At 45.0% G+C, this 144,179-nt stretch overlaps 4 protein-coding genes and 1 non-coding gene across 9 annotated transcripts; 3 read left to right on the top strand and 2 right to left on the bottom strand.

Annotated features, from left to right (window-relative positions):
- The first annotated feature begins 185 nt into the window (after window positions 1–185).
- On the top strand, window positions 186–13,037 carry mvp (major vault protein). Of its 3 annotated transcripts, none has more exons than XM_086290313.1 (18): window positions 186–341; window positions 3,252–3,430; window positions 3,543–3,738; window positions 4,046–4,169; window positions 4,295–4,426; window positions 5,105–5,199; window positions 5,793–6,029; window positions 6,123–6,248; window positions 7,737–7,949; window positions 8,210–8,445; window positions 8,515–8,712; window positions 8,891–9,035; window positions 9,555–9,766; window positions 9,876–9,992; window positions 10,286–10,412; window positions 10,999–11,187; window positions 12,129–12,280; window positions 12,720–13,037. In XM_086290313.1, the coding sequence occupies exons 2-17, from the start codon at window positions 3,267–3,269 to the stop codon at window positions 12,252–12,254; spliced, it is 2,637 nt and encodes an 878-aa protein (XP_086146439.1). In that variant the 5' UTR covers window positions 186–341; window positions 3,252–3,266; the 3' UTR covers window positions 12,255–12,280; window positions 12,720–13,037. The 3 variants fall into 3 exon arrangements, with proteins under 3 accessions (XP_086146439.1, XP_086146437.1, XP_086146438.1); XM_086290311.1 differs by having other exon boundaries at window positions 7,734–7,949; XM_086290312.1 differs by having other exon boundaries at window positions 217–341; window positions 3,223–3,430; window positions 7,734–7,949.
- A 13,487-nt stretch (window positions 13,038–26,524) lies between these two features.
- LOC147333248 (uncharacterized) lies at window positions 26,525–60,734 on the bottom strand. Of its 3 annotated transcripts, none has more exons than XM_086290309.1 (5): window positions 60,322–60,734; window positions 48,116–48,401; window positions 34,666–34,955; window positions 34,047–34,179; window positions 26,525–33,908 (listed from the first exon to the last, which is right to left on the bottom strand). In XM_086290309.1, exons 2-5 carry the CDS (start codon window positions 48,351–48,353, stop codon window positions 33,892–33,894), a joined length of 678 nt encoding a protein of 225 aa, XP_086146435.1. In that variant the 5' UTR covers window positions 48,354–48,401; window positions 60,322–60,734; the 3' UTR covers window positions 26,525–33,891. The 3 variants fall into 3 exon arrangements, with proteins under 3 accessions (XP_086146435.1, XP_086146436.1, XP_086146434.1); XM_086290310.1 differs by lacking the exon at window positions 60,322–60,734 and adding an exon at window positions 59,938–60,156; XM_086290308.1 differs by lacking the exon at window positions 60,322–60,734 and adding an exon at window positions 58,617–58,949.
- On the top strand, window positions 59,987–67,709 carry LOC147333247 (uncharacterized). The gene is made up of 2 exons (XM_086290307.1): window positions 59,987–60,484; window positions 61,509–67,709. The coding sequence occupies exons 1-2, from the start codon at window positions 60,292–60,294 to the stop codon at window positions 62,555–62,557; spliced, it is 1,242 nt and encodes a 413-aa protein (XP_086146433.1). The 5' UTR covers window positions 59,987–60,291; the 3' UTR covers window positions 62,558–67,709.
- Window positions 67,710–67,958: 249 nt separating this feature from the next.
- On the bottom strand, window positions 67,959–132,345 carry doc2a (double C2-like domains, alpha). The gene is made up of 11 exons (XM_086290306.1): window positions 132,167–132,345; window positions 119,699–120,031; window positions 112,822–112,901; window positions 107,031–107,105; window positions 103,101–103,210; window positions 91,159–91,285; window positions 90,193–90,252; window positions 75,827–76,032; window positions 73,361–73,442; window positions 71,772–71,868; window positions 67,959–71,401 (listed from the first exon to the last, which is right to left on the bottom strand). Exons 2-11 carry the CDS (start codon window positions 120,024–120,026, stop codon window positions 71,265–71,267), a joined length of 1,302 nt encoding a protein of 433 aa, XP_086146432.1. The 5' UTR covers window positions 120,027–120,031; window positions 132,167–132,345; the 3' UTR covers window positions 67,959–71,264.
- trnai-uau (transfer RNA isoleucine (anticodon UAU)) lies at window positions 78,492–78,585 on the top strand. The gene is made up of 2 exons: window positions 78,492–78,529; window positions 78,550–78,585. It is a non-coding gene; the product is annotated as a tRNA-Ile (tRNA).
- Window positions 132,346–144,179: the final 11,834 nt, after the last annotated feature.

Here is a 144,179-nt window from a genome sequence, read left to right as displayed (position 1 = left end):
TAATCTATGAGAAATGTGGAAATCGGAATTTCGACTTTTGTCCTGTGACTCACAAATTCACCGGATTGTTAATAATAGTTATGGTTCAAAAATATTTTAAATACTGTGTGTGTGTGTGTGTGTGTGTGTGTGTGTGTGTGTGTGTGTGTGTGAGTGAGTGAGAGCGCGCGCGCGTGTGTGTTTCCCGGACCAGATGACTCGCCTCTGCTGATCATTTCCGGGTTTGCAGATCTCTCTCGTCTTTCCCGCAGTGACTGCACTTCGGTCGGTTTTCTCCTCCGTGTGTGAGTCGGGACCCTGAGAGCAAACACAGAGCTGCCTGCTGCCTGCTTCGGGAAGAGGTAAGACCCCGAGGCTGTCTGACCGCTGCAGAACTTTGCTCTGAAATCTCAAACTTTAAAATTCAAATTTTATTTGTCACGTACACAGTCATACACAGTACGATATGTAGTGAAATGCTTGGACAACTGCTCGTGACCTAAAGAGAACAAAAAAGGAAAAGGCTATGAATAAGATAGGAAATAAATATGAAAAATTAAAAAGGGTAAATTTAACTAGGAAGGAATAAAATATAAATTAAGGTTAAAAATGAAATAACTGTACAACACAAATTAGAATGAAGGGTAAACTTCCGTAAGTCTCGGAGCAGATTTCTGAACAGCTGAAACAACTGAAGGTGGGGCGTGAACAAACATTACCCCACTTTTAAATCGGCTCATAGTACACCCGAAAAATAGCTTTTAATTGATTAGAATCTGAACTTGAACACGTGTTTGAGTTTCATTTTCAGTCTTCTGTCCTTTTGTTGTTCGCCTTGTAATCGGAAGGTTTCCGGTTCGAGCCCCGGCTTGGACAGTCTCGGTCGTTGCGTCCTTGGGCTACTGATGGTGGTCAGAGGGCCCGGTGGTGCCAGTGTCCGGCAGCCTCGCCCCAGGGTGGCTACAGTGTAGCTGCCATCACCAGTGTGTGGATGACTGGATGTGTAAAGCGTACAAATACAGGCCATTTGTTATCACGTCTCTGCTTATTCTCCTTTTAATCACTAAAAAAAATCTCAGGGAACATCGAACTAGGTGAGTGCTGCCTCAGTCAAACACAGGGGCTTTCATTCAGAGTGTTTTAACGGAGTTTTGTGGGTTGCCAGGTTTGTAAACCATTCCATTTGTTAAGCGTACATGAGCAGCTGTTTGTGATCCTGCAGAGCCGCCTCCTCTGTCAGAGCTGATCATGTTACAGAGGAGAGGGAGCCACCCTCACATTTCCCATGTTATTGGACAGCCCGTGATGATGAGGTGAATGCTGCTATAAAAGCGCTGCAGGAAGCTGCTGACACCTCTGATACACGTAAAAGATGCTACAGGCTGAAACTGTCTGCGTCTTTACTCTTCAGCTCCACCTCCTCCACCCAGGGCTGGATTGGTGGTTTGGCACCCCTCCCCTATCTTCGCCGTGCGCACAGGCAGCCTGTAGAAAAAGTTCAGTGTGGAGAAGATGGAGCTGAAAATCTGAGAGAAAACAAGAAGAAAGTAAAAATAACAGCAGAATTAACGACAACCGTAGTAACAGGTAGTAAGCAGACCTCACAGCAGGCCGCGGCTGCACCAGCTGTGGAGACGTGAGGAAGAGACGAGGAAGATGAGACTAACGTGGTGAGAAAACAGGTGGAGGGAAGCAGAGATTGAAGGATTCGGCTAAATGAATGGCAGCTCTGACCATGAGCTAAGACTCGACTAAGAACTGACCCTGATCAAACCCCGCTTTGATATTTATAATCGAACAAAATCAAATGAAGCGGGCCGCCGGCGGCTTCATCATCCTCCGAGCGTCGCTGTGATCTGTGTGATTGATGGGTGCGAATCCAAAACAAAAGACAACGATTTCAATTTGAACTTGATCACATTAAAAAGTTGACAGTAGAATTTCTCATTTAAAAAGCTTCGTGCTGCGTTATTAAAGCTGCCCGCGCAGCTCCTTGTTCAGACGGCTTCACCCGCGTGTGCGAGGTGGAGGAGAAATACCCTGGATTACACCAACAAAGGTGGATGCAAATACTGTAACATGAGGTCACGTGGTCGGGGTTGGTTTAAGCTGATTGGATGAAGCTGCGGGTGAAGGAGCAGCTTTCACCACAGTCACACCTGCAGCGCTTCCTGTTACCTGCTCGCCGGTTTCATGCTTCCTCTTTTATTGGCTGTGCCTGACCAGGACGCAGCCTCGTGCAGAGCGTTTAGAAATCTGCAGACTACAGAGTTCAACGCAGTTTGGACACATCTACCTGTGTTGGTCAAGGAAGTAGTTTCGTGAGGTCACTTCCTGTGACAGTCATGGGAACCGGAATGTGAGGTTTTGTGGTTTAACTCAGAGACACAGGACGCGAGGCCCTGAGCTGCTGTTTGCAGAAACACGCCCTGTGCTCGGCGGCTCCAGATCCACGCCTCCTCTGTGTGTCATCAGTGTTTGCACATTGACTTTATTGTTTTCTTTGTGATTATTGATGATCGGCTGTTTCAGGTCGAGCTTGTTTTTCAGGTCATATGACACTCTGACTTTGAGCAAAGTGCATGCAAATGTTATTGGGCGCACGATCCTGCGGGATTTGTGGAGCCTGCTGTGTCTGATTCAGTCACAAGTTCCTCTCAGACTCCGTTTCAGCTCTTATCTCAGCAGCGTGTGAATGTTTGAGCTGATATCCTGACGCCAGTGTGCTCAGACTCACTCACTGTGTGATGTGTTTGCTCTTCAGGGTTGTGGATTCAGCAGAGGACGAGGTTTCGTGTTTCTGGTCGTGGCTCATAAACATGTCGCCAGAGTCTTTACAGACCTGGAATTTATGGAAATATGGAGATAAAATGACTAAAAGGCAGGCAGCAGACTAACCCGGCAGGTGAACCTAAACCCCGGCAGGCCTCTTATTGGTGAAACCTTTGCACCACCCACAGACTCGTGCTCTGCTGTGGAGGTGTCAGCCAGTCGTTTACAGAGACTTTGTTAGGGTCTGTGTTCAATAATCAATAACTGCCATCAGGCGGCTTGTATTGATTAGCTGTAGAAACAGGAGATGCTGACAGATGTCAGTAAAAAGCTGAACCAGCGTGAAGAAGTCTTCCCTCAGAGTCGGTTCTTTTTTTCTTCATTTGAAATCAAACGTGATAAAAATTGTTTTTTAAGGTTATTCTCAGCTTTTCTCTTTTCCTGATACACTTCCTTCTTTCCTCTAATAAGCCCCGCCCTCTCTATGCCATCATCTGCAGTAATTCGCTGACATCATGTCTAAGAAGGCCGGAAACCGCGGGCCAGAGATGGAGGGGTTGTTGGAGGCATCGATCATCCGGATCCCTCCGCATCACTACATCCACGTCCTGGACCAGAACACCAACATCGCCCGAGTGGAGATCGGACCGCTCACCTACATCCGCCAGGACAACGAGAGGTCAGAGGAAGCCGCCCTCCGGCTTCAGCAGGAAGACCTCTGACATTCAGGCTTCCTCGGGAGGAGCTCAAAACTTCATAACATCAAAGTCTTCTCCTTTTTTTTCCCCCAGAGTGCTTTTCACTCCGGTGCGCATGGTCATGGTGCCTCCTCGTCACTATTGTGTGATCGCCAACCCCGTGGCCCGCGATGACGACAACCAGGTCCTGTTTGACCAATCTGGACAGGCCAAGCTGCGTCACGCCGACCTGGAGATCCGCCTGACCCAGGACCCGTTCCCCCTGTACCCCGGGGAGGAGATGCAACAGGTTTGTTCATTTATTTCACGGGAATTCAAACTTTATCAGGGAGACGTAATGAAGATGAAAACATAAAGAAGTTATTAAAAAAGGATGAAAAGTCAGGCTGCAGGCTTCCAGAAACTGACCAATCAGAAGGAAGTGGGCGGTGCGGAGAATAAATCAGGCTTTTGAACTGAATCATGAACAGCTGAAAAAGTTCAATTTAACATTAAAGAAGAAGAAACTCTTTCACTGCGTGTTCTGTCATGGAAGGAGGAGTCACTGAAGAGTTGCTTTGTTCTCGCTGATTCGAATGACGATTTTTGGCCTCCAGGACGTGACGCCGCTGCAGATCGTGTACCCCGACACGGCTCTGCGTCTGCAGGCTCTGCTGGACTTTGAGGTGGAGGGAGGAGAGAAGAGAGTAGCTGGAGACGAGTGGCTGTTCGAAGGACCCGGTGTGTACTGGTTTGACTGGTTGTCAGAACAAATACTTCATTGATTTGCATTTTCCTTCTAATCTGCGTCTCTGAAAGCACGGCACGAGCTGCAATTACGATATATATCTCTCGTCTGGTTTCAGGGACCTACATCCCCAGGAAGGAGGTGGCCGTGCTGGAGACCATCAAGGCCACGGTGATCAGGGAGAACCAGGCCATCAGGCTGAGAGCTCGCAAGGAGGGCAAGGACAGAACCGGAGTCAACAGAGTGACAGGTAACACTCACCTGTGAGCACCCCTGAACTGTTTGAAGCTCCGCCCCCAAATGTACCCAAGAAGTCAGTTCACAGAGAGAAAGATCAAACTAAACAACTTTTTTTTGCATCTTGCACATGTGGAACTTATTTGTTTCCCTTTTTTCTTCTCTTGGTGGTTTTGGATGCTCAGATTTTCCTGCATTTTGTAATGAATCAACTTCACTTTGGCGTCACATAAAACCTTCAATCAAAGCTGATTATGATTAAACAGTAAAAATGAAATGAATACAAGAAATGAGGTTGGCTCCGCCTATTTCAGCTCCATACTTTTATTAATTCACTCTATTAGAATAGAATAGAATAGAATAGAATAGCCTCTTTATTATTATTCAGAACAAAACTTTGGGGCATTTACTCGCCATCAGACGATACATACAGGTATGAAAGAAATCTCTCTGATGTACAAAAGGATATCAGGGAAAACAGGGTGGCTTTGCATGATTGTAGTTCAAAATGATACTTAGTTCATCCTGTGTGTGAAATAAGCTGTTTAAGCTCCTCCTCCGTGAAACGTTGGGTTATGGTTCCCCTTTAAGCCCGAGGCTCACGGGGACTTCCTGTTTCCTCTGCAGATTCAGAAAAGATTCGTTTTATGTTCAAGTGTCACGAACTGTCTCACCTGTGTCTGTGGCTCAGGTGAGGAGTGGCTGGTCAGTAAGGTGGGCGCGTACCTTCCAGGCGCGCACGAAGAGGTGATTGACATCGTCAACGCTTTCATCCTCACTGACAAGGTAACCCCGCCCCTCATAGACGCCCTGAAACGACGACCTGCTCTTCACCTACACCTTCTCCCACACTGCAGCACTAAAGCCTGCACGGCCAGCACACACACACACACACACACACACACACAGACACACACACACAGACACACACACACAGACACAGACACACAGACACACACACACAGACACAGACACACAGACACAGACACACACACACAGACACACACACAGACACAGACACACACAGACACACACAGACACACACACACAGACAGACACACAGACACACAGACACACAGACACACACACACAGACACACACACACAGACACACAGACACAGACACACAGACACACAGACACACACACACACACACAGACACACACAGACACACACACAGACACAGACACACACACACACACAGACACACACACACACACAGACACACACAGACACACACACACACAGACACACACACACACACACACACACAGAGACACACACACACACCTTCTTTAGTGTTTGTGGTTCACGAGCCATCAGAGAAACCACACGGATGCAGACGGTTTCTCTGACTGCTCGCTGTTGTCGTGTCTTCAGAAAGCGCTGCACGTGCGCGCCCTGCGGCCCTTCAAAGATGCCGGCGGGCGAGAACGTCGCACCGGGGAGGAATGGCTGGTCACCATGGCTGATAGAGAGGCCCACATCCCCTCTGTGGCAGAGGAGGTGGTGGGTGTGGTGGATGTAACCACCCTGAGCAGCAGGCAGTACTGCGTGATCCTGGACCCGGTCGGACCCGACGGGAAACCTCAGCTGGGTCAGAAGAGGGTGGTGAAGGTGAGGCGAAGCTTCAGTCTTGCCGTTTCTAGTTTTGCTGCGTTCGTGTCATTTCCTCAGGCCTGATCGTTTCCCCTCGTCTTCCTCTGTCAGGGCGAGCGCTCGTTTTTCCTGCAGCCTGGGGAGCACCTGGAAAACGGCATCCAGGACGTGTACGTGCTGTCGGAGGAGGAGGGGCTAGTGCTGCGAGCTGTGGAGGCCTTTAACGACACCCAGGAGGTAAGAAGAGAGCAAAACACAGAATCGCTTCATGTTTTGGTTTATTTTCCTAAAATATTCAGAAATTTGCATGACCGCCTAAATCACGGCTGCTTCATGCAAACCTTCGTCGTGTGCTTTCACTGTTAAACCCTTCGGTGAGCTGGATTTGAGCTCTTTCTGCATTTCTCAGGCACTTTCTCCTGAACTCTGCTGTATCTGCTCGCTTCTCTCTGGAGCGTCAGCTGAGCAGAAAGGAGAGACGGGACGAGGCGTTGTCAGATGAAGCTTGGGCCTGCACAGATGTGCTGCGGTTTAAAACCATCTTGTGCAACCGGTCGATCGGAGAGATTAAACAAGCAAACATGATAAGCTCAGTAAAGAGGCCATTTGTAACGTGCTGCAGCTCTGTAAAGGCTGGTATGCAGGTGAAAGGCGTGTCTCTGGTCGAAAGGTGAGAACGCCTCGCAGTGCTGAGGGGTGTGGTTGAAAGGTTGGCTTTATCGCAGGTATTTCTAGGAACAGAGTGAACTCTGGTGCAGAGCAGTCATAGAAAATAGTAGGTCAGGGTGAGGCCGACTGAGCGACCAGTCCTGTGGAAATATTTATTGTGTGCATATCTTTGGCAGTCGTTGAGGCTTTTTAGTCAGCGTCCTTCTAGGAGCAGCGCTCGCCACTCTGCAGCGCTCACAGTGTGAATGAACAGAGAGCCAAAACTATCATCTCCTTCAAGTAGAAGCGAAATGGGACGCAGTCTTCTGGGGGCCAAAGAGCTAAAAGCCAACTGATCCTGGAAAGAAGAGAAATGAAACCAAGAAACGAGGCCTGAGCTCGCAGCCACAACACAGGAAAAAAGGTTTGCATCAGCCAAAGTGCCACAAACCTCCTACCACGTCCCAGCGCACGGTAACCAAAGCTTTCTCCTGCTGTGCTTCCAGTCAGCCGTCCAACAGCCTGTTTCTAACTGTGCTGTCCCGACCTTTGACCTTTAACATGGAAGTTAAATGTAAAACAGAAGTTTGTTCTTTCAAAGCAGAGATGAGACAATCCGCCTTTAGGCCTGAACCCTCACATACATCGAGCCATGTCTCTATTTATCTCATCATAGTGCATCAGAGGTAGTTTAACACGTGAGTCCGTGCATTAGAACATCTCTGATCCCAACTGGGTGGAAATGGGAGCCTCCAGCTGGAACTGGTTTAAATCCGGATCACTGGTGATCCTGTCCTTCACTTTCCTTTCCTAACCCGGACTAACCCACTCTCCTCTTCTTCTTCTTCTCTTCCTTCCTTTGACTCAACACCCCCACCCCCAAACCCTCTCCTGACTCCACCCACCATCACGCCTTCCACCTTTTCCTTTTATCTTCCCTTCACTTTTTTTACTCAGTATTTTCCTCCAATCCCGTCTCCTCCTCTCCCTCCCTCTCCCCCACCGCTCCAGTGCATCACCACGTTAACCCTTCTCTCCGTCCTCCTCCTCTCTGTCTCCCGTTCTGTCTGCCAGCAGGAGGAAGACGAGGAGGAGGAGGAGGAAGAGCAGCAGGAGAGGGCCAAGCGCTCTCGCAGAAGCGGCACCCCCCGTCGCCCTGGAGACCGCTGGATGCTGCGGGGCCCCATCGAGTACGTCCCCCCTGCCAGCGTGGAGGTGTTGCTGCGGCGCCAAGCCATCCCGCTGGATGAGAACGAGGGCATCTACGTCAGGGACATCAAAACGGGAAAGGTAGGAGTGGCCTCAGCGTTCCCAGCCCCGCCTCTTTACATTGTCTTATATTTAGCAGAACGCTAAATATAACGCTAAGAGTCCTTAAACCTTCCTCGTGACCAGCAGGGGGCGACTCCTGCTTGTAAAGATTGCCTCAGCTCATCATCATCACAGGACCCTCAGTGCAGAGCGTTTAGGGTTTTCCTTTTATGTGTCACGTGTCTGTAAATGATTGATGATCGTGGTCAATGCCATAGCAACGTATTGCTGGTCTGCAGGTGCGCGCGGTGATTGGTCACACCTACATGCTGACTCACGACGAGGAGCTGTGGGAGAAGGACCTTCCTCCAAACGTCGAGGCCCTGCTGGGCGCTCGTCTCGACCCGCTTGCCGACCGCTCAGACCGCGGCCAGCAGGCACCGGCTGCCCCGAGGGAGAAGACCAGGGTGGTGTCCTTCAGGGTGCCCCACAACGCCGCCGTGCAGGTCTACGACTACAGGGAGAAGAAAGCCAGGTGGGCGCTGCTGTGCGTTGGAGTTGAATGAAGCTGAACTGCTGGTGCTGATGGTGGTTTTGTCTGCAGGGTGGTGTTTGGACCGGAGATGGTGATGCTGGGACCCGACGAGCAGTTCACCGTGCTGTCGCTGTCTGGGGACAAGCCAAAGAGGGCCAACGTCATCAAGGCCATCTGCCTCCTGCTGGGGCCCGACTTCTTCACCGACATCATCACCATCGAGACGGCCGACCATGCCCGGCTGCAGCTGCAGCTCTCCTACAACTGGTAAGCACACGCTTGTGTGAGTCCGTGGAGAGGCCGGTTCACAGCACAGCAGCATGATCTCTGACTGCTCCGGGTTTTTAAAAAAAAAAGTGCATTTCCGGGTTAAAGCGCCGACAAACGCAGACGCCTCTCAGTTCTAAGTGTTTCTTACCTTGGCTCCTCCCCCTCTCCCTCACAGGCACTTCGAGGTGAAGTCTCGGGTGGACGCAGCCAACGCCGCGGCCGTGTTTTCGGTCCCCGACTTTGTGGGCGACGCCTGTAAAGCCATCGCATCGCGGATCCGTGGAGCTGTCGCCTCGGTGCAGTTTGATGATTTCCACAAGGTTTGTATCGGAACATCCAGCCTGTGATATCCTGATGCTTTTACATTCAGAATGAAATGAAATCACCAACTGATGAAGAACAAGCCGGTCTGCAGGTCAGGCCGACCGACATCCATCTCTGTGTTTGTGTTCTGGGACTTCGCTCGAGCAGCTTTGCATGATTCAGTTCGAAATAATCCTTCTTTGTCTCACACTGAACCTGAGAGCAGCCTGTGAAACGAGTTGTTTTACCCCCAGACCAGCGCAGGTTCGAGTAGTTTTCTCCTCATAATTAATGTCAGCTGAGTGTACTCAGGCTTGATAAGAACAAATGACTAAAGTAAAATATTAGTCGAAAATGTGCCTCCATCCGTTGTGGTGGGAGACGCACAGGTCACAAGATTCAAATAGAAATATCAGATCTTCCCTTCAGCACCGTCTCTGTGGATCATAACTGCTCAGTTCATGTCCGAGTACAACGAATTGTTTAAAAATCCCAGATTCTGACGTGATCGTTGAGCCAACGTGTTTCTTCTGCAGAACTCGAACCGGATCATCTGCTCGGCCGTGTTCGGCTTCGATGAGAAGATGCAGGTTCGCTCGAGTCTTCGCTTCAGCCAGAACAACCTGGTGATCAGCAGCGTGGACATCCAGTCCGTGGAGCCCGTCGACCAGCGCACACGAGATGCCCTGCAGAAGAGCGTCCAGCTGGCCATCGAGATCACCACCAACTCCCAGGAAGCGGCTGCACGGTCCGACGCGCACACACACACACACACACACACACACACACACACACACACACACACACACACAGCATCAATGAGACGTCGCAGCTTCATGAGGTTTGCTTGTGTGCAGACACGAGGCCGAGCGTCTGGAGCAGGAGGCCCGGGGGAAGCTGGAGAGGCAGCGCATCACCGACCAGGCCGAGGCGGAGCGAGCCAGGAAGGAGCTGCTGGAGCTGGAGGCGCTCAGGTGAAGCCAGACGCCACCAGCAGGAGAAAATCAGAGCGTTAGATGGCTCTTAAATATCTTCTCAAGGTCACAGGATGCAAACAAACCACGACGCCTAACGTTATCAATTATGAGACTTCGACATGTTTTATGTCTGTCGTCACATTTTTGTCCGATTTTTAAAGATCAGCTTGGAGCTGCTTCCATGAGGCAGAGCTCGAGTGTAACACACAAAGACTCTGACAGACTCCAACCGTCAGAACTCATTTACAACAAACTGCAGACAAAACTAAAAGTGTGTGTGTGTGTTTCAGCGCGGCGGTGGAGAGCACCGGAGCGGCGAAGGCTGAAGCTCAGTCTCGGGCGGAGGCGGCTCGGATTCAGGGAGAGGCGGCGGTCAGCGAGGCCAAACTGAAGGCCGAGGCTCAGAGGATCGAGGCGGTACGTTCACACTTCCTCCCTTTCAGTATAAAACATGTCAGTAAAATCTGCCGCCTGCTTTAAAGTAACGAGTCGGCATCAAACGCTGACTCACAGCTCACTGATTCACCAAAACGATTAAAAGTGAGCTTGAAATAGAGTTCAAGGGTCGAATGATGTCACACCGATTAATCCAGTTTACATGAACAAAAACACAAAGACTTTGTGCTGGATGGATTTAACCTCGCCGTCTGAAAGAAGGCGCCGGCTCACGAGTCCCAGTTTAAACGGATTCAAAAGAAAAAGTGACGCCGCGGAGTCGAAGCTGTCCAAGTCAAAAAGAAGAAGCTGGCAAATTATCGCGCAGATCTAAACAGCTGTGTTAAAAAATTCTCTCTCGTCTCCATGGCGATATTTTCTGTCACATGTTTTGGCTGTCGTCTCTTCGTTGTAGTATTTCTGTCGTAGCGCTACGTCAAAGTTTTCCCTCATCCTTCTTATCTGCTCCATCTCCACACCAGCTTTATTCAGTTTAATTCAGCCTCGAGGTGCTTTTTATTGTAAGGTCGACCCTATATGTCTCTGTAATGTGTGTGTGTGTGTGCAGGAGGCGGAGCTGCAGCGCCTGGCGAAGGCTCGTGAGCAGGAGCTGAGCTATAAGAAGGAGATCGACCATCTGGAGGTGGAGAAGCAGCAGCGGCTGGCTGAGATCGAGAGTCAGCGCTTCAAGCAGATGATGGAGAGTTTGGGCAGCGAGACGCTGAAGGAGATCGCCAGAGCCGGCCCCGAGATGCAGGTACAACACCCACGCCGCTGACACCACACCCACGCCGCTGACACCACACCCACGCCGCTGACACCACACCCACGCCGCTGACACCACACCCACGCTCACACCCACGCCGCTGACACCACACCCACGCCGCACGAACATGAAATGCTCCGAATTATTTTAAGAATAAGAAAGACTCTGCTGAGAGTCTACGCCACACACAAGCTGATTATGTGTTTATTATAATAAACATTATTGTGTTTATTATAATAAACATTATTGTGTTTATTATAATAAACATTATTGTGTTTATTAAAGCAAAAAGGTTTTTTCTGCTCTTTGTAGACGTCTGACAACAGGTTTCATTTCACTGAGCCATCGCTTTTATTTTGAAAAACCACACCATACTTGTTAACCGACCACCGAGCGAGAGTAAAACTAGAAGCACGCGTGTTTCAGACCAGACGCACGAGACTTTGTTTCAAAGATCTGTGTTTGAAAACGTGTAACTGAAGGCGACACGCTCGCCATCGAGCTTCAACCTCAGTGGTCTGTGTACGAACGGCGTGATGATGAATAGGGCGCGACGTTGAACTGCAGCACAGACTCGTTACAGTCTGTCTATTGAAGATTTATTAACGCAGTCTTTGCTTTTAATTTGCGCTTGTTTACTTTTCCATCACATCGCTCGCCTGACTCGGACGCTTTTTGCAGCGTTTGCTCGAATAATAAACGTGTAATAATGAATTAAAACAAATTCGAGATTGTTTGCAGATGAACCAGAGTAACGTTTATCGTCTCATTTAAACCTGTTACTGCTGCGCAGGTGTTTATGCTGTCTTATAATGGGGGGGTTATTTTAAAGCATCTGCCCCAAAATAAGGTTTTAAGCCTTGTTTTAATTTCTCTTGTTGTTTTTGCTGCTGCTGAGCTTAAAACTGTCTGCACTGGTTTGTTTCCTCCAGGTGAAGATGCTCCAGTCTCTGGGGCTCAAGTCCACCCTCATCACGGACGGCTCGTCTCCCATCAACCTCTTCACCACAGCCAACGGCCTGCTGGGGGCGCTGCCGGGTCAGGGACAGGCCCAGTGAGGAAGAGGAGGGGAACAGATGTGAAAGTAAACCTCAGCAGATCTTCTCTCTTGTTTCTGTTACTGCCGACTTCTCAGTGATTTCATTCAGTTTCTGCAGCCGTCAAACAAAACCCATCTTTTAGCCTCGTTCATCAGCTCTGTGCAAAGAAATGTTTCTTTTTAATCATTTAAGCCCAAATTTGTTTAACTTAACACGAGCGTGAAACGTTAGACTGTGACGAGGCTCAGAAACATGAAGCTGATGCACCTGAAGGACACAGACCCTCATCACATCTCGTTTTTTAGACTCGTCATCGACTAGTTTAGAACAACTGACTTTTCAAAATAAGAGCCAGAGGAACAAATATGAAAGCACTGCTGGTCGAAATTAACAACACCTGATGGTTCAGTGGAACAAAGGTCACTGATGAAGACGACTCCTGACATTTAGGAATTTCTTTCTGTTGTTTTCTTTATTTTTCAGGTTCAACATTGGAGGTCGTGACGGGTTTTTTCCACCTACCTACCTACAATATGTTAAAGTTCAATATTAAAGCGATGTGTGCTGGCCGGAGGAAGTGAGGTGCGCACGTGTCGGAGAACCCGCAGCGAAGATGTCGTTCACCGTCCCACGCTGACAGCCAAAGATTTGTTCCTACTGAGCACTTTTTCTCCCAAAGCTAAAAATGCTGTTTACAGATGTTGACTCTGGTGTGTGGATGTCTCTGCCTTACAAAGTGCTCATGTTCTTCCTTCTGTGGTTTTTTCGCTGAAGCAATATTAAAACTGACGTCCTCCGCTGTGCCCGTGTTTTATTTTCATGAGCTGCTCTGATTCGCCAATAATGAGCAAACAAAAGCTCCAAACGCTCAGTTCATGACCGTGTTTCTACTCCCGGCCCTGTGTGAGGTCATGGGGTGTCCCCTCTCTGGGTTCAAATGTTCCTCCAGTCCAAAAGCAAAGCGTCCTCACCTTCAGCTCCAAAGGATCACGTGTTCTCTCAGCTGTTACAATAAAGTCAAACAAAGGTTTGTTTTCCATCTAAATCTGATACGCCCCATTCTGATTGAAGGATGTATGAAACGGGGTCAGTGAAGCCCAGGACGAGGGGGCAACTGTGCTCATTAAAAGGTCAGGTTGTGGGTCACTGATGGGTGGAGACAGACCCTGTTCATCAGTCAATCAGAAGAAAGTCTCAAAGGTCAAAGAGCACACGAAGGCCTGGCGTAAAACAAGCAGGGATGATTTTGAGCCGCGACCCACGCAAAGCCAAAGAGCGAGGCGTGGCCCGTTTAATCCACCTGAGAAAATCCACCTGAAGGAGCTACTCGATCTTCTCCATTTGCCCACAGGTTCTCATCCACATCACATCTCATGTCATCCAGGGCAACACACCTAGGAAAGAATCTTCTGGCTGCCAGAATTGAAGGAGTTGAAAAATTGAAGCAGTAACATCTGTGCAGATGTTCATCCACAATGAGAATCAGCTGTGGCTGGTTAAACTGCATTTTTAGATTTAAAATATGTTTCAATAAAATATTGCTGTTGCATTTTGCTGTCTTTTCAAGTTTTGCATTGTGTTATTGTTTTGGCCATAAGTTTAACAGTTTTGAAAACAGTATGTAAGCACATGCAAAATGTCCTGTACGTACAAAGATTTTTGGCCGTTGTTGTGTCTGAGTGAGAAAATAATTCATGAAATTTGAGAGATGTAGTCATTGAATGCATTTTGTGCCAAAACAATGATAACTGGTCCTCAATTTAGCCCACATAGACTTCTGTTGTGCTCACTGTGTGAGGAGTTTTGCAAACGTGACCTAAGTATTGAGAAATGTGTCCTAGCGTCTGTAAAAAACTGTAATAGTTAAATATTATTGTTGAGGGGCACAGACAGGACTCCGCACGCACACACACATAAAAAAAAAGTTGCCTCAACAAAAGGGCACTTTGGGCACCCATCAGGAAAGGGGCGGGTGCTCAAGCCCCTCTAGCCCCCCCTCTGCACGTGCCTGACCCTAAGACCTGACCAACTTGGGTGGCCAAGCTTCTGCTGGTCTAGCTTTTAGGGTCACTGAGACACGCAAACCCCCCCGACCACATTATGGTGGTAATCCCTCAGGGGGAAACAGATTTCAGTCAGGTTTCAGAGCTCATCACAGCACAGAAACAGCTTTGAAAACTGCTAATTTAAATTAAAGTAAAACAAAGTAGGCCAAGTTATAAAGAAAAAGGCAAATTCACCAAGTCTTGAAATACAAAAGTGAAAAATAGAAATACAGAATAAAATAAAATATCTTTACAACCAACAACATAAAATCTATCTTAATTACATGACCTTATTTTGCAAAAATGAAATGAGAATAAAATCAGACATTCAATTTATGGACTCAAATTAACAGAGTCGCATTAAACGCACCTCACTGCCTGCCGTAGCTGCACCTCAAAGGTTGGATTTAACCAAAGTCCCGCAATTAAAGGAAATTTAAAAAAATGTTTCTAACAGATACAGTGAAGAACATTAAAATCGTTCACTGTCAGTTACAGCCGCTATGACCCTGACGCCCTGCCTACTGAGAAACCTGCCCCCGGGTCATCTGCATACTAACAGTGATTGGCTGAGGGAGGGTGAGCATGCGCACAAACACAACCGCGGTAAAGTGAGCCGTCATTTGTGAGCCGCGGTCAAGCCAGCCGCCTCCTATCCGCCGCATAAATTTCCTTGCGCTTTTACACCAGTCTTTACGGTAGCGCCTTTTCGCTTTATATCCCGATTGAAAGCCTAGACCCGCGCACACGTGCACGCGCGCGAACACTCACACGCGCATGGGCGCACACAAATTACAATGAAACAGCCCAATACAGTCAATACAATTATGGAAATGTCAGAAATTCATTAAAAATCATCCTGAGTAGTTGATGTCCAACTTTCAACAGATTCTTTCTCCGGGACACCTACTGTACCTGTGTGCCAGGTTTCAGCCAGATTCACTGTAAAATTCCTCAGAAATTAATGGAAACTTCTATTCATTTATATACAGTCAATACAATAGAATTATGTCAATTTTCAAAAATTGCATTTATAATTTTATAATGCATTTATAATTTATAAAAATTGCATATAAATGTCCTTTAATCTTTGAGGAATTTAAAGTAAATCTGGATGAAACCTGGCACACAGGTACAGTAGGTGTCCCGGAGAAGGAATGTGTTGAAAGTTGGACGTCAACTACTCAGGATGATTTTTAATGAATTTCTGAAATAGACATAATTGTATTGACTGTATCGGGCTGTTTCATTGTAATTTGTGTGTGTGCGCGCGTGCGTGTGACTGTTCGCGCGCGCGCACGTGTGCGCAAGTATAGGCTTTCAATCAGGATATAAAGCGAAAAGGCGCTACCGTAAAGACTGGTGTAAAAGCGCAAGGAAATTTATGCGGCGGATAGGAGGCGGCTGGCTTGACCGCGGCTCACAAATGACGGCTCACTTTACCGCGGTCAAACACAGCACGGAGCGAAAGAGCGAACGAGATGTGAAATATGTCATCTCATGTGTGCCTTTTCTAGCGGTTTTGCAGCTACTGTAGTGAATCGTGTCCATGTTCAGTTTGGTGGTAAACTATTATTTTCGTTCTCAACTTGTAAAAGTTTGACTTGAGCGGGCAGGATGTTTGTTTGAGGGGGCAACGCCCCCTCTTGGCCCAGTGTATAGCCCGGCACAGAATGAACAGGTGAGATTGGGACCACTGGGACCATCTTCATCATTTATTTCACGTCATTTTGAGTTTTGCATCTGGGTTGGGTTTGGGATCACCAGCTTCACGTCACAGTGACGTTTAAACGTTGAGAGTGATCAGAGAGGAAACCGATGTTTAAGGCGCCATCAGCAGACGCTCCAGCTCCAGCTCTGGGCAGCGTACTGAACACTGGGGCTTGTGCTCCCGTGTGTCCACTAGAGGGAGCTCACAGAGTTCTCTGTTGGTGATCATGCTGTGGCGTGTCCCAGGTGAGGTTGTAGATTTTAAAGCTGCACATAGGCTGAAGCTATCACACTTAAGGAGCAATGAAACAACTACAGCTTTACTCCGAATATTACGTGTCTTTGTACTCCCCACAGATCCACTGGATCTAAATGAAAATGATCGATCCTGTGCAGAGCCACCATGATTTTCTGCATGTTTGAAATTTCGGACATGTGAACACAGGACCCCCCGCTGGAGCCCCCAGTGGACAATAGAGGAACTGCAGGTTTCAGTCCCGGTGTTTGCAAACGCTCATGCTTTCTCTGCACAGCGACCCCGATCACACCGATCAGCCTGAGCGACAGAGAGGCACGCGTGTGAAAGAGCATGTTTTTAGTCTGTTATTAGGATGGACTGATCGCAGGCACGTCAGGGCGAGCAGCTCTGCAGAGACGAGGTGGCTCCTCTTTAACTCAATTCATCGACCCTGTAATTGAATCAGGGGAGGATAATGAAATCCCTCAAGGTTGACTCTAACTCTCTCCAACTGTCTCCTCTCTTTCAGGTTCCTCTTCATCTTCTGTTATCGACCCATCGCCCTCTGCTGGCTCCGCGTTTGCGTGGATATCCAGGATTCATCGATAAATCAGCTGATCGATGCCACAGAAACCCTGAGTAGTAAACGGCGAGCGTCACAGTCAGACTGAGAACAGAGACGTGTGTTTGTGCAGCGACTTTTCAGTAGAAATGAATCTTAATTCATTAAGAAACTGACAGAAAATTAACTGGTGACTCACCCAGTCCTGCACTAATCTAATCTTTCCTCCACGTAGGACTTTGTGTCAGATTTGCTCTTTTTCACATTTTTAATAGACTCGTGAAATGTTTATGTTCTGACTCTTCTTTTTTCTCTTACTTGAAAAAACAATAAGATCCAGAAACACAATGGTTCATGACATCCAACAATCGCGTTATATTTTCAGAATGATGCCAGAAACACTCAGCGTTCACCTCAGCGTCTCTCTGCAGAGAGGTCGGCATCTTCCAGGCGACCAGTCGGGACCTGTGTGTTCTTCACATCCACCAGATCCAAGCTGAAGCGAACACAGCAACATTTACTGCAGGTTCGACTTCAGCCTGTAACCAGCATCACGCAGAGAAACACATCTGAGAGCATCTTCCTGCATATATTATGCACTTTTGTGCTCATTTAATTCCTTGTTTGTTCTGTATCTGCTGCTTTCCTGTGTATCAGTGACAGCTGTCTGCTTGCATACGTAGTACTTGCTTTGGTCCTATTTCTATTATCTTCCTTTTATTCTCTATGTTACTTGTTAAGCATACCCTTGGTTTTAAGTGTGCTTTATAAATAAAGTTTATTATTATTATTATTATTCCTGATAACCAATCGGGAGGCCACGTCGAGGACAATCCAAAGACCTGAATCTCCTGAGTGCATTTTAAAATCACCACCCTGTGAGCCAGCGGGCACAGATTCACCCTCCTCAGATCCTCAGCAGGGAGCCAGACGGCAGCGGCGTCACGCTAAGCTCCAGAATGCTCGCCAAGGTGACATGAAGGCAGGCGAACGCAGAGAAACCAAATGCACCTCATAAGCACCCAAAGCACAGATTTACTGCACAGCTGCACAGAAAACGCTCCGCGGCAATAACAGCCCAAGAAGAAGAAGATCAGAAGCACCCAGCGCTGCCGACTGAAGCCTCCGTCACACCATGAACTCCACAAGTATATACACAGTACACAACTGCACACATCCAACCACAAACAAAGAAATAACAACAATAACAATGAAGGCGAACCTTCAGGGTCGATCTGCACAACAGCAACTAGACTTGTTTTCCATTGTGCCCTGGTACTGTAGGAACGCGACACTCAGAAGCAGCTTTTGGTCACAGCTGTCCTCTCGTGAGTTTCACCGTTGGTTCTGAAAAACGGACTGAAAGGAAAAAGGCAGCAGGGTGGAGACAAAGGCTGAAGCAGCTCCGACTTCGATTCGTCACCACGTCACATGATCAACAAGGAATCAATCAATCTTTATTTATAAAGCACTTTTCATACAGAAAAAATGTAGCACAAAGTGCTTTACATAGTTAAAAGCAGCCCACCCCACCCTCCAACTCACTCCCCACACTCTCAATACACGTATATCCCCCCACCCCCACCCCCACACACACATACACACACGCGCACACTTAAAGAGTAAAAATTGGGCTGGGCTCACATGAGCCAAGTGAGGAAACATAACAGGGAGCCGTCTGCACCGGGAGCCGGTCACAGACCGCAGCCTCCGGGCTGGGCACACAGCCGGAGGGAGGCCAAGGAGCCCCCCAACCAGGCTGAGAGGACCCCAGAGACCCAGCAGCCACGGTCAATAACAGCCCCGGTGCAGAGAGCGCCCTCCGAGGAAACACTGGAGATATGACGCAATACGATATATACAGGGTAAAATGATAAAATAAATAAGAACAGGATACAATATAAATATAAATATAAATGGAGTAAGAAGATTAAAAAATGAATAAGAATAAAATCAAAAAATATTAGGTAAATCCTAAATTAATAATAGAATAACAGGATAGAATAAATAAGCATAAAAAATAAATAAACGCTAAGTAAAAGCTAAATTAAAAAGGTGGGTCTTGAGCCTGTTCTTAAAAACATGTACGTTCTCTGCGGCCCTGAGCTCCTCCGGCAGGCTGTTCCACAGACGAGGACCATACCACTGAAAAGCTGCCTCTCCGTGAGTATGTGTCCTGACTTTAGGGACAATCAAAAGGCCAGTACCAGAGGACCTCAGGGTCCGCGAGGGTTCGTATGGTAAAAGCAGATCTGAGAGATAAGAAGGCCCGAGACCATTAAGACATTTAAAAACCAATAAAAGAACTTTAAAATCGATCCTGAAACACACGGGGAGCCAGTGCAGCGATTCTAAAACCGGTGTAATGTGGGCCCGCCCTCTGGTCTTCGTCAGCACACGAGCTGCCGAGGAACGACCTCACGAGTTTAACCAAACTGCAACTTCTGCCTGAAATCACCTAGAAAGCCATTTAATGTGAAGGTGGCATCGCCCGACCACTGCAATGACACCAACCAATGAAATTAAAGCAGCATCTGCACATAAAGTCGTACTGCAACGGGCTGTCACTACAGCGATGTGGCCGATCCTGCAACCACTGAGAGTCCATACAGCAAAACACCTGCAGCTAAACCAACCAATGACAACAATTTCTGCAGCCAATCACTGCAAACACTCAGAGCAACTAATCACCGACACTACGGCAACGCCAGCAATCTCTGCATCTACAGCAATCATTTCATTGACAACCTGCAACTAAACTGTTGCGGTGGATTGGTTCTCCACCCACCTGCTGTTCAAACCTTGCCTTTGGAAGGGGCAGTCAATCATAAACAAGTGTGTCTTAAAGGGGGAGGGACTAAAACAGACACAGGTTGACCCTGGGGGCCGCAGTAAGGCCCAGTATCAGATAAAGGATTATTGTCAGTCATGCAAAGCTGGGAGTGAGCAGAACAGGAGTTTGCTGTCGCTCCGGCCTCACTGATACATCGCTCTGACCGAGGGAGTCTTCACACTCATTGCTGTGACAGCAGGCAGCACACACACTGAAACACAAATACACTTCTCTTTATGTTTTCCTTTAACAACCATCTGTTTGTGTAGCTGTGGCACTCTGTGACCTTTATTTTGAAAGGTGCTCGTACAGCCTCAGACTGGGTGGATGAAAAACGGTTCACTTTAATGCTTCTGTGCTGCTTCTGTTTACGTCTCCATCGAAGATGAGTTATAGGAGCATATCTCCTTAAACATGACACGTGTTTTTTGCTTCACTGTCTCCTCTGTGAGCGCCTCCTCCTGCCAGTGTTTGGGGTCATTTAGCTTCTCGCTTTCTCCTCATTTGTTATTGTTTTCACCTCAAATCCCCTTCCTCTCCCTCCCCTGCTGCATTATGACAGCTCCCCTCCCCCTCCCTCGCACCTCCTCCTTTGCTCATCTGTTGTTTCTCCTCCTGTCTTGTTACTTTTCCATCTCTTGTTCCTTCTGCAGACACCTGGAGATGCCTCTATCTCAGCCCCCACACATGTAACACGAACGCTCTTTAAAATTTTATTTCCCCTGCTTTTCTTCTCTGTTTCCCATCCTCCCCCACCTCCCCACCTTCCTCCTCCTCCTGCTGTCCATGTCCTCATCTCTCCTCTCGCAGCCCCAGCAGAGTCCTTTAATAATTTATAAGAATCTAAAATTCAAATGCAGCTCGCTGGGATAGAGAGAGAGAGAGAGCTTTTATTAACAGTGAAGAACCAGACCTCTCTCTCCTCTCCCACCACATCCCAACATCTCACTCCCTTGCTGACGGTTACCATGACAACCCTCTCGTCCTAGAAACAAGTTGCAAGAAAATGAAGTCTGCCACCTCATTATGTCTCCGTCCTTCCTCCCTCGCCACCTTAACGTCAAATAAAAAGACACGAAAACATAAAAGCATCTGTATGAACATGCAACACGCCGACTTTTTAAGATGACGTTGAACACAAACGACTGTTTCGCTTTTGCAAACTGAGCCTCTGCGTTTCCAGTATCGATTACTGTGAACTTAAACACCCACACACCTTCTCCTGATTTATGGCCTTCTATTAAGCTGCTGATGGGCTGTGAATAACACACAAGTGACTCACGCAGTTCAACAGCCCGACCGCATTCAAAAAGGGAACTTTTTTTTGCCTTTGCCATCAGAACATCATGACGGAAAATGACAACGAATCCACATTTTTGCACAGATTTGGCCTTTAAAGGCACCTGGTCCCAAACTTTTATCAGCTGTAAAACAGCCTGTTTCAGTTTAAGCGATGCTTTCAATAAACTGCATGCTCAGAAAACTGTTTTGTCTCACTCCCATTTCTTCTTGTTGCATATTTAAGATTGACTTGGAACCTTGTTACAATCCAACTGTGCAAAATGTGAATTTTTTGACAGTTTTTTTTTTGATTGGGACTGTATGTGCACCTGTGGGATTTGCATAAAATATTTGCATACATCATATAGATGTTGGTACTCACAGACAATGTTTATGCAAAGTCTCATCAAGACTGGTCCACCAGTCTAGAAGGAAACAGGGAACATGCAAGCATACACGGATAAGCTGCGATATAAAATACTTGGACCAAGCTCATGCTTAAACATCAGCAGCAGTCATATTGATTCATTTCATTTCCTTTCACTTATTTATTTATAAAGCACATTTAATAACAACAGGGAGCTGACCAAAGTGCTGTACAAAATAACAGTTAAACAATGACATTGACAACAACATTAGGTAAGAAAATTAAAAGAAAATTAGGATAAAATAATTGGTAACTCTCACACAGTTTCGAAAGCCAGAGTAAAAAAATATGTTTTAAGATGTGATTTAAAAAGAGTGACAGTCGGGGCCTTTCTAATGTGGAGAGGTAGATCGTTCCACATTTTCAGTGCCACAACCGCAAATGCCCGATCTCCTCTATGAACCATCCTAGACTTATGTGAGGTAAGGAGCAGGTGATCGCTTGATCGAAGGGCTCTAGAGGGCGTATAAAGCTGCAATGGGTCAGACAAATAGTCCGGTGCCCGGCCAATTAGCACTTTATTAGTCAAAAGTAAGATTTTGAATTTAATTCTAAAACGCACTGGAAGCCAATGAAGGGAATCAAGCACCGGAGTAATATGTTGGTGTTTCTTCACACGAGTCAAAAGGCGAGCTGCAGCATTCTGTACCAGTTGGAGCCAGGCCGAGCTGGACTGACTGACACCCACATATAGTGAACTGCAGTGATCCAGTTGAGATAAAATGAACGCATGAATGGCTCGTTCCAAGTTTCTAAAGGATAAAAAAGATCTCACTTTGGATAGGAGCATTAATTTAAAAAAGGGCCGCTGGACAGCTGAATTAATTTGTTTCTCGAATGTAAGTTTGCTATCCAAGAAAACCCCCAGGTTTTTTACAAGTGTTTTAACAGCACGTTAGGTTGCATAAGTCCAAATCTGGGGCATTGAAATTACAGCTCGGTCCAAAAATAATTACCTCAGTTTTATCCTCGTTGAAGGTAAGAAAATTTGAGGCCATCCAGGTTTTAACTTCGTCAAGACATTTGACTAGCGATTCCATGGGTGTGGAGGTGTTTCTATTAAACCGAAGATAAATCTGGGTGTCGTCAGCATATGAGTGAAAGCAGATGTTATGCTTCCTAAAGATTAGGCCTAGGGGCAACATATAGATTGAGAAAAGAATTGGGCCTAATACGGATCCCTGCGGGACACCACAAGTAAAAGGAGCTGGGGAAGAAATAAAATCATCAAGGCTCACGGAAAAAGTCCTCTCGGAGAGATACGACCTAAACCGTTCCAAGAGGATACCTTTGATACCACATTGCTCCAAACGGGAGATCAGAATGCTGCGGTCAACAGGATCAAAGGCTGCAGTTAAGTCTAGGAGCAGGAGCACAGCTGGGTCATACCGGATTAAGTATTTTTAGGAGGGCATTTTCTGTGCTGTGGTGGGTTTTGAAGCCCAACTGGAACTTCTCGAAGGTATTATGACTATTTAGAAAGGTTTGTAGCTGCTCAAATACAATCCTTTCTAAAATTTTTGACAGAAACAGTAGCTTGGAGACAGGTCTAAAATTAGCAAGAACAGAAGAATCAAGGTTCGGCTTTTTAAGCACTGGCTGCACTACAGCGTGCTTGTATCCAGTTGGTACCACTCCAGAGCTGAGACTACTATTAAAAATAGTTAAAATGTCAGGACCGACTACCTTAATAATCTTTTTTAGAAAATGGGTTGGGACTCCATCGGAAGGGCAGGATGCTATTGCAAAGATCTTCCACCTGGTTAAGACATACAGCCTCAATCTGGTCAAAAGCAGTTGAGGAGGTATATGTTAATGAGACATTATACAGAGATGGGGTAGATGTAGATGTAAATGGGGCGATCACATCAAGAATAATCTTGCATTTATTATTAAAATTCGAATCCATCTGCTCAATACCATCACCAAGGGAAGAATTCGACAGTCTTTCAAAGGCAGTGGAAAACTGTTCTGTGGCCGTTGGTTTAAAAACACGATAACGTCGTGTTGAGGATGTAGGTTTAAGATGGCAATGAGATAAAAGTATATTAAACACTAATGGACAGTGGTCAGAAAAGATTGCATCACTTATTTCCAAATTAACAACTGGTAATCCCAAAGACAACACGAGGTCCAACGTGTGGCCCTGTACATGTGTTGGATCCAATACATGCTGGATGAGGCTAAAAGACTCAATCAAATTTCTTTAGCCAGCTGGTTGTGGGGGCAGCATACATAGTTTAATAGTTTAATAGTTTAATTATTTATATAGCACATTTAATTACAACAGGAGCGTTGACCAAAGTGCTGTACAAGAATACAACATACATAATAAAACAACTTAGAGTATTAAACATGGATATTAAAATCACCTACTAGTAAAATTTGATCATAACTCGGGATGATTCCTGCTAAAAAAGTTGAAAAATCTCGAATAAAATCTTTGTTATATTTTGGAGGTCTGTATATTACTCCAATTCAAAAAGTAGGATTTCGAAGCTTGAGTAGAAGTCTGTTGAAAGTTGTTTATATGTTAGTCTCTTCCTGAGGACAGCCGGAACTCCGCCCCCGCGTTTGCCCATACTCGGCAGATTTAAATAACAGTCAGAAGGTAGAAGTTCAGTAAAACAACTGAGCTCACCTCAGCCAAGTTTCCGTTAGGAGCATGAGATCCAAATCGCGGTAAGTAAAAAAGTCCTTTAAAATAAAGGTTTTATTAGCTAACGAGCGGACATTAGCAAGGCTGATCCTTAGTGAAGTCGAAGGCTTAGTAGTGGAAATAGGAGCCCGTTGAAGCGTCCGCAGGTTCTGGAAGTTTACTCCTCTCCGACAATGTCGCGGCGGTCGCAGGCATTCATGTACAGTAAAACACCAATGTGGAGTGTTTCTGTGCCAAAGAAGTACTTTAACTTTTTTCAGAGTTTCCAAAAATACATTCATGTTTGTATTAAGATGCTGTAACAGTGTGGCTGCTTACACTGAATAGTGATGGGATTTCCAGCTCTTTTTAGAGAACCGGCTCTTTCGGTTCGGCTCACTAAAAAAAGCCGAATCTTTTCGTTCGCGACCGACACATTACTAACACTGAAGAAAAAGGTCTAAAACAAGCAGAAGAATAAACACGTGGAACTCCCGACTCCCATGAAACAACCTGAAGCCCAAACTGAGCCATGCAACAGATGGAAAAACACCCCCAAACCTGAAAGAATGACCGGATAAAACATGAGATCAAGGTCCGGGAGCAACTGAAGCAAGAGAGGATAAACTATGAAAAAACTGGTGCTTTCGTAACAACACGGGGCAGTGAGGATGGGAGGATCTGGAGGCTGTGTCCCACTGGAAGTCTTCCATTTGTTTTATTTAGTCCAAAAAAGAAAAGCCTAAGTTATACTTACAAACTCTCCCCTCGGGGTGAGACCATCTTATCGGAGCGAGGCTCCCCGAGAGAGTCAAGTGAGTCTTCGCACATCCGCCGGTGTGGGCAAAACGACAATCTCCCTCCAGAGATTTAGCACATCTTTATTGTTATTGTTTTTCATGTGCTCGTGGGATTTGCTCATTAATAGAAAACAACTAAATTCCTAGGTAATTTTCTTAGCATCAGGTGACACCGGTGTTTCTAACAGTTCTTCCTCCTGATTGTAAAATGATTGTACAGTAAAATGATTGTATCTCTACAGTTTAAACATGTAATAAGCTTTGCCCTGCACAGAGTGGATAGTGAAACAAATGGAATCATCATAATGACATTATTTCATATTTATTACTTCCCCCTCCTCTTTGCTTTATTATTGTAGCTCTAGTAATAAATAATAATGTAAGGATTCTGGATCAGCACCATGATGCCCATAGTATATACAGTATTCTGAAGAAGGTCTAAAGTGTCACTGTGTGTGCGTGCATGTGTGTGTTTTATGTATATAGATTTTTTTAAATTATTACTCATGATATAACATTGTCCAGACATGGCTGGTAAGGACATGAGGAGGAAACAGTAGGAGCTGTGTGAGGCTACTAAAGGCAGGGCTATAACATTTTTCTGTCATCATTTTATTTTAGATTAAGTGCAGGAGTTGTTAGGTGTGGATAATTAGATTATAGTTTATTGCAATAGCAAGTTGTGCCTTGTTCTCAGATAGACAGCAAGTGGAGAGTGATATATGAAATGATGGAAGGAAGGAAGAAGAGAAGCAAAGAGTGATTCACAGGCAGAGCCTAAATTATTTCTCACAGTTTTTTGTTGCCTTATGGTTCCAAGCGCTGTCACCAATCTTTGCATTTTGTTATTATCTCATGACACTTGTTTAATCAGCTACCATCTCTCCTGTGGACTTTTTACTGTCTACAGTCTCAGATCAACACAGCCCTGCCCTTCCCATATTAGATTCTTGATGAATGTGTGTTGTTATTCAGCCTGGTTCAATGTGCCCCTTTTTAACTTTGAGCACCCGCCCCTTTAAACCTCTCTGCACAGCCCTGCTCCATCTCACAAGAGCCTTACTTACTTCTTTGATTGTTCCCGTCTCATAGATAATGGATTCAAGGTTCTCATCGCTTGGACTAGAGGAGCTGGGTAAAGTCTCCCTCTGCTTGCACAGGCAGCTCAGCCTACCTGCATATCTCCTCAGACACAAAGCATGCGTCTCTTTTCATGTTGGTTGTTTGATTGTGATGTTAACATGGACTGCATTTTGATTTAAGACGAAATTATCATTTAAAAAACATCCTTAAATATAAACATGGAGACACACAGATAATATCCGCCATCACATTATATTGGCATAAAGTTTCTGGGCACTGACTCGGGGGATTCAGGACTCAATATCATGTTGGAATCACATGAAAGTTTGTAAAGTTTGATACTTGAATTCTGCACAGACAAAAAACATGTGCGGCAGATGTAAATGTGCGTGTTCCTCCAGCCTACGAAGGTCTCGCATTGACGTCAACAGAAACGATGGCGTGCACTGGCAAGCCGTGGTTACTCAGAGAGCGAGTCACACTTTCAATGAGCTTCCCGTATCAAACTTTACGACCCAGCGAGCGATAACAACATTCAGTCCCCAGAGACGACCGGCGTGTAGCGAGAGAGCCAGCGAGCGGGATTTTTATTTTGGTTCAAGCCGCCAGCAAAAGCGTTTCTGTGCCGCTGCTCTCGGCAGATTCATGAGCCTGCAGACGTCGAGGAGGTCGTAATTTAACATGGGCTTTATTGCCTTCAAACATAATCAAATATTCAACATCAGAAGTCAAGATCAACGGTGTCTTTGATAAATGTTTTGTGTACAACCATACTCATTCATTATGCTCCATAAAGCAATCAATTTAAGGCATGCACAGGCACAACGAGAGTCCGGTGTCAGGACACAGCAATCAATAATAAGAGGACATAATGAAGTTGGTATACTCATGCTTACACCATCCCCCGCCTTGCAGTTTCTCCTTTGTCTTAAAAAGAAAAAGCAAGAAGCAGGTCATACTGAGCGATACAAACAGTAGATTACCATGTAAATACAAAAGAGATTCAGAGGATGAGACTAGAAATATAAAAATACAAAGATCAGGTTATCAGGTGTTCAAAGAGCATTTACAAAAGAAATGAAAATTAAAACTGGTGTAACATAAAGAGTTAAAGTAGGCATCAAATGAACGGACCGTCACTAACTGCAGCTTCTATACAGCATGTACAGGCGTGTGTTCAAAATGAGAAGCTCTTGAGAAACTTTTCAGTATTTAAATGACAAAATGACAAAAGTCTTTTAGGTATTTTGGAAAAAATGTAACCTAATTTCATGACCACTGATGAGTAAATTATGGCATAGAAATAATTAGCTAAACATAACAGAACATACAGTACAGCCACACTGGTACTGGTTCAAAATTAGCATAACCGTATTAAATGTGATTCTATTTGCTTTGAATACGATTGTTTAAAAACATGAGCACTAATAAAATTTAAGTGGTAAACATGCAAATGTAATTTTTTTACTTTTTCTTGTTGGAAAGCAGATTTTTAGCTAACTGCTGCTACTGATTTTTAGATTTTGTGCTAAGCTAATCATATTCTGCATCATTTTATTTAAAACAATTCAGATAATTTCTCTATGAAGACCCAGACACCGTCACCACGAAGCAGTTCGATTTAAATATTTTCACACATTATAGTTTCGTGTCAGGATTAACTATTTAGCTAGCAATGCGAATGTTAGCTTCCTTGTATTTAATTAAACATTGTGCCTAAAAACCCCACTGAAGAACAATTCTCTGTCTGTTCATAGTAAGAGTTATTTTCTGTCAGTATATAGTGTCACAGAGTCACTTGATCATATTAAACATCATTGTGGTTTCATTTAAAGCATGCAAAGCTTTTGTGCTAAGCTAAGCAAATCCAAAAGTATTTTAGAAACATTTATTTAAGTAAATTTCAAACAAATCGCAAATTTTCTAAATGAAAAGCAAATTTATATATTTTCAAGCATTCTTTAGTATCTAGATTTGTTAGCTAGCATGCCAGCCTCCCACACTTTGCATTGTCAAATAAAATGTTAGCTTCCCGACTGAAGAACCTAGCTATCTACTCACTGCAGACTCATTTTCTGTAAATTTATAATGTTAAGGAATTAGAAGTTCATATTAATCATGGCCAAGTTTTCCAAAAACAAGTCAAACATATGCTTATGGATGTTTTCAACATTGTGTTGACTTTTATTTAAATTTATTTATGTTACGATATCATGGGATTACAACTAAAAGCGCAGAATTTAAGGCACGTTTCAGATGTTCTGAGATCATCTTTTACTGGATTGTTTTCAGAGTTTGAACTTTGGGGTCATTCATGTCATCAAATATTATCCGAAAACTTTTACATTTATTATATTATGACATCGTGCTGGGCACAGCCAAAAAACACCCCAAAGTAAGGCGAGTGTAGCTTGCTGCTGACCCTCAGCAGGCTTCCAGAATCTGGCCAATCAGAAGACAGTGGGTTTTAGCCGGAGGAGGCATAAGAAAGATTTCAAAAAGATGAACCTAAAACAGCTAGTATGGCATCTTCTTAAAAAAATATTTTCTAAATTAGAAAACAAGACTATTTTACTAATTGTTTCTTTAAAGATGATAAATGCTGGTTACCAAAATCTTCCTCAGAGCTTTTCATTTCTCAGTGTAAGACAGCTTGATTCTTATAACACAGTTTCCTGTTTAAATGTGTGTTGTAGAGATTTTTCTATTTACACGAGTTGTGCTGCTGGACAAATGAAGAAACTTATAGATTTGTGGAAATATGTTCACAATCAAAACCCTGCATGTAGATATCGTAATTACAATGGCTGCAGTGAAACTCTCACAGGAACAGAAGCACAAAGATTTAACAGTCACTTAGAAATCGGTGACACCGTGTGATGTGCGGTTGGTTAATAAAACAGGGTAGGCAGCTTTGAGAGGTAGCGCAAGCAAAGTCTGTATGAAACCGTGTAAGAGTACACCACCACAGCGGGAATCAGCAAAGCTAGCATTCATACTGATAACGAGCCAGGCCTTTTTTTTCCTTTTTAGTTTACAATTTATTTTTTTGCATAATGTGATTAGTAAACAGGCATGCTACATACAGAGTGGGCGGAGTGAAGGTGCGAATGGGATGGACGGGACCTCGTGCTGCATTCATGTCATACTGGAAGTATTTGTGTTGGTTTACGACACGTTTCTGATTTTTTGTGTGAAAATACAGACAATGAAACCTGCGCTAAATAAAGTTCTATATTTAACAAATGTTGTGACGCTGTCGACAAACGTACATCTAAGCCTTAAACGACCACCTCTGCAGTGACACAGTCGATGATGCGACTAATAACATTTGTGAAATATGACATGAATGCAGCACTACAAGACCCTCCTTTCCTCCCCCACCTCTGAGCCTGACCTCACCTGACCTTACCTGTACACTCTGATTGGCTCTCAGTCCAAACGTGTCACCTGATCTCCTTAAAGACCTGCAGTGCGTTTTTGGCACTGAGGTGACTGCAGTTACATCTCAGTGACAAACCTAGACCGGCTGATGGGTTACCTTCCAATTAACATCCCATACTGTTTATTTACATAGTGCTACTCAGTTAGCTCGCCTGCTAACTGAGGCTACAGTCTGTATAAAAGCATTCAGTAATAAATACTCCAAGCATGCACAGGTTATAGGAGATGAAGGGCTGATTTAGTTCCACAACAACAGCTTATATCCTCAAAGAACCCCCAAAATTTCTGTTAGCACGCACACATTTCCACACAGAGAGGCTAAAAGAGAAAGCAGTCCTGTGCTGATTGACGTGCACTCTCTGGTATTTGGCACAGCGTCACGCTGAGGCTCGGCAAGCTGAGAGAACGGCGACTGGACGAGGACAAAATGAACGTTTTGAGAGGTTTTCTGTGTAAAACTCAAGCAGTTAAACAGCCAGTGTGCTCTAAATGGGGTCATGTCATAACCACAGCTACACCTGACAACTAAAAATGAGTGTGTGGCCCAGAATCGCATTTCAACAGCAATAAAAATCATGATTTCAGGTTTCCTAAACAGTGTCTGGCTGCAGACAGTCCCTCCTGGCTTCGTGTACAGTGGATTTGATGAATCATCAGGTAAACTGTAAACTGTAAACTCCATCACAAACATCTGTAAATGTTGGATGGATTGATAATGCCAAAGCTGTTTCACAGCTGCACACTAATCAGATTTGGGCATTAGCATTAGCATTAGCATAGTTTAACTTGGAAAATGAAAGGCTTGTAAGAAAGAAGGAGACACCTTATAGATCTTATAGATATCTCAGACTGACTTACAAACGAATTACATTGATGACTCCTGTTGAATAACTGCAATTAAAATAAGTAAAACACACATGACTTCACCACCTTTAAGCTCCTGCGTCACATGTACGTGAACCTGTGTAGTCTCCTTTAGGCCCTTGTTAGTGAACGCCTTATCCTGAACATGTAAAACGCTCATCCGTTCAGTTCTTTATTAGCAACTTTGCTATCAGTTCTAAGACAACAGGTCCTTTTAACCCTCTGGGGTTGACGAACGCGCTGACGCGTCAAAATCACATGACCAATTTAAGACGACATAGCTACAAGATGCAACAACCCAGAGTCTCCAGTTTAACTTGGGTCGAAAGGGCGGACTTCAAACTATATACCAGTTTTTAAATTGTGTGGATAGGCCATGTAAAACCAGAGTTATGATCAAAAATGCATGCAATGTTTTTTTCTGAACAAAACAGTGGTGTTTACAGCAAGAGGAAAAAGAAAAAACACCCCTTCCCTTCCCTATTGGTGTTAAATTGTGCCATGTCAACCAAACAAAAGATGATATGGCAACGTGGCATTGGGTTGTTTAGGGAGAGGGGGAGGTGACGCTCGTGAGAGAAAGCGGGCGGGCATAGTGGACAGAAACTAGTTTGTTGGACTGGCACAAATAATGTGTGTACCTTCTTATTTGATGCAGAAAACCGAATAGTTCAGTAAATAGATTTAAATGGTGAGAACCAGCCAATTCCAGTTTCCAACAATGGCGGCAGGGACTTAGTTTTAATATTACTTTTCAGTGTTTTATTTGTTCGTGAGTAAATCGGTTTGGCTGAGATTAAAGTTATTAGATTAGATTAAATGTAACTTTATTAATCGACGGGAGGGTTCCTCCGGGTTTTCACACAGCTGAATAAAACTAATTAAAGAAAGTGTGAGACGGTTGAGAGTTTACGTCAGTGCCCGGTTATATTTTAGATAGCAAGGAGCAGACGGCAGCATTTCACTCCACCGAGGAAGCGCATGACGTACTACCCGGCTTTCTTTAGACCGCGAAGGCCGGGTCCTCAGGTGGAAGCAGCCTCTGAATTTGGACACCTCCGCTGTTTCCGGGCCGGCCAATAATAACGGTGACATTTAACGTATTTCATCCGATAAATAAACACTGTAAAATGTGCCCTTTTGAATTGTCTCCCTAATTCTGAGGTCTCAAGGTTGCCAAGTATGGCCACAACACCTCACTTTTTTTGCCACATGTATCGAAAACCATGTCTCAGCTGTTTGTGGAGGTAAAATACGTCCGCACACGACTCCAATTACGCTCAGCCATTGTCGTGAGTGCGCACGCCAAGGGGCTGTGAGACATTTATACAGCTGTATTTCGCACATGACTATGAAAGGCGGAAGAGGAAGTAGTTCCTTTGAATGTAGACAATCCGAATGTTATAGTTTCTTTCCACTGTGTTCCTGTTAATGATAACCTACAAATTTACCCTAAATGACTAAAATATCGATATTTTGATGTGAGAATTTATTCTAGAACATAAATGATTGGTATCGGAGGAATCGATATTTCAGGATCGATCCGCACATCACTAGTTAGGGTTACCGATTATGGCTTAAACTGGAGATTCGCTTTGTCTGGTTATTGGATAAAACTGCAACATTAGCAACAAGCAATTTTTTTCTTGCAACCCATTTAAGCTCAGTGCTGCAGGTGGAATTTGTTCTAGCCAAGGCTCACGTGCTAAACTGTTACATTAGTGATAACATGAAGATGTTAGCTGTCATGTGACGTTTTATATATTCATATCTTTAGAATTTAGATTTTTGCGAGGCGTGAGGTTTTCTGGTTGGCGACATCACTAACCTTGTCAAACACCTCAGAGTAAATCAGAGCACAGGATATGAGGAGTGTATGTTGAGGCGAACTGAAGAGGAGGACAGGGACAGGTGCTGCTAGGGCGAGACAGACGTCTCTCACGGAGTCCTTTAGTGCTGCAGGCAGGCAAGCTGTTCAAATAGCACAACTTCAGTTTTTTTATTTCTATATGATGAACTCTGCATTATTAAGTGATAAGAACAAGTAATCTGATGTCCTGTAATCATTATGACGCTATAATTTGAGATACAATAAATAAAATAAGTTTTTGTACAAAGTATTGGCTCAGTATCGTCGATACCACCCTGAATATTACTTAGTCTTGGATCGGAAATGAAATCAGTGGTATCACACATCACTAACCCTAACTCCGTGTTTTTCAGAAAAGCCAAAAGGACTTTTTGAGAAGAAATGTAAATAGTTTTGAAAGGTTATCGTCCCCTGCCAGGAGAATAGTTTAAAAGAGAATAATTTAAAAGAATATTACATATTCTGATAGCGTTAGATTTAAAGATAGAACTCAGAGGGTTAACAGCCACCAGGTCGAACTACCTAAGTTTAAGGTTAGCACTGCAATTCAGACATATGCTAAACAAGCCTAGCTTATAACCTTGCACCATTCAAAGATCACGGCTGTCACAGTTCTTGTGTAGCTGTAAGAACTATGTTCATCCACTGTCACAGCAAAGAGTGAGTACCTGATCCAACACTTCCTAAAACTATGAACAAACTCCTTCCAAGGTTGTTACCAACATGAGGGTTACACTGGCAAACAAAGATATTTCCGAATTATGATTTTAGGCTATTGAGTGAAGACTGAGAAAGAACTTCATACAGGAAGTTGTTGAGGAAGTTCTTCTTGTATCTGCAGTAAAACACTTAACAGAAAGGGAAGCGGGCAGCAGCTGTGAATGCTAGACTAAAGTAAAAGACTGACACTGAAAGGCCGGAGAGAAAAGAAGAATTGATCCATCTCACATGTTGTGAGCACTCAGAGGGAGTCCAAAAGTAACCTCAACCACCCAAATTAATAGAAGTCCTGGAGAACATCAGGAATAATGTGAAACGTTCCATCACTTTACGTCCACTTAGAGCCAAAGGCTGTGGTCAGGGAGAATAATTCATTAATTACTAACTCAGAATCGCTTACAGTGAGACGAGCACGGCTAACAGCCAGCAGTCTGAGCGCCTGTGGTCAGTTCACGGTCTCTGAAAACCTTGCATGGAACATGATGAATGTTTAGCAGCTCCGGGGACATTTATCATGAATATGCAGAGTAAACATCAGAATCATGCCTCCGGTTTTTTCACAAAGACAGTGAAACAGAGGAAGTCCATCTCTGTGCTGAAACAAAGATCCCTCTCTCTCCTGCCGTCACAGTTCAAAGACTTTCAGAGTTCCTCCTCAGTTTGAGTTAAACTATCACTGCAGCAGCTTCTCCCCGTTTCAGTCCAGCTGAGACTGCGTTTCTAAATTTTTGGCATCAAACCCAACAAACCAGGTCCCCCAGTTCGCACCATTACGGACCATTAGGAATCTGAATAATCCCATTTCCCAGGATGTCCATTTCCTCTTGTAATTGTGGCGTCTGAGGAGGAGATAAGCTGCTGCCACAGAATGAAATGAGCATCTGGTGATCCATCCTTTTCTCCAGATCAGGTGTCAGGCGTCAGGATTAGGTTTGTCGGTCGTGTCAGAGGTAGAGCGTCAGGCAGACCATGCTTGTCGTGCAGCAAGAAACAACAGCAAAGAACAGAAACGGGTTTTTATTCGTTTTACATCTGGTGCAGGCGCTCGACAACGATAGTGCTTCAGGAACGGGAGGAAATGGTGTCGTGTCGGGTTCGATGTTGTCATGAAGTCAGTCTCGCCGTGCCGGTTGGTTTGAATCAAGATTTTAATATCACTGGAGAGAGATAAAGATTAAATTCACACAGATTTAAGCTGGTTTTACATTTTTAATGATCCTGAACATTCAAGAAAAACTTGTAGAGTCAACTTTAGGTCGCTTTTGCGGAGAAAATGACTGAATCGTGAGACTTACATCCCCAGTTCAGGACGATGGCCGCTGTGATGATGGCAATCCCTCCTAAAATGGAGACAACAGACAGCACCATGGCGTTACGGCCCAAACGGCGAGCACCGTCAACGTTGCCTTGCTGCAAACTGTTTCGGGACTGAAGGGAAGCAGAGAGCAAAGAAAACAACCAATAAACGGTCACTCAACATCGTAAAATAATGATATGATTGGGTTGGGACAACAAGACAACATTATAGTTACAGATAAAAAGAAGAAGAAAAAAATCAGCAGATTAGACAGCAGACGACTTGATACTGACAATTTAAATGTTATATAAATGTGTTTCTGCCTGCAGCTCCATATTTCTATTGTGGGACATCACCAAAGAACTTTCCAGGCTCTCAGCTAAAATATATTCCTCATTTATCATTCGCTGGTTCTTTCTACAGCCCGAGTTCTTCTTGGAAAAACCAATTTCAGCTCTTTTGTCTTGGTTACTAACATGTAAAATAGATTCTTTTGTTTTTGGAGTTGTCAGCTCTGTTGTCCTTAAAGATTAAAAAGTTTTTGGTTGTGACTTATAAATTTGTCTGAGCTGCTGTTAACTGAGAGGTTTAAATGACACTGTTGTCAGAAGTCGTACCATCACAGAGAAGGTGAGGGCCACGATGTTGATGGGCCACATTGGGCAGAAGCAGGATAAGATGGCGAGGATCAGGTAGTCCCTCGGCTTGGACCCATCCACAGCGGCCTCTGTGATGGCGCTGGGCTGGCGGGTGAGCGAGGGCCTGGGGGAGCCCATCGCTAGCGAGCCAGACCGGCTGCCCAAGCGGGGCCGGCCATTAGCATGGCCAGCTGGCTTTGCATGCAGCTTGGGCGACACAGAGGGCGCTATGGGTGACGAGTCAGCCATGACAGGCGCGATGCCATTACCTAGAAAACAAAAAGCTGTCAGAAGGAACTGAAAAACAACTGATAAGCAACCATCATCTCTGCCGGGGGTTTTAGCTTTTGTTGACTGTGTTAAGCTTCCCTGAAAGTATGTTCCTCAAGAGGAAACCTTGTAGGTGCTGAACAGCTTCACTGTGTTAATAAAAATAAAACACCTAAAAATAGATGTCAGGGTGGGGAAGTCAGGAAGCTCCATGAGATGAACTAGCATGTTGTTTTTGGATATTCTCACAGGAAATGATTGTGATTAAAACAACGATCTGCCAAAAACACCTTTCAATATTTTCTTTCCCGACCTAAAGCGATGCCCCGCTGCGACTGGACCGGGCCGTAATCCTGCTGACACGGTGCAGGCTGTACCAACATAACAAAGCCAGTCAGGACAGTAGGCCATTTCCCATCATGGCCAGAATTTTTATAGTTACCTTATCCTCAGCGCTCCGTGTGTCTGTGGCCTACATACAGCTGAAGCCTGATTACAGCGTCTGGGCACCGAACAGCCTCAATAGCCTGGAAAGGTGCTAACCGCTAGGCTAACTAGCAACAAGATGCCTTCCCTCTCCACAGATGACTACCACAGCCTCCTGCAGAAGATTGCAGACAAATTCATCGCTTAGAAGTAAACGTGGAGGTAAATGGACTGTGTGGAAATGAAACAACCTTGCCATCAAAACAATGGCGATGAGCAAGCTAGTACACAGCTAAGGAGCACAGATAACATGACCAAGAAAGTAGACTTTGTGCACTATTATAAATCCTCAAGCGATAATCCCCCCTTGGACTGTCTTGGTGCAAAACCAAGACATAAATCACGTCTCCTGGAAGGAGGAGGACGTATCACAGGCAGAGCACAGCGAGCTGAAATCTCTGAAACCGACTGGCCTTCACTTCCTACGAGACAGAGAAGCTCTTCTACCCCTGTATACGAGAGGAAACAGGACTGGACAACTGTGAATAGGAAGGTTAACAACAAACCTCCAAAACAACTGAATGTGAAACTGCAGAACAGATTTGCTCCACTATCAAAGGACCCTGGATCTATATCGGACAACCATCCATCTAAAAGCAGCGAAATAAGGTCTGAAAATCTGTTGAAAAGTGAAAGACCACAGGGAAAGCTAAAGGCTAGGCCTGAAACTCTGATTGTGGGTGACTCTGCCGTAAAGGATGTACAAAGGATGTGCGGTAAGAACACTAAAGTCCTCTGCTTTCCTAACGATATGGTCAACAACCTGAAGGAGAGAATTCTTCAAATTGCAGATGAATATCCAACTGTGACAAACATTGTTCTGCATACAGGGTCAAACGATGTGTCCAAACAACAGTCGGAGGTTCTGAAACTGGACTTTACTGGATTATTAAATACTGTAAACTCTCTGAATGCAGCTGTATTCATCAGTGGACCTGTACCGCCGGTCAGAGGAGGAGACGAGAGATTCAGCAGGTTGTTTACACTGAATAAATGGCTTATATCAGCATGTGCTGACCACTCAGTGCACTTTATCGACAACTTTAATATTTTTTGGGAACGCAGGCATCTGTTTAAAGCAAATGGATTTAATTTTAACAAGTCAGGGGTGAAACTGTTCACCTCCAACTTGTTTTATTCCATACGTTACTCCAAACGAGGAGTTATCTCATAAAGAGGAACAAACAGTACTCCAAGAACAGACAAAGCCCAGCAGAAACCTTGAGGAGGAGCTCCATCTGCCCCCACCCGGGAAGAGCCTCAGAAAGGAGAGACATCTGAGGCAAGAAGAGGGGTCCCTATTTGCCTCCAACTCTCTCAACAACACCAACGACCAGGACAAGGGACCACGACCTTCCCCAGTCCCCCAAACCCCTGACAGGCCATCACCCTCCTCCCCCTCCCTTTCTCCCTCCTCCCCACACCTGAAATTCACTGAGGAGATGATGGAGCGGGTCAATGCTGGGCTCAGATCTACCCCCCGGCCCAATCCCTTTTTGTCCCCCATAAACCCCCCACCAGAACGGCCAAAGGTTCGCCATCGAGCCCCACCCTCAACAGAGCAATCGAAGTCACATTGCCCAGCCTCGCCCCCCTTAGTTCCTCTTCATGCTTTGTCTCCGCAGTCTGATGTGTGATGTGTGAAGGGTCCGGGCTGCGAGGATTATGGCAGTGGTGACTTTTCCCAGGAGAAGCTGGGACCCTGTTTACTAGAAGGTTTTAAAATTTCTGTACTTTTAGGTGACAGGAGACATGTGGCCTGGTCAAAACACAGAGAGCTGCACTCTAAAAGATCTTTAAACATAGTAAACATACCTTGTGTGCCACAGACTGCTCCCAAACACGAGGGGACAAGTAATACCTCTAAAACACTTAAGTTGGCTTTATTAAACGTTAGATCTTTAGCTGGGAAAACATTTTTAATTAATGATTTAATCACTGAGCACAGCCTTGATTTTATGTTTCTAACTGAAACTTGGTTGGACCAAAGTAACAGTGGAGCTGTTCTCATCGAGACGACCCCTCCTAACTACAGTTTTATCAGTGAGGTCAGGGCGAGCAGGAGAGGAGGAGGGGTTGCTGTCTTATTTAATGAATCATTTCAATGTAAGCAGCTATCTCCTGGAAGTTTTCAGTCTTTTGAATATGTGGCTTTACAGCTGAAGGCCCCATCCAAAGTTGTGTTTCTTAATGTTTACAGGCCTCCCAAATACTGCACAGACTTTTTTAATGACCTCAGTGAACTGCTGTCTGTGATCTGTGTTGATTTTGACTGTGTAATTATTGCTGGGGATTTTAACATCCATGTGGACAACCCTCAGGACAAAGGGACTAAAGACCTGAGTAACACTCTGGGCAACTTTGGGCTGACTCAGCATGTAACAGAGGCCACACATAATAGAGGACACACTCTTGACCTACTGATCTCCAAAGGCCTGAGCATTTCAAAGGTTACTGTGTCTGATGTGGGCCTGTCTGATCATTACTGTGTTTTCTTTGAAAGTAAAATCTCAGCCCACACAAATATATCAACAACAGTGATCACAAAACGGTGTATAACTGAACACAGTAGTGAGATCTTTAACCAGGTCTTCCCATTAACACCTGGCCTGTCCAAAGGTTCAGTCAATGAGCTCGTCAATAGCTTCAATGCTAACATGTTAAATGTAATGGACACTATTGCTCCCATTAAGGTGAAGGTTACCTCTGGAAGGAAAAAGTCTCCATGGAGAAACTCCACACAGCCAGGGACACTGCGCTGATCAACGCTGACTCTGCATTCACCAACGAGCTGAATCAGTTCTACGCCCGTTTCGAGGTTAGCCAGGCAGCTAATGCTATCTACCGCCTGACTACCGAGGACAGTGACGTCATCAGCGAGAGACCGGTGACCAGCATCGCGGAGCATGACGTCCGAGCGGCACTGAGGAGAGTGAACACAAGGAAAGCGGCGGGGCCAGGCGGCATCACCGGCCGTCTGCTGCGCTGCTGTGCTGACCAGCTAGCAGGTGTGTTCACTTACATCTTCAACGAGTCCCTGGCGAAGTCTGTGGTCCCCACATGCTTCAAAAGATCCACCATCATCCCTGTGCCCAAGAACAGCAAACCCTCATCCCTGAACGATTACCGGCCAGTTGCACTGACCTCGGTAGTAATGAAGGTGTTTGAGAGGCTGCTGAAGAACATCATCTCCTCCTCCATCCCAGACACCACAGATCCGCTGCAGTTCGCCTACAGATCCAACAGATCCACAGAGGATGCCATCGCCCACGTCCTACACACCACTCTCAGCCACGTGGACAAGAAACAGGGTAACTATGTGCGAATGCTGTTTGTTGATTACAGTTCAGCGTTTAACACAATAGTGCCCTGCAGACTGTTCACAAAGCTGAGGGATCTGGGACTTAACAGCCGTCTGTGTGCATGGGTGTTGGACTTCCTCACTGGCAGAACTCAGGTGGTGAGGGTGGGCAGGTGCTTCTCCAACAGCATCACCATCAACACAGGAGCACCTCAGGGATGTGTCCTCTCGCCACTGCTCTACTCCCTCTACACTTCAGACTGTGTGGCCACCCATGGCTCCAACACCATTGTGAAGTTTGCTGACGACACAGTGGTGTTGGGTGCCATCTCCAACAACGATGAGGCGGCCTACATGGATGAAGTGAAGAATCTGGCATCGTGGTGCCAGGACAACCACCTCCAGCTGAACGTCAGCAAGACCAAGGAGCTGGTGGTGGACTTCAGAAGGGGTCAGCACAGAGACTACAAGCCCATTATCATCAATGGAGCTCCAGTGGAGAGGGTGCAGTCCTTCAAGTATCTTGGTGTCCACATCTCCTCAGACCTGACATGGGCTGCCCACATTCAGGTCCAGACCAAAAAGGCTAGGCAGCGCCTGTATCACCTACGACAACTGAGGAAGTTCAGGGTCTCTCCAAAGATCCTCAGGATTTTCTATACAGGCGCTGTGGAGAGCATCCTCACACAGAACATGACATCGTGGTTCGGGAACAGCTGTGTGAAGGACCAAAAAGCTCTCCAGAGAGTGATCCGTACAGCAGAACGCTGCTGCTGTGACGCTCTGAGATCCCGCACCGCTGCCTACAACACGGGAGTCACAACGGGGGACATGGACCCGTACAAAGCCGCGTCATATAACGTGCGGAGGGCGGTGAAAGAGGCGAAGCAGCGCTACGGGAGGAAACTAGAGTCACAACTCCAACAGAGTGACTCTAGGAGCCTGTGGCGGGGACTAAGGACAATAACGGACTATAAAGCAACAACAACCGGTATGACGAACGCGGCCGTGACTCTGGCAGACGAGCTGAACACTTTCTATGCTCGCTTCGAGGCTGCAGCTAAGGTCTCCAACAATGCTAGTGTTAGCGGCGCTAACGGCTGCAGACAGGAAGATACTGCCAGCACTGGAAACGTGCTCGTCATCTCCGAGCATGAAGTAAGGAGAGCCTTCAAAAGAGTGAACACCAGGAAAGCAGCAGGACCAGACGGCATCCCAGGTCGTATCCTAAGAGACTGCGCATACCAGCTAGCTCCTGTGTTCACTGAGATATTCAACATCTCTTTATCTCAGTCGGTGATCCCCACATGCTTCAAAGAGTCCATCATTGTTCCTGTCCCGAAGAAACCCCACCCTGCTTCTCTCAATGACTATCGCCCTGTAGCCCTCACCTCAGTAGTGATGAAGTGCTTTGAACGCCTGGTCAGAGACTTCATCATTTCTTCACTACCAGACACACTGGACCCACTACAGTTCGCTTACCGTCCAAATCGTTCCACAGACGATGCCATCTCTCATCTCCTCCACACATCACTCACTCACTTGGACACTAGAAGGGGGAATTATGTTAAAATGCTCTTCATAGACTACAGCTCTGCATTTAACACCATAATTCCCTCCACACTCACCACCAAGCTGGAGCATCTGGGACTCAGCTCATCTATGTGTCAGTGGATCTCCAACTTCCTAACTGGCAGACCACAGGCAGTAAGGATGGGCGGACATGTCTCAGCCTCCACCACTCTCAGTACTGGAGCCCCCCAGGGGTGTGTTCTGAGCCCCCTGCTGTACTCTTTGTACACATATGACTGTGTGGCCACTACCAGCTCCACCACCATCATCAAGTTTGCTGACGACACCGTCGTGGTGGGCCTGATCTCTGATAACAACGAGACGGCCTACCTGAAGGAGATTAGGAATCTGGAGAACTGGTGCCAGAGGAACAACCTCCTTCTAAACGTCAGTAAGACAAAGGAGCTGATAGTGGACTTCAGCACTAAGCAGGAGAGGAACTACCAGACCCCCGTCATCAACGAGTGCCCAGTGGAGAGAGTGGACAGCTTCAAATACCTCGGAGTTCACATCACGCAGGACCTGTCATGGTCCTGTCACATCAACACCGTGGTGAAAAAGGCCCGACAGCATCTCTACCACCTCAGACGCTTGAGAGACTTCCAACTGCCCTCCAAGGTGCTCAGGAACTTTTACTCCTGCACCATAGAGAGCATCCTGACGGGAAACATCTTAACCTGGTTCGGGAACAGCACCATGCAGGACAGACGAGCTCTACAGAGGGTTGTGCGGTCAGCTGAGCGCACCATCCGCTCCGAGCTCCCTGACCTGCACTCAATCTACAGCAGGCGGTGCTGGACCAAGGCCAGGAAGATGGTGAAGGACCTCAGCCATCCCAACAACAGACTGTTCTCTCTGTTGAGGTCAGGAAATCGATTCCGCTCCCTGAAGACCAACACAGAGAGACTGAGGAGGAGCTTCTTCCCGCAGGCGATACAGTCTCTCAATCACACCACCACACAGTACTGACCCACACATATGGTTCTTACACACACTGGACTTTCTGGACTTTGGTTTTGCACAACACTGGTCACTATATTCTTCATTTCCGGTTAATACTTGTACAGCTGCTGTTATTGTGTATATATTTATTTATATTTAGATTTCTTCATACATTCTTATATAGTTCTATATTGTGTATTGTGTATTTTGTTGTACAGTTATTTTATTTTCAACTTTAATTTATATATTTTATCTTATTCTTCCCAGTTAAATTTACCCTTCATTCTAATTTGTGTTGTACAGTTATTTCATTTTTAAACCTTAATTTATATTTTATTCCTTCCTAGTTAAATTTACCCTTTTTAATTTTTCATATTTATTTCCTATCTTATTCATAGCCTTTTCCTTTTTTTGTTTTCTTAGGTCACGAGCAGTTGTCCAAGCATTTCACTACATATCGTACTGTGTATGACTGTGTACGTGACAAATAAAATTTGAATTTGAATTTGCAGGATTGCTCTCCCCCCGCTTCAGGACACCTACACCAGGAGATGCCGGACTAGAGCAGCGCAGATACTGAAGGACCCGTCCCATCCTGGCAACAAACTGTTCCAACTTCTGCAATCTGGTAGAAGGTTCCGCATCTTCCGGGCAAGGACAGAGAGACTCAAGAGGAGCTTCTATCCCCAAGCCATCCGTGCCCTAAACACACACACCCGCCCTCTCACATCATCTATAACTGACTGAGACAGGACTCTTCCAGACACTAAACCAAGGCACAATGTACATTTCAATTCCTTTAATTTTAAATATGCTTATATTGTCTATCCTGTAAAATAGTCAGATGTCTATTCATATTAATGTACAGAATTCACCTGCTTGCTGCTACTACTGCACATTCACCCAATGTATATACTACATATACATATATATATATATACTACACACATATATATATATATATATATATATATATATATATATATATATATATATATATATATATATATATATATATATATATACTACATATATACACACATATATATATATATATTAGGGGTGCAACGATATTCGTATCGATAATGAACCGTTCGATACAGTGCTTTCGGTTCGGTACGCATATGTATCGAACAATACAACATTTGTAATTTATTTTATCAATTTTCCTTCTGACGATGCTGTCTGTGTTGAGCGCTCAGTGAATCTGTGTTCGACTACTCCGCCTAGGCTGCACTGTCCAGCGCAGATCCACTGAGCGCTCAACACAGACAGCATCGTCAGAAGGAAGAGCGCAGGGCAAGCTAGCGAGACAGAAGTTAAGCTCTCCTTACAACATGGACCTCCCCCACCCTCATTCAGATCTGGCGTTTGGAATTATTTTGGTTTTCATGTGACGTATGACCCTGAAGGTAAGCGAGTCATGGACTAAAGTAAAACAGTATGTTGGATGTGCCATGCAATGCTCAATTACATGGGTGGGAACTAGTGTGTCAGCGCAGTTAGCTCGTTAACGTGTTAGCCGTCTAGCCCCATGCACGGAGCGATCGACGGTAGCTCGTTAACGGAGATTTGCCTGTTGTGGCGTTAAGGTCATTTCAACGAGATTAACCTGAAAGCACTAGTGGGAACACAACGAATATGACTGCACATTTACGCCGACATCATCCTAGTGCAAAGACAAAAACAACAAGCATGCTACTAACTTTAGCCGAGTCATTTAGACAGCTGTTAGCACATGATTCTCCTTATGCTGCTGAGAATATAGCCCAGAAGAAGCGGATAGTATAGCTTTTATTTTGGAAAGAGACATTTCTCTGTAATAAACTCTCTTTTCCAAAGATGAGTGATTCCTCAATCAGATACAGGGCTTGCAATATCGCTAGCCCGACGTCCCGGAGCTAGCGATTTTTTCAGTCGGGCTACCAAAATCTATCTCTTCCCTGAACGTCGGGCTATTGTAGGAAAAATATATGTCAATGCTTTTGCATTCTTTCAGAAATGTAGCTGGGTAATTATGTCATTGGCATCGGTGAGCCACTGTCAATATGTGACATATTGAAGTCGCGTTTGAATTTGCGCTTGTTTTTTGCTTTCACTTTGCAATCGTGCGAACTGTGTATCCGGTTGTTCAGTCTGACGTCTAAACTCCGCTGCGGGTCCATATATCAAACGATCACTATGGCATTACTGAGAGTTGAAAAACTGTCTAAAGTCTTTCATCTTTAATAAAATGATCAGCGTTCTGCTCTACCAGGTCTAACAATTGAGTTTAACATCCAGGCATCCATGAAAACGGAATTTATGACATTTAACGGAGTTAGAAGTTAGCAGGATGTTAGCTCGCTAGCTTCTATCTAAATACAATATAGCATGTCCTGACTGATTTATACATATATATATATATATATATATATATATATATATATATATATATATATATATATATATATATATATATATATACATACATATATACATTATATATATATATATATATATATATATATAATGTAGTATATGTAGTGTGTGTGTGTGTGTGTATATATATATATATATATATATATACACATATATATACACATATATATATATATATATATATACTACATATATATATATATATATATATATATATATATATATATATATATATACACTACATATATATATATGTAGTATATACATATATATATATATACACATATATATATATATATATATATACTAGGGGTGCAACGATACACAAAATTCACGGTTCGGTTCGATACTTTGGTGTCACGGTTCGATATTTTTTCGATACAAAAAAAATGTTCATGCCTTTTTAATTTGTCATTTATTAAAATTATAAATATATATTTTAACTCAAAAGTACAGTTTTTAAATTTAACCCTAACCCTTGTGCGTGTTTTTTATTTTGACAGCGAATGCGCACCTGCGGACCACTTATGTGCAGCCCTGGTTATTTAGCTCATCATATTGCAGTCACAGAAATTATTTTGTCCATGAAACCATAAAGCTGCACTTTCTTTTTGCCTTATAGTCTGATTTGTCATAACTTCTCCGTTTTGTGGTAAGCTTTTCTTTGGCTGTCACTTCTTCACCCTGACCTGTCTTATTTGGCTCAGCAGAACTGAAATGCTTTTACACGCACTCACATAAGCTCAGCGATTCTCTGCGCGATCAACCTCTCACATGTTTAAGCTGCGGGAGATTTCACTTGTCATGTTTGCATAGTAAGCTAACGATTAATAAGACGATGTCAGAGGAATTGGTGCACAAATTATCATCACTCACAGATCAGTGCTGTCGCTCTCTATACACAGTTCGCACGATTGCAAAGTGAAAGCAAAAAAACAAGCGCAAATTCAAACGCGATTGCAATATGTCACATATTGACAGTGGCTCACCGATGCCAATGACATAATTACCCAGCTACATTTCTGAAAGAATGCAAAAGCATTGACATATATTTTTCCTTCCTACAATAGCCCGACGGGCAGGGTAGCCCGACTGAAAAAAATCGCTAGCCCCAGGACGTCAGGCTAGCGATATTGCAAGCCCTGTATCTGATTGAGGAATCACTCATCTTTGGAAAAGAGAGTTTATTACAGAGAAATGGCTCTTTCCAAAATAAAAGCTATACTATCCGCTTCTTCTGGGCTATATTCTCAGCAGCATAAGGAGAATCCTGTGCTAACAGCTGTCTAAATGACTCGGCTAAAGTTAGTAGCATGCTTGCTTTTTTTTTGTCTGCTTCCACTTGTCTTTGCACTAGGATGATGTCGGCGTAAATGTGCAGTCATATTCGTTGTGTTCCCACTAGTGCTTTCAGGTTAATCTCGTTGAAATGACCTTAACACCACAACACGGCAAATCTCCGTTAACGAGCTACCGCCGATCGCCCCGTGCATGGGGCTAGACGGCCAACACGTTAACGAGCTAACTGCGCTAACACACTAGTTCCCACCCATGTAATTGAGCATTGCGTGGCACATCCAACATACTGTTTTACTTTAGTCCATGACTCGCTTACCTTCAGGGTCATACGTCACATGAAAACCAAAATAATTCCAAACGCCAGATCTGAATGAGAGTGGGGAAGTCCACTTCTGTCTCGCTAGCTTGCCCTGCGCTCTTCCTTCTGACCATCCTGTCTGTGTGGAGCACTCAGTGGATCTGCGCTGGACAGTGCAGCCTAGGCGGAGTAGTCGAACGCAGATTCACTGAGCGCTCAACACAGACAGCATCGTCAGAAGGAAAGTTGATAAAATAAATTACAAATGTTGTATTGTTCGCACTGTATCGAACGGTTCAATATCAATACGAATATCGTTGCACCCCTAATATATATATATATATATATATATATATATATATATATATATATATATTTATTTATTTTTCTACAGTTGACAGGCTAACAAACCCTCCTGTGTCAGTGGCAGCTGAACTTCATTCAACCATGGCCTGCAATGACTTTGCCAAATTCTTCACAGAAAAAATCCAAAAGATTAGACAAGCAGTTGGTACATCAACAGCAGATCCAGGATATGTACTGTGTCCACCAAAAAACTGTTTAAACACCATGAAACAGTTTCAACCTATTAACAGCAAAGACCTGGAGGACATCTTAGGTCAACTGAACTCCTCCTCCTGCTGTTTAGATGTCCTGCCAACAAGGTTTTTCAAAAAGGTCTCAAAGACTTTAGAGTCAGACCTGTTACAGATCGTCAACTTTTCCTTAATGTCAGGTGTGTTTCCAGAACCACTAAAAACTGCTGTAATCAAACCTATACTGAAAAAGGACAATCTTGACAAGACACAAATGAACAACTACAGGCCGATCTCAAATCTCCCATTTTTAAGTAAGATCATTGAAAAAGCAGTTTCTCAACAGCTCAGTTACTTCTTAAAACAGAATAACTGCTACGATGCCTTCCAGTCAGGTTTTAGACAGAACCACAGCACTGAAACTGCTCTGACCAAAGTGTTCAATGACACATGTCTGAATACAGACAGTGGAAAAATGTCAGTCTTAGTTTTACTGGATCTCAGTGCAGCATTTGATACAGTTGACCACAACATATTACTCAAACGACTGGAGAACTGGGCAGGACTTTCAGGAACTGTACTAAACTGGTTCAAAACATACTTAGAAAACAGGAAATACTTTGTATCAATAGGTAACTTCACATCTGAGCAGACAAGTATCACATGTGGAGTTCCCCAAGGTTCCATCTTGGGACCCCTTCTGATGCTGGCCTATAAAGCTCTGAATGGTTTAGGACCAAAATACATCAGTGACCTCCTGACCCAGTATGAACCTTCCAGATCCCTCAGGTCATCTGGATCCGGTTTTTTATCAGTTCCCAGAGTCAGAACCAGACACGGAGAAGCTGCATTCAGCTTTTATGCTCCTTATATCTGGAACAAACTCCCAGAAAGCCTCAGATCAGCTGAAACACTCAGTTTATTTAAATCCTGGTTCTCAGCTGCATTTGAATAAAGCACCAAATCTGCACTGTTTTACTTTTAAGCGTAAATTTCAAAACTCACATTTTAACTACTGATTTTATCTACTGTTCCTTTTCTTGTTCACAGGAGCTGTGTCCAAATTCATAGGCTTCATCCTCCTGAGGCCGCATTTGTAGGCCGATTACGTCACAGTGACGCGACAAAGGCAGTCCAAATTCGAAGACTCCTCCAAACGCGTCCTCCTTTTCCCTGAATTTGAAGGATGGGTCGGGTGTATCCTTCGTGGCCCAACCTATCCCAGAATTCATAGCGCGGCCCAGGCAATTCCAGTTTCCAACAATGGCAGCAGCTGCTTATTTTTAAAATTACTCTTATTATTCTTTCTGGGTCACAAAGTAAACTTTTAACATATTTTCAGGCGAGAATGTAGCTGTGCAAACTTCAAGTATCTGCTCAGTTTATCAAGACACCACATATTTTCAAAAGCGCTCCGACATTTTCGGAGACGTCTGTTACCCACCAGCTCGAAGCTGACCGGGAGGTCAAGGCTCACTAGAGCCGTGAGAACACCGGACTCCCCGCACATGATTTTCAAACCCCCCGTGATCTTTCACTACTCAGGTTAAACATATATAAGTCACTTAGATAACCTAAAACTGTTATAGTTTGGCTTTTTTCAGTGTTTTATTTGTTTGTGTGTAAATCGGTTCGGCTGAGATTAAAGTTATAGTTTTCACACAGCTGAATAAACGTCAAACAGAAAACTGATTATACAGAAGTGTGAGATGGTCGAGAATATACTCCGGTGTCCTGTTATATTTTATATATCAAGGAGCAGATGGCAGTTTATTAAACTCCACCGAGACAGCGGTGACGCAAATCTGAAGGCTCGACTGTTCCATTTCACAGCCTCACACTTCCAGCCTTCTCGGTCTTCAGAGGATCCGGCCCACATAGACCGCGAAGGCCGGATCCTCCAAAGGATACGGCCTATGAATTTGGACACAGCACGGGAGAACGCTTAGTCAAATTTATTTTCAAAATGAAATTGATCAGTTTTTAACTGTCGTTATATTATGTCTCTAGTAAATCCTGGATCTTCAACTATCCAACAACTTTTGTGACACTGATATGTGATATATGTAAATCAAGCCAAACCTGTTTTCATTCATTCTTATTCTGGGAACACAGATCAACCACTAAATCAACATCTTTGATGAGGAAGCTTGTTTCCTTCAATTGTATCTTCAATGCTTCACTTTTGGTCACTAACCCAAATAAAGATCTGCTGAACTCATGGCTGTATCTGAGGTAAGCAGGTCATTGTGAAGCTACTGGAAAAGAAAACTTATCATAGCGGACTTTTAGGGCTGTATTTACTGGTCTCTGTGCTTTCGCTGATTACTGTCAGGTGGTCCATTCCCTTCCCGTCCTCTGTCTGCTGGGCCTCGGGAGCATCTGTCGTTGAGGGTGGGGCCTGTTGGTCAGAGCTGGTTGGTTGAGAAGTCACAGCAGTTTGGGCAGCTTCTCCATTCTGCTGCGTGGTGATTGGCTGGTCTGGCTGCTGGGGTTCCTCCATATTACCGGGCTGATGGATGGCGCTGGGGCTGGTGGTCATTGGACGGCCGAAGCTAACTGTTGAGGAAATCTGAAGGCAGGGCTTGTTCTGAAAAGAATTACAGAGATGCCGTCAGTTATGTTGCTGCTATGAAAGTCATTAGGGCATCATTCTGATTATTGATTGGCTGATTAATTTGGCTAAACCGCCAGCTGCATATAAAAACAGAACGTGGCAGATCAGACTCGTGGAGGAAGAGCTTTGCAAACAGAAAAACACAACCACTTTATTCAAGGTCCTGGTATAATCTACTTTGCATGGTGAAGCATTTCTTGATTTAAGAATGCAATCAATGGCAGCACGGTCCAGATGATCCAAAGGTTGCAGCATCCATACTTTGATTAAGAGCCAGAGTTCCTTTGTTGCAGGTCCTAATCATGTCTGCATTTATATAAAGCAACCCTCAAAGTCATGTCAGCATTACTGTGTAACAGCCAGCACTGCTCAGAGTTCATGTTTATCTATATCCATATCTGGTTTTCAGGTGCAGCTACCAGCCACCTCCAGCTTTTCTGGGGGACATTGAGCAGTTTGAGTCCCCATGTAACCCCTCCAAGAGTCCTGGGTGATGAGCTGGAGTGCGACTCAAAAGATCCCTGTGAAGAGACAAACAATGGACCATGCCAACTCACCCAGGTTACCAAGACCCCACCCTGGATCCAGGCCAGTAAGAGAGGTTGGGCACCAGGCGCCAGGCCTTTGGTGCAACATGGCTCCACCCTCCTGTGGGACATCCACCCGGAGGAGCTTTAGAGGTTCAGTGCTTGGTGCAGCAATGCTTTGTTTATCTGATTCCAGTTATCAACCTAAGATTTGTATTTTATTTTATTATTTTAACTGAATACAGCATTAAAATGATTTGCCACTCTTACTCCAACGACATTAATCATTGCAGTTTTGCTGAAGACATTCGGATGGCCCTGTTTGGACTCCATGTTCTTGGATGTGTAGGGTTACTGTTGTGAGGAGCTATAGTTTACCTGAAAGCACAACCCTTTCCTTACCCTAACCGTGTAGTGCCTGAACAGAATTACCATAATGAGTAAAAGTGAAAAGAAAGCTTTAAGGTCTCCACCCTCTGAATCTGCAGGTCTGCTGTGATTACCAGTAAATGAAGACATTAAAGACACCTCGAGTGTAACAGTGAGACACGGGCACTGAAATTATAAAGCTCTGTGTTGTAATTTCAACTTTGATCTGGTGGTGGCAGCGTTGCCTCAACCAAGAAAATACCTCCAAATAGTCAGAAATCCTAAAGCGTAGAGGCCGATGTCCCCATCTCGTTGTTCTGAAAGCAGAAGTAGAGAGTTGGGTGGAGCAAGCACCAACTTGCGAGAGGCTGCACGGCACTAACGTGTTAACGAGCTAACCACGCTAATGCATTGACGCCGTGCAGCCCCACGCACTGGGCGAGCCGCACTAACTCGAGATTTGCTGTTTGCATGCGGTTATGGCGTTAACGTCATTTTAACGAGATTAACGCTGACAGCAGTACTTCTAATATAATGTACGACTCTGCAGATACAGACGAGGTTTTACAGGTTTCTGTTGCACTAAAATATCTTTGTGTGAGTATTTGTAACATCACAATACCACAAGTTGCTTTACGTCATCCTCCATTTTGATTTGGGGCGTGAAGCGAGCAGCATCAGAGTATTTGTAGCAGCATGATTAGGGATGATTGCATAGCGCGGCGGTGGGTGTGGATAATTTTGCCGAAAAAAAACGGCGGATGAGGGCCGGCCGAAGAGTAAACTTTAAGTAAATCCTGAATATTATGTCACTTATTTATGTGCAAACGTTTAATAACGAAGAACATTAAAACATTACTGTTGGCCACATGTCGGCAAAGTCATGTGACATTAGTGACGTTTGTACTAACTTGGTTTTAAAGCCTTTACTTTAAAATATACGGCGTTCAATAGCTGAGCTTAATCTTACAGAGAATGATCAAAGCTCATGTAGAAACAAACAAATGAACAAAAGATTTTCTCCTTCATTTCTGTCAAACACAGCTGTATGACACGTTTCCAGCTGTTAGTATCATGGTTGCTAGGCAACCTGGGCATCACAACGGAGGCTAGACCGCCCATTTCACAAGCCTCGCACTTCCGGCCTTAGCGGTCTTTGAGTACGCGGCCCATGAGGATCATTGAGGCTGCGTACTTTAAGGCTGCAGACCCTGAATTGGGATACAGCCAATAGATGTGTTAGCAAATAGCGAGTCAGATTCCGATCAGTCTGAAACCACGTGATCGGCTCTGGACATCCCTACTCCTGATAGCATCATCTTTATTGGCCACGACCTGCTGCTTCTTCCAGACTAATGGCAGTCGGCATTCCTGACGCCGGTCCAGATATACTCAATTCTTCTGGATGAAGCCTCAAGTGGCCATTAGAGGAACTGCAGTCGTTGGGCACTTTGTTCAAACTGAAAGCAGCTTTAGTTTATTTGATGAATTTTCTTTTAAGAAACGAAATTTGATTTTGTAGTTTTTAAATCATGTTGTTCTTTTTGGTTTCAATGTTTATGTGTTATAAAAAGAGGAGATTAATAAACTAATTTAAATGCATAATTTAGCAACAAAAGCAATAATCCTTCATATATCCTTGCATGCTTTCAGCAGGTTCTTTCCTCTCATAAGTTCAGTTTTATTAAATTGCAGCGTCCTGAGAACGAGTCGGTAGATGCAGCAGAGGAGACATGATATTAAAACTATAATGAAAGAACAGGATTTCTGCTCTGCTGGCGTCAGAGATATTAAAGGAAACCAAGCCTCAGATGAGTCCTGAGGCTCCACACATAGAAACCACTTGGTCCCAATTATTCACCATTTTACTGATTATTACTTACTTTTCATAAAAGTGAACACATCAATGTGAGAGTGTGAAAAAAGTTTCATTGCCAGTGAAATAACAGCAATATTGACACGGATCACATTAATTGAAATCAATCTTTAACCCTAAATTTGTTTATCTACTATTTTGTCTTTTTAATTTTAGCAGCTCCTGCTTGCATAAAGAATCCTTCTCTCCAAATCTATTCATTCAAAAGTCAATTTGATTCATTTTATCAAGCAATAAATAAATAAATTTAGAATAAAATGAAAACACATGTATATAAATATTGACTTCTAAACTTTTCATCTTATTTGGATTATTTATTGAGATGTTCCTTTGTAGGCGGAGCCTCTGAGCTGTGATGTTCAGAGTTCCTTTATCCTGAGCTCCTTGTTCTTAATAAAAGTTGAGATTCCTCCAAATGGGCCGGGCGGCGGAGTTATTCATGAAATATTCAGACGTTTTCTCTGACAGCTTATCTAACAGCACCAAAGTTAAATGCTGAAATTATGACAGCGGCGTGTCACAAAGCTCAGAATAATTTTGTCTCTCCAAAGGTCGAGAAAAAGGAGAGAAATATTTATAAAACAGATCTGCAGCATCTGTGTGGGTTGATCAGGTTGCTGTTTAATAACAGTGACTCAACACTTTCTTGCTGCTGAGGTTTGTAGCTCGCGGGCCTTCGTGTAGGAGGAGTGAGCGCCGTCAGGAGCTTGGATTCATGCGTCGGTGAACAAAGAGCATAGTAACAATCATGTAATTTATCAGCGACTGAGAAGTTATGGAAGGGTTCATTAGGCTGTCAGTCAGTCTGAGTACGAGCAGGCGGAGGAGTAATTACAGCCTTCAGTCACAACAGCTTTATCTGTTTTTACATCCTTGGATTTAAACGTGAACAATGTCTGAACCAGCTGTGACATCCTCAGATCTGATCCGGTCAGGTGACGGGCGCTAGCTCAGAGCTCTGAGATGACAGCATGTGGATGCGACATGACGCGATTGATAAGACGCTACCTAAGGAGCGTATCCTCGATATTCACAATCCTCCTTTCTGAAACTCTGAATTATCAAATTTAAAAAAGGACCCGAGATCAGTGACCAAACCCATAAACTAACCAGGCAAGTGTTACAGCGGAGGGTCGATCTCCCCGTAGACTTCTACAGGACCAGAAGTCACGCTGTAAGCAAAGGTATCGCCACCTGGTGGCCATTGCAGAATGCAAAATGAGAATGCAGCTCAGAGTCCACATCGCTCCTCTGCTTTTAGAAGGCAACAAAGAAAAGAAACTGTCCCAGCTGGGTCCACGTTTAGACACACTCATAGAGCTGCAGTTACGTCCAGTAACCACTGTTTCTGTTTCACATGTGCGGCTCCCACTAACAGGAGGTCACGGCTACACTGGGTAACGTGTGGTAGAGGTCCAGCCTGTGCCACATGCAGACGTCCTCCACCATCTTTGTCCTTAAACAGAAAAACAGGAGCCTGGAAACCAACGAGGGAAGACTCCAACACAAGCTCCACACGGTGGATGCAGACAGGTGCCAGCATGAGCTCGTGCTGTCTGCCGCACACGCTTTCTGACACGAGCAGTTCACCGTCAATCAAAAGAGACAGAGTTTAGATTCAGACACATCTTTAAATGTTGTTTACACTGAAAAAATAAAGCCGCATGTATTAAATGTGATCCTTCCACAAACAATACTTCCTGTTTCTAAGAGAACATAAGATAGAACAGGCTTCATTAACACTGAAAACACTGCAGATTCCCTGAGTGCTGATATTTCAGACATTTTTACATCTAAAGTTGTGCTGACCATAAAACTAAGTTTGTTGTGTAAAGAGAGAGGAGCTGAAGCAGCATCATTTATCTGACTTTTTCAAACTTGTGCTGCGTTTGCTCTCGGTTCAGCGCTACCCCTGTGCTCCTCACTGTGATCAGCAGTAATCTTATCGGATCAATCAGACAGGCTCATCGATCCGAGCGATGCCTGGAGGACGAGCTGCTTCCTAAAGAGCAGGGGCTCTGTCGCAGCGCCTACACGCTCGCCGTTGTAACGACTGCCAGGACTGCATCGATCGCTTGTCCCCCTCCCCGAGGACCCAGCGCTGCAGCGCTGCTTCGCTGACTGAAGCAGAGTGTGTTATTACAGCGCTGCACGAAGCTGCACGTGCTCCCTGATGCAGTGCGACCGTTTAGCAGCATCAGTGTCATTCGATGCAGATCACAGGATACGTCTGCAAAACACCTCCGATCCTCCCAAGTCGCTGACGTGCTCAGCATTCAGAGAAGAGGACGAGAGGGTGTTTACCTCTTTCTTCCCCTTCTTCATCACTCAGCGAGGCGAGCACTCGGCTCTTTGTTCTTTTGTTGGTTACCTCAGGAGCTTCAGGTTACAAGAAAACTTCTTTAACTTTAAGATTTAAGTTTCATCCGGTCTCATCCTGGATCTGTGTATTAAAACCCATCAATCATTTAAAATGAAATGTGATGGAGAAAGATGAACTCAGCACTGCTACTCAGGGTCTGTTACTACAGTGACCTCACAGCGGCCATATTATTGGTCACATGACAGAATTAAAAAGGCTCCAACAGCACAAACACGGTCCAGACCTACAGCTACATCCACCTGTCAGTCAAAGAGGCCACACCCCTAACTTTAAGCCTTAATGTGATTTAAACACAGACATCAAACAGTTTGTGCATCAGGATGTAAACGTCTTGATGCTCAATCATCCAGGTAAGCAAATCTCCAAAAGTTGATTCTGTTCATCTGGACTAAACATGTTTGCTTCTCTGGGGACCGACTACTGCTGCCTCTGCTGGATGTTAGAGGAACTGCATGTTCTCATTTTATTATAAATTTATATTCTTATGACTTTTATGCTAAAACATTTTTTTTAGACCATTTTGAAAATGTTTATTCAAGACGAAAATCCAACTGTTTCCAGTTTTCACACAAAACCTTTGATCATCATAAAAATCTGACGTGCTCTGCAGCAGATAACCTCGGATGGAGCTTTCACTTCAGAACCAGCTCGAGAGAATGACAGGAGCACATATAATCATCAGCTTACTGCAGTTAGAAATAAGAATAGTTTAGAAAATGTGACTCTGTCCAAACAGCAGAGAGCTCTATGCGACCCACATCAGAGGCTTCGAGGATAATAAGCACAGGACAGTTTTTTTATCTGCTGCGAATACTTCAAATTTTTATTTTAACAACCTGAATTTTCCTGAACATGGAGACACGGGGGTGTCCTACATAATTAAAGAGCTTCTGCTCAGGATGCCGGTTTGAATTATTTGTTAGACCCGCGAGCTTCAGCGGCTGCTGTTTGGGACCGAGTCTGTCAGACGTATGAACAAACTTACCTATGAAAATTTTAAGCTTCACAGTGAAACATCAAAAACTATGTTTCCATAAAAAACAGGAAAAAAAACTTCCCATAAAAATAAGGATATTTCATCATCATAATGATAAAAAGATTAGAGAAATGAGGGAAAAGAAATCTCACACAAAACAGAAAGAAGCAAATTGTTTCATGTCCATCTTCCACATACAGTCTGTAGTTCTCTAGATTTCTGTGACTAAATCAAACAAAATCAATGAATTTTAATGATTTATTAATCATTAATTTTGCTGATTACAGCGGTACGCTGAGATTTTACTGTCGTGTCAAAGATCAGGGACTCAGATTTCCCCTTTTGATCTCATTGGCTGGAGGAGGGTCACAAGGTCTTTAATGAAGGGTCCTTACAGGAACCGGAGTTTAACATTAATTAACCTGCTGCTGCCTTCGTCCTGTCAGCGAGCGGCAGGATTAGCGCTGCGAGCTGTGGCGGGCACTCCGGAGGGAGCGGCAGCAGGAAGACACGACCATCGCAGCCATTAGTCTGTTGTTTTTAGCTCTGCGGCGGCGGCGTAATGACTCGGGGCTCTGCAGATGTTTGTTTCATGCTGCTGGGCCAGTCATGATGCGCTGACATGATAGAAGCCTTTAATGAAATCCTGGGTAATGGCTGCATCCCTGCAATCACAGACTCTGAGCTTGTTGGGCTGTAGCTGCGAAGCTGTGGCGCTAATCAGCTACAGGACCCTCTGACAACATGAGTCTGAGAGACGAGGCTGTAACAGGATGAAACAGCCTCACAGCCGTTGGACAAACATGGACTCGTATCAGCTGTTTTTACACCACAGACACAAAATGAATCCGTTCAAATTTTATAGCATGAAAAAAAATATGTTTGGAGGCTGGATGGAGATTTCAGAGCTGTGAGTCATCTCACCGTTCACTTAGATTTGTATTCTTAATGTGATTACATCCTCCAACGCCCCGTGACCCCGGAGGTCCAGTTTGTTTCCAGAAGTCTAGATTTTCATTTTGTTGAATTTTAGTAACTAAAATCTTTTTCCTTTCATGTTTAGTTTGTTTTTCCTCTCTAGAACAGCCTGGATCCAGATTCAGATCATGTTTTACGATGGGTCAGGGTTTGGTCCCGCCCCAGTCATAAAACCCCTCTAGGTTAGAGTTAGGGTTCAGTTTCTCTCTGCCTGTCTGGAACAAATGTAAAAGCCTCTGTACGAGCTTTTCTTTGAACAGGAACATCTTCCACCTCGTGAGAGTTTGCCTCTTCGACCCTGATCCAGCATGGTTGACTGGAGAGCTGGTGGCTGACCTGATGGAGGTATGTAGAGGAGCTGCAGAGGCAAAAGCACTCCAACCAGAAGTGGACTCTGAACCTGATTCTTCATATGCTGACTTTGTCTTCTTTATTTCGGTTAAAGCTGTCTGTAGTCCTGTGCAAAGGTTATAGATGTTCACTTCTCCAACGCAGGCACCATGAGAAAGACTCAACTTCAACTACAAGAAGAACGCAGAGCCCTCAAACAGATGGATCAGTCTGGGATTGTGCGGGGAGTTTCAGGAGTAATCCACACAAGAGCTGTGGAAAGTTCACTGAGATGCTCCAAAGCCAAATGAGTCCAAGACCAGTGTAAAACCCAAAGCCCCAATCCCAACGTCCATGCCACCGACTTCCAAGTCCTCCGAGATGATCCAAAACCAGCCTAAACCATGTTCATGGGCGAACCCTGATCCAAAATACTGCAGCAAGAGTCCTGACAGGGACTAGAACAAAAGCTGATTTCCCCAGCTTATCTTCATGACCTTGTAGTACCATATCACCCTATTAGAGCACTTCGCTCTCGCTCTGCAGGCCTACTTGTTGTTCCTAGAGTATTTACTCTTCACCCCCGCAGATTGGTGCAGCGGTCGCATCACTGCAGGTGCTGAACCAATCCATCTGTCAGTCTCATGCTCCCCTCACTGGTGGACAAGACCCCGATATAGCTGAACACCTCCGCCTGGGGCAGTAACTCATCCCTGACCGGAGTAGGCACTCCACCATTTTCCGGCTGAGGACCACGGCCTCACGGCAAGGCTGGCAAGGCACCGGCGTGAGGGTCAGATGACATCATAGTGACATCACATCCAGCCTCCATATTCAGCTAAATTCAGGTTCTACAAACTGATCCAAACTCAGCGGCCCCACAAGAGATTTGAAGCAGTTTTGAAAGGATGAATCTTTGTTTTATTTTCTAAACTCAAAATTCAACTTCCTGTTTCTCGGCCTGGTCACAGAGCGGCCATGTTGCTGTCACCTCCTCGCTCTTCGGGCGGGTCACACCTCCTGACTGTGACTGCTCTCAGTTAAAGCTGTCCCCGTGACTAAAACCAGCTCATGCAGTCAAACGGAAACATTCAAAGTCTTTAAAGGCAGACTTTCAAAATAATATTCACATTTTTTTAGGCAGTTTAATTTGAAATTCTTTGGCCGACTTCAGACTGTAAACAATCTGCTCTTGTTTCTTTCAGTTTTTTGGAAATGAAATATTTTCAGAGTTTAACCTCCAGCTCGAGCAAAGCAGGATAAACTGATCCACTAGGGGCGGGTTTTGATGATCGATTTATCGATTAAAATCGATTCTGGCTTGGATAAGGTGATATCATTCATTCAAATCCTGAATTGATTTTTTAATATAAATTTATTTTGCCCGAAATACCAGAATCTCAGTTTCAACAACCACCAAAGATGAAAACAGTAACTGAGAGCAGGAACAGGCTTCTGCACAGAGACGTGAACACAAAGCTCGACCCGCCGACGCATCAGGATCAGCGAGCTGTGACTTTCTCACCGACGGCACGGACACGGTCGGGGCTGAAAGCCGACAGCTCGCTGACTCTGTCGGCGGGTCGAGCTTTGTGTTCACGCCCTTTTTGCGCTGATTCTGAAGCTGTTAGTTTGATCTCTCTCCAAACAACATTGACCGAACCAGCAGCAAAAGAAGATCCAAACTACGCTTCACACAAACATCGTCATGGATTCACTCTGACTTTTGCTGTTTTGCTTCCACCAGGATAAAGTCACACTACATGCACATTCTCTGCCGTTGTTTACAGGCTGTCGGATGCTGTTTGTTTCCTTTTACTTACTTCCGAAAAGAAAAACCTAATTTCTGTCGTTCAATACTGAACAAATTTAAACTTTTTGAAATGATACAAAATGCAAAACGCTGTGTCTGTAATAAAACCGCTGTAACTTCAGAGGTGATGTTCATGTGCTGATTAATGGTTTTCTTTCGTTTTTGATCGACTGCAGAATATTTTTATAAAATCCAGAACAGGAAAATCTGCTTCATGTTTTTCTGTTTTATCTTCAGCTGCTTTGACACAAAGGCCTCTGCTGTGATGCTCACACCTTTGATAAAGTCTTGCGTGTGTCAGCTTCCTTTTTATAGGTACAAAAATATGTAAATGTGCTGATCTGAATTATAATATTTCTGACTGTCTGAGGCAAAATTTCCCAGATTTAAATCGAATTGAATCGATTCGGGACCTTGTGAATCGGAATCAAATCGATTCTAGAAATCAGTCACGATACCCAGCCCTATGATCCACCTCAGGCAAGGACTGCACGGCGGCGAGGCAGCAAGGACACGAGGCAGCAAGGACACGAGGCAGCGAGGACATGAGGCGGTGTCTGTTTTCTAGAAAATACCCAAAAAGCTTGAATGAAATCCTGCGAGGCAGCACGACTGCAGCCATATTTTATACATAATTAACACGCAGTGATGCATGAACATGTCCATGCCTCTCTCTCTCTCTCTCTCACACACACACACACACACACACACACACACACACACACACACACACACACACACACACACACACACACACACACACACACACTTTGTATGAATGCACCAAAACCTTCATCTTCATCACAGGCAGACAAAGAAAAGAAAAGAATCCAGCTGGAGGTGTGATGCAGTGACACACCCACCCAGGCGGAGGCAGCCGCACATGTCCTGCACATCCAACCTGTGAAACTGAAAGATTTTTCCCGGGACGCTCACCTGGTCCTAGTCCAGCACGGTAAGCTGCAGGGTGAGGTTCATCGTGTCTCTGCAGGAGAAGTGGGAGGTACAGATCCCCCGATGTGAGCGATAGGAGCTGAAATGAGAGATGACAGTACGCTGCGCTCGGCGAAACACCCGTCAGATCTTCTATTAAATGATGCTGTGGCTCGCTCAGCCTCCTCTCACTAAGATCTGTTTGATTTGTGATGCAGAGAGTCTGTGCAGCAGCTCCGTCTGCTCCACCGCAAGAGGTGAAAGGAAAGGGAGGGGTGCTTTAAGAGTGTGTGTGTGTGTGTGTGTGTGTGTGTGTGTGTGTGTGTGTGTGTGTGTGTGTGTGTGTGTGTGTGTGTGTGTGTGTGTGTGTGTGAGAGAGAGAGTGTGTGTCGTAGTAGTAGCTGCCCTCCTCTCCCTCTTTCCATCTTTCCTTCAGTATCGAGCTGGCTCAGGCTTAAAAGCACCTTCTGACAGAGCCTTCAAAATAAAAGCCTCAAGATGAAAGCTCAAACCCTTTTCATTGATGTTAGTGCCTCTCTGCCACCAGATCTGCTTTTACAAAAGTTGAAATCCCTGATCCAACAACCAGACTCTGACCCATATTTAGCAGAATCTGCGACATCAGCCCCAAATTAAAACCTGAAATCAACCCTGTGAGGAAGATTTCTATTGGTCAAGACAAGCACCACGAAATCTGCTCAACTCAACGACGCCTCGTACAACCTCGACTGTGAAAAAGTTAGGATGATATATCAAATATAAATAAAGCTGCACAAAACACAAAAAATGATGATGTCAGCGGCACAGGTCTGTGTTTCCTCTCTAACATTAGTCTGTGATGTCTGTGAGCCGAGGACAGCAGCTGGTCTGTTGGAGGATACTTTTCTGACCTTTTATTGCTTCAGTCTCAGCTTTGTTGAGACGTGTTTCTGCCATCAAATGAAAAATGAGCTCATATTAAACATTTGATATATTTCTGTGTTTTTATTGTGATTTAAAAAAAGCTTATGAGATTTGTATTTTCTTTCTTTAAATAATTTCCCAGGTTTTTGACTCTTACTTTGAATAAGACCCTTATACTGAGAATCATGTGTTTCCTGCCCTCCAGTGGTCACAGTGTGAAACTGCATTTACAAACGTGTTACAGGTGCTCAGTCTGACACACACTTTCCTGGTAGTTCTTTCAAAATAAGAGGGGAACCAGTCCCATAGACTCCTATGTTAAATCCTTACAGCAGTAATAAACATGTTTACAGCCGGATACACAAACTGTTTGGTCTCTGTGGATCATTTCCCCGTCATAACAGCTGTTTGTATAACTCACCCTCTAAAGTTTGCATTGCTAGGGGCGTGGCCTCTTTGACCGGCAGGTGGAAGTTAATACAGGCGGCTGTAGCTGCTAGCTTTCTGCTAGCGTCACCTGAACTGGACCTCTGGACCGTGTTTGTGCTGTTGGAGCATCTTTCATGACATCATCAGATATGTCACATCTCTGCTATGAGGTTACTATAGCAACAGGCCGTCCAACAAGGCTGAGCTCCAGTTTCAGCGATGGAGTCTGCGGACAGAGACTGATGACCACGCTTTAATTTTGAAAGACCGGAGCTGAGCAAGAGCGTTTCCTGTCGGGTTTGTTGTTTCCGGTGTGGATGCAGCTGTTGGAGGTCCCAGCATCAAAATGACCAAGCTGCAGCTGCTGAACGCTTACCTGACGGAGCGGCTGACGGTGGTGGTGAAGGAGATCCTGGACGTGGTGGAGGACACGGTGGCCGAGTACCGGGAGGAGACTGCCAGAGCCAAGCGGGAGAACGAGAGCCTGCGGAGGCAGCTGCGGGACATCCTGCTCCTGGAGGCCGGGACCGAGTGGCTGAGTAAGGGCCGAACTAGCCGGCTAGCTCCGCGAGAGAACGCGCATTCAGAACTGCGATGAAAATCCGCCTGTTTAATAGAAATACGCCGCTTTAACGTTAAATTCAGGCTTAACTGCAGATTTTCACGGTTTTATGTGTTGTTAAGGACGGATTCGTGTATTCGGCATCATTCAAACCGTCTGATTTTACCGACATTTTTACGATAGATGTGACTTTCTGTCATTTTTCGTGTCAGTTCCTTTTTGCCTTCGAGCCTAATGAGAGTCACCTGATGTAGGTACTCATTTCACTTTTTTTCACGCAGTGTTTTCATTTAAAGTTTATTTACACAACGTATCTCATTTACCCCATTAAACATAAAGGGGGGAACACAGCTGAGCATTAAATTGACAGACTGTCACATTGACTTTGGTATGAGGAGCTTTGCGTGAGGTGTCAGTTGGGGAGAGCTGACTTTCAGGAAGTTTGAAGGACTTTCGGTCATTCGGGTTTCTGTTAAAGGGGAATTCCGTACATATTTACGGTACAGCACATTGAACTGTAAAAAAACACACATTTGCATAGAAACCAGACGGTGAGCGCAAAGGAGTTGTTTATGTTCGATAACCTGTGAAAATATGTCAACCTCTAAAATAATGAGGATAACTGGCTGACGCCTGGTGGCACTACTGCTTAACATGGAGCTGTTCTGCTTTGTTTTATGTCCTGTTTTAAATATTGAGGTCAGTATAAGTACATGTATCCCTGTGAGCTTAAAAACATTTTTTTAAAATGGCCCCACCCACCTCCTGTTTATGAAGAGCAGCCAATCTGAAGACAGCTGGCTTAGAGGACAAGGGGCTGTCACTATTCAGGAGTGACAGTGTAACACAAAGGGAGCTTATTTTGAAATGTAATCATGCAAAGCTTTTCTTGGGGCCCAAAAACAAGTGTAAACTCTGGAGCTCCAGGTGTGAGTCGAATGTTTCTTCTGACGTGCTGGACGTCGTTCGGTTGCATCAACTGTTTGCTTTCTGTGTTTCAGAGTCCACCAGGTCCAGTCTTGGTTTGGCGGCTCCCGACCAGCCTGGTGAGCCCGAGTGGAGGCCTCGCTCCGAAGAGCCGGACTCTCGCCCAAACCCACCCAGACCGCCGCCGCCGAACGTGGACAAGCCCACCCATGAGCAGGTGGTGTCTGTGCAGCTGCTGGCGGTCCACAGCGACTCCTCTCCGGGGCCGGTGCACCTGCCTGTGGAGAAGAAGCTCTTGGAGCTGCGGGACGTGGCACCAAAGCCTGACCGTCTACAGGAAGCGTATGGGAAAACTTCACCTGTCACCTCGCACTCCTCCCTAAACCCTCCTACTGTCTCCGTCCCCAAAATTCACATTGAAGTTCCTGCAGTGCTCAGGGAGGAGCCCCGGGCTCCGCCCCCCGCGCTCATCAAAGCCGAACCAGAGGAGTACAGCGTGAGCAAGCCCAAAGGTCGCACGGACTCTCTGACCGAGGCCGCAAACGGTGCCGCCGAAGAGTTCTGGAGCAGGGTGGAGGCGGAGAGGACGGTGGTGGTGGTGCGCGCTGAGAGGCAGGAAGCTGAGCGGAGCAGGAAGTCCTCCCAGGAGAAGCCGGCAGCCGGAGACAGCACAGCCTCCGCTTTCATCCCCGAACTTGTCCATCGCTGCCCGCGTTGCGGTGAGGCCTTCGGACAGGCCGCCAGCCTCCGCCTCCACCTGGAGCAGAAGAGGAAGACCTACGCCTGCGACTGGTGCTGCAAGTCGTTTGCGCAGTCGGCAGACCTGCGGCGTCACCTGCGCACGCACACAGGGGAGCGGCCGCACCGCTGCACCTTCTGCTCCAAGAGCTTCAGCCAGAGAGGAAACCTGCGGCGTCACCTGCGCATCCACACGGGCGAGCGGCCGTACAGCTGCCCGTTCTGCTGCCGCACCTTCAGCGACGGCGACACCATGAAGAAGCACAAGCGCACGCACTCGGGAGAGAAACCATACCGCTGCGCGCAGTGCGCCAAGACCTTCACCAGCGCCAGCGGCCTGCAGATTCACATGAAGAAGGACATGTGCTTTGTGGCTAACGCCTGATTGGGCGCTTCGGGAATGGACGCCATTAAGATAGAGCGGAATGACCGGGCAGAAATGCTCAGACACAGCAGCCAATCACAGTCATCGAATGAAAGCTGGATGTATGACCGATGACGTCGCTTTGCAGGGATGCACCGGTCTGATGTTTCAGGCAGCTGAAGCCGTTTCAGGTGTTCTGTGTTTACTCGCGTTAGCAGCTGGCGCAGCAGAGAGCACACTAACAGCGACGGTGGGCGGGCAGCGTTTCGTGCTGATGCACCCACAGATTTCTTTCTCTGTGTGTAAAACTTCAAACACTGCTCAGCGATGGCGTTTCCCATCCCAGCTTCTTCTCTTGTTTTTTAGCTTTTAGCTCCATGCTAACATGCTCCATGCTCCTGCTGTCTGCTCCTCTCCATGTGTGAGGAGGCGCAGGAAATCCTCCGCACTCAGCTCCAATCAGAGCACAAACTTTACATTTATGTATTTATCTGTCACTCGGTGAGATTAAAAATCACTTTTATTGCGAGCGAGTGACGGACCTACCAGCAGAGGGCGTTTTAACCCCTTATCACAGGGGTGGGCAGTTCCAGGCCCCGAGGGCCGGTGTCCTGCAGGTTTAGGTCTCACCTTGGGTCAACACACCTGAATCACCTGATTAGTTCATTACCAGCCTCTGGAGAACTTCAGGACATGTTGAGGAGCTAATTTAGCCATTTAAATCAGCTGTGCTGGTTCAAGGACACATCTAAAACCTGCAGGACACCTGCCCTCGAGGCCTGGAGTTGCCCACCCCTGCCTTATCAGCCAGTTTCATAACCTGAAACAGTTCCTGTCGTGTAACAATGGGCCGCGTTTTAGATTTTACCTTCGGCTTTTATTCAGATTATGTTCTGGCATCATGAAGCTCACTCAGACACTTTAGGACTTTCCAGAACTTTAAGTAAATGTATTTAAAGCGTCGGCAGCGATGAGCCGTCTTCGTGCTCGATCAGTTTCTGGGACAAATCCTGGCTGATGGAGATTTTTCCCGGATCGTCACAGTTTGTGGGCTTTGCTTTTTAAACACTGACCACAGATCCCGGATCAGAGCGACTGGCGGTTGGAAGAATCCGGTCAGTCTTTAAAAAATAAAAGCTCACAAAGCACAAACCGTAGAATTAGACTTGAAGCCTGCAGCGAGTGTTTCAGCTGCTGTAGGCGACGCTCGCTCTCTGCCTCCCGGTGAGGAACACCTGAAGCCAGTTTTTCGTGGGTGAAGCGTCGGATCGGTGCGTCCCTGCTGCTGTCAGCAGATTTACGGATTCATGTGAACAACAGAAAACTGGTGAAGCTGTCGGTCAGATAGCGGCTGACCAATCAGAGCAGAGGATGTGACTGAGCTGCAGCTGTGAGTCTGTAGGTGTGATCAGAGCGAGCTGCAGCAGGAACTGAAAGTGAGACGCCGCGGGCCAACGTGTGAAGACGTGGGCGAGCGACGGGAAACTGCAGAGGATGAAGAGCACGCTCCTCCTCGTCCTCCCGTCTTTGACACGGTTTCTCTCTAACGGGACTTGGCGGCGTTTGAAGGCAGCTATGTGGACATTATTATTTATCTATTTATTTTCCTCGCGGGTCACTTCCTGTGTGGCGCTTTGTTTCTTCTGTTTCCATCACAAATATACCCGTCTGTTATCACAACTGTCTGCTTACTTTGCACCACGAGGCGCTTCCTGAAACACCTCACTGAGCTGCCAGTTCGTTAGGTACGCCTCTACCTTAAGCTGCCCTCCCCGACCAGCGTTATCAGGGCTCACCTCCGACGCTGTGCCAGCATGGAAGCAGCTTAAGAGTCCTGAAGGCATATGAAAGGAAAATAGACTTTAAACTCACGAATGAGGCTGTTTGTGGACAGGAAGTTGACAGGTAAAGAGGTCGTGGTGAGTGCTCGGGTGGTTAAAGGGTTAAATGTGGCTGTTAATAAACGAGGTAAAAAGACACACGTGGACCCTGACTCTGAAAACTAAAAGTTTTATTTTGACTCAGTGAGGCTAAAAAAGTCAAAACAAAAAAACCTGATGAGGTGACAGGTATCAGGACATCACACGGTGTGCAGAGCACAGATATGCCACCAGAGGGCAGTATATGCTGATGGGCTGGTAACCATGATGTTTAGTGAAATAAGACAGTATAACAGCTGAGCATAGAGCTGTGACATCACACTGAGTGAAGTGTTTTCTCCATCTCAGTGTTTTGGAAGTGGGCGGGTCTGTCTGTGATTGACAGGTCTCCGCCCCTGGTTTATTATTCAGACAGTTCACTGAGCTCAGATCAGCTGAGCTCATTTTCTCAGGTCAAGTCTCTCAAATCAGCGATCCTTGTAAAACTCCTGAGACCCACCTGAGCTCTTCAAATGTATGTAAAAGTATAAAAACTGCCTCCACCTGTGAGACTGTTAAGCTATCAGATCTGACAGATGTCAGGACGCAGCTTTTAACTCTGAGAGGAAAGTAACTGAGTTCATGACAAATACCATGTAAGTCAGCGAGTACAAACAGCTGCTCTGCTTTAGGATCACATTTTAAAGCCTTTATTCAAATATTTCATTCCACAATCTGTGAAAGTGAAAGTGTGCACGCTCCTTGTTTCCTCAGTTATTCCCAACAGGACGAACGGAAAGGCTGATGAAAAACAGGAAATACAAGCGAGTGAATTTTTATCTGAATTATGCTGAAGCTGCCTAATAGTGATCAGTGCTAGCACCTGCAGAGCACACTCACCTGTCCACCGTGTTTACCTGCAGCTCACAGGAACCAGGTGGAGTTCATGTCTGCACCAGGTCGGCCATCACATCGTACAGTCTATTTATTAAGGTTTCAGTGTTTCTGCTGAAACCGCCGTCAGAGCGTCGGCTCATCAGCGCGGCGTACAGAGGCTGAGAAGTCCTGAAGTCCCGCCTCTCAGGAGACCGTCGTGCTAACTCGCTGTCGAGGCCTAACCTGCGCTGAAGACGGTCGCATTCAAGACCAGGCATCAACAAAATCACCTACTGACCAATCAGATCACTCCGAGTGCAGGTGTAAAAAGCTGTTTTGTTGGTCCAAAAGCATCAATAACATCAACGCAGCATCTGTTTGTCGACGTCATGTTAACCTGTGAGGTGAGCAGATCTGTGTCGGTTCACTGAGCTGAGAAACTTGGAGCCATCTGTTTGATACTGGCTCCTCCTGCTCAGAGGAAGAGCTTCCCAGAACTAGAACTTGCTCTTCCTGGTTCCTGATGTTGAACAAAAAATTGAAACCTTTCCTGAGTTTGTTGTGACCCTTTCAGATTCTTCTCTCAGAGTTGAAGCTGCTTCCTGCAGCATCGATACAGACGCCACGTTAAACACAGTCCAGGTGTCTTGCTGTGCTTACCTGATGAGAGCTCTGCTGCATTCAAGGCCCGTGGTATATCTTCAGCCCTGTGTCAGATACAGATGAGGTGTTCACTGTAAATTGGACGTTTTGTTACTTTGAGTTTAGAATTTTAATTTAAACAACAAATTTGGCTTCCAGCGATGTAATTGAGATAAATTATTGATATATTATTGTCATATTCTCTGTTCAGCACTTCTCTGTCCTGTGGCAGCTCTCGTTCGGTTCACATTGATTCATTTCTTTTAGTTTTGTCGGCTGAATTATGAGTAAAGTTCATAAATACACAAGTTTCCAGATTCTTTGATAAACATGAGTTTTGCTGTAACAAAGCAGCCCTGCTTCAGCAGCTGATGTGAGTCAGAAAGGTAAATCACAATAACATTTATATAAAAATATGAGCTTGTAAAAGCCAGTATTAAGCTTGGATCTGAAAAAAGATTTTGTGGAGCTTTGAGGTGAGTTTGTGTTGCGTTAGAGCAGGGGTAGGCAACTCCAGGCCTCGAGTGCCGGTGTCCTGCAGGGTTTAGATCTCACCCATGGTTAACACACCTGAATCAAATGATTAGTTCATTACCAGGCCTCTGGAGAACTTCAAGAAATGCTGAGGAGTCATTTAGCCCTTTAAATCAGCTGTGATGGATCATGGATACATCTAAAACCTGTAGGACACCGTCACTCGAGGCCTGGAGTTGCCTACCCCTGCGTTAGAAGGTTCTTCACATTTATAAGCTGAAAAAGCTGCAAGTGTGGTTTCATTCATCCTGCTGCAAGAATGAACTTGGCTGACAGACTGCAGCGTTCGAGCTGCTGTTGTGCTTTCAGGCAGCAGGGGGCGGCGTGGCGCCAGCCAGGACCATCCCGGCGCGAGAACAGATCCACACTTACTCTCCTGTTTGCATTGCATTCCAAATTTATTGTTGCATCGTACATACAACACCTGATAGAAATGTAAGAACACCTGTAAAGCACGAGCTTAGTGTGTAAACAACGATATCGTATAGAAAGCCACATTCGTACATTCAGTCGTGCATAAAAGAAGACCAACAACAGCGTAAACAGAGTCTGGAACACGAGCCGTCCCTGAAGCTCTCACTTCCATTAGAAAACAGGCAGGCGGAGTATAGAGATATAAAGAAGTATATCAACATATTGCATCATGCAACAACGAGGAAGAACCACTTGTATTGATATATCGTCATCATCAGTCGACGGGATGCATTTTGTTTGTCACAGTCTTACTGGAGAGTGCAATAGAAGTGTGATCCGTGCGTTATGACTCATCAGAGAAGGAAACTGATTTTATCCCACACAGTTTTCATGTTGAACCTGCTCTGGTTAGTGTCTTTAAACGATGTCAGGCACTCTGGTTTCTCCCCCTCACAGGTGGAGCTCCCCTGCAGCGTTAAAGGGGACCTATTATTGTCACATTATGCTCAGCTTTACATTTTTATTCTAGAGTAGCTTTGCATGATTCACAGTTTTTAAAAATTGTCTTTGTCAGAAACAAGCTACTGTCTCGTTATAAGGTTCCCCTCCCTAAAAGCCTACTTTCTCCGGATTGGCCTCTTTCTGGAAGCATCCAGAGCTTCTGAGCTAATGATTGAGGATAACACGGTGTGTATTTGAAACTGTCGATCACATTCTCTGATAACCAGACGTCGTTTTAAAAGCAGCGCCATGTGTACCAAATGTAGCTACATTTAGCTACATTGAGTACACACTGAGTACATGACTAAGTTGTAACACCTCAGACTATATTTTCAAACACCTCAAAAGGCGACATGTAGCTACAATGTATCTACAATGTAGCTACAATGTAGCTACATTTAGCTAAATGTAGCTACCAAATGTAGCTACATTTAGCTATAATGTAGCTAAATTTAGCTACAATGTAGCTACCAAATGTAGCTACATTTAGCTATAATGTAGCTACCAAATGTAGCTACATTTAGCTACCAAATGTAGCTACATTTAGCTACCAAATGTAGCTACATTTAGCTACAATGTAGCTACCAAATGTAGCTACTTTAGCTAAATGTAGCTACCAAATGTAGCTAAATGTAGCTACATTTGGTAGCTACATTGTAGCTGGACGCGGGCCCGTCTATTCTAACTCGTTTCACTCATTCAATAACTTTATTTGCTGTATCTGTTGTCTTGGTTGGAAAGTTGTTCCAAAAAATAAAAGTTGTGTTAATATTGGAGACATCAACGTCTGCTTCACTCGCTTCTTGAACTTTGAGGCGATAATTCACTGTCATAGGCCTGAACCTCATGCTCTAAAGTCTATTTCTGATCCCAGCTAGCTAACTCATCAGCTTCAAGTCAAGAGCTGCGTACCAAAACGTCGGCTGCATCCTCCTGAGGCCGCATTTGTAGACCGATTACGTCACAGCAACGCAACGAAGGCTGTCCAAATTCATTGACTCCTCCGAATGCGGCCGACAAATGCGTCCTCCTTTTCCCCAGATTTGAAGGATGGGTCGTGTGTGTCCTTCATGGTCCACCATATCCCAGAATTCATAGCGCAGCCCAGTCAATTCCAGTTTCCAACAATGGTGGCAGCTACTAAGTTTTAATATTTCTCTTATTTCTCTTTCTGGGTCACAAATTAAAGCTTTAACATATTTTCAGGTGAAAATGTAGCTGTGTAAACCTCAAATATCTGTTCGTTTCATCAAGACATCGCATATTTGCTCTGACGTTTTCAGAGACGTCTGTTACCCACCAGCTCGATCGCTGACCGGGAGCTCGAGGGTCACTGGAGCCGACAAGAGCAGCGAACTCCCAGCTTCATCGTTTTCAGACCCCCTGTGATCTTTCGTTACTCAGGTTAAACATGATATATACGTCACTCGGATAACCTAAAAATGTAATTGTTTGGCTTTTTTCAGTGTTTTATTTGTTCGTGAGTAAATCGGTTTGGCTGAGATCAAAGTTATTAGATTAGATAAAATAAAACTTTATTAATCCCCCAGGTGGGTTCCTCTGGGATTTTCACACAGCTGAATAAACGACCAACTATCCAGCAGTCCCAGTGACATGTAAGCGTCCACGTGATTAATCACTCGTGAGTGCAGACAGAGTAATCGAGGGCGTTACCTCCATGTCTGCACAGGGAGGGGAACTTGCATTCTTTGTCATGGCCACAGAAAAGGACCCTCGCCTCCCTTCCTGCTGAGTTTATGTGTCAGTCATTAGTTTCAGGTAAAGTTAAATAAAACCATAAACTTATTTTTAACGTATCTGTATATATGTGAGAGAATAAAACTGCAATAGATCCCCTTTAAGACTGGTGGTCACTGCTGTGGATGGAGTCCTCGCTGACGCACATGCTTGAGTCACCACAGAGTAATACATATGAACAAAAACTTTTACCAGAGATTATTTTAAAATGCAGTTAGGATGATATTTGCACGGTGCTCCGCAAAATAAAGCTTTGCATCCAAACTCCATCAAAAGTGTTTCTGGCCCCAAACCACAGCTACAGTAAGGAAAAGCACCCCGTCAAGTCTTTTTCCCCAACAACACACTTGAAAAAGCTACCCACTGATTTAAACAGGTCTCATTACCACAGACGTAATGTTACACTGGAGGCGTAACTGAACTGAAGTTACATTCGTCATCATTTTCAACCAGTTTTTACCAACAAAACTAAACCAAATGATCCACAACAGCGAACAGAAACCCCACGTCCTCCGTGTGACGGCTGAACCTCAACAAAACGACGGCATCATCCAAAGGGCAGGAAGGTTTTGACCTCCCTGAACCCATGAGTTAAAACACCACCAACTGTAAGACTCCACTTTACACCAGCAAACGTAAAGCTTCACGTTGTCCATATTTTGATGTGTTTCATCTTTAAATGGGTTCAGCTTCCTCTCCACACGTTACTCCACGATGCCGAAGCACATCGAGCTGAAATATTCCGTTTATCAAAGCGCCGACTGTCACATAAGACTTTCAGTTCAGACACGTTATGGATGCTAGGTCGGTTAAAACTGGAATGAAATTTGGACGTTTTGTGCAGGAGCAGTGGGAAATCATTCAGAGCGCCTCCTGCTGAACTGCCGACATTTTGTGTCAAATGGGATTAACAGGAAGTGGATCAGCTCAGCTGTTCTTTGCTACAAGTCCATCAGCTTTTTAGCTAGCTAACGTTAGCGCTCAGTTTCTCCCAAAAGCTCTTTTAGCTGTTAGCTATAGTGCAACACAAGACACGTCCATGCATGTTTCTCACAGTCTGGATTATACGTACATGTAAACCTGGCACAGCATGCTGTGTAAGTACTGCAGGACTGAACTGTGCTCGAGCAAAGGAACAACAGTTCAGTGTAAACAGAGAACAGAGATTTTCTGACTGCTTGACTTTCTCGTTTTTACTTTTTAAAAGAGCACCAGACACGTAATGCACAGGAAAATAACATGCAAATCCATTTCAGCCTTAAATTCCACACATTTTCTCTTAACTTTGATGAGTTCCTATGATGGCAAATTAGGCCAGGAGAGGGCAAAAATCACAACTAAGGGGCTCGGCAGAGGAGCGAGATTATGAGGGAAAAAATGGCAAATTTACGAGAGAAAATATAAAATTACTAAAGAAAAACAGCAAAAAAATATGAGAAAAATTGTATATTTACTAGAATTTAAACTTCTCCAAAAAAAAAGGAAAATTCAAGAGGAAACAGAGAAAATGTATGAATAAGAATGAAAAAAAAAACCCAAAGACAAAAGTCTTTTGATGTGAAAATATAAGAAAACCAAACAAACTAAAAAGATACAAATACACAAATTTTATGAAAAATGGGCAGATTTACAAAAAAATTAAGTAAAATTTAAAACAAGGTTCATGAAAAGCTGCCAAAACATGTCAAAGATAATATTATTGTTTACAAAACGTTCATTTTTTGTGGCAAATTTGTAACTTTTCTCAAAACGTTTGAGGTTTTTGTTTTAATTTAATTGTAATGCCTCTTCCAGCCCCTTAGTTTCTGTAAATGTTGTTTGCCACATCGCGTCACCGGAGAGTTCCACCCTTCATGAGTCGGGAGATTGACCCTGTTTTTTGATGCTGAGTGCAGATGTGACGCTGCTGATGGACCCAACGGCCTCTTTGCTCCAGATGACTTACAGATCAATAATGAAGGCACACCACCATGCTGCTCCGGCCTCGCCCTGCTCTCATGGCGGCTCATATTATAATACACTCGTCCATTAAGTTACCGCTGTTTCCTGTGCTGAAGTCGCTCACGTCTGTGCTGTAAAAACCCCGAGAATCTCTGTGAACATCGACAGCGACCGTCTGCATGCGTGGACGCCGCTGCTCGGGGTTAGTCGTGGCTGAGGGTTCGCGGCAGCTCGTTGGTCAGGATGTGCCACCGCTCCACCCTTTGGCCCTTGTTCTTCAGGCAGTCGGTCCAGTGACGGAGGGCGTCGCCCTGGGACTTGGAGCTCAGACAGACGCCACCTGAACAACAGGAAGGAAGCACAGGAAGACTTCCTGCAGTTAGCGTAACAGTCTCGCCTCAGGTGTCCTCTCTGGCTGTTTGAGGACAAACATGAGAATACTAACGGAGTAGGAACCGTTTATGAAAACGGAAGAATTAAGTCAGTAATCCAGATGGTAATTGTGATAAATATGCAGTGATAAGCTTAAACACACTAATCTCAGCATGTGTTAGACTCATGAATATTTACAGCAGTTTTTCACAGCTGAGCCAGAGGACGATGTTAAACTTACTGAGACACTCCACGCAAGTACAAAACACATTTCTGACAACTTCCCAAGAAGCTGCAGGGTTCAGGCGAGTGGTGGATGGGGCTGATCGCTCGCTCACCTATGAAGTCGTTGGAGCGGCCCAGGTCGTAGTCCCACACTGTGACCTCCAGAGTCTTGTTGGCCAGCTCTGACAGGGAGATCTCATAGAAGAACTCCTGCAGTGAACACAGAAACAAGAGGAAGAGATGCAGGGATGGAGTGCATACGGGGCTGAGAGGTGGTCCTCCACGCTGGGTGGACCTGCAGCTCAGATGAGGCAACCAGACCCTCCAACCCCATCAGGAAGCTAAAATTCACTGATTGGTCAGATCCACCGATCCTAATGTTACAGATCCTCCTCGCTTTGACCCATCGAGAACTCTGCGGACTTCTGAAGGTGTTCTCTGCCCTCCATGGATCGGCCTCATTTTCCCAGCAGACCCTACAGTTCCTCAGTCGGATCGAGATCTTGGGACCAAGGCCAAGTCAACACCTCAAACTAGTTTTCCGACCTGTTCTCATCTCTCGGTGTTGAAAAGTCGTCTTTGTGGCGTTGTTCAGACCAGTCTGTCACTCCCACCTTGTCTTTGTCGAGAAGGTGAACCCGGGGTACATCTGGAACTTGGTAGAGAGACCTTGTTTGGCTTTGAAGTGCTTCAGGAGGAACTGGAAGACAATGCTGCTGGAAAATGATGTCTTATTCATCTCTGGCTCTCTTCCACAGCATGTCTTTTGTCCTGTCTTCCTCCCCTCAGCTCAACCTCCCTGAGCCTGGTTCTGCTGAAGGTTTCTTCCTGTTAAAACCTGTTAAAAGGGAGTTTTTCCTTCCCACTGTCACCAAGTACTTGCTCACAGGGCTTTGTGTGATTGTTAATGATATTGATTCTCTGTAATATTGCAGGGTCTTTACCCTGATTAGAACTGGAATACCCTGATTAAATGGTAAATGGCCTGTATTTGTACAGCGCTTTTCTAGTCCCTAAGGACCCCAAAGCGCTTTACACATCCAGTCATCCACACATTCACAAGCTACATTGTAGCCACAGCCACCCTGGGGCGCACTGACAGAGGCGAGGCTGCCGGACACTGGCGCCACCGGGCCCTCTGACCACCACCAGTAGGCAACGGGTGAAGTGTCTTGCCCAAGGACACAACGACCGAGACTGTCCAAGCCGGGGCTCGAACCGGCAACCTTCCGATTACAAGACGAACTCCCAACTCTTGAGCTACGATTAATTGGCCGCCCCCACATGACTGGACTTTTAACACCTAAATCACATATTCTAACTTCACCAAAGTCTTCTCCTTAACAAAATGTTTCTAGCAACATCTATTGATACTTCAAAGCAATACATTTTACAGTTTCTTCCATAAAATTAGGAAATAGTGTTTGCACTTGAATTTTTTCCATCACCAGCTAGAAAAACTCATTTCTGTGCCAGAGAAGTGCAGTCGGTCTATCATCATGTGGGAGAAACACAGGAGTTATTTCCTCTGAGAGGAAAACAACATGCAGGAGATTCATCCTCCAGCGATGGCGTCGGCGAGCCGGACCCGATATAAATGAAACTTTAACCGCTGAGGTGAATAGAGCGAGCTTGTTAACAGCACTGCTGTGTGAGGGCAGAGCTGCCGTTCGGCCGAGGGGAGCAGCTGCGGGGATCTTACCTCGTTAAATTCAGGGTTCAGGGTCCTTTTCATCACGGCCGTTTTGTGCTTGGATTTCTTCTCTATGTCGGGCTTCAGGTATCTGACAGCAGAAGCAGAAAAGGAGGAGAAACATCAATATGTGTGTCTGCAGAAACTATTAATATACAGAAATATCTGCAGAGTTTCAGTGGAAAAGTCCTGTGAATGCTGAGGAAGGGGATAATAAATAAATAAAGACTGAATTCAGCTAATTAAACAGATCCGTTCAGTTACTCTGTTTGGGAGTTTCATATCATATCAGTGACTTGGAGAGGAGGTGAATGTTTCCGTTGTGTGTGGTTGCTGTTAATAAGAAATGCATTAATGAGAGAAAACAAAGCGATCTGAAGTCATAGACTGTAAATGAAGCTTAATTAAACGAGTGTTTGGGAGCCCGAGGCGACAGTCGCTCTGCGATGAATTTCATGCTGCTGTCTGATGAAATCCTGGAAGTCATCGTTATTGAAGCTGTAATGCAGAAATAATCGAGTCAGTTTTACAGTGCTGACTGCGAAGTGATTAACCCAAACCTAATCATGCCCCGAACTCTTAGAGCAGAAGGTAAAAGGATGCTCTGAGGGGCTGTACAGACGGAGAACAGCCAGAAGAAGGCGAGGAGAAACTGTGAGTGCGGGCAAAGTAAAAGTCGATCTTTATCGGGATGTGAACCTCCCAACCAGGACTGGTTGTTCTGGCTGCGTCTCCGTTTGTATTCAGCGAGCGTGCAACAGGAAAAAACAAAAAAACAACAACTGTCGTCCTCTTCAAAGCGAGTGTCCCTCGAGAGGAAACAAAAGCAGAGGAGAAGCTTTAAGCTCCGGCCCCCGGTGTTTCCCTGTGACAGAGCCGAGACGCCACTCGCAATGCTCTCTCCTTCACGCTAATTATCCTTCCTGCCAGGAAACAGACGCAGCTTTTAAACAATAACTGCTTCCTTGATTTGCAAAAGTTAATAAGATGGCAAAACTCCAGCTTTTAATTGTCTTTTTCAGGCAGAAGTGTCGGGTTAAGTCCTCAGCGATGGCTGCAGGGAGGAAACCGCAGAAAAAAACAAAGAAATCTTTGTTTTCATTCTGGACCAACGTGCCGACCAGCACCACTCACCAGCCCTGCTTTTAAACAGTTACTCAGGGAGACCATTATCTTTTTGGTTAACGGCCAAAATGCTGAAACATTAACAGAAGCTTTTCCACAAAAAGGCACTTCACTGCTCAAACACGCCAAAATATCTCCAAAATATGACTTTTCTTCTTTAAATAAATATATCTGGCTGGAAATGTAAAAGTTTAGGTACAAATTAGGAATTAAAAAGCTCTCACTGATTAGAAGTAACCTCTTAGTGCCTAAAAGCAAAACACACTGAACTAAAAAATATTTTTAATGTGTCTGAATGAAGACCTTTTGTTTCGTTATACAAAATATATTTACAGAAGAATTTTTTATAATGAGCGGCAGTTCAGATCAGTCCAAAAAGACTTTTTCTGATTCCTTTGGAGAACTCTGAGCTTTGTCTTCACTCCGATCGCTTAATCTGTAAAATTCTTCAAAAAAGTTTTACTGCTGAAGACAGCATGAACACAGGACTGCAGCGCCCCCTGCAGGTTATGGTTGGGATCTTTTTCCACCTTTGGGACATAAAAACTAACGATGAAACCTGCAGTCCCCCTAGTGTCCAGCAGAGGCAGCCGTGAGTCAGTCCTCACACCGAGCGCATCTACTGCGGGTGTGGTGCCTGTTATCGACCCGGAGTTAGCAACATCCCCCAAAAACCCGAAGAGGAGAGTCCTGGCCCCTAGCCCTGCCAGTGTAGCAGAAATGATGAGGATGATGATGCAGCAGCAGCCGTTCTTCTCTGTGTGAGTAGCTTCATGTTGTTCGTGTGTAATTTACGTTGAGTAGGCTAACCACGTTATTACATTAATGCATGTAAGGTGAACTAGCAAACACCGTGGTAGTTACATGCGGCTGTCTTCTTGTTTGATGGCAGGTACTCCCTTCACCCTGGCTAAAAAGGCTAAAAGGACCAAAGAAAAAGAGGAAAACAGTTAAACATGAGAGGTTTTTGGACAAAGTTTGTGTTTTTTCCATTGTTTAAGCACTGCTTCCAGCCAAGAGTGATGCCATATATGCCCCATAGCTGCAGAAAAGGCTAACATTGTTATCTTTTTACAAAAAACAGCTGAACATGAGAGGTTTTTGGACCAATTTTGTGTTCTCCATTCTTTAAGCACCGGCACCGTTTCAAAAGTACCGGTTTGGTACCGGTATCGGATAAAACCTAAACGATACCCATCCCTATTCACAGCTGAAACAAACAGCCTGATACGCAAACTGATTGGTCTAAATCAGACCCATCCACAGCCAATGAACAGCACCGTTCATGATTTCAAAGGAAAATGAATTTAGTCTTGGACTCACACACACACACACACGTGGGGCTCTTACATTTTCACGTAGGGGTCGGAGAATCCGTTAACATCCATGGCTGCCAAGTGGGCGCAGCGCTTCACGCCCACACAGAGACCCCCGTTGCGAGGGCCTTCACCTCCACCTTCTACGGCTTTATCCTCCAGACTGACCGGAGGCAGGAACTGAAGGGAGAGGAGAAGACGACCTCGCTCCTCCAGGCTGTGCAGCTGCTCGTTCTCCCACTGCGGACAAGATTACACCGTTATCAGGGAAGTCGTGTCAGGTGCGTCATGTGACAGCTCAGGTTAGCCTGGGATGGTTTTCACGTGTGCAGAGGACGATGAAGATGGAACTAACTCATCATCAAGCTGTTTTCTCACAGCACAGGAAGTCTTTCTGCAATCACAGCCACCTGGTGGCCTTCAGGTAGAAGCAGGGTTTAAGGCATTTACGCTTCATTTTAACGTCCATGTTTTAAACCCTTTACCCCAGCAAGCAGTAACGGTCAGGGAACCTTTGGGGAACGTTCCCTGAAGATCCTTTGGGTTTTTTCATCGGGTTAAACAAATGAAAGTTTTAGGGTTGTAAATGTAATAAATACAAAAGCAACGAATGTGCAACTGGACATGTAGATTTGAACTCTGCACCGGGTGTTCATCACACCATTGCCAGCTGCCATTAAACCCCAGAGAAGAAGAGTCTGCCAGCCTTGTTTTCACCAGGATTATGTGGAGGAGGCGTTTTTCCACACTGAGCTGATTCTGCAGTGTAAACGTAAAGCAGGCGAAACTGTTTTTTAATAATGATCTCTCACTGTGATGATGTCACCCTCTGACCTGGTTATGTCTTCATAATATAACAAATTATATTTATAATTATATTAATTATTATATTATTATAGTTATTAACTGCAGACATGTAAGCAAAGAGCTGAAGCTCTTCATCATCCGTGTCGGAACAGCTGGGAACATTTCCCTTTATTTTCCTGTCAGTGGGGAAAATATGGAATTGCAAGCTGTTATCAGGGCTCGCTTTAAATCTTTATGCTTTCTACATGCTGACAGCACACAACAATCACAGTTTCTACGTTTTAAGGCCTTTTTATCATTTTTCCACCAATAAATCAGGATGTTGACCTCGGTGGATGGAAGGAATTTTAATGATTGTTAACATGAGCTCGCTGAACACGCCACAGAGTTTTATCAGAATTCATTAAAATGTTTTCGAGCTATCGCCTTTGCAGACAGAGACACACACACACACACACACACACACACACACACACACAGACACACACACACACACACACACACACACACAGACACACACACACACACACACACAGACACACACAGACACACACACACACACACAGACACAGACACACAGACACAGACACAGACACACAGACACACACACACACACACACACACACAGACACAGACACACAGACACACAGACACAGACACACACACACAGACACACAGACACAGACACACACACACAGACACAGACACACAGACACAGACACACAGACACAGACACACACACACACACACACACACACACACACACACACACACACACACACACACACACACACAGAGACACACAGACCTAGCCCTAACTATATGCTTTAGCAAAAAGGAAAGTTTGAAGCCTAATCTTGAAAGTAGAGATAGTGTCTGTCTCCTGAATCCAAACTGGAAGCTGGTTCCACAGAAGAGGGGCCTGAAAACTGAAGGCTCTGCCTCCCATTCTACTTTTAAATACTCTAGGAACAACAAGTAGGCCTGCAGAGCGAGAGCGAAGCGCTCTAATAGGGTGATATGGTACTACAAGGTCATTAAGATAAGCTGGGGCCTGATTATTTAAGACCTTGTATGTGAGGAGCAGGATTTTGAATTCTGGATTTAACAGGAAGCCAAAACAGGAGAAATCTGCTCTCTTTCTAGTCCCTGTCAGGACTCTTGCTGCAGAAAGAAGTTGAAGACTTGAGGAAAGTTGCCTGATGTGAATCTAACATCAGACGCTTTGGATTAATTTCCCTTCGGAGCTTCAGTTTCTCCTGCTTCAGCTGCTTTGATGGTTTCGCTTCAGGTGTTTCAGAGTTCATATTGCAGACCGGCTCCCACAGGTGAGAACGCTCTTGAACCGGGAACCAGAGAGTCGCTGTGACATGGAAGCCCTGTGTGTTCTCTTTGAGTGTGAGGCTGCCAGATTTATAATGACCGCGTCTACAAAGAGCTCTGTTCATTATTTCCACAGAAGAGGCCACGCTGTGAGGCAGGAATGCTGTTTTTGGCCTGACAGGTGAGGATTTCACATCTGTCACAGTTCCCTGTGTGTCAATGAAAGCAAAGAGTGGCAGTGATCCAGAGTCCAATACCCATGTGACCTGTGGGAGTGGGCACAGGCAGCGCTGTCAGGTCTGTCTGCTGTGAAGCACTTTGGTCCACGAGCTCTGAATGCTGACGCATTATTGCAGTTTTGTCTCTGTCCTTCGCCACAGCAGCTTTTAAACCATCAGCTGTGATCGAAGTGCAGACACGCAGCTTTAATCCAAGGGCTTTATCCAAAGTGTGGCATTAAAATTCGACTTATTCAGACATTGTTATGCACAGTCCCACAGCATCAGAGGCTCAAACGCCATCAGATGATCGCCTGACAGACAGTTTCAGGTCAGCCCAGTGCAGCTGATGCTCCAGTGGCGCAATCGGTCAGCGCGCGGTACTTATACGACAGTATTCAGCAGAGCGATGCCGAGGTTGTGAGTTCGAGCCTCACCTGGAGCACAGGTTTTACTCTCAGCCTGAACCAGCAGGTGAAGAAGGCTGAGTCTTAGGAAGCCGTGCGGGGGTGGGGAACTGCAGGGTTTAGATCTCACCCTGGGTCAACACACCTGAATCTAATGATTAGTTCATTACCAGCTTCTGGAGAACTTCAAGACATTTAAAACAGCTGTGTTGGATCAAGGACACGTCTAAAACCTGCAGGACACCGGGCTTTGAGGCCTGCAGTTGGACGCCCCTGGTTTAAAGGTTGGTGGTTTGATCCCTGGCTGCTCTGGACTGTGGGCCAAGATTTATGCAACAAGGATGCAGATGGTTCCCTCTGCAGGACTTCAGGTGTAATTATTTTGCCACAGATCCACCTCCTCTGAACTTTCACCTTCCTCCTCCTAACATCTGACCCTCCTCCACCTCATCCCTGCTCCTGTAGTCCTGCTGTCCTCTACAGAGGCCACAGTTTTATCCTGAAAGGGTTGAAATTACTGCACATTTCTGAAACCTCACTAAAACGTAAGTCCAAGATTCTCATATTAAAGAAACAAATAGATTTTTGTTTCTTTAAAATGTTCCCACAGATGGAGGAGATCAAACAGACACGTCTCCACAGCGATGGCGTTCGTTAAAACTCGTCTCACAGCAGGTCTTCGATTTGATCTCTCTGATCACGGCACAGCAGAAGGTACGAAGATCGATAGTTTAATCCTCCGTCTCTGCCTCGCCCTTCTCCCGGGGGGAGCTTTCCTGTCTCCGTCAGATGCCACGGGTTCACTCCATCACTCCCGCCGTTCTCATTACAGCCCTACTGAGCGTGCTCAGTTTATCACCTGGACCTTGGCCTAATTCACACTTCGACCTTTCACTGCGCTTTAAAAAGACAAAAGCTTCAGTTTGGAACTCTGTGAAGGGAAAATGAAAGGGCAGAGATTTTATTTAAGCCGTGTACTAACCGCCTCCTACGGTCTGAGTTGGTATTCAGCTCCAGCGAGCTCACTTTCCACCATTTGACACGAAGAGCTGCAGCTAAAAAAAGGAAAAGAGGTCGGGAATGAGCAGATCGATGGCTTTTACTGGGAACCAGCAGGGCCTGGCAGGATTTCTCTCCCGCCCACCAAACAGAGGGCGATGCACTTTGTAAACACTCCCAGCTGAAATCAGAGTCTACAAAGTGAAACTCCCATCCACACTTCAATGACTCCTCTGCTGCAGGAAATGTCATCACACCGGAGGTTCACGTTCCAGGTGAGTGGGTGACGTACAGCCGGCGCGCAGACTGAAGGGAAAGGTCTGAGCTGCACGGGTCATCCAGATAAACCGGCAGCAGGAAAGGATTTAAAATCTGCTGTTTGATGTTTTCCATGAGACTGAAAAGCAGCAAAAGCACCTGAGAGACGGTTTATCACGCTGCAAACTCTGCTTCAGTGTGCTTCACCCAACTTTTCATGTATTAAATGCTTTTGACTGCCCCAAACAGCCTGTGGACTGATCTCCACCTGAACGGCTCTGTGAATTTTCCACTTAAGTCCAAAAAGGATTTGACATCTTTCTTCTACTGCCAGCATCAACACGGAGTTCACATCAGGAAGGAAACTATGGACTGATGTTGACAGATGTTGACAGAGGATTCAGTGAGCTGTCTTTTGGTAATGCGGCTGAAAGCTAGCTCACAGTCATGCAACGCAGACGGAAAAAACATGGACGAGGATTCGGGGCTCGGAAACATGAAGTCAGTGTGGTGCTTGAAGCTGCGTACACACCAGGAGTGACCTGATAACCCGAGACCGCAGAAAGCAAACGACATTCAGTGACATCAGCAAAAAAACGCTTGTGACAGGAAGTGGCGGGACTCCGATAAACGTTTCTCAGATTTCAGCGGCGCGAGTGAAAGAGCTACCATGAATACATTAGAGTGTAACCTAGGCAACGAGAGCCTAAAATGTCCATAAGAGAGCAGCTGCTTGGTTGCAAAGCTTTAGGGAACGTTCCCTGAAGGCTCCTTAGAGTTCCCTTAGAGATCCTACAGACACAACCTTCAGGGAACAGTCGGAAATGCAACATTTAGGGAGCCTTTAGGGAACGTTCCCTCAAGGTTGCTGTTTGCTGCCTTCAGGGAACGTTTGCCACCAGGTGGCGATGAAAGACTTCCTACCCGATAGAACCTCTGACCTCTGTATACCTGCTGGGTTTATCTGCCCAGTCGCTTGTTTCTGGTCACACTGTTTAAAAACGTAAAGTTTATTTCAGCTCCGTCATGCTGTGTTTCAAAAACCTGAGGTGTGACACTGCGTGCTCAGGTCCAATGACTCCAATGAGCCTGAAAATGAGGCGCTCCTCCGAGTCACATCACAGAGCTGCACATCAAGGTTTCACAGCAGGGCATCAGTGACCAGCGAGTGATGTCACGGCCACTGCGTCTGTCTTTGACTGTGAGACGAGGTCGCCAACATCAACTCATTCTGTGTTTTTCACAACAATATTTTACCAGCTTGAACACATTGTTTCTTTTGCTGTTGTTGGAAATGTGAATGCACTGTAACATAAACTGATGCTTTCTCCGTCTCTCGTCATCACATATTACGCTGTGAGTACATTTAGCTGGATTAACTGGATTAATCAAACCAGTTTGTCTGCATGGCTGAAGACGCCAAAACTACAAAGCCAAAGTCATGAGGCTCTGCAGCCCCAACTCCTGTTTTACAGCTGCAGGGGGAATTGAAACCATTTTCATCCAGCCGCCCACATAAAAAATAATAACTATTAATGGCAGAACAAACATTAACTGCAACACATTATGATGTGTAATAAATACTGATGTCTTTTTTGAGCTGAGGGATGTAATTATACATATTCTGTGTCGCTAAAATTAGTTTAATTGGACTTTTTGTGTAAGCCTCTAAAAAGGGAAAACACTCAGCCTTTGAATTGCACTGCTAATCAATCAAATTACTTCATTTCCACAGAGAAAACGTGGAAAATGAGCCCGGAGAAGGAGCTCCTCTAATCCCCGGAGAGACTCCGAGCAGCTGTGTGTGTCTGGGTTGGATTTTCAGACTGAAGGTGAGTCATTAGGTAAAGATCTGTTTGTCTCCGCGCTGAGGCCAATTGGCTGAAAACAGCAACAGTAAAACACCCCCGAGCGTCCGTCTTTGTGAAAACACCTGTACGACCGCAGAGGCGGGCGCAGGCGGCTAATGAGCTTGCAGCCCTTTAAACAAATAAAAAAACAACAGCAGCAGCGAGCTGAGCCTGCGTCGTCCACGCCGCGTGAATCTAATCTGTAAAAGAGTTCGACTCGACACCAAAGCTCATTCCTTTCAAACGAAGACACGGTTCTGAATACATGTTTCTTTAATCACCCAAAGACAACAGCCCCTCCACCTTGTTTTTAAACGTCACAGACGGGAAACATCCAGAAAATCAGAACAGGAAGTGAAGGTTCAACGCGTCAGCGTCAACCAGCAGGACGATTAGCAACAAGTGAGAATCAGGGATTTATATACCTAATCTGTATACAGTGATATAATCATATATATGATTATACATATAGATGGATTAGGATCAATCAGCTCTGTGCTCATACATCAAGGTACTTTTTGCACAACACACAGTGATTGTTGCACTTTTCTGTTGCACTGTTGTGTCTTTAATAATAATGGATACTTTATTGATCCCCATGGGGAAATTACTTGTTTTTCTCTGCATTTGACCCATTCACTCAGTGAAGCAGTGGGCAGCCCACTAAGCAGGCGCCCGAGGAGCAGTGTGTAGGGACGGTACCTTGCTCAGGGGTACCTCAGGGTAGCCGTTAAGTGGATTCGAACCGCCGACCTTCCAATCATGGGGCGACCACTTTACCTACTGAGCTATCCCTGCCCCTTTCTGATCATTATTAGCGATCAGAGCACACGGTCATCCCCTCGGACATGTGCAGGTACAGTTTAGTGACCGTCGCGACAGACTTATAACACGAGGTCCCGAGGGTCCCTGGGGTCGGTGGGAGGGCATCGCGTTTCAAACCTGCGGCTCGGAGACGCCCAGAGGTCCTGAAGGACTCATCCAAGAGAAAATGAGAAGTAGTTTCAACTCATGATGGTTTAATTCACTGGAAATGATCTCAGTCAGAGAGCGTATAATGAGGACTAATTCAGATAATGGGTTTCACTCCGCTCTGCCAACTTTATCTGCCCACATGGAGAGGAGTGATGAAGAGCGCATCGCAGAGAGCAGAAATGAACCTCTGAAAATAGACTCAGAGCCCCCGAGCGCCTGACCCGCTGAGGCCCAAACATAAATCACCTGTGAGGTGGATAACGCCTCATTTTAATATGAAAATGCGCTCAGCTTAAAGCCTGTCACCAAGTTCCCTGTGTGACATCACTCTGCTTGAGTTTGCTCCTCAGACCACGGCAGACAGACTGGGCTCAGCACAGGAGAACACATCACGTGGACATCAGCCCGATGGCCGGATCAGGAAGGTCTGCGGACGATTCCAGAGTCCAAACCGGAAAACTAAACACACATCTGCACCGAGTCTGCGACGCCACATGAGCCAGTTCTCCTCGTGTGTAAATAAAAGTGTAGTGTAATATAAAATGTTTATTGTCACATCTTCATAGATGGTTTTGCTTTTAAATGATTGTAAAGGATGCACTGACTCGTCTTTGCTGCTGATCCTGGATCAGTGACCTCCCGGGAATCTGTGAGAGACACGTCAGGATCTGAAATCCTCCGAGCAGGAGGAGTGGGCTGTGATGAGGTCACACTCCCTACATTTCACACACGGGCCACGAATGTGTCTGAAAAAACAATCAGGAGTCCAGAGTTGTCAAAGTGTTTGTTAGGGCAATCTTTCAGCACCAAAATCTGCCCCTTGGCTTCCACCTCAGAGCACAGCAGCTGGGATTCATGTTGTTTTAACTGTGATGTGAGTACGAATCCGAGGCCTGAGGTACAGACAGACGAAACAAAGCTGCAGTTCCTCTGATGTCCAGCAGAGGCAGCAGTGAGTCAGTCCCCATAGACTCTCCTGTTAAAACTTTTCAACAGTAACATGTTTTTTTATAACTCACATGTTTAAAGCTAGCATTATTAGGGGCGTGGCCTCTGACTGACAGGTGGATGGAGACACAGGTGTAGCTGTCTGCTAGCTTCACCTGAACTGGACCTCTGGACCGCGTTTGTGCTGTTGGAGCTTTTTGGAGCATCTTTAATGACCAATCATATGTTTGCTGTGAGGTTACTGTAGTAACAAACTGTCCAATAAGGCTGAGCTCCAGCTTTAGCGGGCAGTGAAATTCTAGAATTTTGATTGGATGTCACTGAGCCACAGGTGTGTCTTTGTCATGCTCTCAGTCTGCGGATGCACACTGTTTAGCAGGATTAGCTGCTAACTTAGCACTGCACCTGCTCGTGCTAAACACAGCTCAGAGTTGGTGGCCTCACGGTCCCACAGCAGATCACAAGTCCCATCCATGGGACACTTTAGAACAAGCGCCAAATCACAACAGTCGCCTCCAGGTGCTTTATATTGTAAGGTAGACCCTACAATAACAGATACAAAGAAAACCCAACAATCATATGACCCCATATGAGCAGCACTATGGTGACAGTGGGAAGGAAAAACTCCCTTTTAACAGGAAGAAACCTTCAGCTGAACTAGGATCAAGAAGGAGCAGTCTGCCGTCATCGTTTCGGGATGAGCAGATGAAGTCCAAGGATCTGCCCGTGAACCACCCGACTTCAAGGATCTACCACCAACTTCTGCAGCTGGATGTCGGAGGAAGCCGTCGGAGGTCTGTGGGAGACCACTACAACATCTGATTAGTGTAAAAAACAAGTTTCTTCCATTTTAAACTGCGAGCATAAACTCATGAAAGTGGGAGAAACAAACACCGAACTGGGCGTTCAGCAGAGGTTGTGTTTACACGTGCCTCGCTTCACGGAGCGCCTGACCCTGTAACCAACAGGAAAGGTGAAATTAAACTGTGCCTGACTGAAATATTAAAACCCAGAGAGGTTTCTTTCAGTCTGACTGAGTCTGAAGATGTTACGCTCTGTATTTATGTCCTGAACCATGAGCTCAGCGGGGGGAAGACATCTTTGTCTCCAGACTACTCAGGAACAAAGCACGAGTCACTGCGGGCTCCCCGCCGACCATCCAGACCTCTCGGTGGGTTTTAACTCGTCATCTGTCACCTTTTTCCCTCCCGGCCTGCTGCTTCTGGCACAGCCTCGGGTTCTTTGATGACACGTATCTCCAGCGGCGCCGGCGGCGCGTCCTGTCTCGGTGCTCCCGTCCCGTCTTCGGTCCTGTGCTGTCTCAGATTTTTCTCATTAGTTTGAGCTCTTATTGTTTCCTGGCTCGGAGTTTCTCATTCTCTGAACCCAACACAGAAATTCTGCCCAAGATAAATTACTGCAGACATCAAACCTCTAACAACACACTTCCTCAGATTCATGTGGGAATATTCCAGTTAGTGGAGTAAATGGACTGAATCATGTAAAGTGTTTTTTAAAAAGTTAAAGTTTTAAATGTAGGAGACAGAAACAGAGAGACAAATAATTAGTCCAACTACGATCGTAAAGGAAACACTTTCCACTTCCCCCGGAGGACCCTGAGGATTTCCTGTGCCTGATGTACAACACACACTTCATGAAATAATCACAAGTTTAAATATTAATAATTTAATATTTTCCACGTTCAGAAAACAAAAAATGTCCATATTTGGAGGTTAGAGGTGCTGTCACAGACCTTCCCTTTTTAATTCTTCATTCATTTAAAATACGTGGCTGGGTTAACGTTAGGCATCATAACTGCTGGGTTAAATTATTAACAGGGAGTTTTTCCTTCCCACTCTTGCCAAGTGCTCACAGGTTGTCTGATTGTCGGGTCGTTTGCACACTTTTGTACAGCACTGGGTGCCAGCTGTAGTGATTTTCTTTTGGGTCCACTGGTAAGTCCCAGTTCCACGATTGTTTTATTGTAACTTTAGGACACTGTAAACTACAACACTACATTTCTTTTTCCTAATATTTTACTCTTTATTTTTTCCAACCTGCCTCGGTGTGCATCCTTGAATCTGTGCGGCCTCTTTTATTTGCTTTTATCTATTTTTCTTAAATATATATTTCCTGGGGGTGAAATTCCCATAGGTGGCGTTGTCATTTTATTATTTTTTGTGTAACCCCGCCAACCACTTGGTCACATACTTGGTCACATACACATTACCTTACACTACTAATACTTTATAAAGTTGAACTGAACTGAGTTACGTTTGCAAAAACATCTTTTAGATGTTTTCTTTCATGGTTGCCATGGTGACCAATGGTCAATGGTCAATGGTAACTTTATTGTCCCTAACAGGAAATTGATTTGCAGTATGTCCGTACAAACAAACAAACAGACAACCAACACATCACATACACTCACCAAAATAATATAATATAAGCCTGATAAAACAACCTAGATTTTTCATCAAAGAAGCGCAATGTGCAATGGCAACAACACTTATGGTTTAGTGTTATTAACTATAAACGTCTCCCAGCTTCCTCAGGGCATGAAACATACTTCCTTTCCTTTTCCTTTATTTATGTATTCATGCTCACTACCACCAAAATTTAATGTCTGATAATCAGCTTTGTGACTATTTCACCGCAAAGATGCTTTGTGTCTCCATGTTCAGCAATTTTCCTCCCAGCTGGAAAAACCTCCAAGGCGAAGCATCCTGATCCACTCAGCAACACAAAGGAGGCTCTCCTCCAGATGTCTGCGCCCCCCCACGGACAGAAGCTATGGCAGATGCAGCCCTGTTGTTCTCTCACGACCCGGCGCTCCGGCCCAAACGTGAGTGTAGGAACGTCGATCGACTGGAAAATCATCAGCCTCACCACAAGGGTGCGCCCCATCCTCCACTGGCTCATCACTCCGAGCCCTGGCGTCCAACAGGAAGCGATTCGTCAGTCGCTTGGTGCTTTGTCGACATTTCATGCTCTTGGTTCCCTTGGTAACAATCTAATTAATTTACCTCCCTGTCATATGACAACCAACTGCATCCTCCCAGTACAGATCGCTAATTTCTGCGGTCGTTGCTTGAAGTTGCTCAGTGTGGTCGACTTCCTGTGGTCCCGCCTTGCTGTGAATCACTTCCTGTGACAGCGATCGTTAAGACTCTCAGCCCAGCTGCTGTGTTTTGTATTTTAATGGCGTTAAAGCTGCAGCTCAGTTGTCCTCATTATTTCTGTAGATGTGTTGATTGACTCCCAGTGTCCTCTCGCCGACTCGTGCTTCATATCTTCAGAACAACACACCCAGAACATCTCCGGGCTCGTCCTCTGAAAAACACTTGGACAACACCTGGATCGCAGAGGCTCACCTGCTGTGTGATCATGTGACCCGTCTCGCGGTCACACACTGATTTCCATCATTACGGAGATCCCACAGGTACGATCAGGGAAAAGTCTAATTAACAGCTGTTCATTAATGATCAGACTGCACTGCAGGTGCACTGTGAAGTCCGCAAGCTCGAATCGGCCACACATGGTCTGATAACAGCGACCTGCAGGTTACTCAAACTCAGGTCATCCCGTCCCACAGATCCTGGATGTCCTAACTGCGCTGTTTGTTTCTCACCATCTGTTTTTTGTTTTTTTAATTACGGGACACCGTCCAGGTAATGAGCCGCCAGGTGTGGTGTAGACTGTGAACCACATGTGTAGCCTCCACGATCTTAACACGGCGACCTTTCACCTTTTACTGTTCAAACTGAACTTACTGCCACGCTGCACTTTGTTTCTGTTGATTTGGTTGGACGTGCACTTTGAGAGGACGGGTGGAGACAGATCGATAGAGCCTGGGTTTGTTTTGTTTTCACACCCGTGGAGCTGTTACTTTACATTTCCACACTCGCTCCTGATATAATCAGAACATTTGGAGAAGCCTTTGAATTTGCTTCCTCCAAAACGAGGTCTGCAGTACACTGCAGGATGTGGAGAACACCGAGTTTGCAGTTGCCTGTTTTCAAAAGAAATTGGCAGGCAATTTATTTTAGGGAGACTGAATGAGGTGGAGCTGAATCTAAATGAACTGCAGCGAAATGTGAGACACGGCAAAACCCCCGGGGGCTCCGAAGGAGTCAAAAACCAATCAGCTGACAGCCTGGGTTGTTACTCGAGGCCTTGGACTTCCCGTCCGAGGAAGACCAAACGCATGCTTGTAGCTTTGTGTGCGTAAAATGTGATAAATGATCTTTTTGTCTTGAATCTTTGGATCCAGCGGTGAGTTTCTGCAGTACTTTGGGTCGTGGTTGTAGTAGCAGAAGGTTTTGTTGTTTGTGAGCACCAGCCAATCAGAGGAAAGTTGGCTTAGAGAGGGAGGAGCTTAAACAGCTAGGTTCAGACAAAGGAGGAAGTGAGGGGTAAATATTTGGGGTTTGAGGAGGGCCTGCTCTGATGAGCCTTTCATGTTTCTATTTTATATCTCAGATTTTATTTTCCCTTCATCTGGGAACTTTTAGCTAATTTTAATATTTTGCTGAAAATAAACTCATCAATTAAAACGGCTCTCATTAGCATCAACATGTGAAAACAGCCCTGCAGGGAAATGTTTAACCGCCTCCTCCTGAGGAGCTTCTCATAGAGCTTGATGATGTCGGAGGGGAATCCAAAGAGCCTCTCCTCTATAAATGTTTTGAATCCACTTCACAGCAAATATCACTTAAAGACAGAGACACACTCTCTCAGCTTCCTCGCTCAGCTCCTCATCATGCAGATTATGCTTCCTTCGCAGCTCTCTGGGTTCTGATGAATAAAGACGAGGAGCCCTGACAGCTTAGAGAGAGTCAGCACTCTGCAGCGTCCCCGACTTCAAGAAACACACTGGTCTAAACACAGAAACGGGGTTAATTAGAGCATTAATTCCTCCGACCTCTCCTGTTATCAGCGTTTCAGAGCATGACTCACATTTGACTCAACACGCTGGATTTATTCAGGAAGGTCGAGCTCTGGAGACTTATTCCCCATGACAACCGTCTCGTCAGGACGGGAACAGCCGAAGTCGTCTTTCAGAGATCCGATGCACCGACAGCTCTAACTAATAATGCTGTGCAACCAGTAACAGCAGTAATGAGGTGTAATCTGGGCTTAAACTGGGATTTCTCACTGGTGGGACTATTTCTTTAGCAGAAAGTAGATCCACTGGATACTGCTTTTGTCTGTTGAGACTGTGGATTGAACCTGTCTCAGTGCTTTGACTGCTGGGATACGCTCCATAACAACAAATCCTTTCTGTAGGTTTGACCTCTGAACTACACCCACTCTGAGTCTGTTTCTGTTTTTGCTCCTGGGTCTTTTATTTTGAAAACTGATATGATTCTCTCTGCTGTTCCTGTGGTTGACTTCCTGCCCTGCTCACCTGCTCTAAGGTCGTGTCCAAATTCATGGGCTGCATCCTCCTGAGGACCCGGCCTTCGGGGTCTACGTGGGCTGGGTCCTCAGAAGGTCGGGTAGGCCGGAAGTGAGCGGCTGTGAAATGGGACGGTCGAGCCTTCAGATTTGCGTCACCGCTGTCTCGGTGGAGTTTAATAAACTTTTGCAAATATGTGATGTCTTGATAAACAGAGCAGATATTTGAAGTTTACACAGCGACATTCTCACCAGAAAATATTTTAAAAGTTTATTTTGTGACCCAGAAAGATTAATAAGAGTAATATTAAAACTAAGCAGCTGCCGCCATTGTTGGAAACTGGAATTGGCTGGGCCGCGCTATGAATTCTGAGATATGGTGGGCCACGAAGAACACACCCAACCCATCCTTCAAATTCGGGGAAAAGGAGGATGCATTTGGAGGAGTCTACAAATTAGGGCAGCCTTCGTTGCGTCGCCGTGACGTAATCGGCCTCAGGAGGAAGCAGCCCATGAACTTGGACATCTATGTAGCTTCAGACGGTGAAACTGGATGTGTCATGAGTTTGTGTGATCAGGTCCACTCATCAAAGCCAGAACACAACACACTGTGCACAGTGTCATTTCAGTTTCCACTGAAACAGGCCCCGCCCCCCCCAGAGGGCCTAAAGCTGGGATCAAAGAACTGATTGATTTACGCTGTACTCACCCAGAGCATTAAAGCATTACACATACTCTCAGCTGAGTTTTGCAGAGAGGTCCAGTTTGTGTAAAAATCATCGCCAAACAAGTCCGTTTGATTAAGCTCACCACAGAAGGACCAGTTTCTGCTGAGCGAGCGTCAGTGTAAGGTCCTAATGAGTGTTCAGCAGCACCACAGGACGCCAACAAGGAACTCCAGAGATCAAACCCTCCCTGTCAGAGCACAGGCATCTGCAGCCACGCGTTTAGAAAACATCATATAAATACTTCAAAAAGGCAGGAGCGCTCGTTTTAGACAGACAGCACAGCCGGATGATGCTCAGTGATAATTCATTACTGCACGCCTCCCACTGCTGTACAAGAATGAAGAGTTTGCACAGCACAGCGTGTTTAGCATTAGTACTTTGGTCATGTGATCACCTCACAAAGCTGATGACTGTGGTGATCACATGACTTTGAGTCTGCTGTGAGACCTGCACTTCAAACTGGGCAGATGGAAAGTTGAAGCTTTACCTCTCGTAAGTAGCAGGAAATTCCTCTCAGGGCTTCACCCATGGCAGTCGGAGAGGGAAGCTGAGGGCGAGACGAGAATAGAGCAGAGAGAGGAAACCGTGAGGATGACTTTTGATGCTTCATCGTATCATAGACTGTATATAGCAGATGGAAGTCTGTATCAGGCTGTAAACGTGTTTCTTTCTGCTGTAACGTTTGAACATGGGAGTCTATGGGGACTGACTCACTGCTGGAGCCTGCTGGACGTTAGTGGAACTGCAGCAGATTCTTTCTCTTTGTAAAACCTGTTTAAAGTCTGGATTCCATCTTTACAGTGAATCACATGAAGGTGCACTAGGACCGTAACCTCCTCGTCACAAGGAGACGTCATTCGTTGCCTGGTGATTTTATTGCATTACGCTGAATTTTTTCACGTTGGGTGACCAATTGCACAAATTCCATGTTTATGTTGCAGTCAGTCTGCTGATGACAGCAACTTGTCACCAACATCTCTTTAAATCCTCTGGTTGTGACCAAGGTAGCTGAGCATCTGTGTCGTCCTGCAGTTACGTTGCCATCAGTGTTTGTGTATGTAGATGGCAACAGATTTGCGATGTCTCCCAGTTTATCACCGTTAATCGCCGTGTTATCACAGAGTGTATGTGACTGTGGACCTGATCCCACTCAGCTGCACACTGACTCAGTCTGCAGGACCTGATTGGAAGTGACCACAGACGGGGTCTCCATCTTCAGATCAAACACTTAAAGCTCTACAAGTTCATCATCATGCTGCAGTTTTTGTTAGTGTGACTGCAACACAAACGTCAACCGAGGAACAATTTTTGAAAATAAACCCAACGGGATCCAAAATTCTTGACAGTTTCTGAAAGTCACAAAATTTTATCTTTTTATAGCTTTTAGGAAACGTGTAATAACATTTTCATTATTAAAGTCTTTTTCCAGCGTGTGCGCGTGCGTGTGTCCTACCGGTGGTGGATGCTCCAGGCAGGTGTGGAAATGTTTCGTCTGGTCGGGTTTCACGCGCTTCAGAGGGACTCGGGACTCCCCGATTAACTCATTATGAGTCAACTTGTCCTCGTCACACACGGACAACCTGAACAAGGAGAGGAAGCAAAGGAGTCAGGAGGGGAGGGAAGGAGAGGAAAGAGGAAAAAGTAGAAAAAAACAAAGAACTACTGTTGAAATGAAATAAACAGGAGAGGAGTGTGAAAGAGCACCAGAGGCAGGAAAGGAACCAGGACATAGCAGAGGAAACAAACAAAATGAATTTAGGAGACAGGAGATGAAACTGCAGATGTATTAGGAATATAGTAAAGATTGCATGAAACAGTAGAGCAGACAGGAAAGGGATCAGAAAACAAATGAAGGAAAGGAAGCAGGAAACAAATCAGAAGGAAAAGGAAAAATGAATGGGATAAGGAAACAGCAAAGGAAACAAGAGAGGACAAAAGAGATGAAACAGAGGAGGAAACAGGAGAGGGAATGGCAAAGGAGACTAGTGAGGAAACAGGGGAAGAAGCAGAAGAGGAAATAGGAATGGAAACACAGAAAGGGATAGGACAGTGATAAGGAATCAGGAAACTAAGACCAGAGAAGGAACAGAAATGTGTAAGAAGACAAAAGACCTGGCAAGGAGATGAAAATGGGAAAGGAGACAGGAAACGAAAGAGGAAACAGCAAAGCAATTGGGAAACAGAAGAAATAGAACAAGAAAAAAGACTGAAAACAGAAGAGGAAATAAGAAAGGAGAGGAGGAGATTACAAAGGAATCAAAGGAGGAAGCTGAAAAGAAACATGAGAGGAACAGGAAACAGGAGGAATAAAATAAGGAAGTACATAAAGGTCTGAAGCTCAAAACAACCTTTTTTTCTCAATGAGAACTTTTAAACACAAGCTCACAAAGTACTTCACAGACACAGGAAACACACAGATGCACCTCTAAGAAACCGACGACATAACCGAGTTCAAGATGAACCTCCGCCCGCACGCCGAAACAAAAACAGCTTTATTCTTCTTTTGCTTTTCAGACTGAGATTAATGATCATCTTTAGAGCGTTTCAGTTTCCGCCGCGTGGCCGTGTTTGCATCTCATACTTTATTCAGTGGGAGAAATCTGGACACGAGCAGGAGGCAGAGGGAGAGTCGACCTCCTCGGGCTCAACGTTAGACTGGAACTAGTTCAGAATATCATTATTCCCGCGCTTCCTCTGGGATTTCTGACAGTGATTCACGCTTCTCCTCACGCCCTGATGCATAACAAATTTCCCACGTGTGGGACTAATAAAGGTTATCTTATCTTATCTTATCTTATCTTATAACCTCCGTCAGCCGCAGGCGTAGGAGAGGAAACCCTCCTCCTCTTCCTCCTCCCGCTGCTGCTGACAAGCACTTGACAGCTCTGAAAAAGGTCGCGAGTGTGATCGCGATCAAACTGCAGAAGCTGCCAGTGAAAAAGCAAAATGTCAGATCAAACGAAGCTGCCGACTCCCGACACGCTCCTCCTCATCCAGCCATCAAACACGGCACCTCCACAGCCTGTCGGGTGGTGTCGAGGCTGAGCGTCAGCAGGCCTTCGTCCAGTTCATTTACATTTAGCACACAGTGAGGGAAAGATGCCGGCTCTAACATCGAGCCCTGCTGAGGTTAGTTCATACCAGACAAGAAAGGAAACAGGAAACAAGAGGAAGTAATGAAGGAAAGAGCAGGAGATGGGAGAGGATACAGAGGCAGAAATAGCAGAGGAAACACTATAGGAAACAGGAAATGGGATAAGCAAACATGAAAAAGAAAAGGACATTGGGAAGGAAATGGGAGAGGAAACATAACAAAAAAAGAGAAATAATCAGGAAGCAAATGGAAATGAGACTGGAGAGGAAAGAAAGGGGAAAACACTGAAACAGGAAGTGACAGGGGAAATGATAAGTAGACAGTAGCCTAAATGATGCGAATCAGACAGTGAATGAAACATCATCAGGGGAGACATCAAAGAAAAAAACGATGGAGAAAGATGAGGAGACGTGGAAACGACCAGAGAGGAAGAGGACACAGGAGAAGAGAAACTGGAGCGACAGCAAAGGCAACAGGAAACACAGGAGAGAAAAGTAAAATAAGGAAGTGAGAAGAGAAGAAATGGAACAGCAGAGGACAAAGAGAGGCAGAGAGGAGTAGGAATACAAGAGGGAACGAGAGGTTTAAGGAAATGTAAGAGGAAACATGAGAGGAGACAGGAGAGCAGTGTTGGTTTGTGCTGAGACCAGAGGCAGGAACGGCTTCATCCGCCCTGCTGGAGTTTCACCTGTTTACATCTTCTTGTTCTGACAGTGTGTAAACACACACACACACACACACATGCACATAAACACACACACGCACATAAACACACACGCACATAAACACACACACACATAAACACACACACGCACATAAACACACACACACACACACACATAAACACACACACACACACACACACATAAACACACACACGCACATAAACACACACACACATAAACACACACACAGACACATAAACACACACACACATAAACACACACACAGACACATAAACACACACGCACACAGACACACACATGCACATAAACACACACACACACACGCGCACATAAACACACACACACACACACACATAAACACACACACGCACATAAACACACACATGCACATAAACACACACACGCAGACACACGTTTCTGCTTTTCATCAAACTGCATCAGATCAAACGTCGTGTTGGAGACGGACGACAGACGGCGTCGGCACAGCTTCGGATTAAACCTTAATACAAACGGCATTTTAAATGTGGATGCAAACAATGTGGGAATGCTGACGGGAAAAATCGAGACAGCGAATGCTGTGAGCCGAGCGTGTCGCCAAGCTGCTGCCCACCAGATATATTTATAAAAACTGAAATTCACAGCGTGGAGCGCGTCGACACTGAGCCTGTGTGTTTGGGTGACTGACCTCTCCTTAGCAAGGCTTTTATTTTTATTTACAGCCTGAATCTGTCTGAGATTGCCAGCTTCTGGGGATCAAATCGGTTCAAAGGTCAGAAGCCTGCAGAGCTAATACTGAGAAATCGAGACATCTTTATCTGAACATAATGAAGTCCTGAACTCTGACCCAGACCACGAATCTAAGCTGTGCTCTGACCTCTAAACAGCAGCTTAATGAGGCGAAGTCCACAGAAGCTGTGAGAACAGTTTTAGAAAAAGGGGATTTTTCATAAGATTTGTAAAGAAAGTGAAAATATAGACTGTTTTTTAAAAAGAAACTAGACGAAGAAATAAGGAATTGTTTAATATATAAGACCACAGCTGTTAAGATTGGCTTTAGCTTCTTTTAAAGAGATAGCAAGGATAGTGGAACTGCAGCCCTGCAGCAGTATATTAATGACTAACCTAATGTTGTGGATGGATTATCTCAGTTGTTCTGACTGAAGTTTGGTCCGTTTACAGCATCCTGCCGTGCGATTACATTTGTCTCTAACCATTAGTGATGCTCGAATCATGAACGAATCGTTCAATACTCGAGAATCACTTTACTGACTCATGAATCATGATTCACAAGCCCAACTGACTCACTGACTCATCCCTGTTGCTGTTAGCAGCAATGTATCTAGCTTATAATTAAAATTATGGAGAAAAACACAACATCCAGTATCTTAACAAAAAAATTTCTGCTCTGAACTGGAAGAAAAAAACGTGAGTAGAAGCTCACATCAAGACAATAGCTCCTCGGTTCACAGTAGCATCGCTCTGCTAACATGCTAACAGCACATTTGAGCTACTCACCCCCTTCCCTCCTGTGCTGAATCATAGAGCGAACGAATCACTCACTCACACAGTAAAAAGAATCAAATTTACCATCACTACTAACCATCAGGAACCATCACGTTGACTTTTATCGAGTGGAAGAAAGTTAGCATCATCCTCCAGCTTCAGTGTTTATGCTAACATAGCTGTGTCGCTAGCGATCACGTAGCACATCAAATTTAATAAATTCTGTTTTCATTGTCTGGATGTTAAACCTGGTAAAGCAGCCACGCTATCATTGTATTACAGATGAAAGTGCAGTTTGTAGCTCAGTGATGCAGCAGAGTTTGGACCCGGAAACAGTTAATGACGTCAGACACACAGACCGGATGGGCTTATTATTAGTTACTAATCACTCTAATAGGAGTGTTGATGCTATCATTAGTATTTTTCTTTCCTTCTTTTTTGTCTCCTTTTGTGAGATACTGAACCCCAATTTGCTCTGTTGTGTTCATCAGAGTGTGACTGTCAGACAGAAAGTATTTAGGTGTAGAAAAAACCTTATGTGAATGAGGCGCGTTTTATTTGACTGATCCCGTAGAGTAGAAACTGCTGTATAACCACAGATTAATCCGTGATGTAGTGAGTCCACGAAAGGTACACATCTGTGTGGTTACACAATGCCTGAGCTGACGGGGTGAGAGGCTGTGTTTTTAAGCCCCGACTCTTTAATTAAGCTTGTTTTCCAAACAGGTGTTTTTGTTCAGAAAGCAAAAACCTGTTTGTTAAAATGTGAAGTTTTATAACCGAGACTGTTTTAGGAAGTAAGGACATTAATACAACGGATTCTTAGACGTTTTTCAAGTTTTGAAAAGTGAGAAGTGTCATCATCTGACTTTTACAGCATAGTGAGGAGAGTATTTGAATGACACACAGTTTCAACTTTTCCCCCAACCTTCGAAAAACGTTGTCGCAGCGCTGAGATCAAACCCAGATCTCAGCTGTTTTCATCAATGTTCAGCTCTTTAATCCAGCCAAGGTTTGACACTTATGGTTTTGGCGTGGGCCAAACTGAAAAGAGTCAAACAACTCCTGTGCACGGGAGGCCAAAGAAACGCCGCACTTACTGGGCTGCTGTTGCTCGGCCTACTTTTTCATTTGGATTTCAGAGGTTTTCAGGCTGTGAGCGAGGAGCAGAGACAGAAGAGTCATACGCTGCACATCAGATCCAACGATATCATCTGTATCGTTACATCTGATGTGCAAACTCATTTAGAAATCAGAGCACTGAGAGTCTTCATGTTTTTATACTTCAGTGACGGCTCAGATGAAACGATTAAAAGCTAATTCTGCGGATTCAGTCTTCAAATTGTAAAGAAATGAAAGGCTACAAAAGCAGCGGGTAATGGCCCCGAACAGCCGAGCTGCAGACAGAAATGACCGATAATCACCTGAGGCTGCAATTACCAGATAACGTCTCTCTGTTCAGTCTGCTTTCATGGCTGTACTGGACCTCCATGGGATGAAATATAATATAAGTCTCTTTTATTTATGCAGCTTCAAATCACGGATGCATGTCAGAAGCTTAAAGCCAGAGACTGATGACTTAAGGAAAAGTTAAAGCTCCAGAAGCAACAAGACAGCAAAGTTTTACCTCTAAAGAATAAAACTTGTGTCAGCCAGAATTTATTATCCCAAATCCCTTTAAATCCAAGCAGATCACAGCTTTCTTTGTAAAGAAGGAAGCAGAGTGTTTGATGATGAAAAGTTTTGGAGTGGAGGATCCCGTTAAGGAGCCAGGACAAGGAGGTCACTGCTTCAGGAGGAACCGTGAGACGCCAGCTCGTGTTTCCCTCACAGGTTCATTCACAGCTTTGCTTCGGTGTTTTCCACACGTTTGCTCCCGAGCTCCGTAATCGAAGGCTTCCCGCTGCGTTCACCGTCCCGCTGTGCTGCAAACACACGTTTATCAGTACAGGGGGGCTCCATCATTTAGAAGACCACGCCACAATTCTCCACAGGACACTTCTGATTATGCTGCACTCTGAAGTCAAATGAAAAAGCAGCAGGACGATCACGTTGAAAGGAGCTGTTGCCTCTGTCATATGTTCTGTACGTCACGCATGTTGCCAACAGCCTGGAGGGCAGAGCACGCTGTATTCTGCTTCTACGTTCAGCTCAGATCCTTCAGTGATGTGCACCAACATGTTGGAGATCTTCTACCAGTCGCCAGAGGTGCCAGCAGGGTCAAGGCTGGAACGATTCATTGGTCAGTCAGTCAGTGAGGGTCAGGACTGAACACACTGCTGTCCATCGTGGAGAACCCATCGTGGAGAACCCACCTGAGGAACGCTGCAGGAGATGATGCTGTTCTCTCTGCAGGTGAACACTCCTGTCAGGACAGACTCCACACATTTCTGGATCGCCCTTCATGCTGCTGTCTCTTCAGGTTTACACTCTATATATTTTTATTAATGCCGCTTGCACTACCACTCTTTCTCTCTTGCACAATCTCAGTGCACGCTACATCGTCTGCACAGTTCAGCATGAGTCTGATTTTTATCACTGCTATACATAAAAATTTGCACTACTGCATTATTAGTCTTTCACTTTACTATTAACAGTGTTGATTTTGTGAATTATACTATTTTATTCTGTATGCTGCTGTGGAAACAGTAACTTCTTCTTCAGACCAGCACAGTATCAGAGAATCAGTACAGACGGTGCTGCATCGTTGGACCCAGACAGACTATTTATTACTGCTGCCACTGTGACACCCTGTGACACCCTGTGATAATGTGTTTAAACATGTTTCAGCCCTACAAACCACAGCTTCTAACTGTGACTGCTGCAGTGAATGACAGCCTGGTCAGGGTTAGGTTTTCACTCAGTCGTGTGGTTGTTTCTCTCATGAACCATGACCGAGGACTTTCTAACTGCAGGGACTCACAACAAGTTTAAATAAGAAGCCACAGATATTCTGATGTCCGTGATCAGGCAACAGGCACGTGCAGAGGGGGGGGGGTAGAGGGGCTTGAGCACCCGCCCCTTTCCTGATGGGTGCCCAAAGTGCCCTTTTGTTGAGGTAACTTTTTAAAAAAAAATTATTATTATTTTTTTTATGTGTGTGTGCGTGCGGAGTCCTGTCTGTGCCCCTCAAAAATAATATTTAACTATTAATCACAGTTTTGCTAAATAAAAGGATCTGGCTTGCATCAGTCACATGATCACATTTAACCAATGAGCGCCCTTGACGGCAGAACGCGCTGGTTACGAGCCGGGAACGAGCTCACAAAGAGCACGCGCATTTTTAGCGGTCCGGAGCTGCAGGAGAAACACAAGTTAACTCAGAGACACAGACTGATGCGACACAACCAGTAAGTAGGTGTACAGCGCACACTGTAGTGTGTAGCACACAGGAGTATTAGCTTATTACGTACACGTTGGACTGACGAACTGAAACAAACGAGCGTGCTGTGTGTGCAACAGCGTGACAAACATTACCTGTCCTTTTATTAACTGCACAGGTAGTGCTGGTCACAGCTGCTGGCTACCTGTGTATGGCTGTCATGGGTCTGTATCTCTGTCACCGTTTTAGGGAACATATTTAGTTTTAAAGTAAGTTTCTGGGCATTTCCTGCCTTTCTGGAGGGATTATATTTCACTAAAAAACGATCTAATATGCATGTCCACATAATAATTATTATAATTATAATATATTTAAAAACACAAGCTGTATTTTAAAGAACATACATTAAGAAGCAGATTATATTAGATTTATATTTTAAATAAGACAAAAGTTGGATTTTACAGCAGTAAAATGATTGTATCTCTACAGTTTAAACATGTAATAAGCTTTGCCCCTGCACAGAGAGGATAGTGAAACAAATGGAATCATCATAAATACATTATTTCATATTTATTACTTCCCCCTCCTCTTTGCTTTATTATTGTAGCTCTAGTAATAAATATGTAAGGATTCTGGATCAGCACCATGATGCCCATAGTATATACAGTATTCTGAAGAAGGTCTAAAATGTCACTTTTAAAAACTGTCATTTTTTTAAAAATTATTACTCATGATATAACATTGTGCAGACATGGCTGGTAAGGACATGAGGAGGAAACAGCAGGAGCTGTGTGAGGCTACTAAAGGCAGGGCTATAACATTTTTCTGTCATCATTTTATTTTAGATTAAGTGCTGGAGTTGTTAGGTGTGGATAATTAGATTATAGTTTATTGCAATAGCAAGTTGTGCCTTGTTCTCACATAGACAGCAAGTGGAGAGTGATATATGAAATGATGGGATGGAAGGAAGAAGAGAAGCAAAGAGTGATTCACAGGCAGAGCCTAAATTATTTCTCACAGTTTTTTGTGTCCTTATGGTTCCAAGCGCTGTCACCAATCTTTGCATTTTGTTATTATCTCATGACACTTGTTTAATCAGCTACCATCTCTCCTGTGGACTTTTTAATGTCTACAGTCTCAGATCAACACAGCCCTGCCCTTCCCATATTAGATTCTTGATGAATGTGTGTTGTTATTCAGCCTGGTTCAATGTGCCCCTTTTTAACTTTGGGCACCCGCCCCTTTAAACCTCTCTGCACGGCCCTGTCAGGCAAGTGGGGAGTCTCAGTATGGTCTGAATCTTTGTCATTGCTCTTTTATTTACTTGATGGTAGTTTTCACCAGTGTTGGGTAAGTTACTTTAAAATAGTAACTTAGTTACATTACTAGTTACTTCTCTCAAAAGTAACTCAGTTACTTCAAGTTACTCGTTACTTTCAAAGTAACTAGTTACTAGGGAAAGTAACTTTGTTTTTACTCAGAATTCTCTTGTTAATGTGTTGCTTCCATAACTTTGCAGTCTTCTAGCTTGCTTACTTGCCACAGTGCACTGTGCCACCTACCAACAGAAAGGAAAAGATAATGTGCATATTTCCACGAGAGAAACCCCACGCCTGGACCGTCATTGACTGCTGCCATGATTCTAGCCTACGTCACAGCGTCATGTGCGCCTTTTACATCCAACACAAAAACTGCAGTCGTGGTGCTTTCGATTGTACTCAGAACTCGGAAATTCTGCCTTCTGAATAGGAAGATGTAAGTAACACCAGACTGCAGATGAGCTGCATACAGGGCTGGACTGGGACAGAAAATCGTCCCGGACATTTTGACTAGAGACCGGCCCACCATTATAGGAAAAATCATAAAGCCTTTGAATGAAAACAAACGCTGTTGTGACAGTGATGTGCACTGTTCTGATGGTATATATGCATCAATCTATCAATCGTTTGTTGTAAGACTCAGATAATTATTTTTTAAAAGTGAGACATTTTAAATGAGAATAAGAAAGAGAAGTATTTCTTTGTGCCCCCCTCTCCCTGTTAATGCCCTACATGCCCCCTGGCAACACTTTCCTAGATCCACCCCTGCACAGTTACCAGCTGTCAGCTACTTAGAAAAGGATCCTGGTGTTATTTGTCTCTCAGAAACAGCTCATAACTTCCCTTCAACTCATTCATGTCACCTAAAAGGTAAACCTGTTTCTCCATCACCTGTTCAGCTCTGATGATTCGGTAAGGTCATCTCCTGGTTTCATCTTCATGTTTCCCTCTCACCAGATAACCAAACCATATCATGACCAGCAGCTTTACAGCTGTGGCTCCAGCAAACATCAGCTGATACTAGAAATTAATATTAAATAAATTCTAACAACAGCTGATCAAGCTTAAAGGTGCTGCTGTTGTTTAGCGCGACATCCGCTGGTTTCCTCTTTCTGGCGCAAAGTGGGCGATAAACAAACAAGAGAGCCAATCAGCTGATCATTGATCAGTTTCATGACTGAAGTAGAAACGGGAGAGGGAGGGGAGAGAATGAAAGAAGAAGAGGCAGCTGTGCAGCAAAGACACAGAATAACTCCAGCTTTGTGCCTTTTTCATTGTAGCTGAATTACGGGACAAACTGTTCCTTTTCACCTCAATAAGAAACGCGTAATATTTTCTCTGAATACCAGACGGGACGGTTGGCAACTCTAATAACTTATGAACAAAATAAAGTTCAACAACATTAACTTCATAGCACCACCCAGCTGTATAGAAACTCCGTCATGCTAGCTAGCACGCAGTACGGAAAAAGTCAGAATAACGAAAATAAACTCCACCTAAACTTGGTTCATATCTGACCCAGAGAGACTGCAGGTCATAACTTCTTACCTGAAGTTCAGTTCACACTTGGACCGGCGGCCGCCTCGGGTCTCTTTTCCTGCTGGCCTCCACCACTTGCTAATGTTACTGAATCTGTGGAAGCTCCGCGATAGCCACCACACGAAGTAACGAGTAACGAGCCTATCTAAATCCCAGTAACGAGTAACGCGTTCCTGATTTTGGCATAATAACTAGTTACCGTGCTCGTTACCACAATGATAACGTTACTGTAACATGTTACTTAATAACGCGTTAGTCCCAACACTGGTTTTCACTCTGTGATTTTATGAATAATGTTAGGCACACGCTGTCCTGGGTCGCTGATCCAGTGCTTTGTGTTCTGGTGTTTCCAGAGTGACTCCTAGTTCAGTTTTCCATAGTGGCTCTGGTTTCGTCCCCTTACTGTTTTGCTTGTGTGTTGTCGGCAGTGTTTCCTGTTTGTCAGTCTTGTTGTCATGTCCCGTCCATTATTCGTCTCAGTGTTCGGTCTTTAGCACAAGTTCATGTCTTGTCTCTGCAGTGCTGCGTTTGGGTCCAACCTCTGCTGGCACACAGCTGGACCCTCACACGACATCAGATTATGGACACTGAGAGTTAATTTCTGGGTTTTTGTTTGCAGTGTAAATTATTTCAACATGCACCACTAAAAATCTGGGGCATGTTTTTACCTTCATCAGGGGTAAAACTTATTTACCAAATCACAGCTTGTGGTTTTGTAGAGCAACTTGCTATTTGTCCATGTTAGCTTAGTGTTAGCCATCATCAGCCAGAATAAAGATGGCTGAGGCTCATTTGTCATTTAAACCCAAAAGTCTTTCTGATGTTTACTGTAGTTTTTTACGATGGCTTCATTCACTACAACAAGCCTTTTTTGGCTGCAGCTGTTTATCTGATAACTCTGACAAACTGCTTTATTCACAGCAGCTCGCTGTGTGCTCTTTGCTGTTGTCTCTGACTCTGTGAAGGACTGATTCAGTCCAATCAGACTGTTAGAGGCAGCCAGAGAGTCGGGGAAGGATCTTGATACAATATTGGCAACAAAAAGTGTTTGATAGCTGCGAAAAGCAGCAAAGACAACATTTAATTTCATCTTGGTGCAGCTTTTTGCTCCGACAGCTAAACTAATGAAATGTGACAACTGAGCTTCATATGTGCGGTGCTCTGAACGGATAATTGGAGGTGAGCTTCCCTCCCTCCAAGACATCTACAGGAAGCGCTGCCTGAGGAAAGCGGGGAGGATCATCAAGGACTCCAGTCACCCCAGCCATAAACTGTTCAGACTGCTTCCATCAGGAAGGAGGTTCTGCAGCATCCGGTCCCGTACCAGCAGACTGAGAGACAGCTTCTTCCACCAGGCCATCAGACTGCTGAACACGTCATAGACACCTCAGCTTCACTACTGGAACTTCAACATTATGCACTCCATACTGTACAGTAATGCCACTGTTTTGCACATATTCAACTCTGTATATTTTATTTTATATATTTTATTATTATTATTATTATTTTATTTTATTTTTTTACTATTTAATTTGTAAAAATGTGTATACACACACACACACACACACACACACACACGTAGGAAAATATTTAGTATACACATCCAGAAATGCATACACTATTATATATTGTACATATATTTATTAGTTTCAGGTTGGCCATTCTTGTATTTTGCTCGTTTGTGTTGTTGTGTTTGCACATCTCTGTTGCTTGTGGGGCTCGCACACAAGAATTTCACTCGCATGTGCTGTGCCAGTGTGCCTGCACATGTGATGTGACAATAAAAAGTGATTTGATTTGATTTGTGATTTGATTTGAATGTCAGGATGTAAGAGCAGCTGATTAATGGCTGTGAGCATAATTGCTCTGAAATGAGATGTGATGAATTATCCCCAGTGTGTGTTTGTCACACACGCAGATATAAACACAGACCTGAGCGTCTTCCTGTGCATGTCTTCCTCTGTGATGCCGACATAAGTGAGCGTTTCATTCCACACTGGATTCAGGGAGTTACGGATCGTCCTCGTTTTCAGCTTATTGGCCTGAAGGACACACACACACACAGAGATATTAGTAATTACTAACACAGTTTGACATTTCATTTCAGCAGCTCTGCACAGAAGTTCAAACAGTGCAGAAAATGTGTTTAAACCTTTTTAAGCTCAGGTATGAATCTCATTAAAGACTGAATTCGTGGCTGCGTCGCTTCAAGACAAAAGTCAAATAAAAATAAGATCCCATCAACAACAGGACGAAAGGAAAAACAGGTCAGAGAGAAGATTTTCTTTTTCACACCAGAGCCAAGATGGAGATAAACTTTAATGTTATTTGGGGACCCAGACAGTCATTGCTGTCTCCTCACAGCAATAAACTCAAGTTCACAAAGATTGCACAATTAATAAAGCAAAAATCAAAGCATCACTTCAGCGAAGGTGCCGGAAACCCGCCGAGAGACTTAACTAGCATCAGGATAAAAGTCAATCCGTCCTCAGTATTTTTACACATTGCTCGTGTCAGGAGGAGGATTTCGTTTCATGGCTTTGAAACGGCTTCTGAAAATCCTGAAATGAGCCGAAGCCAAAAATGTGCTGCCAGCACCACCACTGAACCGTGGACGCTACATTTCAGGCGCTCACAGGCGGCTTTACGTAAACACAGAGGCCACGAAACCAGAATAAAATCACTTTTTACATATTTCAGCTGACTGTATCATGTTCTTCTCATTTCCAGCTGCATATTTTTATTCTTAGAGCAGTTTTGCATCGTTGACTGCTCAAAGTGAAGCGCTCTCACACAAAATAACCTCCGTGGGAAACAAAACCTTGTGACACTTTTTTGAACATGATCAACTTTGTCAAACTGATGTCAGTTTGATTTTCTGAAGCATGGATATTAAAAGGTAACAGTCACGTGATTCCAGCCTCCTAACTTCCTGTAACTTCCTGTAACTTCCTGTCTTTGACACGACAGCGCTGAGTGTCCCCAACAGCTTCTGTAGTCTAACTGTTCATAATGGTAAATGAATAGTTATTAATAACTAAGCTCGACTTTTTGAACCTGAATAATCAAATTTGACCAATCAGACCACGAGGTCGACTTTTCTTCACGCTGAGGATGAATTTTATCCAAAAACAACATGTTTGGTGTTATTTGTTACACAGGAAGTTCAAAAACGTCCCACTTTGTCAGAACGCACTCGGTGTGACCCGACGGCCGCTCTGACCGCGTCTACAGCACGCCACCAGTCGGGCCTACAGTGGTGCATGTCTGCATGTCTGAGTTTGAAGCTTGAAGTGAAGCGCTGTGAATACTGTACTGATGCGCTGAACACTGACTTCATTATTAGAACCTGACCGTGTTTTATGTGAACGCCGTTGTAACGGCAAATATTTGAGAGGAAATAAGAAAAAGCAGAAAAATAAATCTGGTCGGTCTGTGGCTGTACGAGCAGAGTGGCACCTTTACCTCCGGCTCATCAAAATGCAGAGAGAAAATAACAATGAGTCAGTGACACCGATGTTACCCAAGCTGCTAAAAAAAACAAAAACTCAACTCGACCAAATCTGGTGTGAGAGAAATAAACAACATCCCCCATATGGAAAAGATAAATCTTATAAAGTTTGTATCTGTCTTGTGTGAAACTTGTATGAAAAGCATACAAGAGTGAAAACAGATATAAGATCCCTTAAAAATTATATAAATGAAACTTGTATGTTTTGGATACTTACTAAAACAATGTATGAAAGTAATGAGAAAGTGGCCACTTTCATGAGTAATCACATATAAGTTTTTACTATTTCTTTTCCATATGGGCCATTTTAAGCAGCAGGAAGTGACACAGAGGTCAGAGGGCGATGCTTCGTCCTCTTATTTGTTCAGTTACACTAGCTGTGCTGCGCACCTCTCTGTAGGTGTTTGCTCCGCCCACAAAGTTCCCGTTTTCATGTGTAGAAACACGTCCGTCGACTGTTCATTTTCTGCTGATGCTACTTCATCCTCACGCTGGAGAGAATTTCACTTGTTCCTTTATCCAGCAATGAAAACGAAACAAGCGCCGAGCAAACAGTTTGCACTTTGGTCAAACTAGTGACATGAAAGAAAACAATTTATAACACATAAGATTCTTTTTAGGAGTTTCTAACCTGCCCACAGTGGTTTAGACTCAAGCCCGTCTTTCATGATGAAGGCTGTCGTGTCCTTCAAAGGGTCCAGTTTGGCTTTACTGTGAAACTGTTCCAAACAAAATCTTTAATTCACGCTGATGTTCGTGTGGGATGAACTGTTGTAACAGAGTCATCATCTTTACTTACGTTACAGCACCTCTGTGTGGCTTCCCCTAACACAAAGTCGAACGTCAACAGCAACTTTGTTCTAGATAAGCAGATAGGGCTGCGCGATATGACCAAAACCTCATATCCCGATATCGATAACCATATAAATCACAAACATGTAACATTTTCTGTAAATTCTGTGAATCTCGGGCAGCTCGACTTGCTTGACGTGTTTCCAGCTGCGCGTCGTGTAGCTGGAGTCGAGTGTTTTAACCGATGCATGAAACGACACATTTTTAGACATGAGTTGTAACGGCGCCGTTTTCTTTGTATTTATTACACGGCGTGCTGCGGGGAAAAGCTGTTCTAACGTTTGAGTCTAAGGTCTATTTTTTAGCTCCTGGCGGCTCTTTTTTACTTCTCATCCGTAAATAATCTGCTCTTTCACGTTATTCAGTTTATTTTGAAAAGTCTCAACAGGATCTTGAGCTTTATTGTGAAAGGTTTATGTGGAACATAAACAAGCGGACACGCGATGCTGTTACCGTCGTTGTTGCTAACGACAACGCATAAAAACAGGCGCTTGTCCGTCTGTAGTGTGGTTATATTAAATATAAGAGGAAGAGAAGTTTATTAATATAGCCACTACAGTGACATCAGAACCATGAACAAATATTAATGTAAACAGTTTATTTTGAGACACCACGAAACAAACGATAGTGTGAAATGCAACGAAAGACGTTTTTATGTCGTCATCAGATATATATGGTTATATCGAACAGCCCTATAAGCAGAAGTATGTGTAGCATCTGCAGGAAGGTTATTATCCCTTCAGCTGTTTCGTCAGGGCACTGATGTCTCCGTGTGCACATCTCTCCAAACACAGCAGGATCTAAAGGACGAGTAGTGTCTGATAGTCTGGGATGTTGAATTAGTCGGTACACTCAAATCTTGCCCTCGCCATGTTTCACTGGTATCACTGGTATAACCCTGTGGTATCGATCACAAAGAGGGCGACGAGCCGGCAGGTAGCAAAGTATGAAAGTGAAAGCATGAAATCTCAGAGATTAGTGCCGTGGTGAAGCAAGATGTCAGAGGAAAACAAGACAGAGGCAAAAACACCAGAGACACACGGTGAAAAATACTTTCAAAATAAAACAGGAAGTAAAGCATTTCTCATGAAGGTTTCTAACAGAGTGAAGTGATCTGGAGGCATCTGCAGTCATAACAACATTAAGATGACCTCCTTCACCTGAGGATACTCTGGAGCATCCTTACAAGCATCCTTCAGTTACTGCCACTAATGAGTCATCAGTCATTTTTGCCATCACCCACTGTGGAATGATGGGAGGTCAGCTGAGTGTTTCCTCTTTTTCTTTCCCTTCCTGAGAAGTGCTGTAGTGCTCCTCATCAAGCTCATGCTGGAAACATGAGGCACAGCCTGCAGGTCAGAAACACCTGAACACTCAGTGGGACTTTCTTCTTCTTTCAACTGGAGCTTTTGAGGTCCACACAGTCTGCCTCCATCCTGCCCAATCCCAGCGTCCCGCTCTGTCACACCAACCCTCTGTGGTTATGAACGGTCTCTCACCTTACAGGCTCCGGGCAGCAGGTGCAGTTTGACGTACGGGTCAGCTAAACCGTTGAAGTCCATCGGCTTCAGACCCTGCAGATAACAGAAGCAAGTGAGCATATCATTATTATTATTTGATGTTTCATTGCATCCAGATTACAATCACGAAGATGGCGAGAGGAACGTCACGGCAGGTACAGCTATCCTCTACATGAACCGTGAGACTAACCCAGGAAAGGTTATAAAAACTATCATAATAATAAAGTTAAGAGAGGAAGTGAAATATGTCACCTGGAACGTATCATTAGAATAAATACAGAATCAGAACAGGAACCCAAAACCAAGAATTCCCACTTTACTATAAATCCAGCCGCTATAACCTGTGATTCCTGACATTTTCTCCACATCTTCTCCGGCTGTTCACATCTCAGGAGTATAAAAACTAAAAGAGGCGACAGGACAGATGATTTTTCCACACGGGCAGATGAAACACTTGATTTGAATCTCTTGACCTCATCAGTGGGAGCAGACATCGTGACAAATTGCTCCTAAATCTCTTTCAACAGCTTTGACATTTGCAGTGCCGGCAGACGAAGCGATTTCTCCTTCTGTGCATATTCCCCTCCACCCCCACCCACAGCATTTTTAATGAGACCGAGGCACCACACAGAATCTGACCTTCCACATCTACCTGAAATACAATCCAGTGTCACAAGTGACAGCTATGATACCTCGAGTTTCAATTACATGTACTTTTGTTCATCAGTGTCAGACATCCAGTTTCATTTGAATGGTGTGAGCAGTTAGTTGGTTCAGCCACAGTCGTTCACGTGGACGCATGGCGTTTGTGTCTGACTCTCCTACAGCTTTGAGTTTGGGCTCCAGCAGCTGAAGCTGAAAAACCTGCAGTTCCTCTAATAATAATAATAATAATGGATTGGATTTATATAGCGCTTTTCAAGGCACCCAAAGCGCTTTACAATGCCACTATTCATTCACTCTCACATTCACACACTGGTGGAGGCAGCTACAGTTGTAGCCACAGCTGCTCTGGGGCAGACTGACAGAAGCGAGGCTGCCATATCGCGCCATCGGCCCCTCTGGCCAACACCAGTAGGCTGTAGTTGAAGTGTCTTGCCCAAGGACACAACGACCAGGACAGAGAGCCCGGGGATCAAACCGCCGACCTTCCGGTTACAGATGCGCTTCCCAACCCCCTGAGCCACGGTCGAACAGTGTTAATGTTCACATGTATAAACCTACAAGAGCGACTCGCTGCACCCGCCAGAGGTCCCGTGTCCACGGCAACATCGGGTCAGAGCTGGATCGTGTTTGAATAATGTGGATTCACTGCCCGCACAAAAAGCTGCTTCTTAATGTTTCTATCAAATATTTAACCTTAGAATTGGTGGATTATTCTGCTGAACGTTTCTGGCAGCGGTTACCAGGCGTGTCTTTTATTTGCTGATGTTAAAGGTGTTAAAAAATTCTGAGCTTTCCCTCGTCCCTGCAGAAAGAAATGTGTGCACACAGCAGGGAGCGCCGAGTTAATCCACCTGCTCGAATCTGAAACTGCTCCTTCATCTGCTGCAGAAATGAGTCGATGCCAGGAGGGAAATCACCGACATTCAAGTAGGTACTCAAATTAAGAAAACAGCAGAGGAAACAAAGGATACAGCAGGTGCTCAGATTATCTCCCATCCCTCACGAAATGAAGCAATTTCATTCTCACATGTGTTTCTATTAGTGTTGCACTGCAGAGCGAGAGCAGCGCCGACTGCATCAATGTCACGGTGATCTAAGAGGGAAGGAGAGGACTTTGCCTCTGTGCTCGAAGCGGCTCGTGTTGATCTCTGCTTCATTAAAATCTGAAGACTTTGCAGCTTCAGGACACAAACCATACATGACAGGAACAGCTTTGAGCTCCAACAACTTTCTGTCACCAGCTGTGGAGCACGAAGTGTGATTCAGTAATGGGACCAGATTCTTTTCATTTGTATTAAGTGTTCAGAATTCGACTGTAGTTCATTATGACCTAAAGTTAGCTTCCTCCGTGTACATTAAACAAAGCCTTCCAGCACGACAACCAGAAACGTGCGTTTGGTCATCACGTTGGTCTTGTGGTGAAGAACAACCTCCAGAAGACCAAAGTGACGGTTACTGATGGGCTTCAGCCCCACTGATGGTGAAAACACCATCAAACCTGGAGGAGCTTCAGAGATGCTCAGGACTGGTGAGGAGACGTGTGTGAGAACCGCTGCAGCTCGTAGCACAAAGGACGACCGTTAGCATCGTTCTCCTGGTTTTTGTTCCTGTGCAAAGTGAAATTATGGATGCATCCAAAATAAAACTGGGACGTTTGGAAATTTGTCGGGGAAACAGTTTGTGAGAGGTGCACTCGTGTCCTCATGTTTAACACGGGCAGAGAGCCGAGTAGAAAAAATGCCGTTTTTTGAATTTGCTGAAATCTGTTTCTGGTTCTTTGAAGCTAACTTTGGTGTGACTAATGAAAAGCTTTTTGTGAAATACAAACACTTTTGAGTTGTTTATTTAATGAGAACAAAGAGTTTATTCTCACTGTGAAATATAAAGCCAGCAGCCCGAGGGGACGAAACAAACCTGCTTCAAACAAACGGTCTCTGGACAGATAAACAAGGTAAAGGCAGGAGGTGAAGCGACTGCGCCATAATTCAGATCAAGCTGTCACAGCAGAGTCCAATTTAAGTGTCACAAACAACAAGAGGGAGACAAACGGAGACTGTAAAGAGACGACGGGCTGCAGTCAGAGCAGGTTCAGCTCCCCACACTCTGGATCTGTGCATGCACACTGAGACAGCGGTGCATGCAGCACACGCCAACATGCAGGGAGGAGAAATCTCTTTAATATATGCTGCGTTTGTGCAGGTTAGCAATGCTGAACAGCCTCAGCAGTGTGCGCACGGCGACAGCAAACAAACACGTCTCCATCATATTTGTGTTTGTAATGATGGGAGACGCCTCTCAGAGGTTCTCTGAGACAGACAAAAATAACCTTTCATTTCTTTCCTCCCTGAAAATAACTCTTTAGATCCACTTTTTTTATAAACACCTAAAACTTCATAGACATTTTTTGTTGATGTCTGAAGGCATCAAACACCGACCCATCACTTCCTGGACTCCACAGCCTACTGTGGTTTGCAAATCCCACTTTATAAAGCTTCATAGAGGGTGGAGTGTTATATCCCAGTAACATGCAAGTAAAATACTAGAATTCCACTCAGCACACCTGGAGCTCAGGCTTCTTGAACAGTTAGTACAATAACCTCGCAGCTGCCATATTACGGGTCAAATAATGTCATTATTATAATTTGAAGGCTCCAACAGCACAAACACAGACTGGAGGTCCAGGTCAGATGAAGCTAGCAGACAGCTACAGCCACCTGTGTCAGCTACAGAGGCCACGCCCCTAATAATGCAAACATGGAGCCAGGCTATAAAGTGTTGGAGCCTCTAGTGGACGTTAGAGGAACTGCAGATTTTGGTTCTTTAGCCCTGTAAAGCTGATGCTTGTTGATGTTTCAGTAAAATCAGCACCAAAAAGTTTCTGCTGGGACGTCTGCAGTAACTCCACTTCATCCTCACGGAGCTGCTGTTGGTCCATCTGCATTCTGAAAAAGGTGGTGTAGATTAGCAGCTGTCAGATCTTTAGGAACACCCCGCTCTGGATACATGGATCAAAGGTGGAGCTGTTGGATGGGGTGGTTTGGCCACACTGAGCGCAGTAGTTATCAGGAAGAGAATAAAATAGAGAATAAGAGTTTTAATAAATATTCCTGATTTTTCCCATCTTCTGCCACAAGCTGGACCCAGATAAGTTTGCTCCCTCTCTGTGGGCTCGTGCTGAGGGTGGGGATGTCTTTCAGCTTCAGCTCTCTCTTCATGACGTCTCAAGCCGAGAGTCTGAAATCACTGTCTTGGTGTAAGATGTGCGAAACCAGGAGTACCAGATGCTCGTAGCGATTGTGATTGATGGCTCGTTAGACAGAGCTGGATGATTCTTCTCTCACTCTCAGAAGGACCATAATTTACAAAATGCATTCAATGTTTTATTCAGACTTGTGACCGAGCCCATAAACCCATCAGGAGAGTGTTTACTGAGGTCACAGAGGAAGTCATGTGTCTTCTGCACAACCAGGAATCTTTTTGCATCTGACAGAGTCGCCTCCTGTTTGACATTAGTAAGAATTACAGCTGTCGCAGTCAGACGCAGAGGCGACGCCATCTTTTGTAACATCTGTGAACAGTCATGGTGAGCTGTGAGATGATTCTCCGAGCAAGCCTGACGGATGAGAACCCAAAACAAGGTGCGGTGTAACCTGTGCCAGGTACAGGCAGGCCGTCACACGTCTACCATAAGGAGGAGTGATCTTTGGTGAAGAGCCAGATTCTCCATAAATACACAACAATATGCATCCTTTCCTGGCCTGTCCTCCCGGGCTTTAAGCAGGACTGTCTGTGGCGCTCAAATAACTCAGAGGAACGACTCAAAAACAGGAAATGGTGTGATGTGATGGCTTTAAAGCCAGGAATGAATCCCACGTGGTGTGAAGGAGAAAAACCTTCAAACATTTTGCAGCTGAAGGGATTTTAAAAAGAAGAGAGGTCAAAGATTTCAGCGAGCCGATGTCAGACACGGCTGGACAATTATGCAAAACGCCTACGAGGAGGTATTTTGGTTAAAGTGGGCGACGCTTGTACCTGGTGCCAGCGGAGTAGTACGTTTAGTCTGTCAGTCTGATGTTTGTAGTGATGTGTATCGCTGCTGATATTCAAACAAAATGTCAGATAACCTGAGGAACAGTTTTAAAAGGGACGAATTACACGTTGTTTTTCATAATGACACTTTGAGGTAAAACCTCAGTGAAACCAAATGCATCCTGATGTAAAACAGCAGAAAACGTCATATGTTTCATCTCACTTTAGGCTGTTTGCTGGATATAGCACACGGCACGCCCATCAGCATCACTTTGGTGACTCCAGCTCGACGCCTGCTCTTCACACCAAACACGGGTCTCCAGCCCGAGGCTCGGCCGCCTCTTATCTCACCTCCTCCTGACTCCTGACACCTGCTCTGGGACTGTTACTGGGTCAACGACGAGCTGAGGATGCACGCATCGTTTTCCTGCAGCTTCCTCAGATCCATAATCAGAGATTACTCTCGCTCCTCAGCAGCAGCACCCAGACGAATAAAAGTGTGTGAGTGAAATTTACTGACCAAATAACAATCTGTGCAGCAGACCCACGGGTCCAAGTAGCTCAATAAATCTGAATTTGCACAGAAATACTATTAGAGCTCATATTTATCTTTGACAGCACAGCCTTCATTATTCTTCACTCTGTGGAGGGAATCTAATTCGTAGCAGTTCATGAAACTAGAGCAGATTTAATTTATGATGAGTGGTGAAAATCCACAGCTGAGAGCAGACTTTAATTATTATTATATAACATAGTTCCCTGTGTTTAATCTGCTTTATGCAACTTTCTCATATATCATGATTATTATTATTATTACTCTTATTGGATTATAACTTGTCTTAAAAAAGCTAAACAAAGTGATTTTCACGTGAAGGGCTCAGGGCGGATTTTTCTTTAAAATCCTGGGATCCTCCTTAAACGTGTCTTTCATTCCTGATATGAAGGTTTATGAAATATACTGAAGTTACTGCACAGCGTAAATCAGCTGATCGGTTTTACTCCATATGGGCTGTATGCTTCCTGTTGCATGAAAACAGAGAAGAAGAGCGTGTCGGTGTCTGCAGAGCGTCCTCACCTTGGCCCGCAGCACGGTGCAGTGCAGCTTGTTGGAGCTCTGCTCGTACCTCAGCTCGAACTCCAGCGTTCCCAGAGCAGCTGGGGAATCATCGCAGGCAGAGGGAGGAAACAGACAACATCCATGATTCATGAAAGAAAACATGATTACAAGCCTCGCGTCAACAAGCGCAAGAGATCAAAACTGTTAGATTTAATTGAAAGCATGCAAGAGAACAGAGAAACATGTCAGGCATGTCATGCAATCAGAAGATGGGAATCCAATTCGGAGGAGAGCGCACGTGACTCACAGTCTTCCTACAAAGAAGAGCAAACATTCACAGCCGTGCACGTGTAACAGGGCACACACGCTCGCTCAGATAACACGTATGATTCACACTAACACATCACTGCTTACATAACTAACTGCACTCATACGCTAACTCTGAGCTGCTGTGTGTAGCGGACGAACGGCTACGTTACTCTGCTGCACGGTGAACGAGAGCGGCCTCTGCCACGTCCTGGTTTTTCTTCTTCACTGAGTGAACCTCGCGGCTCAGGGCCGCTGTGACTGAACATTTTAATGTTCAAATGACAGAAAGACATGAAAATGACTGCAGAGGCCACAGGACGAGATGGCAGTCACAGTAACACAAAGAAAAAGAAAATCAAACACAAAGGCGTGATTTTGGCATTAAGTTCATTTCTATGGAGCCCCTCTGATGACATGGTCGAAAAAAGAAATAAATTGTGGCCACGAAATACTATTTCGAGGACACGAAATAGGTCTAACGTGGCAACGAAACAGATAACCTGCGCACATCATATTGATACAATTCCTGGACAGCTGCGTAGAGACATAAGCATGAGAGTAGGCTAAACCTATGCACCGTGGACAGAGACAGTATGATGAAGTTTTATTTTAGGCTGGGGATGAGCTACAAATGCATTTTGAAAAGCCTGCAATGCAAGGAACCATTATTACGGAGAGACATTTAAACAGGATACTGCGAGCCCAGTTGCTTTACAGATGTACGTAGGACCTGGATTTTATTGTCAACCAACTGCAAGGGCCTGAAGGATCACGGTTATCGGTCAAGTGTTTCGTGCCCACAAATTAGCATTTCATGCTCACGAAATAGTATTTCATGGCCACAATTTATTTATTTTTTGGACCATGTCGTCAGAGGGGCTCCGTACATTTCAGTCTTCTGATGAAAATGTTTTAGTTTTACACAGTTTCAATTCAGGTAATCAGGTAAACTCCCAACACACAGTGATCAGGACCGAGTCAGGCCACGGGCAGGTTGTACAGGACTTTGTGGGTTGTTGTGATGAGTCCTTCGTTTCATTAAAGGCGTCAAAATCAAAAGACGTGATTATTGATTTTGGGAAGTCTTCTTATAGCTCATCAGCCGCTGTCATTAAAGATACTGAGATTGTGCAGAGTGTGAGCCTGCGATTCGCTGTTTGGTAACATGACTCTGAAGAACAAGAACCAGTTGGGAGTTTTGCTATAAACTGCCAGAAAACTGTCAGGGCCTGTGGCCATGTATAAGTTAACAACGCGTGCTGAGGAAGGCTCGTGTTCAGTTTGACTCGCTCGTTGCCTTCGAGTTTCACCTGCGAGGTCGACCAAAAAGACTCCAGGTTTCTTTTATCCCGACTGCGACTCGTCTCCTTAATGGCAAATAATCCAAATAACTGTCGTGTGGCTTTTTATAATAATAATGGATTGGATTTATACAGCACTTTTCAAGGCACCCAAGGCGCTTTACAATTCCACTATTCATTCACACACTGGTGGAGGCTACAGGTGTAGCCACAGCTGCCCTGGGGCAGACTGACAGAGGCGAGGCTGCCATATCGCGCCATCGGCCCCTTTGGCCAACACCAGTAGGCGGTAGGTGAAGTGTCTTGCCCAAGGACACAACGACCCGGGAATCAAACCGGCAACCTTCAGATGCGCTTCCCAACCCCCTGAGCCACAGTCGCCCCGTGCTCATTTCATCATCACCATCACTTTTATTTATTCTTATTGTTGCCTTTGCTGCTAAACTAATTTCCCCTGTGGGACAATAAAGACAATAAAATAAATTGAGTTGAATTGAAAATCCATCCATTCTTTTCCGCTCGTATCCTTTTGCAGGGTCGTGGGGAGCTGGAGCCTATCCCAGCTGTCTTAGAGGATACACCCCGGACAGGTCGCCACACACAGACAACCATTCACACTCACATTCACACCTATGGCCACTAACTGCATGTGTTTGCACTGTGGGAGGACGCCGGAGTACCCGGACAGAACCCACACAAACATGCAAACTCCGCACAGAAAGACCCCGGCCTGAACTCAGGACCTTGCTGTGAGGCCACTGTGCTGCCCATGAATTGAGAATCTCAGATATTTTATTTGTAGATAGTACTCATACGCAGATCAACATAGCGAACACTTCTAGAAGCAAAATATTCAAACAAAAAAAGATTTAAAAAAATGAGAAATAGGGGGCGCTAGTGAGGCATGTGCGAGTGTAGACGTCCCTCGTCAAAATGACTTTAAGAAAATCTTTTAATGCTCTCAAAAGCACGTCAAACCCATCTTTTCGCCAAATTCATAACCTGCTGATTACTGTGGATATATTTCTGGGAGCCTTTCAACAATGGTGAAGCCCAAACTTCAGAAGAGCGATCGATGTAGGCCTGGAAGCCTCTTCGGACTCAGCTGGTGGGGACCCCACGCCTGCACTGGAAAAGGATGAATGTGAGCCGTCGAATAAACTGCTACTAACTGCTATGACTAGCTTGTGTTCAGAGATAAATACAATCAAGCCTAAATTGTGCACCACACTGGACACTCACATGTTAGAGATTTCTACCACCATAAGAGGCGAGGTATCATCCTTGAACCAGAGCATCCAGGCCTCAATTTCGGACATAAAAAGCGACGTGGCCAAGCACGATAACACTTTGACTGAACTGCAGGCCTGTGCCTCAAACCACTCTGACACCATCGCCATTCTCCAGGCCACTGTGGAGCGTTTGTCTACAGAGTTAAAGAAGTTAGATGAGAAATGTGAAGATCTTGAGGCACAATCCAGGAGGAATAATGTAAGAATCACGAGAATACCAGACGGCATAGAAGGACCCAGAATGAGTTTGTTCCACAACTTTTGGCGGGGGCGCTATCTCTCGAGGAGAAGCCGCTAATCGATCGACCACATAGAGAAAAAAATTTAACATTTAAAAAATAGGAAAACACGAGGAAAACTAACTTTGAATCTGAGCTTAAGTAAATCCCTCAGAGGCTGGATTATGTCTTCAGTACAAAGATGATGTGGCTAACTTATCCGGTCGTTAAGTGATGACGTGACGAATCCTACTTCCGGGTCTAAAGTAGTCTGCGTTTAATATGGCTTTTGTGTTGTTAACATGTTTAATGTTTTGTATTTTCTTCTATTTGATCTCAAAAAGCTCCTAAAACAGTCAGTGATCACTGTTGACCTCCCTCGGCTTTTATTACCGCTAATCATTTATTTAAGCTCAGTTTTTAAAACCTTAGGATGTAACTACAGCCCAGCCCATGCAGCAGTATATGAATGACTAACCTCGTATTGTGGATGGATTATCTCAGTTGTTCTCCTGGCTGAAGTTTGGTCCTTTTACAGCATCCTGCCATGCGATTACATTTGTTCCTGACCACCGAGAACACTCACGTTAACTTTTATCGAGTGGAAAAAAAGTTAGCTTGTTTATATTATGCTAACATAGCTGTGTCGCTAGCAGTCACGTAGCACATCATTATATACCAGCTAGCCAAACTTCAGCAACCCTACAAACGTCACTGCTGTTTAGTTTTCTGTCTTCATTTATGTTGACAGAGGTTAATATCTGTTATTAATCTCTGTCTCTCTTCCACAGCATGTCTTTATCCTGTCTTCCTTCTCTCACCCCAACCGGTCGCAGCAGATGGCCCCGCCCCTCCCTGAGCCTGGTTCTGCCGGAGGTTTCTTCCTGTTAAAAGGGAGTTTTTCCTTCCCACTGTTGCCAAAGTGCTGCTCATATGATTGTTGGGTTTGTCTCTGTATCTATGAAGCACATTGAGGCGACTTATGTTGTGATTTGGCGCTATATAAATAAAATTGAATTGAATTGAATTGAATGTTGGAAGTGATAACAGAGGTGTACGTTTTAATTTGTTTCCAAAACCCTGCAGTCAGGACAGGCTATATTGTATTTAGATAGAAGCTAGCGAGCTAACTTCCTGCTAACTTCTAACTCCGTTAAATGTCATAAATTCCGTTTTCATGGATGCCTGGATGTTAAACTCAATTGTTACACCTGGTAGAGCAGAACGCTGATCATTTTATTAAAGATGAAAGACTTTAGACAGTTTTTCAACTCTCAGTAATGCTGAGTGATCGTTTGATATATGGACCTGCAGCGGAGTTTAGGTCCAGACACGGCTAGTGACGTCAGACTGAACGACCGGATTAGCTCAGCTAACTGCACACAGTTGGTACAGAAAAAGGCGGGAAAACCAACTGCCATCCAGCGTGAGACACAGGCATGGAAGCCTGTTGATTTAGTCTCAGCGTCTGTCCTGTATAAGAGTAAAACTCAGCATCTCAACACTATGAGACACATTTACAGAACAGCTAATGATGACTTTATATCTCATAAGGTCCTGTTTGTATCTGATAGCTCACTCTGCATCCCAAAGACATGATCACTGTCACATCCAGGTAGCTTTGCATCTCGTGGCCCCGACTCTGTATCGTGTAAGATAACTAACTGTCCCACAAAGGCAGCCTAGTAATGATGCTGTATTTTAAGTCTGTGTGTCTTTTAGTATCTCGAGGCAGAAGCAGACTTCAGTTTCTGTATTTCGAGTCTTTTGGCCTTTTTTTCTGTAAGTAAAACATCAGACGTCGTCCTCAGAAACTTAAATCAGTGCTTCTGACTGTTGGATGCACTTTTCTGAGTCCATCCTATAGTCGTCCTCTCTCTGCTTAATCCACTGCAGTCCTGAACACTGAGTAAAAATAAAAAAGACTCCTGCTTCCACCCACCTACATTGACTTACAGCAGCCCGAGGCAGCGACGGCTGGAACATGTCAGCAAAACCTCAAAACGCCCTGTGACCGTCCTGCGCAGGAATCATTGCTCTGCAGCAGCGAAGCCCGAGGCTGCAGGGATCACGCGTGTACAAAGGAGCGCCCCTGTGAAGGCGTTCTTTGTTAGCCAGAGTTCCTTTTATGTTTGATCAAAGCCTGGAGTTTCTGTTCGAGGAGACGGCCTGTCAAACTTTTGCGCTCTGCTCCTCCCTCAGGCTTTCCCCGCTCTGATGAATCTGACGCCTCGTTATTAAAAAGCACAAAAAAATCATCAAGTGGTGACTGCAAAACAAATATATGTTAATGAGGGGATAAAAATGGTAAAAACCTCTAATTAGTCTTTGCTTTCTGAATCACAGCGGAGCTTGAAAACATGTCAGCAGCTCTGAGAGCATTCAGCCTGACTCATTTATCACAATTTATTCTCGTGTTGTAACTGAAGCGGCGATGAAGGAGAGGATGAAGGAGAGGATGAAGGAGAGGATCGGCGCACTCGCGCTCCTTCTGCTCCTCCAGACGAGCCGGTGCCGTCACATTTCAGCCCTCTCTGAAGTTGACGTGTTTCGGCCGCGTCATTTACCTGCCTCCCCAAAAACGCTCAGCATCTGCAGTCTGGCCGAGCTTCAGCACGAGAGGCGTACGCGTCAATGTGTTGGTTACGTATGTGTGAGCTGCAAACACATGAATTATGCATCCACGGTGCAGCGGCGGAGGAACGGCAGTTAGGGTTGCTGCTGGTTAAATCCATGAAATGATCAGACTGGAGCTGCTGCAGCGTTTTTAGGTCCCTCAGTTACTCCGAGCGACCTTCGTGGTGCTTCTGCAGACTCTGTGACCTTTCATCCCAAACCCACATCGACATCTCCATAAAAGGTGATTACGGCACGTTAGCCAAAGGAGACTTGAGCACTGTTGTCTGAAGGAAATTCACAATGAAAATATTTGTTTTCGTTCCAGCCTAAGCCGGCTTTCAGCCTCCAGTAAACAACATGATTCACTAAAAAAGACGAGAAATAATTCAGCCCCAGATTTGTTCTTCAGAGAGAGAATTAAGAGATTTAAGAGACGTGGAGAAAATATTTCAGTCCATCTGACAGAACCAAAACATGCTGTGATGTCACGCAGAGGTTTCTCAGCCCTGCTTTATCTGCACTACTGTGCATCCACGCAGGGGTGTTGATCTGGTCAGGTATGTAGCAGAGGGGTTGTTCGTGAGTTTCAGCTGCTTTGGTGTTCATTAAAATAACAACAGGGGCAACAATGAGTGGGATCATCCTGACAGGGAGCAGCGCAAAGGCAGAAACATACAAAAAGAGCTTTGGATGTCCTCCAGGAAGCCTGGAGATACATCTGGAGATCCTCACCGAGCCGACAGAGCCTGAGCTGGAGGATGAAGCTGCTCACAACACGCATTCACTTTCAAACTCATTGCAGGCTTTTGTTCTCTATAGTGTTGTGTTTGCATGTTTGAATACAATTTTGAAGCCATTTTCCTGCAAAATATAAATGAATGAAGGGTAACTGTAGACTGACAGCTGTGATGGTCCTCTGTGCTGTGTTACAGGCCTAACGGTGGATAACCGAGAAGCAAAAACAAATCCAAACCTCAAAAGCATCACTGGGACCGTGACAGTGGCGAGTCACGATATTTTTGAGCCTCATGAAATGTATGAAAACAGACTTGAGACGGAGCGCCGTGCAGGAAGCAGCCTCAGGGTGACGTTAAACAGATGTGTACAGATGCAGGGTGACACACGCACACAGACACATGCCGACAGCGAGGCTCACTGCAGTCGTCGCTGTCGGAGCTGTTGATCTCCACCGACGTGTCCACGCTGCTGGTCAGGGATAGGGACCCGCCCCCGCCGGGCCTGCCCTGGGCCAACAGAGGAGACAGGAGGTGAGACCCGCCCATTCCCGAGGCCACCGAGCCGGGGCTGAGGGACGGCGGCGGGGACACGGCGGGGTTGGGGGAGACGGGGGTGGGGGAGGTGGGGGACAGGCGGGGGAAGTAGGCGGAGATCTGGCGGATGGGTCTGATGGGGCCGGGGCAAACGTCTATGGCCATGTGTTCCTGGATGGAGATGCTGAGCTTCTTTCCTCTCCGAACCGTCATAGAGTCTGAAGACAAACAAACAAACAAACAAACAAACCTGTTTACTCACTGAGAGCTTTGATCTCAGCACATTAACAGCATTTAAATTCAGATTGTTTCGTTTATTGTGGTTTTTTTAGTTTAAACTAGATTGGTTCAAATACAGATGAATTAGATTTAGATTAATAATAATTAACTTTGATTTATTGGTTTAACTTTATGTGGGTTTAATTGAGTTTACTTTGGTTACAGTTATATTATTAAGTTGGTTTAGTTGAGTTTAAATTTGGGTTAGTTTGGATTAGTAGTCTGGTTTATTGTCCCTGCTTTGGTTCGTTAACCCAGTTAGTTACAGACCCAGAATAAGTGTTTAACCCAACAGTTTCCTAAACCTGAGCGAGCATTATGAACACTGACTGACACACAAACATCTGATCTGACTTTCTTTACGTGTCCTTAAGGAGACATTCATGAAGCCGGGTCTGGATATCCGTTTGGACTCATTTGTTTGAAGTGACTCACAGAAAAACTGAATAAAAGCTGAATGGATCTGTTGTGATGAACACCTGAGGAACACTTGAGTGCGTTTGATGTCAGATTTCAAAGGAAATAGCACGAGGCGTTTGACAAATTAGTCACGGGAAAGGTGTTGCTGCTGTGACAGGACTTAATTGAGCCACCAGGAGATGAAAAGAATTTGAAGGGAGCCTCAGATTTTAGGCGGTTCATGACTAATTATCCCAGATTTTTCTTCCTGGCAATGAAAGGAGAAATTGTCGTCATATTTTGAGGAGAATCTCTGACAGTCACGGCCCTGAAGACACGATCATTTTAAGGGTTCTTTGTAGTGAATTGTACCTGCGATCTATCAGAGATACCTCATCACACGGCGCTGCTTTCTAAGAACTGAATGTGACGAGCTTCAGGTTACATCAGGTAAAATAATGGCAGTGAGCAGTGGAGCCTGTCCCAGCACTCATAGCTGTGAGCGGCGGCGCACACCTGGACAGGTTACCCATGTGCCGCAGGGTGAACACAGAGACAGACGGCCAGTCACACCCTGTTAGCTGCATTTCATTACAAAATAAAATCCACGAGGAAAAAACACTTTGACTCTTCCTTCTGTTTGGTCTTATTATCCTCGCCCAGCTTTTCCTCCTTTCTGAATAACTGCACTGTAATTATACACTTTGTTTCCCCAACCTATGCTATTTAAAACATCCTCAGCTGTCTCTGGATGACTCGAGTAAGGATGTCTCAAACTGCTGCAGCAGTTTGTTCAATAATCCTCTGACCTGAAATTAAATGCAGTGTTTCATTTGACAGAAACTCGGTTTTATTTTGGCACTAACAGCACATCTCACACAGACGGAGGCAGTTTTATTGACAGCCGGCTGTAACACTGATAAATATGTTAAGCCAACTGCAGGCGACTACTGTTGTGGTCCAAAGACAGGAATAGACTCGAGCTGCAGGAGAAATATCAGCTAAACTCTGCGAAGAAGCCTCATCGCCAGCCGTCTTTATCCAGATGTTCAATCCTGTTGTCACTTTTACAGCTGCTGATCTCTATGAACATGCCGGGTCAGAGATGAAGATCTGGACCAGCTGACTAACAGCAGGCAAAGAAAACTAGCATTGGATTAACGGGGAAGAGTACAGTCCAAGATCCAAGACCCAACCAGGCAACCCACATCATCACTGAAAGATCAGAGTCATAGTCCACTTTATTTATGCAGCACCAAACTACAACAACGGTCACCCCAAGGTGCTTTATATTAGACGTCAGTACAATAATATAGATGAAACCCAACAATTATATGACCCCGAGCACTTTGGCGACAGTGAGAAGGAAAAACTTTGTTTTAACAGGAAGAGAGACGGGTGCAGTGAAAATCAGCAGGGCTGAGCGGACGTAGACCGGGATACAAGTCAGGACACATCAAACATGTGAGCAGAATATCCCAAATTAAACACAGCAAACAAACCAAAGTCAAGACCAGAGTGAGTTAAATATCAAGTTCAAACCAGGCTGGACTTTAAGTGTTGCCGGACGAGTCTGATCAAAAGAAGACACGAAAACCTGTCGATGTCACTGAAAGCAGAGATACTCCTCAGAGTGACATGAGTGAGCTGACAGAGTGACAGAAAGTCGTGGAAGTCTTTCCACGGGTGTCTGTCTCCACAGGAATGACGAGGCCAAGTCTCAGCCCGGTGCTGCCAATCAAACGCACCCGATTGGCTGATCATCACCAGTGTGAGCACATCTGTAGAGCTGAGGTTTCTGATGTTTGCAGGTCTGGAGCGTTCAGGTGTGTTAACAGCGACACAGTCGTCCCAGGAGTGGACGTCCCAGCAAATTCAGCCTGAGTAAAAACCCAGGAGCTCCATCTCAGACTCCACAGGCCCCAGTCAAAGGTTAAAGGTTAAACGTAGCAGCACAGTTAGAAACAGACTGAGCTGAAAGTCTGTCCATGAAGCACAAAACCAAACTCATAAGACCTCAGAGCAGCTGTGAGCGCGGCGCTGGAGGGATGATGGTTTGGGTACCTCGGGGTCACTGAGTGGACCGTGAGCTCCTTCATCAACAGCAGAGTGTTGGACCTCAGCGACACAAACAGAAACACCTGTGTGGACGGACACCTGCTGCGTTCATCAGCCCGGCTGTGCTCGAGGGAGTTAAAGATGCAGAAAAGGATCAGCGCAGCTGTTTAAGCTCAGAGCTAACAGTCAGGAGGCGAGCGTGTTCGATCCCCGTGTTAAAGGAAACACTTTTCTTCTGTTTGACACATGGTAGTCCTGACAGCAGCTCCACGCCGCTGCAGCAGCTGACAGCAGGTGTTTAATGAGGAGTGTGTGTGTCTGACACATGAAAAAGAGGGAAAGAGGGAGGGTTCATAGAAAGCACAAAGAAAAGGTGTCGCAGCAGGACGCCGACACACATGGGCCGATGAAAACAGGAAGTTTAACGACCACAGTCCTGTAAGGAGGTGTGGACATAACGGGGGGGGAAATCACACGACCAGAACGACCCGAGAGTGAAAAGTTAGCTCGCTAACAACACACACACACAGCCTGCAGGTTGCATGAACAGCAGGGGGAAGTCAAACAGCTTCTTGGGCCTCGAGCCAGAATATTTAATCAGCGAGCCCCTGAGGGGAGACCACCTGCTGCAACAGCGAGACAGGTGAGACGCCTGAACGCAGCTCAGACTGCAGAGCGAGGCCTCAGCAGCGTTAGCAATGAGAACAAACCGCAGTCAGAACGGCTCACCTCAGCTCCAATGTGTTTGCTTTAGAGCAGCTTTGCTCTCAGATTAAACAGATCTTTGAGTCAGGCTCACGTTTGTGCAACTTTCATTTAGTTTGTGTGAAGGAAGCTCGAGGAGAAATACTGAGCTACAGGTGAGCTAAACGAGTCCAAGAAAACAGTTCAGAGATCTGCTGTAAATAAGCAAAAGCTCTGCCATCACGTTTACATCTCTGTACACGCCAGAAACCACGTCAGATTGTGCATCAGGCTGGAAACGTGTTTATTTCTGCTGCAACGTTTAACATAGGAGTCTGCTGGAGCCCCTAGTGGACGCCGGATGAACTGCAGGCGTCGGCTTCATTTCAAACATTGTTTTATCTGCAGGCTGAATAAAAACCACATAGATAAATGCAAAGTCCCTCTGAATTCAACATGCACTGTTATTATTTTTAGAAATTGATGCTGATGACGTCAGCATCCTGTTCTATTTAAAATATCTTTATTTACTGTGCAGATTAAAACGCCTGATTACATTTCATAATAAAACCTTCTAGACTTTATGTTCCAAAGCCTGAACACAAAGTCAGTTAGTCATCTTGCTCCTGAGTGAGAGAGCTGAATCCTCACGCTTTGACCTTTCAGAGTAATTTTCGTGGTCAAATGTGGCGCCAACAGCCCTCCAGACCCGAGGAGTGCAGATCGCCGCCGCAGGCTCGAGTGGACGCTGAGTGACCGCACAGGTCGAGGTAAACCGTGTCAGAGGTATTACACGATGATTCACTTTAACATTTACCTGTGAATATGATACAAAAACACATTTTATGGGACTTTCAGTGGTTTCTGCTGCAGCACACGTATGACTCATGCCTTGAAGTGCTGATTATAAGAAATGCTTAAGATTGCTTATTCAAGGTAAAGTCTTTTAACTAAAGGCCATGATGAAGCAGAAAAGCTTTCTCAGAGTTTCTTCTATGTGGAGCATAAAGCAGCGAGTGCTGCCTCTGCTCGAACACTCTGGGGACGCTAAACAACACCAATAAATATGCAACTCCAAACCAGCTCCACCCTCAGGAGAGCCGACTCGATTTAACCAGGAAAAATGCACAACAGGCAAAATAAAAGTACGCAAGTCACTGCTTCGACCGCCAGTGTCATCCTCCATGTTTTTCTGCTTTATTTACTCCACAAAGACTAAAATTCAAAATCTTACATTTGTATTTCCTTCTATTACTGGCTTATATGGAAGGCCACGCATTAAATTATTAAAATAGATTAATTAATAAATCAATATGCCATGAAATGCATTATTATTGCTTTTGGTTGTATTACACTATATCCCCTCTATTTATGTACTCTGTGTGTAATCCATTACTTTGTTTATTAGATATCCATCTCACGGGAACCAGCAGCCCTCTCTCTCTGTCAGCCACCTCATTCATTTCCTGTTTTACTTTGATAGCTGGTCGTCTCTGTTTTTGAGTTTCACTTCCTCCTCGTTGTCTTGATTGTGTTCAGCTGTTTCTCGTTGCCCTCCTGTGTTCGTCCCTGTCTTTGCCTGCCGGTGCTGGTTCTGGTCACCGTGTTACTCCCTGTGCACTCTTGGATCTTACAGCCGGGTCTTTGACATTAAAAGTTTGATATTTGTTCCTGAGCTCTGCCTCCCTCTCTGACTTCTGCATTTGTTGCACCAACATGGAGTCAGCATCCACCCTTTTCTGACTGCGAGCTGTGGCCTCAGATGTGGATGCTGATTCTCATCCCGTCTGCAAACTGCATCAGAGTGTGAGGGTGGATAATCCCTGCAGTTATGAACACGCATTACATTACAGCAGATTGAATAAAAATGTAATAGTTTTAATAATATTATAATAATAATATTATCAGCCTTCGTTCGTGCACTGATGACAGCACTGAGGTAAATTGAATGTAGCGCGGCTCAAACCTGATTGAAACCTGATTACAGGTTTGTTAATCCTCTGCGAGCCGAGGCTGGAGAACAGAACTGTTCAGTTTGTGACAACATTTAATCGTGCTCCTTATTCTGTTTAACGAGCGCGTGTTTTTCAGCTTAGCGGTGTTATGTTGAGATTCGTGTCCACAAACTGAAGACTTCTGCTGTTAAATGAGCGCGGCGGCGAGGACGATGCAGCTGTAAGGAGATGCAAGCTGCTCGTTTGGGTTTAGATGAAGTGTAGAAACCGTTCGGGGGGTTTTTAAAGCTCAGTTTTCACCAGGCTGAGAAGATGTTCACAAACACACACAGTGTTGTAATGACTAGTTCACCTTCTGCTCTGAGACCACCTCAGAGTGAAAGGAGGCAGAGGCCTTGTCATTAGCCCAAAATGTTCAACAGCTGGCTCCAGTTATCTAACGCCTGAGCTTGGACCTGCAGCTTCTTTCTTGTTAAGTGATCATAAAGAGAGAGGACGACTCAGATGTCCGACAGGACATTTAAGCAGTGGGAGATTTCACACGCTGTGTAATTGGAAGGAGATCATGCTTGTTTAAGTGTCTCTTCCTTAGAAACTCTGCAGGGCGTCCTTAACAAAGCCGGAGCAGAACCTCGAGTCGAACATGCACGCGCCGATCAAACAAAAGATTTGGGATTGGACGCGTCCTGCACATGATGTTGCTTATTGTTCTTAAGTATTCCACTTAAACCAGTGGAGCAGACAGGGTAAGAGATTAGGAGCTAACGACCTGCTGCTGGATGCAGTTTGGAGAATGCACCAGTTTTGTTTTTGTGTTTTACTCGGAGATCTGAGGAGAGATTCTGCTGTGTTGCTTGGTTCGGCCCTCAGAGAAGAGCTCCAAATAAAATTAACAGAATAAATCCTCATTCTGTGTGTTCGGCCTGCAGGAAGCTTGAAGCTTGTTTTCAGGCAGAAGTAGTGCAGTCCTATTAGCAACACACAAGACAGAAACAGCAGGGTCACAAAGCATTGCAAGTGTCTGCGATGCTCCTTCAGTTCCCAAAACAAAAACACACACAGAGCTCACGAATTTACACGTTAGCTACACCTAACAACCAGCAAAACACCTGTATACGAAAGATGGTCATAATCAACCCAATGGTTAGATTCAAACAGCACAAACAGGTCCAGAGGTGCAGCTCAGGTGAAGCTAGCAGACAGTTAGCAACTAGAGTCACCTGTGTCACCATCCACCTGTCAGTCACAGAGGCCACTCCCCTAATAATACAAACTTTAATCCTTAATACAATTTAAAAAGGTGAGTTATAAAAACAGGTGCCATGAAGGGGACATGATCCACAGAGACCAAACTGTTTGTGTATCAGCCTGTAAACATGTTTATTTCTGCTGTAAGGATTTAACATGAGGGTCTATGGGGACTGACCCACAGCTGCCTCAGCTGGACATCAGGGGAACTGCAGGTGCTGGGGCTTCATTTTTCATCCTTAGATGCTAATGTTTGGGCCATAGCGCTTTATTAACGGGGAAAACTACGTTTTCTAGATAAAATCTCAATTCTAATCAGCTATTTTATTCTATTTAATTTATCCTATTCTATTGTTTTTCTTAATTGTTGCTGCTCTTAACTTTGTACTGTCCACTTTCTGCCGTGACCAAGCAAATTTCCCACTTGTGGGACTAATAAAGGTTTATCTTATCTTATCTTATCTTATCTTATCTTATCTTATCTTATCTTCATTCACCTAATTTTCCAGGGAAGAAGAGTGAGCTTTGAGATGCTCAAGCATTTCAGCATCAACATTTTAACTTTACTGAATTTAATTTGAACTTAATTTCATGAGAAGTCAAATTTATTAGGCTGTTCTTGAATGCTAATCACTTTGTCCCACTGAGGAGATCTCCAGGCATCGTGTAAAATTTCAAAATGTAATGAGGATGTAATTATAAATTAGAAGTCACACATCTGAGACGCCGTCTCCTGGGTTTAAAGCTTCCTGTTTTGATTTTCGGGCCCTTCCCACTCTGTCACGTGTGTTTGCTTCCCGAGTGTCTGTGGCGCTCGGGGCCGTCATGTTTAATTCAGGGGGAGGTGGCGTTTATCAGCCAAAACATTCTCCCACATGAAAGTGAAACCTGGTGCCCGTCCAGTGTTAGATATGCAGTCACAGCGGGATTACTGGTGAGACTTCGACACAGGGGAGGATCTTAATGAAGACACACAAAACGCCTCTCCCTGCCGCCACTCACTCGTGCCGGTCTCGTTCCCACCCTGGAGTCTGCAGACGCTCTCCCCTCCCCGCTTGTTTTTACTCGCCCTGTCACCGTTTCATGTTCCTCTCCGCATTAACAGTCTCAGCCTCGCTGTGCAGAGGCGACTCGGTGGTCAGAGAGTCCTGTCACCTCATATACGCTCACCTGATGGCTGAGTGACAGGTGTGAGGGGAGCTGCAGCCGCACACGTCGCTGTGATTGGACAGATTCTGTCACTTTTCAGCTCCTGGCAGTTTCAAACCAAATTGCACGACAATAATTAAGTTCATTGTTAATTCAATCATGCACTGGAGTTTTCTCTTAATGATGACGTCACAGATCAGCTGTTTTCACAATACACCCCTTCGCCAAGGAGGCCACGCCCCTAATGGTGCAAAGAGTTTTTTAGCATCAGACATGAGGATTACTTTGAACTGTGACTCATGCAAAGCTGCTCTGCAAGGTCAGTCACTGTAGAGACAAAAGATCTGAAATTTGGAATAAGCACAAACACACAGGAACCAGCTGCTGCTCCTCCATAACTTCATTAATTACTTATGATTATTTGATTATTATTGCAGGGTTTTCATTTTTACTCTGTCTCACAGCTTCCTCTCTTCCTAAACTGAGCATCAGCTCTGTGCTGCAGAGAGGAGAGACGAGGAAACCTAATATAATTCAGTTATTCTGCCAAAAAAAATCTCTGTTCCTCTCTGGGATTTGAAATCCTCCAGCCACAGAAAATACCACATTATAATTCATAACCAGCTGCATGCAAATCAATACCCAGGCCTGATGTTACTGGCTGATGTGAGGAAGCTGCTTTGGCACAGAAAAAGGAGGAAGGGGGGGAGCAGCAACACGTTAGCATAGCATCCATCACAAAGCGACACGCAGTCAGAAGCAGGAGGCAGCGTGATCCAAGCACACGGATTTGGACATTTGGTTTTTCGGTTGTGGTTGTTTGGTTGGAGTCAGAGAGGTTGTAATTATTTTAATGAGTTTAACGAACACACGACAGCTCGCTGGCCTCAGAAGCAAACACATCGTCATCACACTGAAGCTTGTGTGTCATCGGTCCTGTCTTCCTCACACGGCCCCTCCCTGAGCCTGGTTCTGACGGATGTTTCTTCCTGTTAAACGGAAGTTTTTCCTTCCCACTGTCACCAACTGCTTGGTCATAGAGGCTCAGCCTATTGCTGGGGTCTCTCTGTGTTCACATTATAACTGCTGCTGTGATTGGTTGCTATATAAAAAAAACTGTACTGAACTTAATTAAAAGCTGAGCGAGGCCGGGCGGTCGGTGTGCAGGTGTGCACGTGTGCATGTGTGCACGACCGTGAGCGCGCAGTCTCTGATCTCATTGTTCATCTGTGTGACGCTGCAGAAGCTTCCAGTTCGTTTTCATCATGTTCGAGGTCTGTCACATTAAAAATTATCAGACTTATCTTTGTTCTCTTTAAGTAATTAAGATGAAATTAGCTGGCTGGGCCAAGTATTAGATTTGGGACATTCGCTGGCTTGGTAGCATCCACCCATCTGTTGGAGGGTGGTGCAGCTTCCTTTGATGTTTTAACTGCTGATTTTAATTGGCCTGTTTTGTTTGGGACCAAATGGCGCCACAGCAGATCAGCAGCAGTCGTGCGAGGTGCTGCTCGGTCCTGTCTCTCCTTCCCTAAAAGCCTACTTTCCTCTGATTGGCTAACATCCAGAAACCTGCTGAGGGGCGGTTTGTGCAGCAGAACAGACAGAAACACGGTGAAGCATGAAGGTCCCGTTTTCCCCTGTAGAGCAAAGCCAGTGGATGACCTTTACAGCACAGCTGTATACAGGAAGGTCCCGTGAATCATTAATGACTGCACGCGTCGCTCTATAGATCAGCCCCGACAAGGAGAACCATCCACGAGGTTCTTTATTCTAAATGCCATTAATGTGGTGAGCAAACTACAGCACACTCACACAGTGAACTATACTGCTGTTTTTATCTTTTAGGCATAAAATCTTATTTTGTGCTCATTTTATATCTTTTTGTGGCAGCATTAGTGATTATTTGTAGCTACATTATACACAGGAACTCCGGCCCCAACAGTTTGGTTAATGCACTGCACTTCCATCGGGTCAGCAGAAACATAAGGTGGAAAAGTCACGTTTTAGCCTCATGCTGAACAGATCTTTCTTGTTCTTTGGCTTCGCTTCTGTTTAAGATTTCCCACTTGGTGCTAAATGGATTAAAATAAATAAATGGGTGGATATGAACCTGAAGCTAAGGGTAAACCTGTTTGGAAGTTAGGAGGTTAAATCTGCCAACGTGTTGCTTTCAGTGCTCCTCAATAACCTCGCAATAAAAAATAAACTTTTGATTAAGTTATAAGTGATCCATTGGAGTCATGTCTGTGTCCAGGTCAGTGGAAGATTAATGTTGGGATTAATTGAGCCTGACTCAGAAATGTTTAAAGGACACATCAGTTTGGCTGAAACAAAAACCAACCTTCACCCTGCAGAGGTCACATGGCTGATGTTACAGTCGATTTTTCCTTTTCCTGAAACCTGCGGTCGAGGAGCACCACCACCTCAACGACTCCTGTAAGCACCTGCCCACCCAGAACTCCCGTCATCAGGTCACCCTCCTACGTTAACCACCTCTTACCCATTCCTCTTCTGTCCTTGCTCCAGAAATGGCACAACAGCCATGACCTCACCAGAGCCAATCAGGATGTCTCCAACCTGTCAGTCATTCCTTATTTATCCCCATCATCCACAATTTGCTCTGCTCTTTAAGCCTGTAAACTCACATTATTTTGTCATGGTGCTCACTATTAAAATAATATAACATGTCATTTGAATTAAAAAAAAGTGACAGGGCCTCCGTCATACTTTCATCCATTCTTTGAATAGTGGGTGGTGCCAGTTCTCCACTTAATGTCATTTTAACCATCGCAGAATAACAACAGACGAGCTCCGCTCTAACTTCGAGACAGGAAGAGGAAGGAAATCTGATTCTCCTGGTTTCCTGTTCAGTTCAGGTTTGGTTAGAGTCTCATCGCGTTCGTCTCTTCACTGGATCAGAAGCTTGAAGCGGAGCTTAGCAGACCAAAAGTCCAGCAGCTGAAAGCATCAGCATGGACAGGATTAAATATGAGTCCAAGGTCCTGATGCCACTTTTGTGCTGCTGCTCCGTGTTGGTGCTTTTGCAGTACTGCTATCCAAGTTTCGTCAATGAACAGCGAGGTCAAAGGAATAAAGTTCTGCAGAGAGAACAGATGTTTTTCAGGCAACCTGTGGAGACTTTCTTCTATTTGCAAACTGATTTCAGCTTAAAGTAGCTGAGGTACCATCGCAGCTTCAATGTCAGTGTCAGTCAGTGACGGACATGATACTGAATCATTTCCAGAGTCATCATGTGCGCTTACTTCTTTCTGTCTTTATTTCATGACGACTTTTCCACCAGAGCCAAGTTATTGAGATAATAATTCACAGCATGCAGCACATGCATGACGTGCTAAACTGCACAAAGACCCAAACAACAGACAAAACTTAACCACAGCGATGCCACAGTTTGGTCTCTGGGCTTTATTCAGATTAACATCCAGATAAAATCCCAGAATTTAATCAAACCTGGAGCTCAGCCTCGTTGCACGGTCTGTTGCTATAGTGACCTCACAGCAGCCATATTATTGGTCAGATGCTCCAAAAGGCTCCAACAGCACAAACACGGTCCAGAGGTCCAGCTCAGGTGAAGCTAGCAGACAGCTAGCAACTACAGCCGCCTGTGTCACCATCCACCTGTCAGTCAAAGAGGCCACGCCCCTAATAATGCACACTGTAAACCTTAATACAATTTAAACAGCTGATTCGTCTGGTATGGAGGTCGAAACCAGCTGAATAAGTAAAAAAATAAATAAATAAACAACTTATCACTAATCACTTGCTTTAGTATGTTTTCGCTTTTTGTTCATATTTTTGCTCTCCCATTTAATATTTTATTTTATTTATAAATATATTAATTTAAATATTTATTTCCCAAATGGTTTCCCTCTTCACACCGTGTCCTGTACTCGTGTATCAATAATGTACGAGTCATTATTGACAAATAATGTAAATTATTACAGAAATAATTAAACAAATTCATACTTACAGTTGTATACGGAGGAAACTGAATGAGAGGTCATTTTGACAGTAAATATTTCTGTGAGGAAGCCAAACTGAATGATTTCACACTTTATTAACTGACTTGTGTGCGCATGTATTTCAACATTATTTCCTTCTATCCTCTCTTTTATTTTTTTGTCTCAATATTAATAATATTGTTGCATTTTCAGTCCTCCATAGATCACACATCACCAAAATAAGTTGATAACAACATTTAAATCTGATTTAAAATGTCAATTTTTAGCTACATGATCAATAAACAGACCATCTGAGGTTAGTGTTTTCTTTTTTTCTCAAACTCAAAAATTAACCATGGCTACTAAAATACCTGCAAACTGTAATTAAAGCATTAAAGTGCAATAAAACAGCACAGCGCGTCACGCAAACCTCGCTGCATCAGAGTAAATGTACTTTGCACCACTTGCAGAAACACAGAAATTTGTTGAGAGACGAGAGGATGGAGGGATGGAGGAGGAGGCGGAGACTGGAACGGGAGTGAATAATCCCCCCCCCAATAAAAGAAGAAGGAGACACGCAGCAGCATTAAGGCAGAATAAAGAGAGTAAATGTTCGTACCTTTGATGGTGAGTGGAGGAGATTCCTGCACAAACAAGTGGATGTCAGTGCATGAGGGGTCCGCACTAACAGGTGGTGAGAGAGGAGCGAGTAGCCGAGCGGTCGAGAGAGGTAGGAGGGAGGAGAGAGAGAGAGAGAGCGAGAGAGAGAGAGAGCTCTCCTTCTCATAGATTCGGACTTTTAACTCTTTCTGCCCCCCACCCCACCCCCTCCTCACTGCCTCTGTTTTCAGTGCGATGTTTAAGTGTTTAATATCCTTTCGCTGGGCTTCACATCCACCTGAAACGTCACCGGCGATGAAGCTCTTCCTTTAATCACACTACACATGTATTAGATTAACTCCCCCTCCATCCCCTCTTTCTCCCCTTCTTTTTCCTTCCCAGGGCTGCAGATTGCAGGGAGCAGAAAAATGTGCCAACAGCAGCATCTGTCTTTCTCTCTCTGTATAATTTGTGGTTAATGATGCCTAATGATACATTTGTGCATCCAGCACACATATACAATCACACATAGCATTTTTTCCTCCTCCCTTGCAGGAAAGGGTGTAGAACATGTGGCCTCCTCCTCCCCCCGACCCTTCTCATCCCACCACCTCCTCGGCCCTTTGTTCCTCCTCTTCCTCACTCCTGTGGTCACACAGATAGGTGTCCCTGGGGTAGAGGAACCCCTTGTTAAAAAAAAGAGAGAGAGAGAATGTGCCACTCTCCATCCTTCCTCCTCCTCCTCCTCTTCTTCTTCTCTCTGCATCTCATCCACCCACACACTCAGTCTTTCTCTCTCCGTCCATGCATGCCAAAATGGACAAGGAAACCCTGCGATTATTTCTCACGTTTCGTGCACACCTCTCTCCTTCTCCACCTCTGGTCTCAAGTGCAACATGACAGGACACCCTGCAGTCCACTTCAAGGGTAAAATGAGGACGGGTACCACAGCTGCTCCTGCTGCTGATGTTCTTGTTTTTAAGAGCCCAGATGGAACAGTTTCCTTTTAAGAGGCGGTAATGAGTACACTGAGTGAAACGACTGAACTCTGTGGGTAGATGGAGATGATGCTCTGGAGGCTGGCAGAGGTTTGAGGAGGTGAGCAGGATGGAGGATTAGGTGGAGAGCGTTGGGGAGTCTGGGCAGGTAGGGCAGTTGAATTATTATTACAACTGCACAAAAGGAAAGAACTTTAAATCTGCTAACTAATTAATACTAATGACTTCCAAGTTTTATTTATATAGCAGCAAATCAGAACAGCAGTTGCTTCAAGGTGCTTTATACTGTAAAGTCCTACAGTAATCACAATAATCCAGAAAAACCCAACAATCATATGACCCCCTATGAGCAGCACTTTGGCGACAGTGGGAAGGAAAAACTCCCTTTTAACAGGAAGAAACCTCCAGCAGAACCAGGCTCAGGGAGGGGCGGGGCCATCTGCAGGGGTAAGGTGGAGTCAGCAGCTCTGGTCAGCGTTGATCCAATGAGCAACAGCGTGCGTATGAATAATTCTAAAGTAGAAGAGCAGACTAGTGAAGTGAGTGGCCACGCCCACAAGAACGACATGAATCACACTCCCTTTTAGCCCCACCCTTTTTCTTGAAGCTGTCCTCATAAAGCTGACACGCCTTTTGCTCCTGTGTTATGTGTTTATTCACCTCTCTGCATTTAATCTTGAGTTATTATTCATCTCTTCCACAGCATGTCTTTGTCCCGTCTTCCACCCGGTCGCAGGTTTCTTCCTGTTAAAAGGGAGTTTTTTTCATCCCCCTGTCAAAGTGCTTGCTCATAGGGGGTCATATGATTGTTGGGTTTTCTCTGTGTTACTCTGAGGTCTTTACCTTACATTGTAAAGCACCTTGAGGGGACTGTTGTGATTTTGTGTGATTTTATGTCTTTTCCTTCAGAGCTACACAAATAATTTTGCGCTGCAAAAGCTGCAACAACAACGTCTTTTCTGAAAAGCATTCAGGGTTGAGAGCTGCAGGGGTTTTATGATGATGAAATTTAGAAATGTGTGCAGAAAGAAGCTGTTTGCTGAGACAGCAGAGGGTGAACGTGGTAATTAAAGAGCTTTTGCTTCCTTGTTTACTTTCTCGTCTGTTTCCTGGACTTTGATCCAAAGAAAACTTTGAAAATCCAAAACTTGAAGCAAACGTCTGCTTTTCCTCACTTCCTGTCACAGATGTGCTGCTCCTCTTGTAGACGTGGATATTAAACATAAAGTTTTTAATAATGAGCTCCGTGTATGCACAGACAGAACACTCCGTTTGTGGCAGGCTTTTTAAGTTGTTTTAATTCTCGTATTCTTCATACTGCAAAGTAACGACGGTACAATATGAACCCGAGCGGCCTCTGAAGATCCCACCGCAGCACTTTGGTGTTCAGAGGAGTTCACGGTCCACTCGGTGACCGCGAGGAGCCCAAACCATCGTCGCTCCACCGCCATGCTGCCAGCTGGTCTGAGGCTTCCTCTTCACTTTGTGTTTCACGGACAAACATGTCCGCTTCAGCCTCGTCTGTTCCAGAAGTCTTTGTTTTGTTCAGATGCAGCTTTGTTAAGCTTTGGCACCATGTTGAGGACCTTTCCTCCTGCAGCTGTACTTGTTCAGGCTGTTTCTAACTGTGCTGTCATGAACTTTAACCTTTGACTGAGGCCTGTGGAGTCTCAGATGGAGCTCCTGGGTTTTTGCTTGGGCTGAAGTTGCTGCGACTTCCACTCCTGGGAAGACTGTGTCGCTCTTAACGCTCACACTGATGATGATCAGCCAATCAGGTGCGTTTCATTATTAGCACCTGGCTGCTTCTCATCATCTTAATTCTGGTGGAAGGAATGAGAACCTGTGAAAAGCTCTGCCTCCATATTTTATACATCTGCAGTCTCGTGGATGTTGTGTAGTTTTTTAAAGTAGATTTAGTGTTGGAAACCTCAGAGAGAAAGAAGAGCAGGGCAGGATTCATTGAGCTTCTTCCAGCAGGTCTGTCCTCTGAACGTCTGCCCTGCAGGACGAAGGATGTCGGCTATAAGAGCTGTTAAATATTTGATCGTTGGGGCCACGTCCAGCCGCCCTCTGACAGACGTGCCTTTAGTCAGAAACCTGGTCACACTGTATAATAAACTTCCTCACCCTGTTCTACTTTTTCTCCTCTTTCTTCAGTCATTCTCGTGGCCAACGATGCCGTTAATTACCGATGATAATGCTTCAGGTAATTGAAAATATTAACCGGCTTCTCGTCTGTGCCGATCTCTGCCTTAGAGACATGCGGTGCTGCTGGATTGTTGTGTATTATGCAGATTGAGTGTTATTAACCCCGATGGTCCTGAAAACACGAGGCAATACCCAGAGTCTGAATTCACTCGGGTTGTGTGTTGTGATCCTGTTGTCATGTGGAGCCTTTATCCTGCTTTGTGTCGGTTCATCTTCTCGCCTGAATCTCACTCGGTTTGTTGGAGATTCAGCTCACGTCTCAGTGACTGCTCAGCATCGACTGTCTTTGAATGCTTCACCGCGTGGGTCCACACTTCAACCCCCTCAGCAGAAGATACTGGCTGAAACTTTGCTCCCTTAGCTCATATCCATCATCCACAGCCGCCTGGTAAGCCCCTAAATTAAGGCTCTGTGTGACAGCATTTGTAATTCATGCCTTAATTAATTCACACTAACGTCTTTGTTGATAATCACCCTGAAGACTTTTAGATTTGTTAAAAAAGCTGAAAGTAAAACCTTTTGATTCGGTTTCACCTCTGGGTGAAAACTTCAGTTAGAAGTTCCTCATGGTGCCGACAGCATCTGCAGTGATGACAGAAAACAAACGTCCACTGAGATCCTCATCACACCATCAGGGATGTTCGGCTTCCGAACGCGGGGCCGCGAGAAAACCCGCAGCAGCTCATCCGTGAGGGACGGATCGTCTCAGATGTTGCTGAAGTTTGGTCACTGTTCCTAATGTGTCTTTGTTGGCCTCAGCAGCTCTGCAGCCTCCAGCAGGTATCACGCCATCTCCACCCTCCAACCTTTCAGATCAGAGTGAAATGGAGGCGACTGGTTGAACAGGTACTGGTGGTGTTAAAACATGAACATTCTCGTAACGCTGTCTGTGCTTCATTCAGTGGATTTATTCAGCTCTGCAGCTGATTTTAAATCAAAACTCTGAACATCACCTGCTCCACACCAGGTTATGTATTCATCATCAGTTACCATGGTGATTTCGCCAGGCAAAAAGTGATCCACTTTCCTTCGACACAGCTCGTTGTCCCGTAGTCCTCCGGGGGAGGGAGGGAGGGCTGCAGAGCCGCTTGCAGCTCGGTTTTTGTTTTTGTCTGTTCTGTGTCGCAGTTTTTGGGGACGGTGACGTTCAGCTTTAACGCCATCTTTAGCTGCCTGCACCTCAGACGGGTGAAGGAAGTGCAGTCTCTGGTGTGTAGTTCATGTGTTTTGTCCACCCATCCTCCACCCCAGCCTCCTCCCTATGTCGTTCTGAACAGTGAAGCTTCATTCAGAACATTTCCTCCCTGATTTTTCTGCGTCTCTACCTGACGAAGCAGCTCGGTGGTGTAGGAAGATCATTTCTTTGAGCCATTAGTGACAGACTGGTGAAAAACACTTGAATGTCACTGAGTCAGAGGTTCCTTACACTGCATTTCCATTTCAGACTCCATCTGTGTGCTCCTGTCTGCTGAGGCTGTAACCAACACGTTGAACATCATCTGGGCGAATTAAAAGATTAAAGATTAAAAGTGCCCAGAAGTGTCCTGTTATTGTTTCATGAAGCTCATCGAGCCTTTGCTGGCACCAGAGCTGATGTACGCTCTGAGAGGATTTCACGTGCCTGCTGCCAAATGTTGCTTTGATTGGGAAGTTTTGGTTGCAGTTTGGTGTCACGTGGTGACAGATAGTGATGCCGTCAGGTTTTATTTGGCACTGTGAGGGTGTGTTTTGACACTCGGTGTGTGTCTTTTGTAGAGCAGAGCTTCTCCAGAGAACAAACATCAGCCTTTATTTTAGCAGAAACAGAAACTCACTGATTGAGAATGAATTTCTCTGATGAGCACAGGCTCGGCTTCAGCCGGCTGTACTTCTTACTTTGTCGTTGTTTTTATTCTTTTATCTGATTTTTTGTGCTTCTTTTGTGTCTTTTGGTTGTCGTCAGTTTAAAGAATAAAAAGCAGCACTGAGCCAGAAAATCATTCGGTGGATTTAAAATGTTTTGCTGCTAAAACACTAGATTTCCTGCAGCTTTGCATTTCATTGTTAATTTAATTAATTTTATGTTTTTTATATATTTGTATCATCATCAGCTGATAGTGTCTCTGACTGGAGTAGGTGACACTCATAGGGATCACTTTGTGTTGATGTACAGTCACGTGTGTCGTCTACTGTGGACCCTAATGCAAGATTCAGAGAAAGGCAGTTAACTCAAAGTGGAAACAGTGTGAACGACGCTGAGACGGGAAGGAAGACGGCGCTATTTAAACATATAATCAGGAACAACACAACAGGGTAACAAAACACAGGTGAAGATAAAGATGGTGACACAGGCGAGGAAGTCAAACTAAACCAAAACACATAAAAGAGGAAGTGAGACAGCTCAGCTACACTGACACGAGAGGATGAGACGAAACACGGAGCATTTTTCTCCTGCTGTTTAATCCTTGCTCGTTGGTCCCGATGAGCTAATGAACCGTTAATTTACCCTCTTCAGTTTGTGCTCGTGCTTCAGCTGAAGCTCGCGGCTGTACGGAGACGAGCAGGATCATTTGTAACGCTCCCCAGTGTTTACGTCCTCCTGCCCACGTGCCGGGTCGCGAGCCCACGAGCCTTAAACTCTTTGATGAGCGCCCGCTCCCTCCGAGCCTCATTACGTCGCTCGTGTTCAGCTGGATTTCCTGTCGCCTCTGCTTTGCTGCTCTTTGTAGACTCGCCGTGGCCCTCAGAGGGTCTCCGCTGCTGGACAGCATGAATTATCAGATTCCTTTTTTATTATTCGGAGGACTGCATTTCATTCTGACGCCTAAAGCTTCTAACAGAGAAACAATGGAGGAAAAGCGCCCTCGTCGTGTTTTATTTATTATCTGCTCACACCGGGTCGTATCTCCCCGATTCAGTCATGACCTCGTCGGTGTCCACGTGCAGATTGATTTCTTTAATGGTCTGCAGAGACGAGGCAACAAATCCCAGTTAAACAGCCGCGTCCAACATCAGCAACCATGTGATTAGATTCAGAGTTTCCAATCTCTCCTTCACGTCTCGACGCTTCATTCATGGATGAATTTACGAGTTTTTAACACCATCGCATGTAAATGAGCTCCACGCCACGGCATTCAGTTAGTTGGAGATATAGTGCAGCTGCTCCTTATCACCTTCACTTTGTCATTTTTTTAATATGTTCCCCTGATTCTCGCCCTGCGCTCCGCCTGGATTTAATCAGGTTTTCACAAAGTCGGCGCCTCTCAGCTAATGTGGTGATTTAAGCTCAGAAATCATCATTATTAACGACGAGGCCGCTAACACCAGTCCTCTCCGCTGCTCGCCTCCATGTGCTGATGTGTAAACACCGTCTGTAACAGCTGAGAGAGCAGTTTACATACTGTACACCTCAGAGTGTGATGACAACAAAGCATCTGTTAATGACCTTGTAGTACCATATCATCCTATTAGAGCACTTCGCTCTCGCTCTGCAGGCCTACTTGTTGTTCCTAGAGTATTTAAAAGTAGAATGGGAGGCAGAGCCTTCAGTTTTCAGGCCCCTCTTCTGTGGAACCAGCTTCCAGTTTGGATTCAGGAGACAGACACTATCTCTACTTTCAAGATTAGGCTTCAAACTTTCCTTTTTGCTAAAGCATATAGTTAGGGCTGGACCAGGTGACCCTGAATCCTCCCTTAGTTATGCTGCAATAGACGTAGGCTGCCGGGGGATTCCCATGATGCACTGGGTGCTTCTTCTTCACTCACTATGTGTTAACAGACCTCTCTGCACTGAATCATATCTGTTATTAACCTCTGTCTCTCTTCCACAGCATGTCTTTATCCTGTCTTCATTTGCTCACCTCCAACCAATCACAGCAGATGGCCCCGCCCCTCCCTGAGCCTGCGAGAGGTTTCTTCCTGTTGTTTTTCTTTCCCACTGTCACCAAGTGCTTGCATGTTAGACATCCGACGGCGCTGTTTGCACAACGCAGCAGGTATAAAATCGTCTTTGGTCCTCAGTGAAGCCACATCGGGGTTCGTCTGAGCTCTTACGTGTTTGCATTGCGATGTGTAACACGTGCGCTGCTTAGTCTTTCCCGCTCGCTGCAGTTTATTTGTGCAGATGTGGCGTGTAACTCGAGGCAACCACAGCTGTGAGGGGAGTGGTCTCAGTCCTGTTCCCAGTGACTGTTTATGGTGAGGCGACCAAAGAACCTTCCTGAACTCAGATATGCTTTGCATTCTGGGATGCAGGAGGATCCTCCATGTTGTCGACCAAACAAACAAACAAGGCACCTGCTTCCTCCGTCACACGGGTGTAGAGGCCAGCCAGCGACTCCTGGAAACCTCTGGAAGAGTGTCTGATATCACAGTCCGATACCAAGCACTGATATTTTTAACGTGTGCAGGGGAGAGCAGCGTGTCATAATTTGAGGTGAATGACCATCAGTATACTAAATCTGCATACATGACCACTAAATGATGTGATTGCTGTTCTTCACTGTTACAAATGCACCGTTCACAGGTTTTCACGTGCTTTGAACCTACTGGAGTCCTGAATGAGAGACGTGTGGGTCAGCTTCTGCTCTTCAAATAAAAATGGACCTGACAGTTTTTATTTTCACACACTTTCATAGATGGAGCTCCAGGTTAGGATTCCAGCTCAAACGACACACTGGTGTCAGAGGGCTGAATGTTTTATTGGACTGTGTGAATATAGTCTGCTGAAGAACCAGCATGATGACCGATAACATTTACTGAAGCATCGCTGTTATCGTCATCAGTTACCTGGAGATTCTTTACCTCTCTGAAAGAACTGCCTGTGACCTCTGACCTCTGAGCTGCAGGTCTGAGTCTTGTCACAGTCGAGTTTTGCTTCATGTACGCCATCAAATATCTCCATGTGAAGCTGCTCGCTGTCACTCGCTGCAGCCTACCTGCAGTCAGGGGGAGGAGCTTCTTTCTGATGAGCAACACAGTGAAACTAAAATATCGTTCCCATCGTGGTAGTATCGATTCAACACCAATACCTGTGTTAGTACTCTCAATGTTTGTGTCAACACTCCCCACCCCAAATCTGCCGACGCTTGTAAACTTGAAACAGTCCTGCAGAGAAACACCAGCAACCATATGAGCGCACGCTTTCAGAATCAGAATCAGAATCAGAATCAGAAAGGGGTTTATTGCCAAATGTTGAGCAGGTTTACAACATTAGGAAATTGCTGCGGTGCTTCAGTGCAAACATACTGTCATAAATTACACTTAAATAGACATGAAAATAAAAATAAGAATAATAATTAAAGTGCTAAGTAGATAGATATATACATGATATATACATGAGTGCAGGTGGTGATCAGTGCAAACATGGAATGATGCAGTGACACAGCGTAGGGTCATGTGTTAGTGGTGGGAACAGTCGTACGGTTATTGTTCATGTGTCCAACAGCAGAGGGGAAGAAACTGTTCTTATGGCGAGAGGTTCTGGTGCGAATGGACCGGAGCCTCCTGCCTGAGGGGAGCAGGTCAAACAGACTGTGTCCAGGGTGAGAAGGGTCAGCTGAGATCCGAGCTGCACGCCCCAGTGTCCTGGAGGTGTACAGGTCCTGCAAAGATGGGAGTCTGCAGCCAATCACCTTCTCAGCAGAGCGCACAACACGCTGCAGTCTCTGTTTGTCCCTGATAGTGGCTCCAGCGTACCACACGGTGATGGAGGAGGTGAGGATGGACTCGATGATTGCAGTGTAGAACTGCATCATCGTCCGTGTTGGCAGGTTGAATTTCTTCAGCTGCCTCAGGAAGTACATCCTCTGCTGGGCTTTCTTGATGACGGAGGTGATGGTGGGCTCCCACTTCAGGTCCTGGGTGATGGTGGTACCCAGGAAGCGGAATGAGTCCACAGAGGTGATGGGGGTGTCAGTCAGGATGATGGGGGGGAGTGGGGCTGTGTGCTTCCTGAAGTCCACAATAATCTCCACTGTCTTCTGGGCATTCAGCACCAGGTTGTTGTGGTCTTGGTGACCCTTTTAACCCCATACGCTCAGTCTGTGTGACCTCAGCCCGCTGAGTGTTTGCAGTGCTGCATCGTGGTTCACTCGCAGTTAGCTTTGAGCTTTCTTTGTGGACAAGAAACGAAACCACAGAAAAAAGCTGACAAACTCAAAGGATTCAGACCAGAGTAAACGATCTGGAGCTGAGAATGTTCTCTCTGAAGGCGGGACCAGAACAAACACACGCATGAACATCCTTTGAGTTTAAATTCGTCTTTCAAACAAAGTGTAATTTTCTAGCACTGACGACGCCGAGTGTTTGGCACACGAAAAAGAGTTTGTGCCTTTTTATTTTTACAAACCTTCAAGCGGAGCTTTTTTCCTCTCGTGCTCTGATCATCGTCATTATGCACGAGTCAGCGCGTGTCAGTGTGCGTTTGTGAGCGTTCGATGTTCGGGGATCGTCGCGTTCCACTAAGACCAAAGTCAGCTCACTGCTTTCGTGGGGAGTCGCTGCGCGGTGAACTTAACATTTCTTAACATCTTATCATTAGCAGCCATAATGACTTCTGTGAAGACCTGCAGGCTGCACTGTGGACGAGATTAACTGCAGACTCACTCACTGCTGCTCCAGTCTCAGGGCGGGAACATTTTACTCAGAATAACCTCTTTATGATGCTTTTCCTTTTCTTTAGCAAATATTTATATTACAGTGTCAGATATTCACAACTGAGGTGAAAAATGACGTGACCCAGACGCTCAGGCCTTTGCTGGGGTCACTGTTACCACTGCAGGCCACGGCGAGATCATTTAACACATTTTATACAGGAAGACATTTCAAAGCACTTTTTAAAAACAGCAAATCATTCAAATGCAAATGAGAAGAATCCGAGGAAAACAAATAGACGTATAAGATACAGAGAAGACGACGCGATTACTGGAAGTGGAAACAGGTTTAAACCTGATCATTTGGAAGCTGCAGTAGATTAAAAGCTGCGAAGAGAAACTGACTTTGCTTTTTTAAACTGTGTAAATCAGATGTAAATAAATGATCGTAGCTGGGATTAAATGGCTCCAGCAGATATTTAGGATGTTTTCACAGATGAGGAGAACAGGAACGCTTCTTCTGAACAAAACGAGGGCCTCGGATGGCCGGCCAGCTCAGACGCGTCCTCTGAAAGTCAATCTACCGTTAACAGCACAGACACTCAAAGTCCTCAGTGATCATCTGCAGAGATGCAGCTCTGCTAAGGACTGCTTGGTTTCCCTCTTATCTGTTCTTTTATCTGTGCTGTTCCCCAAGGATCAGTACGAGTTCCTGCTTAGTTTCTGTTGTCACCACAAACAGAACATTCCCGTGGCTTCGGGCTACATTTGGAGAGAGAGCTGTGTTTGTGTTTGTGCGTCTAACCACACCTTAGCCTGCCTAACCCTTGCACATATCCTTGGGCAAGACACTAACCCCAAGTTGCTGATGCATCCATCAGAGTGTGACTGTTGGAAAGCACTTACAGAGAAAGAGCAAACGTTCTTGTGTGAATGAGCAGAAAAGCGCTGGATGAGAACCGGTGTGTTTACGTCTGTTCCCTTCGTTCACTTACCTGTTGCGGTGGAGGAGATGGTGTTCCTGCCTGTGTGGATTTGTTCTTGCTTGATGAGTTTGTAAATGGTTATCTTGCCCCAACCAGCACCACACTTCCTCCTGTAACGCTGCATCTTCGTGTAGCAGCGAGCGTATGCAGCACTGCACACCTCCAATCTAATCCCTGAAAGCAGCTACATCAGGTGTGATAGCAGCGTGTAGGTGGTGCAAGCAAAAACAGGTCATAACAATGTTTTTATTTTTGAAATGAAACCTACATATTTGACGAGTGGTTGAGGAATTCATCCTTCCTTCCTTCCTTCCTCTCCTCCATCCCGCCTTTTCCTTTTCATTCCTCATATTCCTTCGTTTGCTGCTTTTTCTTTTTACCTTTTCTCTTCTTTCTTTTTTGTTCTTTCTCCATTCTTTGCCTCCTTCCTTCCATCTTTTCTTCATTTCCTTTCTTAGGTTCCTTTACTTCCTCCTTTCTTTCTTTTCTTTTACTTTCTTCCCTCCTTTGTTAACAGCAGCTGCCTCAGAGCTTCGTGCTGAATGTGCCGCAGCTGTAACAGGACATAAACTCTGCAGACAGTTCACGTATGTTACGTGTTCTTGTAGCCAAACTGTAACATTAAAGTTCATTTGTGTTCAGCTCCCTCTGCCCGCCTGCTCGCGTCCTCTCTCCCGAATACGGTTTCATTCGTATAACAGGAAGCGGCCCAGTCGATATTTGTGACCCGCAGGCCGCCGGGAACGAGAAAACAATATCTGCAGGGCGACCTTTCCCTCGCGCCCGCTGTTCCCTGTAATAAAACCAGCAGCTCACACAGCAGATACCATCGGCAGCAGGAAGTTCGATCTGGGCTGATTTCATTCAGCTCTCCGCATCCTCGTCACCGCCTGAGTCTCCATCACGTCTGAAAGCGTGTTTATCTCCGTCAGCCTCGATATGAGACTCGTTATGATGCGAAGACGGACTCCTCGCCAGTCGATGTGTTTTGTTTTCATTTCACTGTATGACACAGGTTTATAGATTTTTGTGCTTTAGTCCGACCTCTCTGACCTTTAACCGCTGTTAACCTGCTGTCCACAAACATGGAGGCCAGATTAGTAACCAGGACTGAACCTTTAGTACTCAGCCTCGACCTGAATGTTCCTGCGTGTCACTGTGGGGCAAAAAGAGGATGAAATTGTAACGAAGCTGGAAGTTTACTTAACAGGCTTTATACACCCAAACAGATACATTTATATAAACATAACGTAGAAATAATCAGA

This window comes from Aulonocara sp. 'chitande type north' Nkhata Bay, linkage group LG4, assembly GCF_057382095.1.
Source record: "Aulonocara sp. 'chitande type north' Nkhata Bay isolate Kocher_YH1m ecotype deep benthic linkage group LG4, A_spYH_male_GT1.1, whole genome shotgun sequence".
NCBI lineage: Eukaryota > Metazoa > Chordata > Actinopteri > Cichliformes > Cichlidae > Aulonocara > Aulonocara sp. 'chitande type north' Nkhata Bay.
Note: the sequence above shows the minus strand (reverse complement) of the source record. Positions and strands in the feature narration are given on the sequence as shown.

Bases quoted from the DNA above. Each gene is read 5' to 3' on its own strand.
- mvp (XM_086290311.1), top strand. From the start codon at position 3,267: ATGTCTAAGAAGGCCGGAAACCGCGGGCCAGAGATGGAGGGGTTGTTG. The intron at 6,030-6,122 runs GTGAGGCGAAGC...TTCCTCTGTCAG, and splicing joins GTCAGAAGAGGGTGGTGAAG to GGCGAGCGCTCGTTTTTCCT. The intron at 9,993-10,285 runs GTGAAGCCAGAC...TGTGTGTTTCAG, and splicing joins CTGGAGCTGGAGGCGCTCAG to CGCGGCGGTGGAGAGCACCG.
- LOC147333248 (XM_086290309.1), bottom strand. From the start codon at position 48,353: ATGACCACCAGCCCCAGCGCCATCCATCAGCCCGGTAATATGGAGGAA. The intron at 34,956-48,115 runs GTAAATACAGCC...TTTGTTTTCTAG, and splicing joins CAGCGAAAGCACAGAGACCA to GTAATGGCATCGCGCCTGTC. The intron at 34,180-34,665 runs GTACGACTTCTG...GCTTCCCTTCAG, and splicing joins CCCTCACCTTCTCTGTGATG to TCCCGAAACAGTTTGCAGCA.
- LOC147333247 (XM_086290307.1), top strand. From the start codon at position 60,292: ATGACCAAGCTGCAGCTGCTGAACGCTTACCTGACGGAGCGGCTGACG. The intron at 60,485-61,508 runs GTAAGGGCCGAA...TCTGTGTTTCAG, and splicing joins GGCCGGGACCGAGTGGCTGA to AGTCCACCAGGTCCAGTCTT.
- doc2a (XM_086290306.1), bottom strand. From the start codon at position 120,026: ATGACGGTTCGGAGAGGAAAGAAGCTCAGCATCTCCATCCAGGAACAC. The intron at 76,033-90,192 runs GTAAAGCTTCAA...TCTTGTCCGCAG, and splicing joins TTTCCTGCTACTTACGAGAG to TGGGAGAACGAGCAGCTGCA. The intron at 71,402-71,771 runs GTGAGCGAGCGA...CCTGTTGTTCAG, and splicing joins CCGCTCCAACGACTTCATAG to GTGGCGTCTGTCTGAGCTCC.